Genomic DNA, 144,179 nt, shown 5'->3' with positions numbered 1-144,179 from the left:
AAAGAGAAATCTTTGAAACAATACTATAAACTAACTAGACTTATCAAAAATCTGTACAACACCCATGCAACAACAGCAGAATGAACATTCTTTTCAAGTCCACGTGGAAAATTCTCAAAGATAGATCATATCCCATGCCACAAAAAAACCTCAACATATTTAATGGATTTGAAATCATACAAAATGTTTTCTGACCAAAATATAATACAATTAGATATCAATAACAGAAAGGAATTTCAGCAACACACATATATGTGGCAAATAAACAACACACACTGACATAACCAATGAGTCAAAAAAGATATCACAAGAGAAATCAGAAAATAATTGAGGTGAACAGAATTGAAGTTACAACACACCAAAACTTATCAGATGCATCAACACAAAGCTTAGATGAAACATATAGCATATACATGCCTATATTGAAAAAGAAAAAAAGATATCAACTCAATAATCTAACCATGCATATTAAGAAAGTGGAAAAAGAAATGCAAACTAAACTTAAATTAAGCACAAGAGAAGAAATAATTAAATTAGATCAGAAATTAAAGAAATAGAGAAGAAAAAACAAAGAAAATCAACCAAGCCAAAAGTTGATTCTTGGAAAAGTTCAATAAAATAGACAAACCTTTTGCTAAATTAATCAAAAGAAAAAGAAAGAAGACTCAAGTAACTAAAATCATCAATTGCAACAAATGTACCATACTAATGAAAGATGTTTTTAATGGGGGAAAGTGTGGGAGGGGGAGAAGGTGGGGTATATTGGGCTTCCCTGTATTTTTGACGTATCATTTAAGTAATCTAAGTCCTCTTTATAAATAAAAAATTAACTAAGCAAACAAAAAGACAGGATATTACTGCCAATCTTACAGGGTAAAAAAGAATTTAAAAAATATTATGAGGGAAGCAGAGTTGGCCCAATGGATAGGGCGTCTGCCTACCACATGGGAGGTCCCCAGTTCAAACCCAGGCCTCCTTGACCCATGTGTTGCTGGCCCATGCACAGTGCTGATGTGTGCAAGGAGTGCCGTGCCAGGCACGAGTGTCCCCTACGTGCAAGGAGTGCACCCCATAAGGAGAACCACCCAGCACGATAGAAAATGCAGCCTGCCCAAGAATGACGCTGCACACACGGAGAGCTGACACAACAAGATGACACAACAAAAAAACACAGATTCCCGGTGCCACTGATAAGGAAAGAAGCAGTCACTGAAGAACACAGTAAATAGACACAGAGAGCAGACAACTGGGACAGGGGGATGGGGGGTGGGAAGGGGGAGAAATAAATAAATAAAGAGATCTTTAAAAAAATATTGTGAAAAGTTGTATACCATTATATTAGGTAACAGGTGAAATGACACATCACTAGAAAAAGACAAATAACTGAAACTGACTAAAGAAGAAATAGAAATAGTTTAAGTGAATTTATAACAAGTAAAGACATTGAGATTGTAATTCAAAAAGTATCCACAAAGAAAAATATTTTGGAACAAGGTAGAGGTGGTAGTTGCACAACACTGGGAATATATTAAATGTTACTGAATTTTTCACTTTAAAATTGTTATTTTTATGTTTGTGAATTTCACCTCAACTTTAAAAAAAATACCTACGGATAAAGGTCAACCCCAAAGCCTTGACTGGTTAATCCTAGAAAATCCGTAAAGAAGAATTAATATCAATTTTATATAAACTGTTCCAAAGAAATGGAAGGGGAAAGAACACTTCCCAACACATTATATGAGGCTATCATTACCCTGATACCAAAACAAGACAAAATATTACAAAACAAAAATCTACAAACCAATATCTCTTAAAAGAATAGAATAAAATCATTTCAAAAAAGCTGCTAGAATACCAAATAAGCAACATATAAAATGAATTATATGCCACAACTAAGTAAGATTCCTCTGAGATTCCCCAGGAGTACAAGGTTGGTTTAACATCTGAAAATCAATTAATTTAACGCATGATAGCAATTGATTTAAAAGAAAGTAAAAAAGCAGTCATCTCAATACATGCAGTAAATGATCTGATAAAATTGCACACTGTTTCATGATAAAGACACTGAACAAACCAGGAATAGAAAGAAAATTTCTCAACCTGGTCAAGGAAAAGTATGAAAAATAAAAATTCACAGCTAACATCATACTTAATGATGAGAGAATGTGTGCTTCCCTTAAGATCAAAGACAAGTCAAGGATGCCCATTCTCACCACTTCAATATAACATTGTAATGGATGTCTAGCCAGTGAAATTACACAAGAAAAAGAAATAAAAGGCATCCAAACTGGAAAAGAAGAAATAAAACTCTCTCTATTCACAAATGACATTATCTTGTATACAAAATCTTGAGGAATCCATGATAAAACAAACTAATAAAAGAGTTCAGCAAGGTTGCAGGATACACGATATTATACAAAAACAAATTTTATTTCTATACACTTTCAATGAGCAATTCAAAAATGAAATTAAGAAAATAATTCTATGTGTAATATCAAAAAATTTTTTTAAACTAGGAATAAGTTTAACAAAAAGTACAAAACTTATACTCTGAGAATTACAAACTATTGTTGAAAGAATTCAAAGAAGATCTAAATAAATGAGAAAAAAAAACATATTCATGGATTGAAAGACTTAATATTGGTGAAATGGAAATAATCTCCAAATTGATGTATATATTCAATGAAATCCCTGACAAAATCCCAACTAAATGATTTTCAGAAAATGACAAACTGATCCTAAAATTCATATGGAAAGTCAAGGAACCCAAAGTAGGTCAAACAACCTACAGAAAGTAGAACAAAGTTGGAAGACTCACAATTCCTGATTTCAAAACATACTACAAAATAACAGTAATTAAGACAGTATGAACTACCATGAAGTTTGACATGTTGATCAATGGAATAGACTTGGGGATCTGGAATTACAAAGGTGCTGTTTTAGTTTGCCAAAGGGCTGCTGATGCAAAGTACCAGAAATGTTTAGGCTTTTATAATGGGAATTTATTTGGGGTAAAGGCTTACAGTTCTGAGGCTATGAAATGTCCAAATTGAGGCAGCATCAGTGGCACTTTCTCTCCAAACTCAGCTACTGTTGATCTTGTTGTCTGGCCAAATGGTGAAACAAGATGGCCACCAATCTATGCCGAGGTCTCTGCCTTCCCTTCCAGAATCTACTGTCACTCAGAGCTCAGCTGTGACACAACCAAGTCATAGGGATGTCTCTTTCCAGGCCTCCTCTATGAGTCTCGGTAGCTCTGTTTTCTTCCTGAATTCAGCTTCAAGCTTTCAGGCATATGACTCATTTCTCCATGGGCCTCAGCAATTTGAGCCTCTTGGGAGCTTCTTTCCATGCAGTTCAGCCTTGGGCCAAACTGGAGTCACTTCTTTCACATTACAGGATCAAATATGGCACCTTCCTTTTCCTCTATGTGACTGTCTCTCCTGTGTCTCCATTTATATCAGATTGGACAAGAGGGTGGACACTCAACTTGAGGTACTGAAATAGTCCAATCAAAAGGACCAAAGCAATTTTATCAAGTAATCTAATCAAAGTTCCTTCAACTTAATTTAGCAAGTCTAGGGGTAACATACCCACAGGAATCGATTAGTTCAAAATCATAATCTTTCTTTTTTTGGATTCACAAAATTCAAACTATCACAGATGCCAAGACCATTCAGTGGGGAAAAACACTGTGGATGAATGAATTGGACCCTTACATCAGACCGCACACAAAAATTAATTCATAAAGGATTAAAGATTTAATATAGTAGCTAAAACTATATAAGTCTCCTAAGAAAACACATAGGAGCTTGGATTAATGATCTTTGAATTGGCACTATATTCCTAGAGATGACACAAAAGCATAAACAAACAAAAGAATAAACAAGATAAATTGGACTTCACCAAATTAACAACATTTGTGCTTCAAAGGATGTTATCAAAGAGTGAAATGAGAGGTTCCAGGATGATGGTGTCACAGTAGGCAGGCAGGGAACAGCTCTCTCACAGAAAGAATGGAGACAGGGTCAAAAGCTGTCCAAGGGACCTTGTTTGGGGTTCAGCAGAACAGGACATTGCTGCACAACTCTCAGGAGGCTGAGAGACAGAGGGACAAAGAAACTAAAACAAAAATATGAGTTACCAAACCACTGTGGCAGCCAGGAGGTTTCCCATCACCAGCCCTCAAAATTAAGCCTGGATAAAACCCATGGCTCATGGCAGCTGACTGAGAGGAGAACAGATGTCTTCGTTTCTGTTAGTTGTTTTAAGGGAAAAGGGAAGGTGAGTCAGAAGGCTTCTCTTCAGTGAATTCAGTCAGCACAGCCTATTTTGAATCTCAGCTCTGTCCAGACCAGAAACACAGGAAAATGGAGGTGAAAGAAACAAATCCATGAAAGGTTCTATGAGGAGTGCCATCTTTTGGGTAGACAGGACATTGCAAAGGAAAAACTGCATTTTGGTCTCTCTTTAGCCCCACCCCTGGGAGAAAATTGCCCCATTAGTGAGTCTGTGGCCTGATTTTGATAGTGTAAATTGGGCAATTTGGGAGAGTTAGAATAAGTGCAACCAAAATTCAAAGAAAAGAAGTGAAGAAAAAATCCAGAAAACTATGTAACAGAAAGAAATTGAACAAAGTAAATTCACCAAAATATTAAGAGGCCAAGACATCTGCAAAAAATTCTAAGCCATATTAGGAAACAGGAAGAGATGGTTGAGCTAAAGCAATAAACAAAATATCCAGATGAGATACAGGATTTAAGACAACTAATGAATCATAATCATAAATCTCTTAAATCAATTCCAAGAATAAAAGGAAAATATTACTAAAGAGTTAAAGGATATTAAAAATACACTAGGTGAGCGTAAAGAACAATTTGAAAACCTACAAAATATCAGAGCTATTGGGAATGAAAGACACAATGGATGACATTGAAAATACATTAGTGGCACTTAAGAGCAGATTTGAATTGCTCAAAGAAGAATTAGGGATTCTGCGGATAGAACATCTGTATTTGAAAAGACAGATGAACAGAAAGAGAAAAGAATGGAAGAAATGTAACAGCATCTCTGGGAATTGAATGACACAGCAGAAGGTGCAAACATACACATTGTCAGTGTCCCAGAAGAAGAAGAGAGTGGAAAAGGGCAGAACTGAGGAAATAATGAACAAAAATGTCCCAACACTGATGAAAAGCACAAATACCTAAGAAGGACAACGCACTCCAAACAGAATAAATCTGAATAGACCTATTCCAAGACAATTACAATTCAGAATGAGAAATATCAGAGATAAAGAGAAGATTCTGAAAACAGAAAGAGAAAAGCAAAGCACCACATACAAAGGAACCTCAATAAGACTAAATGCTGATCTCTTATCAGAAACCATGCAGGCAAGAAGGAAGTGGTATGATATGCTTAAGGTACTGGAAGAGACAAACTGCCAGCTGAGAATACAGTATCTGTAAAAACTGTCCTTTAAAACTAAAGGTGAATTTAAAGGCTTCACTGACAAAAATTGAGAGAGTATGCTGCTGAAAGACCAGAGTTACAAGAGATTGTAAAAGGAGAGCTGCAGACTGAAAGGAAAAATACAGGTAAGAGACTTGGAGAAGAGTGTAGAAATGAAGATTTTAGGAAGTATAAATTGAAGGGTAAAATGGCAGACAATAGCAGGGTATAACAACAGAAAGACAAAGAACCAAATGAATGAAGTAAGAAATACCTTTATAGTAATAACATTGAATGACAATGATTTGAACTTCCCATTTAAAAGACAGACTGATAGGATGGATAAAAAATTATGAGTCAATCTTTGAACTCTCACATGTTGCATGAGGTTAAGTTCTGTTTGATGATCTAAAATCTGGTCAGGGCCTCCATCACAGCCTGTGTTTTCGTTCATCAGGTAAGAGAATTTTCTTCTGTTTCTATTACTGTTTTCTTAGCATTTCTCTAGAGGTACCAGGGAAAGCATCAATTAGTAAGTTTTCTATTATTGTGTTGCAGTGTTTCTATGGTATATGAATATCTGTTTCTAAAATTGGGTCTATCTTTTAATAAAATCTATGGTTTGTGTCTATATGTTCTAAAATTGTAGTGATGGATACCTACTGTGAATATATTAAATGCTTTTGAGAGGTACACTTTAATGAGATAGATTGCATGGTATGTGAATTCTATTTCAATAAGACTGTTTCCAGAATAAAAAAGAAGAGGTTGAGGACATAGAGGTTTTAGCTGATGACCTTGAATTCTAGAGTGCACATTAGAAGGGTTTGGAAGTTCAAGAGAGGAGTGGAAACTGAGGCAGAGTAGAGGCTCTCCACATCTGTATGTGGCTAGGTGCCTAGGGAAGGAGGAATTTCCTGCAAACTTGGAATACAAGGAACAACCATCACAGAAAGGCTGGTTCAACTCTAATTTTAAATTCTTTGAGTCTGGCAAGTTTTAAACAGTAGCCAGGGATTTCTTGTTGATGGAGGGTGGGATCATTCTCCCAGAAGCTAGTTATCTGCTTCCCTTAAAATATATTCACATGAGCCTATAAAATAATTCAAGTTGGTATCAAAGTCCAAATCACCATCTTCACAAATATTTCATTTTAAAAAGTAGCACATGTGGAAAGAATAAACCTAAAGGTGGATTTAATTTCCTAAGAAATATGAGAAAAGAGGATTTTGGACTCAATTGGTAACAGACCATGACGCAGTTCTCTTCACCCCTAGGTTGTAAAGGTTTCCTTTTCTCTTTGTTTGTGACCCAGCTCTTATCACAAGCCTGTGGGGAGAAATTGATTGTGTTTAGCAACTCCAGCCAGACTAGCCTTAATTAGCTCTAACCATAAAACAGTAACAGTTAAAAGAAAGTTAACCTAGAAGAAACATTTCCTAGTTATACTAAAAGTCACTTTTAATGAAATTGCAACATAATAACCCACTAGAATACCCCTTCTTTATTAACGTGTTAAAACTTTCATTTCTGTCTTTTAGGAATACTGAGAGGGAAGTGTATGTGGCTCAGGTAATTGGGCTCTCATCTACCATATGGGAAGTCCAGGGTTCAATTCCTAGGGCCTCCTGGTGGAGGCAAGCTGGCCCACATTTTGAGCTGCCCCACAAAGAGTGCTGGCCTGGGTAGAGGTGGCCTGAGAACAGAGCTGACTTAGCAAGATGATGCAATAAAAAGAGACACAAAGGAGAGTCAATAAGAGATGCAGCAGTCCAGAGACAGGAGATAGTGAAAGAGCATGAGTGCCTCTCTTCTACTCTGGAAGGTCCCAGGATCAGTTCCCAGTGTCACCTAGAGAGAAGACAAGCAGACACTGTGTCCAAAAGAACATGCAGCAAATGGACACAGGGAGCAGACAATGAGTACACAACATTGGGGGGGGGGGGTGGTGGATAAATATCTTTTTCAAAAATAAGAAAAATTATGAGAGACTTATGGAACCCAAGCCATGGCTGGAACTTGGCAAAAGTACAAAAATTGACGTACAAATAGTGAAACATTGTTACTAACAGAAGTCATTGATTTACTTTATGCTTTATACAATGGGCCATACACTTTTATAAACTTTGATGAAATTTAACTTGGTCTATATCCAACATTGCAATAACATATAGAAGAATTCCATCACACCTAAAATGCCCATGTTCCACCTGTTCTTATCCTCCCTCCCCCTACCTTTGGGGTCCAAGGTAACCACGAAGATTAACTCATTGGAACATAAGATTCATAGTTACTAGCAACAACATTGAGGGCTTGACATACTGGTCTGTCTTCTCCTTAAGACTGCTCATGCTCTCAAGAGTCTCCCATCCCTCTATTTGAGAACACAGCAGGACTCTCCAGGATGGGAGTCCAACACCTTTCCACTCACTATGTGGGTCTCCAACCACTGATGCAATACACTATGAAAGAATGAACACTACACATTCCCTAGAAGTCTGTCCTACCTGTGCCCTTTCTTGCATACCCCCCACATGCAGCACCCTAATCGAGTAAACCTCCCCTGCCATATTTGGCAAAAGAACATTCCCAACATTGTAGTTTCAACCACACACCTGCAAATCTCCAGTTCCATGGAAGTCCAACCCACCCTCCTACCCCCCTCACAGATAAACACCCCCAGCCTAGTAGCATCACTGCATCACTGTTGTGCCCATCCACCACACAACTACACACTTCTACCTTATCATAGCTTTTGCCCATATGGTATTGACTCACAAACTTCTCCCTTTCTATCGCCTGTAAACCTATCATCCAGACTCTAACTCTGTGAGTCTGTTCAATTTGCTTAGTTCATATCAGTTAGTAATGTAATTTTATCCTTCAGTGTCAGCCTTGCTTGACTCAACATGAGGTCTTCAAGATTCATCCATGTTACTCAGTATATTAACACTGCATTCCTTCTTACAGCTGAGTATTATTCCATTGTATGTACATACCAGAGTTTGTTTATCCATTCATCTCTTGAAGGACACTTGGGTTGTTTCTAACTTTTGGCAATAGAGAATAATGCCACTATGAACATTGGTGTGCATATATCTGTTTGTGTTACTGCTTTCAATTCTTTTGGGTATACACCCAGCCGTGAGATTGCTGGACCATAAGACAGTTTTGGAGACATTCAAACACTATAGGCTGGACTGACAGCTCAGGAGTCTGGCACATTGCCAGTAGGCCCTACTCTGGAATGTATGCTCCTAATGTGACAGAGTTTGACTCAGTTGTAGTTTCCCTACACAGGTTCATCTGTACCTTCTATTGGAACCTATATTAGTACTGGAGTTGATAGGTTTATGCCCAAGAGACTTAAATTTTTGGACTGTCCATTTGCCAGTTGGGCCCTGAGAGTGGGCAACACCTACTTTCCAGTTCATTGGACTTACCCAGGACATCTAACAAGGAGATGATGATGTATAATGAACATCTCGAGGAACAAAGAGTCTGCAACTGCAAACAAGATAGTCCCACCCATCTGCCCCATGTGATCTAAGCTCCCTCTCAATTAGAATTGGAGTGGCATCACCATCACTGAATCCTAAGGATTGGGAAATACTCAATGGACTAGAGTAAAGTAACTGGTATTCTACCATAGACTTATTTTGACTCTAGCAATGGAAGAACTTTCATCATTGATGTGGAGGCAATGGCCCCTGGAGGTTTTAAAGATCAGAAAGGGCAAAATAGCTGTAATCTGGGAGCATTTTCATGAAATGGGAGTTGTCTTGAATGACATTGCAGTGACAGATATAGGTTATTATAGATTTTGTAATAAGTTACAAAAATGTGCAGGACAGAGTGTAAACAACAATATAAACTATAATCCACATTGAGTGGCAATGCTCCAAAATGTGTTCATCAATTGTAACAAGTGTACCACACTAATGAATGATGGTATTAAAGTAAAAAAATGTGCGAGTGGTATGGAGTAGGGCATATGGGAATCCCCTCTATATTTTATATAACATTTATGTAATCTAAGTATCTTTGTCAAGTAAAATATTAACAAGTATGTTTAAAAAAATGCTATCCAGAGCAATCTACAGATTAAACAGCATCCCAGTAAAACTTCCAACAATCTTTTTTCAGAAATGGAAATATTGATCTTCAAATTAACATAGAAATGCAAGGTACCAGAAATAGCCAAAATAATCTTGAAAAAGAACTATATTGGAGGACTCATACTTTCTGATTTGAAAGCTCACTTCAGTGCAACAGTAATCAAGTCAGTGTGGCACTGGGATAAGAATACACATACAGACTGTGGAAGACTGACATTATTTTATGAATCCCCCAAAGAGAAAGATTATGTTTGTAAATTAATCTGTTACTCTGTGTGGTATCCTTTGATTGCAATTAACTTAGCTCAGTGGATTTTGATTTAATTACCTGAAAAGATTGTTTTAGGGCTTTTTATTCCACTATGTCAGTGAGGTGTGACTCACATGAGTCCCTGCCCCTTTGCTGATTCTGATATGAACTGACTCTGTCCTCAGATGGACAGAGGAAAAGAAACCCAGCATAACTGATTCTCCATCTACAATGTGTGAGAGAGGATAGCTTAAGCATGAAGCCCCCAAGAGGCTGGGCCCATGGAGAAGCTCAAGAGAAGACCAGCCCTGCTATATGCCTGATAGCTTACAGGTGAACTTGGGAAGAGAGCAGAACAGGTGAGACTGATATGGAGGCCCAGAAAGAGACAAGCTCTTTGCCAGATTGCAGCTGAAGTTGGGGAGAAAGTGGTGCAGGTGAGTCTGTGAGACCTGATCCAACATCATATTAGATGATGAGCCAGAGGAAGCCTGAAAGGAAAGGCAGAGACCAGGCAGAGATCACCCACCATCTTGCTTCAACAGGAGGCAGTTGACTTTGGTGAGACAGCACTTCTTATGGACTTTTCACCAATTGGAACTGTGAACTGTGAGCTCTTACCCCAAATAAATATGCTTTATTAAAGCCAAAAGATTTCTGTGTCTTTGCAACAGTAGTCCTTTGGCAAACTAAAACCTAGACCAATGGAAAAGAATTGAAAGTTCAGACATAAACCCATACATCCATGGCCAATTGATTTTTGACAGAATATTCAATGGGAAAGGAAAAGTCTTTTCAATGGGAAAAAAAAAAAACACAAAAACCCTTGACAAAAAATACTGCTGTGACAACTGGATAGCCAAATGCAAAAGAATTAAGTTGGACCCCTACTTCATACCATATACAAAACATATCTCAGAAAGGATCAATGATCTAAGCATGAGATCTAAAAGTATAAAAGTCTTAGAATATAACATAGGGGAAAATCTTTATAACCTTGGATTTGGCATTAATTAAATAAATTAGCATAACTTAGAAGTCATCATAATTTTTAAAAGCCATTAATCTATTTTTCATCCCTATGCACAGTGTTATATACATGGAATCATATAATATGCAGACTTTTGGATCTGTCTTTTCATATAACAAAATGCATTTAAGATTCATTCAGGTTGTATGATTCAATGGTTCAGATTTTGTGTGGTGTTTTGTTCTGGTTTATGAATTTTACACAACCTGCTTGTTTATAAACCTTTGGTAATATGTTTGGGTTTTTCTAGGTTTTTGGAAATTATGAATAAAGGTGTTAGAAAAGTGGTGTATAGTTTTTTGCATGTGAACAAAAGTTCTACAGTTTCCCCCTCTGTTCTTCTCATTAAGCCTCAGTCTTAGGCTGGCACATTTTCCTAGAACCTGGGTAGGTAGGAGAGCAGTGGCAGTATACCCGATTCAGTTTTCCTGCCCTCTGTCCCAGCTGTAGTTGTGGGTCCAGCTTGGATTTTACCCATCGTGAAGTTGAACTTCTGTTTTATCTTTTTCTCTTTCCTCAGCTGCAGTGAATTTTCCCCAGTGACCCAAGGGAGAGAGTGTTTGTTATTCTTTCCTCATTTGATTAAAGGTTTTGTTCCATAACGGGACATGGGGAAAACAGTTCAGGCAATTTCATGTCCTTGATTGCTGTTCTCTGCTCCCAGGTTTGTCAACAAATACTTTCTTAGGACAATCTCTGATCTTTCCTGTGAGCACCTAGTTGGGTTTACGGAGAAAGCCTGTAAGAGGGAGAGATCCTCCTCTGTCCAATTTTTACAGTCTGTAGGGGCTGTCCTCTGGTTGACCAGCCCATGCTTAGGCTTCACCAAATTATTAACTATTCTAGCTGAATTCTTCTGTAAGTCTGGTTGATCCACCCCAGGTAAGTGAGAACTTGCATCTCTTTTCTCTCTGTACCTTCCTGTTCATCTTAGACTTTGAGTCACTCGGTTTCTCTGTGACCATTTTCCAATGGATTTGAAAAAAAAAGCCATGAATTTGGAATTAGTTTGCTTTTTTGTGTGTGTTTTAAGAATGGGAACAATGCTCTTTCCAGCTCTTTCTGTCCCAGAGAGATACCTGGACTCTCCTCCTATCCTTTTCTGAGAAATTCCTTGTAGTTTTGTACCACACGATGCTCCTGGCTCATCTTCTATATCCCCGCTCACCCTGGGAATCAACTACTTCTCCAAGGATTCCTGATTCCTTTAATTTAAAGGATATTTAGAAATCAAGATTTGAGCACCAGATGTCCTTTTGTTAGTACTCAAAACAGGGCCTTTATGGATAACCAAAGATGGCATGAAGAAAACTTCAACACAAGAGTTAGGCAAACCCACATTTATTACATCTGCAGAGGTAAGGAACCAAGGCCAGTCCAAAGTGACTCAGACTTGGGTGGGGGGAGGAAGCAAGATGGTGGCTGAGTGAACTTACCTTGCGGTCTCTCCTGGGAAGAGGCAGCTGGGCGCCACTGGAAGTTCTCTGAGGACGGGCTTTTTCGGGATTTTTGCAGAGCAGGAAGTGTCTGGACATCGATTTGGTGGAAAGGTAACGGAAAGGATTGGTCTATAAGATATAATTTGGGATCTATTTCCCGGAGGTGAGACCTGCACAAGGGTTGCTCCCTCTTTGGGGGTGGGTGGAGCCACGGTACTGGTGAAGCGGCAACGCTTTTTGATGGCTCTGTGGTGCTGGGGAGTTTGCGAGCCCTGGGTATGCTGTTGGGAGGTTGATGGGACGGGACACCTTTGCGGATCGATTTGGGGAGACAGACGGTGTTTTGTTGTGAAGCGGGGGAATTTTTGATTGTGGACACAAATAATAGGGTTTCCGCCTTGGGCCCCACCCCCACAAGCCCGGCTGTCAATCTGCAATGGAATTAGATTGTTGGCAATAAAGGGACATAATTGGGAAGGTGTTACAGGGCGCGGCGAGGGAGGGGGACACGTCTGGAAGCCGAGTGGGGAATATTTTGCAAAGCCTGGGAATTCCGGTTTTGGAATCTGTTTTTGGCATTTCCAACTGAAGCCCAGCCCACGGGCCGGGCTTCGGATCTGTGTCATTAAATTGGCTGCGGTATAGAGGCGCCCTCACGTGACGGTCTTGTGGGAACACAGGGGGGGAGCTGTCCAAAAGCTGAATTGACGATATACCCACATAAACCCTAGTGAGTAAGTGAATTGCAGGGTTCAGACATAATATAGAGTTTGCGGATCTGACTTCCCCCAAAGGGCTGGCACCCAGCTGCGGGGATCCCTGAGGGCTGTGTTACACTGCGGGGCTCCTAGGCTTCCTGTTGACCAGATTTGAGGTTGCCAGGTCTGAATCCACTAAACTCTGGTGGCCCACACCCCAGAGTCTCACACTTCTTGAGCTTTCAATATCTCAGACTTTCCACCCCTGAATCCATCATGCCCTGAGGTCCATCTTAGGTCCTTGAATGCCCTAGCCTACAACATTTGCGTTTTTTCTTTAGCGTTTCATTTTGTTTTGCTTTTATTTTCATTTTATCTTATTTTTTTTTTACTTTTTTTAATGTCCTGATTGCTAATATTGCATTATCCCCTAGTCTTTTCTCCCAGCATAGCCCCCAAAGTCTTTTTTTTTTTATTCAGTTATTTAGGGTGTTTTTTCCTGGTTGTTGCTGTAGTTGGTGTTGCAACTGTGGTCCATGTATATCTGTTTTTTCGTGTTTTTTTTTCCCCTACCTGTTCCCCACCCTTTGCCCACCCCCTTTTTTCTTTCTTCATTTCTTCTCTTCTTTCTTTTTTTTTTCTTTTTCTGTTTTCTCTCTCCCTCTTCTCCCTCATTTTCTACTTATTTTATTTTAACTCAAATATACAATAGGTGCAGCAGGGAACACCTCACATTTGCTGGGTTTTCTCATCCTCCACTGCCTCATTTCTCTGTGAACTTATTTAGGCTACCCACACTATACCCTTTCCCCGACATCTTGATATCCACCATCATCTACTGTCTCTCCTATATTCCACCTCCCACCTCCCTTTCTTTGATCCACAAAGTGTCTAACTCTTAATTTCTAATACCTTTGTTTTGTTTTCTATCTGTTATCCACTCCTGAAACTATTACCTTTCTTTTCTCTTTCCCTCTCTCACAAAAACAATAGCTTTTTAGCTCATACCATATTCCTCCCATATTCAGTCATCTACCTCATAATAGGTACTCTACCTACTGCTATAATTCTACACAATTTACATGAATCTAACCTCCATCCTCCCAGATCTCATATTCTTGCTTTGTTAACATATATCACCAATACTACTTTACACTTTTTCCTTGCTTACACAATTGCCTTTCCCCAGCACTAATACTTTCCTTTAAAGTGAACTTAACCAGCAACAAGAAATTAGAATAAGAAGAACAAAGTGACAAAGAGAAGATATAACACTTACGCAAAAACAACAGCTAATTAATCTCCAAGAGTAGACAAAGAAGCTAAGGAACTGATTAAACCCATCAAGATAATATGATGACCAGACAGCAACAAAAATCTACAAACCAAACCAGTAATCAGGAAAACATGGCTGAATCCAATCAACAAACCAAAAATCAGGAAGGGGAGCAGAACTTTATACAAGCAATGAAAGATCTCAGAACATTTATCACCGACAGATTTGATGAAGTAATGAAAGAGGTTAACAACATGAAGACAACACTTGGAGGGGAAATTGCAGACATATGCAAAAAGATAACAGAAATGATGGGAATGAACACCACAGTTCAAGAAATCAAAACTACACTTGCAGCAAATATCAGCAGACTAGAAGAGGCAGAGCAGAGAATTAGTGATGTGGAAGACAGTACATCAGAAATCAAGCAAATAGTAGAAGGGGTCGATAAAAAGATAGAAAAAATCCAGCTAGGACTTAGGGACCAGAATGACGATGCAAAACACTCAAACATACATATTATAGGCATTCCAGAAGGAGAAGAGAAGGGACAGGGGTCAGAAGGAGTGTTGCAGGAAATGCAACACTGTGGCTGAAAACTTCCCAAATCTACTGAAAGAGACAGAAGTACATATCCAAGAAGCACAGCACACTCCACTAGTCATAAAAACCCCAACAGGCCCACCCCAAGACAATTACTTGTCAAATTATCCAATGCTCAAGACAAAGAGAAAATCCTAAAAGCAGCAAGAGAAAAGAAAACCATCACATACAAGAGAAGCTCCATAAGATTAAGTGCTGATTTCTCATCTGAAACCATGGAGGCAAGAAGGCAGTGGTATGATATAGTCAAGGTACTAAAGGAAAAAAATTTCCAACCAAGAATACTCTATCCAGCTAAACTAGCATTCAAACATGATGGAGAGTTCAAAATATTCACACATAAACAGAAACTGAAAGAGTATACCAACAAGAAACCTCCCCTTCAAGAAATTCTTAAGGGAGTTCTGCAGGAAGAAAGGAAAAAACAGGACAGGCAGAGTTGGAGGAGAGTATAAGAGCAACAAAAAAAGACAAAAATAGAAGGAAAAAAATACAAACAAAATATGACAAACACAAATCCAATCAAAATATGGCTAACACAAATAATTCCTTGAAAGTAATAACACTGAATGTCAACGGATTAAACTCACCTATCAAAAGGTTCAGACTGGGAGATTGGATAAGGATATACAACCCATCCGTATGCTCTCTACAAGAGACACATCTTAGACCCAGAGACGCATGGAGATTGAAAGTGAATGGCTGGAAAACAATCATACAAGCAAACAATAACCAAAAAAAAAGGCAGGAGTAGCTATATTAATATCAGACAAAATAGACTTTAAATGTGAAACAATTATGAGAGACAAAGAAGGATACTACATTTTAGTGAAAGGGAAAATCTGTCAAGAAGATCGAACAATCATAAATATTTATGCTCCTAACAAGGGTGCCTCTAAATACGTGAGGCAAACGCTGGAAAAACTAAGTGAAACAATAGATGCATCTACAATTATAGTGGGGGATTTTAATATACCACTATCTACCTTGGACACAACATCTCAAAAGAGAATCACTAAAGAAACAAAACATTTGAACAGTATATTAGAGGAGCTGGATCTAATAGACATTTATAGCTCATTATACCCAAACACAGCAGGATATACATTTTTCTCAAGTGCACATGGATCATTCTCCAAGATAGACCATATGCTAGGCCACAAAGAAAGGCTGAATGAATTCAGAAAGATTGAAATCATACAAAACAATATCTCTGACCACAGTGGAGTCAAGCTGGAAATTTGCAAGGGACAGAGGCCCAGGTTTCACACCACAATTTGGAAATTAAACAGCACACTCTTAGAAAAACAGTGGGTCAAAGAGGAAATCTCAAAAGAAATCAATGACTACCTTGAAACAAATGATAATGATAACACAAAATACCAAAATTTATGGGATGCAGCAAAAGCAGTACTGAGAGGGAAATTTATAGCCATAAATTCATATATCAAAAAAGAAGTAAGAGCAAAAATTGAAGAACTAACTGCACTTTTGAAGGAATTAGAAAAACAACAACAAAGTAACCCAACAGGAAGAAGGAAGTAAATAACAAAGATAAGAGCGGAACTAAATGAAATAGAAAATAAGAAAGCACTTGAAAAGATAAACAAGACCAAGAGCTGTTTTTTTGAGATCAACAAAATTGACAAACCTTTAGCAAGACTAACAAAGAAAAAAAGAGAGAAGATGCAAATACACAAAATAAGAAATGAGAAAGGCGATATCACCACTGACCCCACAGAAATAAAGACTATCATAAGAGGATACTTTGAAAAACTATAGTCCAACAAAAATGACAATTTAGAGGAAATGGACAAATTCCTAGAAACACATAAGCAACCCATATTAACGAAAGAAGAAATTGATGATCTTAACAAAGCAATCACAAGCAGAGAGATAGAATCAGTCATTAAAAATCTCCCAACTAAGAAGAGTCCAGGGCCAGACAGCTTCACAGGTGAATTCTACAAAACATTCCAGAAAGAACTAACACCAAACTTGCTGAAACTATTCCAAAAAATTGAAACAGAAGGAACATTGCTGAACTCCTTCTATGATGCCAACATTACCCTAGTACCAAAGCCAAACAAAGACACCACAAGAAAGGAAAATAACAGACCAATTTCTCTAATGAACTTAGACGCAAAAATACTTAACAAAATACTTGCTAATCATGTTCAACAACACATTAAATGAATTATACACCACGACCATGTGGGATTTATTCCAGGTATGCAAGGATGGTTCAACATAAGAAAATCAATCAACGTAATACACCATATAAACAGATTGAAGGAAAAAAAATGACATGATTATATCTATTGATGCAGAAAAAGCATTTGACAAAATACAGCACCCTTTCTTGATAAAAACACTCCAAAAATTGGAATACAAGGAAACTTTTTGAACATGATAAAGAGTATATACGAAAAACCTAAAGCCAACATTGTTTACAATGGAGAAATCCTAAAATCCTTCCCTCTAAACTCAGGAACAAGACAAGGATGCCCATTGTCTCCGCTCCTATTTAACATTGTCTTAGAAGTACTTGCTCGAGCACTGAGGCAAGAGCCAGATATAAAAGGCATTCAAATTGGAAAGGAAGAAGTCAAAATTTCATTATTTGCAGATGACATGATCCTATACATAGAAAACCCTGAGAGGTCTAAACAAAGCTTCTAGAACTCATAAATGAGTTTAGTAAAGTCGCAGCTTATAAGATCAATGCGCAAAAATCAGTAGCATTTCTGTACACCAATAATGAGCAAGATCAGGAGGAAATGAAGAAACAAATACCATTCACAATAGTAAATAAAAAAATCAAATATTTAGGAATAAATTTAACTAAATAGGTAAAAAACTTATACACCGAGAACTATACAAGACTGTTCAAGGAAATCAAAGAAGACCTAAATAAATGGAAGAATATTCCCTGTTAATGGATAGGAAGACTAAATATTATTAAGATGTCTATCCTACCAAAACTCACCTACACATTCAATGCAATCCCAATAAAAATCAACACAGCCTTCTTTAAGGAACTAGAAAAACTATGAAATTTATTTGGAAAGGAAAGAGACCCTGAATAGCCAAAGACATATTGAAAAAGAAAGACGAAATTGGAGGAATCACACTACCTGACTTCAAAACATACTACAAAGCTACAGTACTGAAAACAGCATGGTATTGGCATAAAGAGAGACACACAGACCAATGGAATCGAATTGAAAGCTCTGATATAGAACCTCACATATATATATATTCGATAAGGCCACCAAACCCTCTCAACTGGGAGAGAATGGCCTATTCAACAAATGGTGCCTGGATAACTGGATAGCCATATGTAGAAGAATGAAAGAGGATTACCATCTCACACCTTATACAAAGATCAACTCAAGGTGGATCAAAGACCTAAATATAAGAGCCAAGACCATAAAAACCTTAGAAAGCAGTGTAGGGAAACATCTACAGGACCTTGTAATAGGAAATGGATTCATGACTATCACACCAAAAGCACGAGCAGCAAAAGAACTAATAGATAAATGGGACTCCCTCAAAATTAAAGCCTTCTGCACCTCAAAGGAGTTTGTAAAGAAAGTAAAAAGGGAGCCCACACAGTGGGAGAAAATATTTGGCAACCATATATCTGATAAGAAACTTATAACTTGCATATATAAAGAACTCATATATCTTGAAAACAAAAAGATAAACAACCCATTTAAAAAAAGGGAAAAAGATTTAAACAGACACTTCTCCAAAGAAGAAATACAAATGGCTAAAAAGCACATGAAAAAATGCTCCAAATCTCTAGCTATCAGGGAAATGCAAATCAAAACTACAATGAGATACCATCTTACTCCCATAAAATTGGCAGCTATGAAAAAAACAGAAGAATACAAATGCTGGAGAGGATGTGAAGAAAGGGGAACACTCATCCACTGCTGGTGGGAATGCAGAAGGATCCAACCATTCTGGAGGACAGTTTGGCGGTTTCTCAAAAAACTAACCATAGATTTGCCATATGACCCAGCAATACCACTGCTGGGTATATACCCAGCAGAACTGAAAACAAGGACACAAACCGATATATGTACACCAATGTTCATAGCAGCATTGTTCACTATTGCCAAAAGTTGGAATCAACCCAAATGCCCATCAACAGATGAGTGGATCAATAAAATGTGGTATATACACACAATGGAATACTACTCGGCTGTAAGAACAAATACACTACAAACACACGTGATAACATGGATGAATCTTGAGAACTTTATGTTGAGTGAAGCAACCCAGGCATTTGAAGGACAAATACTACATCACCTCAATGATATGAAATAAGCAAGCTGCCTCAGAGAGCTAGAGACTGAACGATAGGCTTACAGGAAATCGTGCGGTGGAGGAAGGATGTGAGCCGACGTCTGCAGGGGTGGAATCTATGATGAGCTGGTGGTAAGTATAAACACAAAGAAGAGATAAAATAGGGGCAAGGGGTTGCCTTTGGGTGGGGCTTTGTTGGTTTGAGGGGGGCTGGGGATGGGCAGATGGGTAATATTGCCCAAAAAGTGGGGGGAGGGAGAGGTAGCATATGAACATAGGAGAGCGTCAAGTGTTTGTTGAGAGTAAAATGCTGAGAAAATTGTATCAAAATATAATTAAGAGCGTTACCTGTTTAAGGATGCTTGGAGGGGATGGTCTGATGCGGGACGGGCTCCTGGGGAATGTCTGAATGCTCATTTTGCTAGAGTGGGTGGCACCATTGGGTAGAGACCCAAGTAGTGAGAGTGGGGGTGGACCCACATCCTGGGGAGGACTAATGCCATCAAATAGAGGGAACTATATCTCTGGAGAGAAAGGGTGGCTCCCAGGGCATTGGGACAGTTGAGCAAGTTAGGCCCTGAACACTGTTGCAAGTATCTCTGAACGTGGCTCCTCGGGAAACAGAGGTTGGCTGTCACTGTGGGCACCAGGGGATGGGAAAATGGATGTTAAATGTGTGGAACCAAGGTAAAAGTGGGGTAAGAGAGGAGTTTCCCGAGAGTACACAAGGATGGATATAAAACATGTAATATTACACCATAAACATATAGGGGAAGACAGACTGATAATGTATATGTAAACCATAATGTAAAGCATAGGTTAACTAACAATTTAGAAAACTGTATATCCTAAAGTATGCACCACAATGTAAGCACAGATGTCACCTTGTTTGAAAGCTATTGTCTCAGACTCTGTACATCACTTTAAGTAAATATGATGTGAATAGGTTGTAATAGTATCGCTGTGGAAGGGAAAGGTTTTGTGGTGGGTGTGTGGGAGTGCTGTATATAGTATATATGAATTGCTGTGGTCTAGGGTTCTTGTGAAGAGAAGTTCAATAATTAGGGGAAAAAAAAAGAGATAAGATGTAGAATTTTTCCAAGTCAACACGTATTCTATATCTAACCTTTAAACCCATCGCTATATGCCATTTTGCTAGTAAGGGATCCTGACATTATATTGGGCTCCAATTTTCAGGAAGTTCTGGATCACAGAGTGGTTCAACAATGGCAGCGGAGGAATACTGGTATAGGATACTATTGACAGGTGATATATGGCAGACAGGGAGCTATACAGGGCATATGTCCAGGGTGCATAGTAATGTTTGGATATACTCATGGTGGCAACAATTAAAAACTACAGCTGGGGGGGGTACTGGGTTCCTGGCGAGGGGTGCTCTGTCATGGTTCCTAGGGGAGCAGCGGCAGTCCCCCAGGGGCAGCGGCAAGGACCGGGAAGGAATGAGGGTCCAACAGTGAGCCCCTGATACTAATGACTATGCTTGTGAGCCTATATGCCTGAAATAAGAACAAGGCCTAGAGCAGCACTGTGCCTGGGAATTTCCTCCTGACAGCCTTCATGTTACTCAAATGTGTCCAGTCTCGAAGCCAAACTCAGCATGTAAATGCAATGCCTTCCCCCCAGCGTGGGACATGACACCTGGGGATGAGTCTCCCTGGCACCGAGGGATCACTATCAACTACCAACTGATGATGCAACCGGAAAATGACCGTGAATTGAAGGTTCGATGCGGATCAGCAGAATATCCCTGTCTACATATAATAACATGACTTTAAAATGCTGTTTGACCTAATGTAAGGGGGAAAAGGAAAGGAGAAATGAGTTTATATGGCTATGAGTCTCTAAAAAAGAGTCTGGAGGCTGTCAGAAGGATTGCCCTTATGCACAACTGAGCAGAGTCTAAGAGACAGATAAAGTAGATACAATCCCCAGGTATTGGTTCCTTGGAGGGCTAAAGAGACCCACGGGTTCTATGGTCATGGCAGAAGGGGTTCACTGCCATGTCAGATGGCCCTTCCTTGGAGCTGGTGTTTCTGCATGATGAAACTGGACTCAGATGGAAAATCTTTTCATAAAACTTTCATGCTACTTTACTGGAATTGTAGTTGGTGTTGGGGTTTAAGATATAATTAGGGGATTTGAATCTCTGGACTGACAATATGATAGCCAGGCCCTGAGCCTCAACAGACTCCAGCTCCTACAATCGGATTTATTGGACTCACCTCACTCAGCTAAGATGGAGTTGAAGAAGGACAACCACCACACCATGGAGCCTAGAGAGCCTACAACTGAAAGCAGGAGGATTGCATCCAGTATCCATGTGGAATCTGAGCCTCCTCTTGACATAGAGGTGCAACGGGCACAACCAATCCAAGGTCCACAGAGAAAAGGTGGCTTTGGAGTGGGAAAAGTGGACATGGTGGCTGATGGGTATGGGGAATGGCAGAAAGAGATGAGATGTGGAGATACCTTTGGGACTTGGAGTTGCCCTGGATGGTGCTTCAGGGGCAATCACCAGACATTGTAAATCCACCCAGGGCCCACTGGATGGAATGGGGGATAGTATGGGCCATGATATGGACCATTGACCATGAGGTGCAGAGATGCCCAGAGATGTACTTACCAAATGCAATGGATGTGTCATGATGATGGGAGTGAATGTGGCTGGGGGGTGGAATGGTGGGGTGGGGGTGTTGGGGTTGAATGGGACCTCATATTTTTTTTAATGTAATATTTTTACAAAATCAATAAAAAAAAACAACAAAAAACAAAGTGACTCAGGCTTGACTTCCCATGCTGCAGTTTCACTCGTTTAAATATCCAAATTACTACTTAGCATTTCTTTGATTATGCATTAGTTTTTATGCATATGGATGAACACATATAGCTAGTTATATAATTGTATGATTAGCATATTCACTAAATCACACTTGCACATACATCGCATGATCAAGAAAGGGGAAGTTAACTCCACCCCTAGGTGGGAATTTTACTATGTTAATTAAGCAAGTTGAAGTGAGAACAGCAAGGGGCTGCTTCTGCGCAGATCCGGCCAACTGGTTGAAGCTGGTTTTCATACTTCATTGCTTCAACATAATATTCTCGACCATCAAAAGCGGAATCTAGCCCTAAGAGAGGGTTGCATTCCATTACCTTCTGATTTACATACAATTCTTTTCTTTGTATCCTAGCAACAGGGAGAGAAACAAGTTACTTTCAGGTATTCGGTCATCTTACATCCATCACTTTTGCTATTGGTGTGTCAATGCTTCTTGGCCTTCTCAGCAGACAAAGGTTGGAAGTAATTTATGTACAGTAGCCCAGGTATATAGATACTTATGTATTTATTTCTAAATCTGCCCGTATTTAAAAACCTCTGATTAAAATCCAGCAATCATAAGGTTTATTCTAGATCAACCCCTTTCCTCAATTGTAATTTCTTTCCCCAACAGTGAGAAAACTGGCTTTTCATATCTATAATATATTTCCTTACTCATTTAACCCAAGTTTATATGCATAGTCATTTTTAAATTGCTAGCCCATTCTATGTGAGAACTAAATTTACTAACTAGAATACAGTAGCTATATAGAGTTTTTTGTTGTTGTTGTTCTCAGCATCACAGTATCAAAATGTTTTTTTCCCTAGTTACTGTTAGTAGGTTCTTTCCTTTCCTGCTTTTTTCATTGTGGTTGTTATTTTTTGTAATAGATTTAGGTTCATTTTTTAACGTTTGCTTATTATTTTGGATTTCTCCTACAGTATGGTTGATATTTTTACAGATGATATAGATTTTCTTTCATTTTACTTTCATCACAGTTAAAAAATTCCAGAACTTTCACCTTTTTTTGTTTGACAGCACATTTCCACAGAGGTTGATAGTGAAATAACTGGCACCTGTTTCTCACTTCAACCACAAAGTACGTGGTGATTTCTCTTAATCCAGTCACGATTGTCAGCTATTTTGATCTTCCCCAAGCAAGTTTTTTGTTTTTTGTTTTGGTAGTAGGGGAGTGCATTTACCTAGTTTTGTTTTAGCTAAGCCTCATTGATATCTGTCCCATTTCCTAATTGGTATTTTAATACACTTAATCTATAAACCCTAAAAGAAGCCTTCCCTTTCTCTGCTCCCTTCATTGGACCTAGTCTCGGCTTGCCAAGCTTCTCTGACAAATATCACCCAAAGGGTTGGTTTAACAACAGGAATTTATTGGCTCACGGTTCCAGAGGCTAGAAGTCCAAAATCACAGCCTCAGGAAGGCCATGCTTTCTCCGCAAATTTTGTTTCGTTCTGCCACTGGCTTGTTGCAATCCTTGGGGTCCCTTGGCTTGTGTCGCTGCTTCCTGTTGCATGGTCATCTGTCTCCCTATGCCTAGGATCCCAGTTTCGGCTGACTTGCCCCTTCTGTGTGGCCTTCTCTGCCTGTGTCCAAATTTCTCCTGGTAAGTCTGATAGAGGACCCCAGGAGTATGAATTAAGGCCCACCCTGATTCCCTGGGACCACCCTTTGACTAAAAATATCATCCTATTTACACATGAGTTCACACCCATGCAAATGTAGATTAAGATTAAGAACATGTCTTTCATTGGGGACATAATTAACCCCACCACAGGTTTATTTATTTATTCAGTTAGGTTATTCTTTTTAAAATTTTATGTATGGTAAAATTCACGCTTCATAGTGTACATAGCTATGAGTTTTGAAAAATGCATAGAATTGTGTATCTTTCTCATGACATACAAAGGTTCTACAACCCTCACTCTGCAAAAAAAAAAAAAAATTCCCTTGTGCTTTGGTCTTTTTATCCCTGTGCTGATTCCACACTGCATTAATTATTTTAGATTTATAACAAGGCCTAATATCTGAAGAGCATGTCTTACTTTGTTTTCTTTAATATAACTTATGCATTCTTATTCCTTTGCACTTTTTTGTATATATACATACAAAATTGGTTTTCTGTTTGGGATTTCATGGAATTGATATTGTCTTGCCATTTCTATAATCAACATAAAGCACAGTTCTTATTGTTGGTCTAAATTATTATCTTTGTATGGTGTGTTACATACATTATCTTTGATGTCTATTGATTCTCTGTTGAGATGTTCTGTCTAATGATGATAATGGTGTATTAAAGTCTCCCACTGTAATTGTAGAGGCATCTATTCCTTCACTTAGTTTTCCTGGTGTTTGCCTCTCGTATTTGGAGGTGCTCTGGTTAGGCGCATAAATGTTTATGATTGTTCTTTCTTCTTGAAAGGATACCTCTTTTACTAATATTTAGTGTCTATCTTTTTCTCTTACAGTAGTGTTGTATTTAAAGTTTAGTTTGTCTGATATTAGTATAGCTACTCCTGCCCCTTTTTGGCTGTTGTTTGCTTGTAAGAATGTTTTCTAGCCATTCACTTTCAACCTCCTTGAATCCCTTGTTCTAAGGAGGGCTTGTTGTAGACAGTAAATAGATGGGTCATATTTCCTTACCCATTCTGCCAATCTGTGTCTCTGACAGGTGAATTTAATACATTAACCTTCAGTGTTATTATTCTCAAGGAGTTACTTACATTAGCCATATTTTCTTTGGATTTGTGTATGTCAGATGTTTTTATTTCTTTTTGTCATTTTAGTTGTTCTTACACATTCCTCCAACTCTGTCTCTCCTGATTTTTTCTTTCCTCCTGCAGAACTCCCTTTAATATTTCTTGAAGGGTAGGTTTCTTGTTGGCATACTCTCTTAGTTTCTGCTTATCTGTGAATATTTTGAACTCTCTGTTGTTTTTGAATGTCAGCTTTACTGGATAGAGTATTCTTGGCTGGAAATTTTTTTTTCTTTTAGTACCTTGACTATGTTAGACCACTACCTTCTAGCCTCCATGGTTTCATATGAGAAATCAGCACTTAATCTTATTGAGCTTCTGTTGAGTGTGAAAATTCTAATTCTAAAGATGATGAAGGTAAGTATATTTTTCAAAATGATTTTTAGGAGTCATTGAAATAAAAAATTCTACAAGTGCTCTAAAAATAATGAAATTACAGACCATAATTTTTAAAGGCCGTGTTAAAAAACATGTTAAATTACTAAGTTTTGAAGAACAGCAAGTAGTTAAAAATGTCCTAATACTTGAAATTAAAGCTCTCAGATTTATAGGACACCTCCATATGAGTAAAAATTACATTAAATTGGCAGTAATTGCCTCCTTTTAAGTTCTTTAAATGCAGTTTTTTTTTTCTTTACTCAACTGCATAAACCACTCTTTAAACTCTTCTTCCTCTCTCTGGCATTGATCATAGGACTCTTGTCTTTTGGCTTCATAGATCTCTTGAAAACTAAACAGGGATTTTTATACTCTCATATTAATGTGTTAATATAAATAAACATGTACAAATATGTATATTTTCAATGTTATTTCCCACGTAAGAACATTTAGCAATATACTCTCATGTGTAGCCATGCAATATATGGAAATTTTATATCAGGAGATGTAAAAAACAAGTTGCTCTATTTAATATGCATTGATACTAAAGTCTGTAGGAGTATATATAAAGAATGGTAGAATTCTGAAACACATATAATCAGTGATTTTTTGTTCCTATTCCCTTTCTATTATGTTACACACTTGCACATCTTTTGGTAATAAAATTTGGGGAAACCTCTAATTTATGAGGCTATTCTCAAATAAATTTTAAATAAAGCCAGGCATCTTTCCAAATGTCATTTAAAAGAGCCAGTTCAATTTTGGTTGTCTTCAAGGAACCATAACTGATACATCTGTATTGTCGTGCACTGCCATACTTTGGCGGCATATATCCTCTTCCTCTTCAATGAGGCTAACCACATCTGCTCTCAGACTTTTCACTTACCTTTCATGATATTGTATCACTGCTTTTCATCTTTCCTCCTTCCAGCTCTTTTCCATATTCTTTGCCAATATGGTGCAATTTTGCCAATCTCCTTTTTGAGTTTCTATTTTATATTTATATTTCACATAAAATATATTTATATGGAATTATATATTTCATAGAAAGTAGAGCAAAATAATGTAGTTTTCTCTCAGACATATGTTTCAACATATACTGAAATAAATGAAAACTTGTATTAGGTTGTTCCTAAAAATTATCTCCATCTAAGTCATTAGATGATTGATAATATAAAAGCCAGGATGCAAGAAATACAATATTCTCCTTTCCAAATCATCCTTCTCATGGTTGTGGGGGGAATTCCAAATTATGCATTTCTTTGTCTTTGCAAGTTTCCCCACTCACCTGACTGGCTGGTTGTCTGGACCCACATCTGTGAAGCCCATTGTGTGGAGTTCATAGCACCTGTAATGTTCATAGTGTTGAGTGTGGGTCTGTTCTTTCATGTCTCCCATATTTGTGCAAAGGAGAATATCCTGGAGTTTAACAAAGTCATGGTGATTTTCATTTTCCACTAGTGAGAAAACTAATGAAGTCGTAACACTCTTTATCAATCCCTGGCACTCAGTAATGAAAGCATGCATGAGAAACACATTTGAAATGACAAATAGCTAACAATTTAATTTATTAATAATTAATCAGTTAATAATTTTTAAAGTACAATTTTGGTTGCATTCTATATACCAATTATAAGTACAGTTCATTTATGGACCAGGAAATTCTCTTTGAATTTATTATCTAGTGCATAAATGGGAAATAGAAAAAATAGTAAGTTATATTAGGATAGGTTGTTTTCATTTATAATTACCTTAGTATCTTACAAAACACCCTCAAGATATATTACAGAGACCTAACAGAGTGTGTAATATAATTCCACTAAAGTGAATTTTGTTAATGCAAAGACCTTAACAAGTGTGCATGTTTTAATTATCAAATTCTATTTATACAACCCATATTTATGAGATTGCATTAGTCAATATTCAAAATTAATGAATAAATTCATGTGGCTTTCTCTCCTGTTTGTTGTGTACAAAAGACTAAGTACAAGAAATTATTGTATTGTATATGATATTGTGACTAAATTATATATATATAGTTCATAAAAATATGTCATTTTTAAATATGACTCTTAAATTTAAAATTTCTAATGAGTTCATTTTTTTTCATTTTCTTTTCTTCTTTTTTTTTATAGATACATAGATCACAAAAAATGTTACATTAAAAATGTAAGAGGTTCCCATATTCCCCACCCCACTCTCCCCCACTCCTCCCACAGCAACAACCTCTTTCAATGCAATGAATTGTGGCACATTCACTGCATTTGGTGAATATATTTTGGAACACTGCATGGATTATAGTTTTCATTGTAGTTTCCAGTCTCCCCCACTCCATTCAGTTGGTTATGGCAGGATATGTAATGTCCAGCATCTGTCCCTGCAATATAATTTAGGACAATTCCAAGTCCCAAAAATGCCCCACATTACATCTTTTCTTCCCTCTCCATGCTCTCAGCAACTACTGTGGCCACTATCTCCACATCAATGATACAATCTCTTCATTGCTAGAGTCACAATAGTTCTATAGTAGAATACCAGTAAGTCTACTCTAAATCATATTTTATTCCTCCATCCTGTGGACCCTGGGATGGTGATATTGACAGGTTAGCTCAGGGGAAGAATTCCTGCTTTTCACAAAAGTTAATTTTTAAAACCAAAGAATCTGGAATCCAATATGGACAAAGATAATTCATTGTCCATTAATTAGCATTAAGGTATACGAACCAGACAATAAATTATTAATACTTCCTTTTATAATATTCTAACTCATCATAAAATGATATTATATAAATGTCAAGGGTCTAATTTACCTTTAGCTAAAGGTAAATTACACTTCTTTGGTTTAGAAATGGTTGAGCATTCTTTTTTCTAGAGACCAGTTAAAAATGCTTTATAAACTTCCTTGTTACTCAAATGTAGCCTCTCTCTAAGGCAAACTCAGCATATAAATGCACAACATCCCCCCTCCCTGCCCCAATTTCCAGCCTGGGACATGACTCCTGGGGATGAGCCTTCCTAGCACTGAGGGATTATTACCAGGAGCCAACTGCCAATGCATTTGGAAAAGACCTTGATCAAAAGGAGGAAATATTAAATGCAAATGAGTTTTAATGGCTAAGAGATTTCAACGTGGGTTGGGAGGTCACTCCAGAGGCTGTGCTTATGCATATCTCAGTAGGATCTCATTCATGGTCACAGTAAACAGTGCCTCAAACACTGGAGCTTCTGAAGGCTCTAGAGACATCTAAACATTATAGACAGGGCAGATAATCTCAGGAATTCAGCACTCTTGTCAGTGGGTCTTACTTTGGAATATATGTTCCCAAAGTAAAGAGTTAGACTCATTTATAATTTCCCTACTCGTGACTATTCTGCCCCTTTTATTTGAACCTATAATTAGCACTATACTCATTAAATCATGTTCCAGAGACTTAAAACTTTGGATTGTTCATATGCCTTTTGAGCCCTGAATCTCAACAGAATTGGAACATCTACTCTGCGGTTGATTGGACTTGCCCAGGACTGCTAACAAAAGGATGATGATGGAAAACACCCATCCCAAAATACAGAAAGTATCCACAATTGCAAGGAAGACAGTTCCATCCATTTGGCCCTTGGGCTCTAACCCCCTCTCAATCAGAATCAGAGTGGGCATCACCATCCTAAAATCCTCAAGAGTGAGGAATGAACAAACATAAGAGGGCAATGCAACTATGGACGGATGTAGACATATTATTACACTAAAAATGGAAGAACTTGTAACATTCACATAAAGGCAGTAACAACCAGAGGTTCTGAGGAGAGGGAGAGGGAAGCATAGGTGTAAAATGGGGCACTTTTGGTACTGTGGAATTGTCCTGCATGACATTGCAATGATAGTAAAGGCCATTATACATTTTGTCCTAACCTGTAAAATCGTGCTGTAGAAAGTTTAAACTATATTGTAAACTATAAGCCATGGTTAGTAGCAATGCTTCAATGTTTTAATCAATTGTAACAAGTGAAAAAAATAAAAATAAATAAATAAAAGAGCCATAAAAAAAATTGTAACAAGTGTATCACAATAATATAAGACATTGTTAATGAGGGAAGTGAGAGGGGGGAGAGGGTGGGGTATGTGGGAACCCCTTACATTTTCATGTAACATTTGTGTAATCTAAAACTTCCTTAAAAATAAAAATTAAAAGAATGCTTTATAAATTAGGTAGCAATTAGTTTATGCAGCATAGTTAAACACCAGTATTTATGCTCCAATTTGGTTGAAAGTTCCTTTTGTTCAAGATCTTTCCCAATCATCTGAATGTCACGGTTTACGCACACAAAGAGAGAAAATATGCACATGGCACGTTGGGCTTAAAGAGGCCGTCCTACCCAGCCTCTGTGCATTGTAGCTTAAACCAGCATCCAGAAAACCATTATGAAAATGAATCATGGTCAAATAAATATTAGTGCATTTGAAAACGCAATTTGTGCTCCTATTGGTAACTTAATTTGCAATTTAGCAAGAGTTACAAAAATTAGCTTAAGCTGAAGTCCTTTTCTGAGACTGTGAAGTGACGAGCATGATATATTATTATAATCACTTCTGAGCCTGCTCATATTCATCATACTTACCTTGTTAGACTCCCCAGGGGTACTGGCGGTCTCTGAACATCCTTTTTCCTACTTTTACTTCATCCATACTCCGGACCACAGCAAAGGGTAAAAGTCCCTGGAAAGAAACAATGACATCAATGCATTCCTTAGCACCAATACAGCTTACTATGTTATTCTTATTACTGTTATGGAAATAGGAGACATGAATATCATACTAAGTGTACTCAAAAAGACATCTGCTCTGCCTCACAGATGACTAGGCAGCGATTATGAGCTAACTGATTTCTATACTCATTAATATCAGGCCATACACACACATGAAAATTACCTACTGAACAGAGCTTAAAGCAAGGCATCCTGCTTGGGGAATATAGAGAGGAGAATTTTTTAGTAGATATATCATTACTCTTCTGTTATCTTTCTCCTCAAAAACAAAGGTAATGTTTAAGGAATATGGACAAAAAAAAAGAAACAAAAAAATGTATGGGGGTTCCCACGTACCCCACACCCACCTACACGCCCCACCCGCTCCTGCCGTATCAACAACCTCTTTCGCTGTGGCATGGTGGTAGGATTTGGTGAATTCATTTTGGAACTCTCCTACACCGCATGGGTTGTGGTTTGCATTGTGGTTTGCACTCTCCCCGTATATTCGGTGGGTTGTGGTGGGACGTATGGTGTCCGGCGTCTGTCCCTGGGTATCGTTTGGGGCAGCTCCGGGTCCCGGGGGTGCCCCCACGTCGCGTCTCCTCTTCCCTTTCCTGCCAGCGGTGGCTGCCGTGGCCACTTGCTCCGGATCGATGCTGCGGTTTCTTCCGTTACTGGTCACGGTGGTTCCATGGCGGAATACCAGTAAGTGGAGCCCATTTTATTCCTATTTCTTCCTTATGTGATACTAAGTCTGGTCTCTGAAAATAGTGCTAGATATTTTATAATACAAATGTTTGGATCGGTCCTCATTTATTCAACAAATATTTAATGATCCTGTACTATGTATATGTGCTGTGATAGACTAGGATTAGAAAGACAAATAGGTCCCTGCCTGATTTTTCTCCAAGCACACGTATGTAGTATAGCAGAGTGGTTTTGGAATCAGACAGGCTTGAGGTTGAGTCCCAGCTGTGTTACCCTGTGCAAAGTATTTAACCAATTTGTACTTATTTCACTAATCCATAAAATGAAGTAAGTAAGAGTATGTAATTCATTTAATACATATTTGTTGAACACTTGCTATTAAAAAAGAAGGAATGATATGTATTCTAGAATAGAGTAAAAACAGTACCATATAACTCCCAGTGAAGTCTAAATGCAATTTAGAGCATTAAGAGTCAGGTGGAGTCTGGAGAATGAGGTGCAACCCAAGCTGGATCTGGGAAGATGATGAGTAAAGCAGGCAGGGAGATCTTAGGTAGGTAGAAGGTTTTGAATAGGACACAGAAGCAGAAATAGGCAAGATCTGCCATGGTCTGCCTGAAGTTAAACAGGTTCATCTACCTGAATAGGAGGGTTGATATAAAGGAAATATCTAAGGTTAAAATTAGTAAACATTGCATTAAATATTTATATTTAGTAATTAACAGGAAAATATAAAAACAATTATATACCATGGCAAAGTGAGGTTTATTCCAGGAATGCAAGGTTGCTTTAACACCAAAAGTCCATTAATGTAATATATCATATAAAAAGAATAAAAAGAAACAAAATCACATAACCATCTCTACCGATGCAGAAAAAGTACTTGACAAAATTCAATATGCTTTCATGATAAAAAAACACTCAACAAACTAGGAGTAGAAGGGAACTTCCTCAACCTGATTAAGGACATGTACAGAAAAAATCCACAGCTAAAATCAGAGTTAATGGTGAAAAGACAGAATGCTTTCCCTTCTAAAATTAAAAACAGGTCAAAAGCTGAACTGAGAAGAGCTATCACCACCTTCCTTCTGCCTCTGACAAGAGAACAATTTCAAGATCTATTGGCTCAGGTTTTTTAGAAAGTTATTTTGATCAGAGGAGGCAAGATGGCGGCTGAGTGAACTTCCGGTTACTAGCTCCTGGAGGGAATCGGCTGGGAGGCGTCGGAGACTCTTTGGGACCAGGCTGTTTCGGGATTTTTCCTGGTCCCAAGGTGTTTGGACATCGATTTGGAGGGAAGGTAACAGAGAGGATCCGTCTGTGAAATATACACGGAGATCCCTGCTACGTGTGGAGGATTCCCTCCTTGGGTAGGCAGAGCCAAGGCAGCTAGCATGGCGCCGACCGGAATGCGGCGGCCAGGGTAGCCTAGCTGTGCCGCAGTGGGCAGCGGGCGGGGGATCCGAGCCACACCACGGTGGGCGGCGGGCGGGAGAGCCGAGCCGTGCTGTGCCGCGGCAGGCGGCGGACGAGGGAGCCGAGCCCAGCCAAGCTGCGGCGGGCGGCGGGCGGCGGGCGGGAGAGCCGAGCCGCGCCGTGCCCTGGCGGGCGGCGGGCAAGGGAGCCGAGCCCAGCCGAGCCTAGCCGCACCGCGGCGGGCGGTGGACGGGGAAGCCGAGCCAAGCCGAGCACAGCTGAGCCGCGGAGGGCGAGGGGGCCGAGCCCAGCCGAGCTCAGTCGAGCCCAGCCGCACCGCGGCGGGCGGCGAGCGGGAGAGCCGAGTCGCGCTGCGCCGCGGCGGGTGGCGGGCAGGGAAGCCGAGCCCAGCCGGGCCCAGCCGAGCCAAGCCGAGCCGCGGCAGGCGAGGGAGCCGAGCCCAGACGACCTTGGCCGAGCCCAGCCGCGCCGCGCTGGGCGGGAGAGCCGAGCCGTGCTGCGCCGCGGCGGGCGGCGGGCGGGAAAGCCGAGCCCGGCCGAGCCCAGCCGAGCCGCGACTGGCGGGGGACCCGAGCACAGCCGAGCCTAGCCAAGCCCAGCCGAGCCGCGGAGGGCGGGGGACCGGAGCCCAGCCGAGCCCAGCCGAGCCCAGCCAAGCCTGGCGGCGGGGTTTCTGTTCTTTGTTTTTTGTTTTTTTTTGGTTTTTTTTTAATTTAATTTAATTTTATTTTTGTTGTTGTTGTTGTTGTTGTTTTAATCCTCTCTTTCCTGTCCCCATTATTCTTCTTATACTATTTTATCTTAACAGTACAATAGGTCCTACAGGAAATACCTCACATTTGCTGGGTTTCCTCACCCTCCACTGCCTCATTTCTCTGTGAATAGATTTAACCTATCTACAATATCCCCTTTCCCCTACAACTTGATATCCTCCACCATCTGCTATCTCTCCTATATTCCATCTCCCTTTCTTTGATCCACAAACTGTCTAACTCTTAATTTCTAATACCTTTGTTTAGTTTTCCATCTGGTATTCGTCCCTGAAACTATTACCTTTCTTCTCTCTTTCCCTCTCTCACGAAAACAATAGCCTCTTAGTACGTACCACATTCCTCCCATATTCAGTCGTCTACCTCATTATAGGTACTTTCCTACTACTGTAACTCTACACAATTTACATGATCTAACCTCCATCCTCCCAGAACTCATATTGTTGCTTTGTTAACATATATCACCAATACTACTTTACACTTTTTCCTCCCTTACACAATTGCCTTTCCCCAGCACTAATACTTTCCTTTAAAGTGAGCTTAACTAGCAATAAGAAATTGGAATAAGAAGAACAAAGTGACAAAGAGAAGATATAACACTTACGCAAAAACAACAGCTAATTAATCTCCAAGACTAGACAATGAAGCTAAGGAACTGATTAAACCCGTCAAGAAAAAATGTTGACAAGACAGCAACAAAAATCTACAAACCAAACCAGTAATCAGGAAAACATGGCTGAATCCAATCAGGAAGGGGGGCAGGACTTCGCACAAGCAATGAAAGATCTCAGAACATTTATCACCGACAAATTTGATGAAGTAATGAAAGAGGTTAACAGCATGAAGACAACACTTGGAGGGGAAATTGCAGACATGCGCAAAAAAATAACAGATATGATGGAAATGAACACCACAATTCAAGAAATCAAAAATACACTTGCAGCAAATATCAGCAGACTAGAAGAGGCAGAGCAGAGAATTAGTGACGTGGAAGACAGTGCATTGGAAATCAAACAGATAGTAGAAGTGGTCAATAAAAAGGTAGAAAAAATCCAGATAGGACTTAGGGACCTGAATGATAACGCAAAATGCTCAAACATACTTATTATAGGCATTCCAGAAGGAGAAGAGAAGGGAAAGGGGTCAGAAGGAGTGTTGCAGGAAATAATGAATGAAAACTTCCCAAATCTACTGAAGGAGACAGATGTACATATCCAAGAAGCACAGCGCACCCCACTGGTCATAAACCCCAAAAGGCCCACCCCAAGACATATACTTGTCAAATTATCCAACACTCAAGACAAAGAAAAAATTCTAAAAGCAGCAAGAGAAAAGAAAACCATCACATACAAGGGAAGGTCCATAAGATTAAGTGCTGATTTCTCATCTGAAACCATGGAGGCAAGAAGGCAGTGGTACGATATAGTCAAGGTACTAAAGGAAAAAAATTTCCAACCAAGAGTACTCTATCCAGCTAAACTAGCATTCAAAAATGATGGAGAGTTCAAAATATTCACACATAAACAGAAACTGAAAGAGTATACCAACAAGAAACCTCCCCTTCAAGAAATTCTTAAGGGAGTTCTGCAGGAAGAAAGGAAAAAACAGGACAGGCAGAGTTGGAGGAGAGTATAAGAGCAACAAGAAAGAAAAAATAGAAGGGGAAAATAAAATAATACAAACAAAATATAACAAACACAAATCCAACCAAAATATGGCTACCATAAATAACTCTCTAAACGTAATAACACTGAATGTCAACGGACTAAACTCACCTATCAAAAGATTCAGACTGGGACACTGGATAAGGAAATACGACCCATCTATATGCTGCCTACAAGAGACACATCTTAGACCCAGAGATTCATGGAGGTTGAAAGTGAATGGCTGGAAAATAATCATACAAGCAAACAACAACCAAAAAAAGGCAGGAGTAGCTATATTAATATCAGACAAAATAGACTTTAAATGCGAAACAATTGTGAGAGACAAACAACGATACTATATTTTAGTGAAAGGGACAATCTGTCAAGAAGGTCGAACAATCATAAATATTTATGCTCCTAACAAGGGCGCCTCTAAATATGTGAGGCAAACGCTGGAAAAACTAAGTGAAAGAATAGCTGCATCTACAATTATAGTGGGGGATTTTAATACACCACTATCAACTCTGGACAGAACATCTCAAAAGAGAATCACTAAAGAAACAAAACATTTGAAACGTATATTAGAAGAGCTGGATCTAATAGACATATATAGATCATTACACCCAAACACAGCAGGATATACATTTTTCTCAAGCGCACATGGAACATTCTCCAAGATTGACCATATGCTAGGCCACAAAGAAAGGCTTAATGAATTCAGAAAGATCGAAATCATACAAAACAATATCTCTGACCACAGTGGAGTGAAGCTGGAAATTTGCAAGGGACAGAGACCCAGACTCCACACGACAATTTGGAAATTAAACAGCACACTCTTAGAAAAACAGTGGGTCAAAGAGGAAATCTCAAAAGAAATCAATGACTACCTTGAAACAAATGATAATGATAACACAACATACCAAAATTTATGGGATGCAGCAAAAACGGTACTGAGAGGGAAATTTATAGCCATAAATTCATATATCAAAAAAGAAGAAAGAGCAAAAATTGGAGAACTAACTGCAATTTTGACGGAATTAGAAAAACAACAACAAAGTAACCCAACAGGAAGAAGAAGGAAGGAAATAACAAAGATAAGAGCAGAACTAAATGAAATAGAAAATAAGAAAGCACTTGAAAAAATGAACAAGACAAAGACCTGGTTTTTTGAGAAGATCAACAAAATTGACAAACCTTTAGAGAGACTAACAAAGAAAAAAAGAGAAAAGATGCAAATACACAAAATAAGAAATGAGAAAGGTGATATCACCACTGACCCCACAGAAATAAAGACTATCATAAGAGGATACTTTGAAAAACTATATTCCAACAAAAATGACAATTTAGAGGAAATGGACAAATTCCTAGAAACTCATAAGAGCCCATACTGACGAAAGAAGAAATTGATGATCTTAACAAACCAATCACAAGCAAAGAGATAGAATCAGTCATTAAAAATCTCCCAACTAAGAAGAGCCCAGGGCCAGACGGCTTCACAGGTGAATTCTACAAAATATTCCGGAAAGAACTAACACCAATCCTGTTGAAACTATTCCAAAAAATCGAAACAGAAGGAACACTGCCTAATTCCTTCTATGATGCCAACATTACCCTAGTACCAAAGCCAAACAAAGACACCACAAGAAAGGAAAATTACAGACCAATTTCTCTAATGAACCTAGACGCAAAAATACTTAACAAAATACTTGCTAATCGTATTCAACAACACATTAAACAAATTATACACCATGACCAAGTGGGATTTATTCCAGGTATGCAAGGATGGTTCAACATAAGAAAATCAATCAATGTAATACACCATATAAACAGATTGAGAGAAAAAAACCACATGATTATATCTATAGATGCAGAAAAGGCATTTGACAAAATACAGCACCCCTTCCTGATAAAAACACTCCAAAAGATCGGAATACAAGGAAACTTTTTGAACATGATAAAGAGTATATATGAAAAACCGAAAGCCAACATTGTTTACAATGGCGAAATCCTGAAATCCTTCCCTCTAAACTCAGGAACAAGACAAGGATGCCCACTGTCTCCGCTCCTATTTAACATTGTCTTGGAAGTACTTGCTCGAGCACTGAGACAAGAACCAGATATAAAAGGCATTCAAATTAGAAGGGAAGAAGTCAAAATTTCATTATTTGCAGATGACATGATCCTATATATAGAAAACCCTGAGAGATCTACAACAAAGCTCCTAGAACTCATAAATGAGTTTAGCAAAGTCGCAGGTTATAAGATCAATGCACAAAAATCAGTAGCATTTCTGTACACCAATAATGAGCAAGATAGGAGGAAATGAAGAAACAAATACCATTCACAATAGTAAATAAAAAAATCAAATACTTAGGAATAAATTTAACTAAAGAGGTAAAAAACTTATACATCGAGAACTATACAAGATTGTTCAAGGAAATCAAAGACTTAAATAAATGGAAGAATATTCCCTGTTCATGGATAGGAAGACTGAATATTATTAAGATGTCTATCCTACCAAAACTGATCTACACATTCAATGCAATCCCAATAAAAATCAACACAGCCTTCTTTAAGGAACTAGAAAAACTAACTATGAAATTTATTTGGAATAGAAAGAGGCCCCGAATAGCCAAAGACATATTGAAAAAGATAAACGAAATTGGAGGAATCACACTACCTGACTTCAAAACATACTACAAAGCTACAGTAGTGAAAACAGCATGGTACTGGCATAAGGAGAGACACACAGACCAATGGAATCGCACTGAAAGTTCAGATATAGAACCTCATGTATATAGCCATATAATATTCGATAAAGCCACCAAACCCTCTCAACTGGGAGAGAATGGCCTATTCAACAAATGGTGCCTGGAGAACTGGATAGCCATATGTAGAGGAATGAAAGAGGATTACCATCTCACACCTTATACAAAGATCAACTCAAGATGGATCAAAGACCTAAATATAAGAGCCAAGACCATAAAGACCTTAGAAAGCAGTGTAGGGAGACATCTACAGGACCTTGTAATAGGAAATGGCTTCATGAATATCACACCAAAAGCACGAGCAGCAAAAGAACAAATAGATAAATGGGACTACCTCAGAATTAAAGCCTTCTGCACCTCAAAGGAGTTTGTCAAGAAAGTAAAAAGGGAACCCACACAATGGGAGAAAATATTTGGCAACCATATATCTGATAAGAGACTTATAACTTGCATATATAAAGAACTCATATATCTTGAAAACAAAAAGATAAACAACCCATTTAAAAAATGGGAAAAAGACTTAAACAGACACTTCTCCAAAGAAGCAATACAAATGGCTAAAAAGCACATGAAAAAATGCTCCAAATCTCTAGCTATCAGGGAAATGCAAATCAAAACTACAATGAGATACCATCTTACTCCTATAAGATTGGCAGCCATGAAAAAAACAGTAGAATACAAATGCTGGAGAGGATGTGAAGAAAGGGGAACACTCATCCATTGCTGGTGGGAATGCAGAAGGATCCAACCATTCTGGAGGACAGTTTGGCGGTTTCTCAAAAAATTATCCATAGATTTGCCATATGACCCAGCAATACCACTGCTGGGTATATACCCATCAGATCTGAAAACAAGGACACAAACCGATATATGTACACCAATGTTCATAGCAGCATTGTTCACTATCGCCAAAAGTTGGAATCAATCCAAATGTCCATCAACAGATGAGTGGATCAATAAAATGTGGTATATACCCACAATGGAATACTACTCAGCTCTAAGAACCAATACACTACAATCGCACGTGATAACATGGATGAACCTTGAGAATCTTATGTTGAGTGAAGCAACCCAGGCATTGAAGGACAAATACTATATGACTTCAATGATATGAAATAAGTTAACTGCCTCAGAGAGCTAGAGTCTGGAAAAGTGGCTTACAGGAAATCGGGGGGTGGAGGAAGGATGTGAGTTAATGTCTGCAGGGGTGGAATCTGTGATGAGCTGGCGGTAAGTATGAGCACAAAGAAGGGACAAAATGGGGGCAAGGGGTTACCTTCGGGTGGGGTTTTCTGGGTTTGAGGGGGGCTGGGGATGGGAAGAGGGGTAATATTGTCCAAGAAATAGGTGGGAGGGAGGGGCAACATATGAATATGGGAGAGTGTCAGAAGTTCGCTGAGAACTAAATGTTGAGTAAAACGTATCAAAGTATAAGTAGGAGGGTTACCTGGTTAGGACGCTCAGGGGGTATGGTCTGATGCATGACGGACTCCGGAGGGAATAGCTGAAGGCTCATTTTGCCAAGGTGGGTTCTACCATTGGGTGGGGTGGACCCATATCCTGGGGAAGACTAATGCCGTCGAATAGAGAGAACTGTATCTCTCTTGAGAAAGGACGGCTCCCAGGGTATTAGATTGGCAGGCGTTGTGGGCCCTAAGGGGAGGGGGAAATGGATGTGGAATGGATGGAACAAAGGTAAATAAGGGGGCAAAAGAGGAGTTATGTGAGAGTACACGAGGATGAATATAAAACAGCTAATATTACACCAAAAACATATAGGGGATGACAGACTAATAATGAAAACCATAAGACAAAACATAGGATAACTAAAAAATTTAGAAAACTGTACAGCCTAAAATATGGACCACATAGTAAGCACAAATGTCACCTTGTTTGAAAACTATAGTGTTGGAATCTGTACATCAGTTTCAGGAAATATGAATAAGTTAAAAGATTATTGCTGTGCAAGGGAAAAGGTTTTATGGTGGATCTGGGGAAATACTGTATATTGTATATATGAATTTCAGTGATCTAAGACTCTTCTGAAGCTGACATTATGTTGGGATTCACTTTACGGGAAGTTTTGGATCACAGAGTGGTTCAACAATGGCAGCAGAGGAATACTGATATGGGATGTTATTGACAGGATATATATGGTTGACAGGGAGTTATACAGGGCATATGCCCAGGGTATATGGTAATGTCTATATATACTCATAGTGGAAACAAAAACAACAGCTGGGGGGTACTGGGCTCCTGGCCGGGGGGTCACTGTTGTGGGCCCTGGGAGAGCAGCGGCAATCCTCCAGGTGCAACGGCAAGAACCAGGAAGGAAGGAGGGCCCAACAGTGGGCTCGTGATACTAATGGTTACACTTTTGAGCCTATACACCTGCAAGAAGAACAAGGCCTAGAGTAGCATTGTGCCTGGGGGTTTCCTCCTGACAGCCTGCATGTTACTCAAATGTGGCCACTCTCACAGCCAAACTCAGCATGTAGATGCGATGCATTCCCCCCAGCGTGGGACATGACACCCGGGGATGAGCCTCCCTGGCACCGAGGGATCACTACCACATACCAGCTGAAGAAGCAACTATAAAATGACCTTGAATTAAAGATTCAATGCGGAACAGCAGAATATACCTGTCTACATATAATAACATGACTTTGGGAAGCTGTTTGACCTAATGTAAGGGGGAAATGGAAAGGAGAAATGAGATTATAAGGCTGTGAGTCTCTAAAAAAGAGTCTGGAGGTTGTCAGAAGGAATACCCCTATGTACAAGTGAACAGAGTCTAAGAGATAGATAAGGTAGATACAACCCCAGGTATTGGTTCTTTTGAGGGACAAAGAGACCCACGGGTTCTATGGTCATGGCAGAAGGGGTTCACTGCCATGACAGATAGCCCTTCTATGGACCTGGTGTTTCTGCGTGATGGAGTTGGACTCAGAGGGGATCTCTTTTCACAAGACTTGCATGCTACTTTATTGGAATTGTGGTCGGTGCTGGGTTTAAGATGTATGTAGGGGATTTGAATCTCTGGACTGATAATATGACACCCAGGCCCAGAGCCTCAACAGACTTCAGGTCCTACACTTTGATTTATTGGACTTACTCCACTCAGCTGACATGGAGTTGAGGAGGGTCAACCACCGCAACATGGGGCCTGGAGTGTCTACAACTGGGGGCGGGAGGAGTGCATCCAGTACCCATGTGGAATCTAAGCCCTCACTTGACATAGATGTGCAATGGAGACAACCAATCCAATGTCCACAGAGAAAATGTGGAATGGGTGTGGGAACGGTAGCCATGGTGGCTGCTGGGTGTGGGGAATGGGAGGAAGAGATGAGATGTGGAGGCGTTTTCGGGACGTGGAGTTGTCCTGGATAGTGCTTCACGGACAATTACGGGACACTGTAGATCCCCCCAGGGCCCACTGGATGGAACGTGAGAGAGTCTGGGCTATGATGTGGACCATTGACTATGGGGTGCAGTGATGCTCAGAGATGAACTTACCAGGTGCAATGGATGTGTCATGATGATGGGAGAGAGTGTTGCTGTGGGGGGAGCGGGGGGCTGGGGCGGTGGGGTTGAATGGGACCTCATATTTTTCATAATGTAATTTAAAAAAATAAATAAATAATTAAAAAAAATAAAAATAAAAATAAAATTAAAAACAGAAACAAGTATATTCACTTTCAGCATTTGTTTAACATTGCACTTGATGTTCTAGCCAGGGCAAGTATGTAAGGGAAAGAAAAGAAGTCAAACAATCTCTGTTCACAGATGGCATGATCTTTTACATAGGAAACCCTAAGGAATTCATGATAAATTATTAGACCTAATGAATGAGTTCAGCATGGTTGCAGGACACAAGATCAATAAACACAAATACACACACAATTGTATTTCTATGCATTTGCAATGAACAATCCAAAAGTAATATTAAGAAAGCAATTCCACTTAAAATAGCATAAAAATAATTAAATACTTAGAAATCAATTTGACGGAAGTGCAAAATTTATATTCTGAAAACTACATAAAATTGTCAAAAGGAATTCTCAAAGATCTTAATAATTGGGAAAATATTCCTTCTCCATGAATCAGACTTAGTATGTTTTAAGACGGCAATACTCCCCAAACTAATCTACACATTCAACAGAATCCCTGTTAGACTCTCAACAGGTTTCTTTGTAGAAATTGACAACCTGATTCTAAAATTCATAGAGAATCGCAAAAGATCCAGGATAGCCAAAACAATCTTGAAAAAGAAGGAAAAGGTGAAGGACTTAGCAACTGTAATCAGACTGGTATGGTGTTGGTAAAAAGACAGACATTTATATCATTGGAATAGAATTGAGAGTCTAGAACAATAGATCAAAACCATTCAATGGTAGAAAGAACAGTCTTTTGAACAAATGGTGCTCAGACAACTGGATAGCCCCATGCAAAAGAATGATATTGGATCTTTAGCACACATGATATACAAAAATTAACTCAAAATATACCAAAGACCTAAACATAAGAAATAAAATGACAAAACTTAGAAGAAAATCAGAATGAATTTTCATGACCTTGGATTTAAAAACAGATTCTTAGGTATGACATCAAAACACAAGCAACAACAACAACAACAAAAAACGGATAAATTGGACTTTATAAAAATGTAAAACTTTTGCGTTTCAAAGGACACTGTATTAGTCAGCCAAAGGGGAGCTGATGCAAAATACCCGAAATTGTTAAGTTTTAGAAAAGGTATTTATTTGGGTAGGAGCTTACAGATACTAGGCCATAAAGCATAAGTTACTTCACTCACCACAGTCTATTTTCACATGTTGGAGCAAGATGCCGGCCGATGACTGCAAGGGTTCAAGTGTCTTGGGTTCCTTCCTTCCAGGGTCTTGCTTCTCTCTGGGATCAAGGTTCCTTTCTTCCCAGGGCTTGCATCTTCCTGGACTCAGGTTGTCTCTCTCCCTGAGGCTAACTTCTCTTTCCTCTGTGAGCTTACTTTCCAAGGCTCCAGCTTAAGGCTTCAGAATCAAATTCCAACATCAGAACTCCAACATCAAAAACCCTTCCAAAACCCTTCCTTTGCCATGCCTTTTATCATGAGTCCCCACCCATTGAGGGATAGAGACCCAATGCCCTAATGACATGGCCCAGTCAAACCCTAATCATAATTTAAACACACTCAGGTACAGACCAGATTATCTATTTTTGGAATTCTAAAATATCTATTTTTGGAATTCATAACCATATCAAACTGCTACAGAAATGATCAAGAAAGTGAAAAAAGACAACTTACAGAATGAGAAAAAGATTTTCAAAACATATCTGATATATGTGAGATGTATATGTATACATCACATAATATATAAACTACTCTTACAACTCAGAAATAAAAAGACAAAATTTAAATTAAAAAGACATAGGCAAAGGATCTCAATAGATCCTTCTCCAAGAAAGATATAAAAATAGCAAACTGACACATGGAAAGATGCTCAAAATCATTATTTTGTCATGAAAATGCAAACCCCAACCACAATGAGATATCATTTCATGCCCACTAGGATGGCCAGAATCAAAATGTCAGATAGTATCAAGTATTGACAAGGATGTGAAGAAATCAAAACTCTCATACACTGCCAGTGGGAATAAAAACGATGTAGGTGCTTTGTAAAACTGTCTCAGGTCCTCAAACAATTAAACCCAGAGTTACCATATGACCCAGATATTCCACTTCTAGGCATATAGCCAAGAGAAAGGAAAACATGTCCACAAAAAACATGTACATGGATGTTTCTCACAGCATTATTCATAACAGTCAAGAGACAGAAACAACTGAAATGTCTATGAACTGATGATTGCATCAGCAATATTTGGTATATCCATACATGGAATATTATTTGTTTTTTTTTTTAATTTTAATTTTAATTTTTTTTAATTGACTTTGTAATAATATTACACTGAAAATATATATGTGAGGTCCCATTCAACCCCACCCCCCCACCCCCCCTCTCCCCCCCCAACAACACTCGTTCCCATCATCATGACACAATGGAATATTATTTGGCCAGTAAAGAATGAAGAAATTTTACATGTGATAATATGAATAAACCTTGAAAATACAGTAAGTGAAAGAAATCTGTCATGTATGTATCTCATAAAAATGTATGAAACTTCATCCATTCCCATGAGTATGAACCTTCAAAACCAGAGTGAAATCCAGACAGAAAGAGAGGAAAAAATGAAAGTAAGAAGCTGAAATTCAACAGAACCCAGAAGAGAATTGAGAAGCCAGGAGAGGCCACCATGTGCAGTGCAATATGACAGAGGAGGCAAGGACCAAGGATGGCTGGCAGCCAGCCCCAAAATGCCTGTCTTTAGGAAGAAAGCATCACCTTGATAACAACTTGATTGGGACTTCCTGGGCTTCAAATCTGTGAGTCATTAAATTCCCATTGTTTATGTCTTCTCTTTGAAAGGAATTTACTTCAGCAGCCTAGAAAACTCATATCTAATATGATTTCATTCATCTTAAATGTAAGGAACAGAAAAATCTATAGAGAGACATATTAGATTAGTCATTGCCTAGGACTGATGGGAGTGCAGAGGGCTAGAAAAGTGGAATAGATAAAAGATATATGGGGTTTCTTTTTGAGATGATGAAAATGTAAAATTAATTGTGATGATGGTTGTTCATATATGTGAATATACTAAAAACCATTGAACTGTACACTTTAAATGGATTCATTTGGTAAATGAACTCTATCTGAAAAAAGCCATTAAAAAGGAATTGGTTCTCAGTGAAATTTTTGTCAATATCAGGAAAATAAAACATTTTCCCATACCAGACTTTGAAAAAATTACCTTGTTTTTGGTGACAATATGTTACTAATATTGTTACTTATAAACTATATTTTCATTTCCACATGTAAAATATAACTAATATTCAACAGTTTGAAGCTTGCATTCATTGATGCGTTTGTTTGAACAGTAGTTTCATTACATATTGATGCTATTGGGGACCAATTCTCTCATTATCTTACTTTTAAACATATATAAATCATTTTTAGATATTGTATCTGATTTTGCAATCATTGGTATAATGTTGACCTATTAAGAAGGAAGTCAAACAAAATCTCATTTTAGAGAATTTGTTGTCCATCATTTAGCTTTAGTGTCAAAGCCTTATCATCTCTGACAATTAATTTTATAATTAGATAATCACCAGCTGCCATTCTTAGAAAAGCCTTCCTTCAAAAATGCTTTCCAAGGGAAGCAGACTTGGTCCAGTGGTTAGGGCATCTGTCTACCACATGGAAGGTCCACAGTTCAAACCCTGGGCCTCCTTGACCCATGTGGAGCTGGCCCATGCACAGTGCTGATGTGTTCAAGGAGTGCCGTGCCACGCAAGGGTGTCCCCTGTGTAGGGGAGCCCCATGGGCAAGGAGTGTGTCCCGTAAGAAGAGCTGCCCAGTGCGAAAGAAAGTGCAGCCAGCCCGAGAATGGTGCTGCACACATGGAGAGCTGACACAACAAGATGATGCAAGAAAAAGAAAACACAGATTCCTGTGCCACTGACAACAACAGAAGCAGACAAAGAAGAAGACACAGCAAATAGACACAGAGAACAGACAACTGGGGCAGGGGGGAAGGGGAGAGAAATAAATAAATCTTTTTAAAAAATGCTTTCCAAAATATCAATGCTTTTTTTGTATGTCAAAAACCACAGATTTATTATAACTTTTCATGCATCTGCATTTTAGATCCTGTAAGAAATAAAAAGGAGAGTTATATACCACAAAATACAATACAATAGTGCTGGCATTTATAATTACTGAGATGGTTACCTTTACCGGAAGTCTCTATTTCTTATGTAATTTCTAATTACTGTCTAATTTCCTTTCCTTTCAGTGAGAAGAACTACCTTTAAGATTGCTTGCTCAGCATTATTCATGGTGATGAACTCCCTCAGCTTTTGTTTATCTGGGAATGTCTTAATATCTACCTCATTTTTGAAAAACAGTCTCTCTGAACATAAAATTCCTATTAGGCAATTGTTTTCTTTCAGCACTTTAAATACTTCATCCCTCTGCCTCCAATCCTCCATGCTTTTTGGTGAGAAACTGACCCTTGATCATATTAGGATCCCTTGTACATAACTCAGTTTTCTCTAGCACCTTTCAGGACTCTTAACTTGTTCTTGACATTCAACAGTTCAGCTATGGTGTGTCTGGATCTATTTTTTACTTTATCCTGTTTGGGGTGTCTTGAACTTCTTGAATTCGTATAACCATATTGTTTAAATTTGTGAAGTTCCCTGTCATTATTTCTTTGAATATTTTTTCTGTCCTTTTCTCTCTTTTGTCTCCTTTTGGGAACCCCATAATGAATATATTGGTGAGTTTGATGGTATCCCAAAGGTCTCTTAGTCTCTGTTCTGTTTTTTCATTTCTTTTATCTTTCTTTTTCTCACTTTGGATCATTTCAACTGTCTTGTCTTCGAGATCACTGATTCTCTCTTCTTCCAGCTCCACTCTCCTCTTGAAACCCTCCAGGGAAATTTTTATTTCAGTTATTATGATCTTCAACTCTGGTAGTTCTGTTTGTTTCCTTTGAAAATCTTCTATCTCTTTATTGATATTCTCATAGTTTTCATTCATTGTTTTCTAGATATCCTTTAGTTACTTGTTATCTTATCTCTTTGAGCATATTGAGGATCATTTTTTAAAAAAATCCTTGCCCTGTATGTCCCACATCTTGTCCTCTTCTTTGATGGTTTTGTATTTTTGTCTCATTCCTTTGGATAGGCCTCAATTTCCTGTTTCTTTTCTAGGAATATTTTGTAACACATTATTAACTGTGGGGTATGGCATCTGAGCTGTCTGAGCCTTAAATTTGTCTCCAATTCTTGATAATGATACATTTCCTTGAGTGCCTGGAGTTAAGATGAGGTAAATCTGGACACTGGCTCCTATTTCCTCTGTCTCTGGCTGCAGGTTAACCACCAGTTCCAAAAAGCCCCAGATGTTTTTGTTTTACCTCAAAAATGATTTTCTTTCTTTAAGTCTGTGCTTCAGGCAATGTTCCATAGCAATAAAAACTGCTACAAGGGGGAATAGTGAGAATCCAAAGGGCGGCTAAAATGTAGAACATATTCGACGAGTCCTTTGATAATCAGTTTAGCCATATTTAACAAGCTTGTTCAATCTACAGCTATGGGGTCTTTTGCAGCCATGGCAGCACCACGGCCTCTGACTATGGCTCCATGGTTCCCACCAACAACCGGCTCCCTCCCAGTCTGCAGCAGAAACCATGCTGTCTCCATCAGCGCTCTTTGAAAATTAATCTTTTATCAGAATTTAGGTTTGGAGCTGTCAGCCTTTTCTCTTTCTTCTCAAGCTCTCTTACACTTGCAACATATCAGAAGTAAATAAAATGTCAGCAGTAGGGTGAAGTAGTCTAACTCATGAACAATTTCATTTCTTATTAAACTGTATGCCAGAAAGTCAGAATGAGAACTCTTTTCTCAAAACTGTAGAACAGATGAAATTTGTCCTTCTCCTGTCACTCATGCATGCCCCCTTATTCCAATAAATCCATCTTAGTCAATGCCCCATTTTCATAAACCTAGATGTTCTTGTAAATAGATTTGCTATTTTCCCCAAAGACTCCCTAAAAAAAAAAAATAGTATTGGTTAGGGGGAAAATACACCAAATGTAAGATAAGGAATATAATTGGTAGTAATATTTTGATGATACTCTTGTATAGTTTATAACAAATGTTTCACACCAATGCAAAGAGTTGGTGGAGGGGTGAAGTATGAGACCCCTGTGTGATGTTAGGTATGTTTATTTTGTAAGTTCACAATCTTTACACTTACTGTTTTTGTGTGTTCATGTATGAATGATATACTTCAATTGAAAAAAAAGCCAAACAAAATTAAAAGGTGAAAAAATATATATAGTCTGTTTTCTGGTACCATACTCTAAAGGCTGAATTTGTGTGTTTTTGTGGGTATCTATTTTTTTTTTTGCATGTGTGTGTACAGCACCTTTTAAAGAAATATGTAGATAATTCCTGTATACACATGAACACATTATATGTTTGAGGTTGAAATTTATTCATACCTTTTTTACTAGTTCTACAGTCTGATCACTCATGTCTTCATGCATCTACATCTTAAAAATTAAACTTTGTAGAGAATAACAGTATGCAAATTCCAAAATATATTTTATTCCTGTTAAAAGGCATTATCTTATTGATCAAAGGATACCCTGTCAAGTTCTGTAATATAGAAAGAATATCAATAAATCAGTTTTGGATAGATTGATTTTATTTTAGGTTTCTCAAAGTACATTTAAAAGCCCATGGGCAAGTCCAGGGCCTCAATATTATAAATGTAGATGTTCATAATTTTGTTTGATGGTAATAGCTTACTTAAGAGCTTTCACAAGAGCACAAAACTGCTAAGGTAAATTCAAGCCTAACTTAAGTGTCTTTGGTTGTATTGGTGAGAAAAGTGGGAAAAGATATCCTTCAGTAGTGGTAAATCATTAACCCAAATGAAAAAGGAAATTTCTGTGACAATAATGCTTCAGAAGTTCAGATTTGAGTAACAAAAGGCAGCTAATGCAAGAACGAGCAATTGGGAAGAGAAGGGAGGAGACACATTCTGCAAGGCAGACTCTTGCTCTCACCTCTTAGTAATGGCCTTGTGATGGGGATTTCTGATTTCTTAATGGCTTAAATGCCCAGAAAATTTAAAATAAAACTCTGCATCCTTGACTATTGAATGACTACCAATCAAGAAATTGAAGTATCTCTTCATTTTCATTAGGAGGCTAAGTTCTTTCAACTCCTTGTTGACAAGTGAGATATATTCCAAAGTTTCTTTCGTGTTTAAACAATACATAGTGACATGCAGGGCTTCTTTCATAAAGGGAAACAAACTTTAGAACTTTTCCTTTCTTCATCTGAATGAAGTTGAAAAGGGCAGTTTTTTCCTCATCAGCACTGAGTGCAGAAAACAATCTGATGATGCAACAGTTGCCTTCATATGTATACCCGTTCCCTATTGAAAAAAATATATATCTTTAAAGTTTTTATGTGAAGTAATTTCAGACTTATAGAAGAGTTGCCCAAATAGTGTAGAGGAAGAAACTGTGGTTTTGTAATTTGCCCAAAATCACAGAGCCAGGAAGTGGTGGGGTCAGATTTTGAGAGCAAGTAGTTTGAACTGATGCCCCGGTTTAATTTTTCCCTCCCTTCCTTTCCCTTCCATTCCCTTCTCTTCCTTTCCCTTCCCTTTTCTTCCCTTCCCTTCCCCTCCCCTCACCTGCTCTCCCCTCTCTTCAAGTATCAGCTCTTGTTATAAATCTAAATTAATTAATGTAGTCTGAATCAGCAGAGGGATAAAAAGGAAAAAGCACAAGTGAATTGTTTTGGGGGGGCGAGGGTGGTAGAATTTTCTATGTTCTGAGAAAGACAATTCAACACATTTTTCAAAACCCATATGTACACAACAATATGTGAATTTTACTGTACAAAAAATTTTAAAAAGAATAACCTAACTAAATAAATGAAATAAACTAATTGCAGGTTGAATTATCTACCCCAATGAAAGACAAGTTCTTAATCTACATTCCCATGGGTGTAAACTCATGTGTAAATAAGATGTTATTTTTATTTTAGGGGTGGTCTCAGGGAATCAGGTTGGGCCTTAACTCATATTCCTGGGGTCACCTATCAGACTTAGCAGAAGAAATTTGGACACAGGCAGAGAAGGCCACACAGGAGAAGGGGCAAATCAGCAGAAACTGGGATCCCAGACACAGGGAGACAGATGTCATGCCATAGGAGGCAGGGACGCAAGCCAAGGGACCCCAAGCATTGCAACAAACCAGCGCCAGACTGAAACAGATTTTGGGGAGAAAGTATGGCCTTCCTGAGACCTTGATTTTAGACTTCTAGCCTCTGGAAACATGAACCAATTCCTGTTGTTAAGCAACCCTTTGGGTGATATTTGTCAGAGATGCCTGGCAAGCTGAGACAAAGTCCAATAGAGGAGGCAGAGAAAGGGAAGGTTTCTATTTAGGGTCTATAGATTAAGTGTACTAAGATACCAATTAGGAAATGGGACAGATACCAGTGAGGCTTGGCTTAAACGAAAGTAGGTAAACAGCCCCTCATCACACCTCCCCCAAAAAAACAAAAACTTTCTTCAGAAAGATCAGAAGAGCTGACAATCATGATTGGATCAAGAGAAATCATTGCGTACTTTCTGGTTGAAATGAAAACAGGTGCCAGTTATTTCAGTGTCAACCCCTGCTGAACTGCGCTGTTGTGCTGTTGTGAAATAAAAAAGGGGAAGATCTGTAATTTTATAATTCTGATGAAAGTAAAATGAAAAAAAAATGGTATCATCTTTAAAAATACCAAGCATACTGTAGGAGAAAGAAAAAAATACTATGCAAGCTATAAAAAATGAACCTAACTCTATTACAAAGAAATGACATAACTACCATTAAAGCTGTGGGGAAGGAAAGAACTTACTGGAGTAGCTAAGGAAAACAGTATTTTGATACTGTGATGCTGAGAACAACAACAAAAACTGTATGAAACTAGTGTATTCTAGTTAGTAAATTTATTTCTCACCCATAATGACCTAGCAATTATAAAACGACTTTATGTGTATAAACTTGGGTTAAGTGCATAAGTAAATATAGATATGGAAAGCCAGTTTTTTCACATTTGGGGAAAGAAATTACAATCAAGGAATGGGGGAGATCTAGAATAACCTTATGAGTGTTTGATTGTAATCAGAGGTTTTAAAATATAATCAGGTTTTTAAATACACACAGATTTAGAAATAAATATATGTTTATGTATACATGGGCTTCTATATATATATTACTCCCAATCTCTGTCTGCTGAGAAGGCTGAGAAGCATGGACACCCCAATAGCAAAAGGACATATGGTGCCCAGGTCATGGTTTCTAAAAACCTTTTAAATTTAAGGAACCAGGAATCCTTGGAGAATTATTAGGGTGAGCAGAGGAAAATAGAAGATGAGCCTTGGAGTATCTTATGATACCAAAATATAAGGAATTACTCAGCGAACGATGGGAAGAGAGTCGAGATTTCTCTCTGGGATAGAGAAAGCTGGAAGGAGCATAGCTTCCATTCCTAAAACACAACAACAGAAAACCAAACTGATTCTAAATTTAGGCTTTTTCCCCCCCCAAATCCATTAAAAAATGGTCACAGAGAAACCAAGTGACTCAGAGTCTAAGATGAAACAGCAGCCTACAGGGAGAAAAGAGATGTTAAGTGCTCACTTACCTGGGTAGGTGCAACCAGACTGGTAAGAAGAAATCAGCTAGACTAGTTCATGACTTGGTGAAGACTAAAAGAGGGCGGGCCATCCAATAGAAAGCCCCTATGGATGGCAAAAATTGTAGAGAGGAGGGCCTCGCCCTCCTATAGACTCTTTCTCCATAAACCCAACTGGGAGTTCATAGGAAAGATTAGAGATTGTACTAAGAAGGTATCTGTTGACAAGCCTGGGAGAAGAGAACAGCAAACATGGACATGAAATTGCATAAACTTTTGCATTATGTTCTATGTAGAACAAAACCCTTAATCAATAGGGGAAAGAAAAACAAACATGCTATCCCTTATGCCACCGCCCCCACCCCACCACTTCCCCCCCAGTAACACTCTCCCCCATCATCATGTCACATCCATTGCATCTGGTGAGTACATCTCTGGGCATCACTGCACCCCATGTCCCGTGTTCCACACCATAGCCCACACTTTCCCACGTTCCATCCAGTGTGCCATGGGAGGACATACAACATCCAGCAATTGTCCCTGGAGCACCACCCAGGACAACTCCAAGTCCTGAGAATGCCTCCACATCTCTTCTCTTCCTCCCCTTCCCCGCACCCAGCAGCCACCATGGCCACTTTTTCCACATCAATGTCACATTTTCTCGATTATTAACCACAATAGTTCATGAATAGAATGTCATTAAGTCCACTCTGATCCTTACTGTATTCATACTTCCTGTGGACCTTGGCTTGGTTGTGTCCATTCCACATCTATGTCAAGAGGGGGTTTAGATTCCACATGGATTTTGGATGCAATCCTCCTGCTTTCAGTTGTAGGCACTCTAGGCTCCATTGTGTGGTGGTTCACATTCTTCAACTCCATGTTAGCTGAGTGGAGTAAGTCCAATAAATCAGAGTGTAGGAGCTGAAGTCTGTTGAGGTCAGGGCCTGGCTATCATATTGTCAGTCCAGAGATTCAAATCCCCTAGATATATCTTAAACCCCAGCATCAACTACAATTCCAGTAAAGTAGCATGAAAGGCTTGTGAAAAGAGATCCCATCTGAGTCCAGCTCCATCACGCAGAAACACCAGCTCCAAAGAAGGGCCATCTGCCATGGCAGTGAACCCCATCTGCCATGACCATAGAACCTGTGGGTCTCTTTAGCCCTCAAAAGAACCAATACCTGGGGTTGTATCTACTTTATCTGTCTCTGAGACTCTGCTCAGGTGTGCATAAGGGCAATCCTTCTGACAACCTCCAGACTCTTTTTTAGAGACTCATAGCCATATAAACTCATTTGTCCTTTCCATTTCCCCCTTGCTTTAGGTCAAACAGCATTTTTAATTCCTGTTATTATATGTAGACAGGGATATTCTGCTGGTCCGCATTGAACCTTTAATTCAAGGTCATTTTCTAGTTGCATCATCAGCTGGTACTTGGTACTGATCCCTCGGTGTCAGAGAGGCTCATCCCCGGGTGTCATGTCCCACGCTGGGGGGACGGCATTGCAATTACATGCTGAGTTTGGCTTCAAGACTGGCCATATTTGAGTAACACGGAGGCTGTCAGGAGGGAACTCCTAGGCACAGTGCTGCTCTAGGCCTTGTTCTTATTTCAGGTGTATAGGCTCATAAGCACAGTCATTAGTATCAGGGACTCACTGTTGGACCCTCATTCCTTCCTGATCCTTACCGTTGCACCTGGGGGACTGTCACTGCTCCCCTGGGGACCATGACAGAGCCCCCCCCCCCCGGCCAATAACCCAGTAACCCCCAGCTGTTTTTTTTAATTGTTTCCACTATGAGTATATCCAAACATTACCATGCACCCTGGACATATGCCCTGTATAACTCCCTGTCAACCATATATCGCCTGTCAATAACATCCCATACCAGTATTCCTCCGCTGCCATTGTTGAACCACTCTGTGATCCAAAACTTCCTGAAAAGTGAAGCCCAATATAATGTCAGGTTCCCTTACTAGTAAAATGGAATATAGCGATGAGTTTAAAGGTTAGATATAGAATACATATTAATTTGGAAAAATTCTAAATCCTATCTTTTTCTTTTCTTTTTTCCTAATTATTGAGCTTCTCTTCACAGGAGCCCTAGATCACAGTAATTCTAATATACAATATACAGTACTCCCACACATCCACCATAAAACCTTTTCCCTTCCACAGCGATAATCTTTTAACTTATTCATGTCATATTTACTGAAACTGATGTACAGACTCCGAGACAATAGCTTTCAAACAAGGTGACATCTGTGCTTACATTGTGGTCCATACTTTAGGATATACAGTTTTCTAAATTTTTTAGTTATCCTATGTTTTACATTATGGTTTACATTATTAGTCTGTCATCCCCTATATGTTTTTGGTGTAATATTACATGTTTTATATTAATCCTTGTGTACTCTCGTGAAACTCCTCTCCTGCCCCCACATTTACTTGGTTCCATCCATTCAACATCCATTTTCCCCTACCCTTGGGGCCCATCTCCATTTCCCGAGGAGCCACGTCCAGAGATACTTGCAACAGTGTTCAGGGCCTGACTTGCTCAACTACCCTAATGCCCTGGGAGCCACCTTTTCTCTCGAAGATACAGTTCTCTCTATTTGATGGCATTAGTCCTCCCCAGGATGTGGGTCCTCCCCCACTCTCACTACTTGGGTCTCTACCCAATGGTACAACCCACCCTGGCAAAATGAGCATTCAGACATTCCCCAGGAGTCCGTCCTGAATCAGACCATCACCTCCCAGAACCCTAAACAGGTAACCCTCCTAATTATATTTTGATACGGTTTTCTCAGCATTTTACTCTCAACCAACACCTGACACTCTCCTATGTTCGTGTGTAACCCCTCCCTCCCCCCAATTTTTTGGGCAATATTACCCCTCAGCCCATCCCCAGCCCCCCTCAAACCTGCAAAGCCCCACCCAAAGGCAACCCCTTGCCCCCATTTTATCTCTTCTTTGTGCTCATACTTACCGCCAGCTCATCATAGATTCCACCCCTGCAGACGTCAGCTCACATCCTTCCTCCACCCCCCGATTTCCTGTAAGCCTATCTTCCAGTCTCTAGCTCTCTGAGGCAGCTTGCTTATTTCAAATCATTGAGGTCATGTAGTATTTGTACTTCAACGCCTGGGTTGCTTCACTCAACATAAGGTTCTCAAGATCCATCCATGTTATCACGTGTGTTTGTAGTGTATTTGTTCTTAAAGCCGAGTAGTATTCCATTGTATGTATATACCACATTTTATTGATCCACTCATCTTTTTTTTTATTGACTTTGTAATAATATTACATTAAAAAATATATATATATGAGGTCCCATTCAACCCCACCACCCCCACCCCACCTCTCCCCCCCCCCAGCAACACTCATTCCCATCATCATGACACATCCATTGCATTTGGTAAGTACACCTTTGGGCACCTCTGCACCTCATGGTCAATGGTCCACATCTTGGCCCATACTCTCCCCCATTCCATCCAGTGGGCCCTGTGAGGATTTACAATGTCCGGTGATTGCCCCTGAAGCACCATCCAGGGAAGCTCCATGTCCCAGAGACGCCTCCACCTCTCATCTCTTCCTGCCTTTCCCCATACCCATAAGCCACCATGTCCACTTTTCCCAATCCAATGCGACCTTTTCTATGTGGACATTGGATTGGTTGTGTCCATTGCACCTCTATGTCAAGAGGAGGCTCAGATTCCACATGGATGCTGGATGCAATCCTCCCACTTTCAGTTGTAGGCTCTCTAGGCTCCATGGTGTGGTGGTTTTCCTTCTTCAACTCCATCTTAGCTGAGTGTGGTGAGTCCAATAAATCAGATTGTAGGTGCTGGAGTCTGTTGAGGCTCAGGACCTGGCTATCACATTGTCAGTCCAGAGATTCAAATCCCCTAAATATATCTTATACCCCAACACTAACTGCAACTCCAGCACATTAGCATGAAACTCTTATGAAGAGAGATCCCATCTGAGTCCAGATTCATCACACATAAACACCATTTCCAAAGAGGGGCCATCTGACCTGGTAGTTAACCCCATCTGCCATAACCATAACTCCCATGGGTCTCTTTATCCCTCAAAAGAACCAATACCTGGGGGTTGTATCTGCTTTATCTGTCTCTCAGACTCTGCTCAGTTGTGCATAAGGGCAATCCTTCTGACAGCCTCCAGACTCTTTTTTAGAGACTCGTAGCCATATAAACTCATTTTTTCCTTTCCATTTCCCCCTTACATTAGGTCAAACATCATTTTAAAGTCATGTTATTTTATGTAGACAGGGATATTCTGCTGATCCGCATTGAACCTTCCATATAAGGTCATTTTCCAGTCCACTCATCTTTTGATGGGCGTTTGGGTTGATTCCAACTTTTGGCGATAGTGAACAATGCTGCTATGAACATTGGTGTACATATATCGGTTTGTGTCCTTATTTTCAGTTCTGCTGGGTATATACCCAGCAGTGGTATTGCTGGGTCATATGGCAAATCTATGGTTAGTTTTTTGAGAAACTGCCAAACTGTCCTCCAGAATGGTTGGATCCTTCTGCATTCCCACCAGCAGTGGATGAGTGTTCCCCTTTCTTCACATCCTCTCCAGCATTTGTATTCTTCTGTTTTTTTCATAGCTGCCAATCTTATGGGAGTAAGATGGTATCTCATTGTAGTTTTGATTTGCATTTCCCTAGAGATTTGGAGCATTTTTTCATGTGCTTTTTAGCCATTTGTATTTCTTCTTTGGAGAAGTGTCTGTTTAAATCTTTTTCCCATTTTTTAAATGGGTTGTTTATCTTTATTTTCAAGATATATGAGTTCGTTATATATGCAAGTTATAAGTCTCTTATCAGATATATGGCTGCCAAATATTTTCTCCCACTGTGTGGGCTCCCTTTTTACTTTCTTGACAAACTCCTTTGAGGTGCAGAAGGCTTTAATTTTGAGGAAGTTCCATTTATCTATTTGTTCTTTTGCTGCTCGTGCTTTTGGTAAGATATTCATGAAGCCATTTCCTATTACAAGGTCCTGTAGATGTTTCCCTAAACTGCTTTCCAAGGTCTTTATGGTCTTGGCTCTTATATTTAGGTCTTTGATCCATCTTGAGTTGATCTTTGTATAAGGTGTGAGATGGTAATCCTCTTTCATTCTTCTACATATGGATATCCAGTTCTCCAGGCACCATTTGTTGAATATGCCATTCTCTCCCAGTTGAGAGGGTTTGGTGGCTTTATCGAATATTATATGGCTATATATATGAGGTTCTATATCAGAACTTTCAATTCGATTCCATTGGTCTGTGTGTCTCTCCTTATGCCAATACCATGCTGTTTTCACTACTGTAGCTTTGTAGTATGTTTTGAAGTCAGGTAGTGTGATTCCTCCAATTTCGTTTTTCTTTTTCAATATGTCTTTGGCTATTTGGGGCCTCTTTCCTTTCCAAATAAATTTCATAGTTAGTTTTTCTAGTTCCTTAAAGAAGGCTGTGTTGATTTTTATTGGGATTGCATTGAATGTGTAGATCAGTTTTGGTAGGATAGACATCTTAATAATATTTAGTCTTCCTATCCATGAACAGGGAATATTCTTCCATTTATTTAGGTCTTCTTTGATTTCCTTGAACAGTCTTGTATAGTTCTCAGTCTATAAGTTTTTTACCTCTTTAGTTAAATTTATTCCTAAGTATTTGATTTTTTTTTATTTTTTTTATTTTTTTTATTTTTTATTGACTTTGTAATAATATTACATTAAAAATATATATGTGAGGTCCCATTCAACCCCATCCCCCCACCCCCCCTCTCCCCCCCCCCCAACAACACTCGTTCCCATCATCATGACACATCCATTGGATTTGGTAAGTACATCTTTGGGCACCTCTGCACCTCATATACATTGGTTCACATCATAGCCCATACTCTCCTCCATTCCATCCAATGGGCCCTGTGAGGATTTACAATGTCCGGTGATTGCCTCTGAAGTACCATCCAGGGCAGCTCCATGTCCCAAAGACGCCTCCACCTCTCATCTCTTCCTGTCTTTCCCCATACCCTTCGTCCACTATGTCCACTTTTCCCATTCCAATGCCACCTCTTCTATGTGGACATTAGATTGGTTGTGTCCATTGCACCTCTATGTCAAGAGGAGGGTCAGATTCCACCTGGATGCTGGATGCAATCCTCCCATTTTCAGTTGTAATCACTCTAGGCTCCATGGTGTGGTGGTTTCCTTCTTCAACTCCATCTTAGCTGAGTGTGGTAAGTCCAATAAATCAGATTGTAGGTGCTGGAGTCTGTTGAGGCTTAGGACCTGGCTATCACATTGTCAGTCCAGAGATTCAAATCCCCTAAATATATCTTAAACCCCAACATTAACTGCACCTCCAGCACATTGGCATGAAAGTCTTATGGAGGGAGATCCCATCTGAGTCCAGATTCATCACACATAAACACCATTTCCAAAGAGGGGCCATCTGCCCTGGTAGTTAACCCCATCGGCCATGACCATAACTCCCATGGGTCTCTTTAGTCCTCAAAGGAACCAATATCTGGGGGTTGTATCTGCTTTATCTGTCTCTCTGACTCTGCTCAGTTGTGCATGAGGGCAAACCTTCTGCCAGCCTCCAGACTCTTTTTTAGAAACTCGTAGCCATATAAACTCATTTCTCCTTTCCATTTCCCCCTTACTTTAGGTCAAACAGCATTTTAAAGTCATGGTATTTTATGTAGACATGGATATTCTGCTGATCCGCATTGAACCTTCCATATAAGGTCATTTTCCAGTTGCCTCATCAGTTGGTAGTTGATAGTGGTCCCTTGTTGCCAGGGAGGCTCATCCCCGGGTGTCATGTCCCACGCTGGGGGGAAGGCATTGCATTTACATGCTGAGTTTGGCTTCGAGACTGGCCACATTTGAGTAACATGAAGGCTGACAGGAGGAAATTCCCAGGCACAAAGTTGCTCTAGGCCTTGTTCTTATTTTGGGTTTATCAGCTCACAAGCATAGTCATTAGCATCAGGGGCTCACTGTTGAACCCTCACTCCCTCCCGGTCCCCGCCACTGTACCTGGGAGACTGTCGCTGCTTCCCTAGGGACCACGACAGAGCACCACTGGCCAGGAACCCAGTACCCTCCCTACTGTGGTTTTTAATTGTTGCCACTATGAGTATATCCAAACATTACCATGCACCCTGGACATATGTTCTGTACAGCTCCCTGTCAGCCATATATCACCTGTCATTGGTACCCCATACCAGTATCCCTCCATTGCCATTGTTGAAACACTCTGTGATCCAGAACTCCCCGAAATTTGAAGCCCAATATAATTTCATGGTCCCTTACTAGGGAATGGCATATAGCGATGAGTTTAAAGGATAGATAAAGAACTTGGATAAAGTTAGATAAAGAACTTAGATATAGAATGTTGACTTGAAAAAATTCCACATCCTATCTTTTTCTTTTTTTTTTCCCCTCCCCCCTAATTATTCAGCTTTTCTTCACAGGAGTCCTAGACCACAGCAATGTATATATATAATATACAGCACTCCCACACATCCACCAGAAAACCTTTTCCCTTCCACAGTGATACTCTTACGCCCTATTCATATCATATTTACTTAAAGTGATGTACAGAGTCTGAGACATTAGCTTTCTAACAAGGTGACATCTGTGCTTACATTGTGGTGCATACTTTAGGATACACAGTTCTTTACATTTTTTGTTATCCTATGTTTTACATTATGGTTTACATTATTAGTCTGTCATCTCCTATATGTTATAGTGTAATATTACATGTTTTATATCCATCCTTGTATACTCTCAAGAAACTCCTCTCTTACCCCCCATTTACTTTGGTTCCACACATTTAACGTCCATTTTCCCTTCTACCTTGGTGCCCTCAGTGATAGCCAACCTCCGTTTCCTGAGGAGCCACTTCCAGAGATAGATGGAATAGTGTTCAGGTCCTAACTTACTCAACTGCCCCAATGCCCTGGGAGCCACCCTTTCTCTCGAGGGATACAGTTCCCTCTATTTGATGGCATTAGTCCTCCCCAGGATGTGGGTCCACCCCCACTCTCACTACTTGGGTTTCTACCCCATGGTGTCACCCACTCTGGCAGAATGAGCATTTAGACCTTCCCCAGGAGCCTGTCCTGCATCAGACCCTCCCCTCCGAGCATTCTAAACAGGTAACCCTCTTTATTATATTTTGATATGATTTTGTCGGCATTTTACTCTCCACCAACACCTGACCCTCTCCTGTTGATTTTTTTATTTACTATTGTAAATGGTATTTGTTTCTTCATTTCCTCCTGATCTTGTTCATTATTGGTGTACAGAAATGCTACTGATTTTTGCGCATTTATCTTATAATCTGCAACTTTACTAAACTCATTTATGAGTTCTAGAAGCTTTGTTGTAGATCTCTTAGGGTTTTCTATGTATAGGATCATGTCATCTGCAAATAATGAAATTTTGACTTCTTCTTTTCCAATTTGAATGCCTTTTATATCTGGTTCTTGCCTCAGTGCTCGAGCAAGTACTTCTAAGACAATGTTAAATAGATGGGGAGACAGTGGGCATCCTTGTCTTGTTTAGAGGGAAGGATTTCAGGATTTCTCCATTGTAAATAATGTTGGCTGTAGGTTTTTCATATATACTTTATCATGTCCAAAATTTTCCTTGTATTCCGATATTTTGGAGTGTTTTTACCATGAAAGGGTGCTGTATTTTGTCACATGCTTTTTCTGTATCTATAGATATAATCATGGGATTTTTTCCTTCGTTCTGTTTATATGGTGTATTATATTGATTGATTTTCTTATGTTGAACCATCCTTGCATACCTGGAATGAATCCCACTTGGTCGTGATGTATAATTCATTTAATGTGTTTTGTTGAATATGATTAGCAAGTATTTTGTTAAGTATTTTTGTGTCTAGGTTCATTAGAGTAATTGGTCTGTAATTTTCCTTTCTTGTGGTGTCTTTGTTTGGCTTTGGTACTAGGGTAATGTTGGCATCATAGAAGGAGTTTGGCAATGTTTCTTCCATTTCAATTTTTTGGAATAGTTTCAGCAGGATTGCTGTTAGTTATTTCTGGAATGTTTTGTAGAATCCACCTGTGAAGCCATCTGGCCCTGGGCTCATCATAGTAGGGAGGTTTTTAATGACTGATTCTATCTCTTTACTTGTGATTGGTTTGTTGAGATCATCAATTTCTTCTTTCGTCAATATGGGCTGCTTATGTGTTTCTGGGAATTTGTCCATTTCCTCTGAATTGTCATTTTTGTTGGAATATAGTTTTTCAAAGTATCCTCTTAAGATAGTCTTTATTTCTGTGGGGTCAGTGGTGATTTCTCCTTTCTCATTTCTTATTTTGTGTATTTGCATCTTCTGTCTTTTTTTCTTTGTTAGTCTTGCTAAAGGTTTGTCAATTTTGTTGATCTTCTCAAAAAAACAGATCTTGGTCTTGTTTATCTTTTCAATTGCTTTCTTAATTTCTATTTCATTTATTCTGCTCTTATCTTTGTTATTTCCTTCCTTCTTCTTCCTGTTGGATTACTTTGTTGTTTTTTTTCCTAATTCCTCCTAATGTGCAGTTAGTTCTTCAATTTTTGCTCTTTCTTCTTTTTTGATGTATGTACTTATGGCTATAAATTTCCCTCTCAGTACTGCTTTTGCTGCATACCATAAATTTTGGTATGTTGTGTTATCATTATCATTTGTTTCAAGGTAGTCATTGATTTCTTTTGAGATTTCCTCTTTGACCCACTGTTTTTCTAAGAGTGTGCTGTTTAATTTCCAAATGATGGTGTGAAATCTGGGCCTCTGGCCCTTGCCAATTTCCAGCTTCACTCTGCTGTGGTCAGAGATATTATTTTGTATGATTTCGATCTTTCTGAATTCATTCAGCCTTTTTGTGGCCTAGCATATGGTCTATCTTGGAGAATGATCCATGTGCGCTTGAGAAAAATGTATATCCTGCTGTGTTTGGGTGTAATGATCTATATATGTCTATTAGATCCAGTTCCTCTAATATACTGTTCAAATATTTTGTTTCTTTAGTGATTCTCTTTTGAGATGTTCTGTCCAGAGTTGATAGTGGTGTATTAAAACCCCCTACTATAATTGTAGATACATCTATTCTTTCACTTAGTTTTTCCAGCATTTGCCTCACATATTTAGAGGCGCCTTTGTTAGGAGCATAAATATTTATGATTGTTCGATCTTATTGACAGATTGTCCCTTTCACTAATATGTAGTATCCTTCCTTGTCTCTCACAATTGTATCACATTTAAAGTCTATTTTGTCTGATGTTAATATAGCTACTCCTGCCTTTTTATTGGTTATTGTTTGCTTGTATGAGTATTTTCCAATCATTCATTTTCAGCATCCATGGTCTCTGGGTCTAAGATGTGTCTCTTGTAGACAGCATATGGATGGGTCATATTTCCTTATCCAATGTTCCAGTCTGAATCTTTTGAAGGTGAGTTTAATCCGTTGACATTCAGTGTTATTACTTTTAAGGAATTATTTGTGTTATCCATATTTTGATTGGACTTGTGTTTGTCATATTTTGTTTGTTTGTTTGTTTGTTTTCCCTTCTCTTTTTGTCTTTTTTGTTGCTCTTACACTCTCCTCCACTTCTGCCTGTCCTGTTTTTTCCTTTCTTCCTGCAGAACTCCCTTTAGAATTTCTTGAAGGGGAGGTTTCTTGTTGGCATATTCTTTCAGTTTCTGTTTATCTGTGAATATTTTGAACTCTCCATCATTTTTGAATGCTAGTTTAGCTGGATAGAGTATTCTTGGTTGGAAATTTTTTTCTTTTAGTACCTTGACTATATCATACCACTGCCTTCTTGCCTCCATGGTTTCAGATGAGAAATCAGCACTTAATGTTATGGAGCTTCCCTTGTATGTGATGATTTTCTTTTCTTTTGCTGCTTTTAGAATTTTCTCTTTGTCTTGGGCATTGGATAATTTGACAAGTATATGTCTTGGGGTGGGCCTGTTGGGGTTTATGATGATTGGGGTGCACTGTGCTTCTTGGATATGTACATCTGTCTCTTTCAGTAGATTTGGGAAGTTTCGGCCATTATTTCCTGCAACACTCCTTCTGACCCCTTTCCCTTCTCTTCTCCTTCTGGGATGCCTATAATACGTATGTTTGAGCATTTTGCATTGTCATTCAGGTCCCTAAGTCCTAGCTGGATTTTTTCTAGCTTTTTATCGACCAATTCTACTATTAGTTTGATTTGCGATGTACTGTCTTCCACATCACTAATTCTCTGCTCTGCCTCTTCTAGTCTGCTGATATTTGCTGCAAGTGTATTTCTGATTTCTTGAACTGTGGTATTCATTCCCATCATATCTGTTATCTTTTTGCGTATGTCTGCAATTTCCCCTCCAAATGTTGTCTTCATGTTGTTAACCTCTTCTTTTACTTCATTAAATTTGTTGGTGATAAATGTTCTGAAATCTTTAATTACTTGTGCAAGTTCTGCTACCCTTCCTGGTTTTTAGTTTGTTAATTGGATTCAGTCATGTTTTCCTGATTACTGGTTTGGTTTGTAGATTTTTGTTGCTGTCTGGTCATCATTTTATCTTGATGGGTTTAATCAGTCCCTTAGCTTCTTTGTCTAGTCTTGGGGATTAATTAGCTGTTGTTTTTGTGTAAGTGGTATATCTTCTCTTTGTCACTTTGTTCTTCTTATTCTAATTTCTTATTGCTGGTTGAGTTCACTTTGAAGGATAGTATTACGGCCAGGGAAAGGCAATTATGTAAGCAAGGAAAAAGTGTAAAGTAGTATTGGTGATAAATGTCAACAGAGCAACAATATGAGATCTGGGAGGGTGGATATTAGATTCATGTAAGTTGTGTAGTGTTATAGCAGTAGGTAGAGTACCTATAATGAGGTCGTCGACTGAATATGGGAGAAATATGGTATGAGTTAAAAAGCTATTGTTTTCGTGAGAGAGGGAAAGAGAAAAGAAAGGCAATAGTTTCAAGAGTGGATAAAAGAAAACAAAACAAAGGTATTAGAAATTAAGTGTTAGACACTTTGGGGATCAAAGAAAGGGAGGTGGGATATAAGAGAGACAGCAGATGATGAGGGATATCAAGATATAGGGGAAAGAGGATAGTGTAGGTAGCCAAAATCAATTCACACAGAAATGAGTCAGCGGAGGATGAGGAAACCCAGCAAATGTGAGGTGTTCCCTGCAGTGCCTATTGTATAATTAAGATAAAATAAAATAAGAAGAAAATGAGGGACAAGAGAGAGAAGGGGGGAAAAAAGAGAAGAAAGGAAGAAAGAAAAAGGGGGTGGGTAAAGGGAGGGGAACAAGTAGGGAAAAGAAAAAAATGATATAGAACAACCACAACAGCAACAACAACAACAACAAAAAAAAACCTAAATAACTGAAGGAAAAAAAAAGACTTTGGGGGATACACTGGTAGAAAAGACTAGGAGATAATGCAATGTTAGCAATCAGGACATTAAAAAAATAAAAAACCAAAATAAAATAAAAATAAAAACACAAAACAAAACAAAAAAGAAAAAATGCAAACGTTGAGGGCTAGGACATTCAAGGACCTCAGATGGACCTCAGGGCATCATGGATTCAGGGATGGAAAGTCTGAGATATTGAAGACTCAAGAGGTGTGAGTCTCTGGGGTGTGGGCCACCAGGGTTTAGGGGACTCAGACGTGGCAACCTCAAATCTGGTTAACAGGGACCCTGGGAGCACCGCAGTGCAACACAGCCTTCAGGGATTCCCGTAGCTGGGTGCCAGCACTATGGATGAGGTCACATCCGCAAACTCTATCTTATGTGTCTGAACCCCACAATTCACTCACTCACTGGGGTCTATTCTGTGGATGTATCACCAATTCGGCTTCAGGACACCTCCCACCCTGTAAGCCCCCAGAACAGCCACCTGGTGATGCCTCTACATTGCAGCCAATTTAATGATGCAGATCAGTAGCCAGGCCCGGGGGTGGGGCTCCAGCTGGAAACGCTGATAAGAGTCCAAAACTGAAATTCCCACACTTCGCAAAATATTCCCCTAATCGGCTTCCAGACATCTCCCACCCTGCCAGACCCTGTAACAGCCTCCTGGTGTCCTCTCTTTATTGCTAGCAATTTAAGTCTGCTGCAGATCGGCAGCTGGGTTTGAGGGGGCAGGGCTCTAGGCAGAAGTGCTATTATTTGTGTCCGCAATCAAAAATTCCCCGCTTCGCAATAAAACTCCCATTTGTCTCCCCAAATTGATCTGCAAAGGCCTCCTGTCCTATTAACCCCCCTTTAGCCCGCTCAGGGCTTATGAATTCACCAGTACTGCAGAGCCTCCAGAAATCGCTGTGGCATTGCAGGTGCCATGGCTCCACCCACCCCAGGAGGGAGCCTCCCAAGCGCAGCTCCCACCTTAGTGTAATAGAGTCTCAATTACATCTTATAGATGAATTTTCTCTGTTATCTTCCCACCAAATCGATGTCCAGACACCTCCTGCCCTGCAAAAATCCCGAAACAGCCTGGTCCTGAAGAACCTCCAACGCTGCCCAGCCGCTTCTTTGCAGGAGAGATTATCAGGTAAGCTCACTCAGCCACCATCTTGCCCCGCCCACTTTATCTAGTTTATGCCAAATCAAATGTCATGAATATTTTCCCCTTTGTTATTTGCCAATAGTTTTATAATTTTAGATCTTACATTTAGATCATTGATACATTTTGAGATTTTTTTTTGTATATGGCATCAACTTTATTCCAACTTTATTCTTTATTTTATCTTTATTTATTTTTAATGTTACATTAAAAAAATATGAGGTGCCAGTATACCCCCCCACCCCCCTCACCCCACTTCTCCCACAACAACCACCTCCTCCAACATCATGGGACACTCACTGCACTTGGTGAACACATCTCTGAGCACTGATGCACCACATGGTCAATGGACCACATTTAAGTTTACAACTTTATTCTTTTGTATTTGGCTATCCAGTTGTCACAGCACTATTTTTTGATGAGGCTATTCTTTTTCATTGAACAGACTTGGCACCCTTGTCAAAAATCAATTGGTCATCGGTGCATCAGTTTATTTCTGGATTTTCAATACTATTCCATTGGTCTAGGTTTTAGATTGCCAAATGGCTGCTGATGCAAAGTACCAGAAATGTGTTAGCTTTTATAAACTATATTTATTTGGGGTAAAAGCTCACAGTTCATGGTTCCAATTTGCGAAAAGTCCAACTTGATGTACCATAAGAGGTGCTGTCTCACCAAAGTCAGCTGCCTTGGGCTGAAGCAGGATGGTAGACAATCTGCCTGGTCTCTGCCTTCCATTTCAGGCTTCCTCTTGCTCATCAGCTAATACGATGTTGGATGTTGGATCTCTCAGGCTCACCTGCTCCACTTTCTTCCCAATTTCAGCTACAATCTGGCACAGAGCTTGTCTCTTTCCGGCCTCCATATCAGTCTCACCTATTCTGCTCTCTTCCCAAGTTTACCTGTAAGCTATCAGGCATATAGCAGGGCTGAGCTTCTCTTGAGCTTCTCCATGGGCCCAGCCACTGGGGGGCTTCATGCTTAAGTTATCCTCTCTCACACATTCTAGATGCAGAATCAGATATGCTGTTTCTTTTCCTCTGTCCACCTGGGGACAGAATCTTTTTATATCAGACCCAGCAAGGGGGGCAGAGACTCATTTGAGTCACACCTCACTGATTGAGGGAATAAAAAGCCCTAAAGCAATCTTATCAAGTAGTCTAATCAAAGTCCACCCAGCTAAATTTAATGCAATTAAAGGGTACCTCACCCAGAGGAATTAGTTTACTAACATAATCTTTCTCTTTTGGGGATTCATAAAATGATTTCAAACTTCCACAGTCCATATGTGTATTCTTAGGACAATACCACACTGACTTGTTGACTGTCACATTGAGGTGAGCTTTCTAATCAGAAATTGTGAGTCCTCCAACATAGTTCTTTTTAAAGACTATTTTGGCTATTTGGGGGCACCTTGCAATTCTATATTAATTTGAGAATTAGCATTTTGATTTCTGAATAAAAGTTGTTGGAATTTTTTTACTGGGATTCTGTTTAAAGATACTTAGATTACACAAATGTTACAAAAAATATATAGGGGATTCCAATATGCCCCTCTCTCTACCACTCCCACATTTTCCCACATTGACAACATCCCTTATTAGTGTGTTACATTTGTTACAATTGATGAGCACATTTTGGAACATTGCCACTAAGCATGGATTATAGTTTCTATTGTACTTAACCCTCTCTCGTGCACATTTTTGTAAGTTATTACTAGATCTACAATGGCCTATATCTGTCATTGCAATATCCTTCAGGAAAGTCCCAATTCCTGAAAATGCTCCCAAATTGTAGCTATTTTTCCTTCTTCCTCCCCTCAGATCCTCCAGTGGCCACTGCTTCCACTTCAATGATAAAAATTCTTTTGTTGCTAGAGTCACAATAAGTCTATAGTAGAATGAGTGTTAGTTTACTCTAGTCCATCAGTTATTCCCCAATCCTGAGGATCCTGGGATGGTGATGCCCACTCCACCTCTAATTGAGAAAGAGCATAGATACAATGGGACAGATGGAAGGGACTATCTTGTTTGCACTTGCAGAGTCTTTGTTCCTTGAGGTGGTCATTGTCCATCATCATCTCCTTGTTAGCTGTCCTGGGTCAGTCCAGTGAATGGGAAAGTAGGTGTGGCAACTCTGTTGAGATTCAGCACCCAGCTGGCACATGGAGAACCCAAAGATTTAAGTCTCTTGGACATATACCTATCAACTCTAGTACTAACTATATGTTCAAATAGTAGGGGCAGAAGAACATGTTTAGGGAAACCACAGCTGAGTCCATCTCTGTCACATTAAGGAGAATGAATACCAAAGTAGTGCCCCCTGGTAGGGCACCAAACTCCTGAGCTTTTAGCCCTGACTATAGTGTCTGGATGTCTCCAGAATGGTCATATGATCCAGCAATCCCACTGCTAGATATATACCCAAAAGATTTGAAAGCAGTCACATAAACAGTTACATGCACACCAATGTTCATAGCAGCATTATTCACTATTGCCTAAAGTTGTAAACAACCCATATGTCCATCAACAGGTGAATGGATAAGTAAACTCTGGTATATACATACAATGAAATATTACTCATCTGTAAGAAGGAATGCGGTATTAATAAACTGGATAACATGGATGAATCTTAAGGACCTTATGTTGAGTGAAGCAAGCTAGACACTAAAGGCAAAAATTACATTACCTCACTGATATGAATTAAGAAAATTGGGCAGACTCACAGAGTTAGAGTATGGATGGTAAGTTTACAGGAGATAGAAAGGGAAAGGAAGGTTATGAGTCAATGCCCATAGGGGCAAAATATATGATAAAGTAGAAGGGTATAGTTATGCAATGGATGGGCACAGCAGTGATGCTACTAGGTTGAGGGGTACTGGTCTGTGAGGGGGTAAGAGGGTGGGTTGGACTGTCCATGGCACTGGAGATTTTCAGGCATGTGGTTGAAACTACAATGTTGGGAATGTTCATTTGCCAAATATGGCAGGAGAGAATTACTTGTCTAGGGTGCTCAATGTGGTAGCATGCAAGAAAAGTCACACCTCGGCAGGCTTCTAGGGAATGTGTAGTGTTCATCTTTTCATATTGTGTTGTATCAGTGGGTGGAGACCCACACAATGAGTGGGAAGGTGTTGGACTCCCATCCTGGGGAGTCATGCTAGGTTTTCAAATATAGGGGTAGGTGTCACTTGAGAGCATAAGCAGTGCCTTAAAGGAGAGGACAGACCAGTAAGTCAATCTCTCAATGTTGTTGTAAGTAGCTCTAAGTCTTTTCCTCCAATGAGTTATTCTTGGTTGTTACCTTGCTCCCCAAAAGGAGGGGAAGGGAGGACAGAATAGATGGAACATAGGGCATTTTAGGGGTGATGGATTTGTACTACACATTATTGCAATGACGGATACAGACCAAGTTAAATTTCATCGAAGTTTATAAAAGTGTATGATCCAAAATATAAACCATAATGTAAATCATTTTTTGGTTAGTAGCAATGTTTCAATATTTGTACATCAATTGTTGTACATTTGTCAAATTCCAGCTGTGACTCTTCTTGAGAAAAGACAGTAAATAATGGAGAGTTGAGAGAGCTTGTTCCATGAGAAGCTGTTGAGGATGCAAAGTGAGTTCTGCCTGATGCATGTATATTTAATCAGTAGATGAGAAAAAGTTTATTTAGCAAAGGCTATCCTTAATAAATACAGGGGTAGATGTTTGGGAGGGTTGTTTTTCCTCATTCCAGTCTCATTGACAAGAAAAAGTGAGGGATATTTATTTGATTTAAACAAAGAGAGGTAGGGACAGGGATATAGGAGCTGTTGGCACATTGATATTGGTTAGTAAACCTTCAAACTAATAATTCCTGATTGTTCTCTGTGCATGCTTTGCTAGTCTCAGTTCTGTGGGGGAGGGGGAGTAGAAAGCGGAACTGGTCCTTAGGTGCGGCGGCTTCTCGGTCGGTAGAGGTGGGGTCTGGCTGCGGACAAGGGGTCGGTCCAGCTTAGGACGAGGGGTCGGTCCACTTGGGACGAGGGGTCGGTCCACTTGGGATGAGCGGTCGGTCCGGCAGCAGACGAGGGGTCGGTCTCACAGGGGTTGTGCGGTTCGGCTGACGGGGGTCCGCCCGGCGAAGCCGGCGACGAAGGGGTGGCCCGGAGAAGCAGGTGACGAACTGGGGACAAGGGAGGCCAGGCCCTGGTCGGGGGCTCTCAGGACTGGAGGGCGCACGGCAGAAGAACTACCACAGAGACAAGGTAAACATGCAAGTCCACTTTATTGAGGGAGAGGCAACAGTTTTATAGGGGCTGGGGAAGGCTGATTGGTCAAAGCCACGCCCCTGTTCTGATTGGTTGCCAGAGAAAGGTCAGTGGGCGGTACTGGATGGGGGAGGGGTGGTGATTAGGGATTGGCTGTTGCTGTTGCTGGGGGAAGTGGCAGGGTTTAGTGATTGGTGGCTGCTGTTGCTGGGGTAGAGGGCAGACTTGAGTTTCCCGCCCACGCCTGGCTGTTGCTGCTGTCAGGGGAGGGGAAAAGGGCAGACTGGATTTTTCCGCCCACTCCTGGCTGTTGCTGCTGTCAGGGGAGGGAAAAAGGGCAGACTGGAATTTTCCGCCTGCCTGCGCAGGGAGAAAGAAGAAGAAGGGTGCCGCCCCACAAGGCATGGTGTGGTGCCATCCGGGAGGAGGGGCGGTGGCGGAAGCATGGCTCCGAGAAGGGGAGACCCGAGGGCACTCTGCACCCATGCCGAGCTTCCTTCAGGGGTGGTGTGGGCCCGATCAACCACCCTATTATGGGGGCAGCGGAATTAGGCCTACCGCGGCCACTCCCCCGCCAGGCCAGCAACCACACTTCAGCCCGAGGGGTGACCGCATTTCCCCCTTCTTTACAAATAAGGGCCAGGATGGCAGCAGCAACAAGTAGCCGAGGTCCAAGAGGCAGTAAGCAATGAGGGAAGCAGGGCTGAAGAGGGAGGTGAGTATGAGGGGGATATAAATGTACGATTTGGGGGGCGGTATCTTGCCGTTGCAAGCAAGGGTGGCCAATGTCCAATTCTCATTGATCTCAGCGGCTATAAGGTCCATCTGCTGTTAAAAGTTTAGGATGACAGCGCGTTACAGGTAGTTGATCTCTTCTTGGCGGCGAAGAGCGGCAGAGGCAGACTGTGTGATGGTCTGGAGGATCGCAGCTGTGAGGACAAGTCGCGTCAGGGCACCAGCAGTGGTGGTGGCGGCAGCGTCGGGAGTGGTGGAGATGTAGGCGAGGACAGCAAGAAGGCCAAAGTCTCCACGGGCGAGAGAGAGGCTGATGTTAATGGGGCGGGCCGACATGGGGCGGCCCAATCTGCAACGCAATGGGGGTTCAAGCAAAAAAGGAGGGGGGCGGGGGATGAGAAAGGACGCTTTGGATGGCTGAGAAGAGGGTGAGGTCGAGACAGGAGAAGCTCCACAGAAGTATGGGGAGGCAAGAGCAGAAGCGTTATTGGATGCTAGAAGGCAGGCTGCGGGCCGGGGAAAGTGGGTTGCGGGCCATTTAGCGGGGCTGGAGCTGCTTGAGAGAGATGGTGGCATGGGGGGGCCGCGGTTACAGAAGACTTGGGGCTGTTTCAAAGAGATCTTACACCGGTGAGTGTCTAGGAGACCGGCAAGGGCCCGAACTTGTGGGGCTTGCTTAGCAGATAGGATGTTACCCCATTGCTAATTGGCCTTTTGGAGCCGATAAGAAAGGAGCCCTTACCTTGAGAGTGTGGCGATGGGAGCCGAGGTGTGCGGTGAGACGAGGGGTCGGAGTCGGTGGGGCTCCGACGGTGGTCGCGGGCCAAGAGAAGGCCCCGACGAGGGGGAGGGCGGAACGACGAGCAGTGGAGCAAGGCAAAGGGGAGCAAGCACGGAGGGGAGAAGGCAGAGGTGAAGGCAGGGGTGGAGGTGCTCAGGCACGCGCTCCTGAGAGTTTTATTGGCGCCTCTTAATCATAGCGGGTTGGTATAAGCCCCCCGACATGGAAGGAGAAAGCCATCCAGCGATTCTCCCAGACTGCCGTGGATCATATGAGGTCACCAAGGTTCAGGAGCAGCAATGCAGAGCAAAAAGATAGGGGTGAGAAGAGAGGAGGGCATAGGGCTGTGGGAGGGTTACTTCAGACATGCAAGCGCACGCTCCTGAGAAATCCAAGGCTCCTCTTAATCATAGCGGGTCGGTATAAGCCCCCGACATGGAAGGAGAAAGCCATCCAGCGATTCTCCCAGACCGCCGTGGATCATATGAGGTAGCCAAGGCTCAGGTAGTAGCAATGTTGCATGAGAGAAGCCCCACGGTGAGAAGAGGGGGGTGGGCCGCCAGGTTATGGAGTGAGGCTGTGGTGGGGTTGCTTTGCCCCACGTTGGGCGCCAGCTGCGACAGCTTACTCGGTTGGTAGAGGTGGGGTCTGGCTGCGGACGAGGGGTCGGTCCAGCTTAGGATGAGGGGTCAGTCCCACTTGGGACGAGGGGTCGGTCCCACTTGGGATGAGCGGTCAGTCCGGCAGCAGACGAGGGGTCGGTCTCACAGGGGTTGTGCGGTTCGGCTGACGGGGTCGTCCGGCGAAGCCGGCGACGAAGGGGTTGCCTGGAGAAGCAGGCGACGAACTGGGGACAAGGGAGGCCAGGCCCTGGTTGGGGGTTCTCAGGACTGGAGGGCGCACGGCAGAAGAACTACCACGGAGACAAGGTAAACACGCAAGTCCACTTTATTGAGGGAGAGGCAACAGTTTTATAGGGGCTGGGGAAGGCTGATTGGTCAAAGCCATGCCCTGTTCTGATTGGTTGCCGGAGAAAGGTCAGTGGGCGGTACTGGACGGGGGAGGGGTGGTGATTAGGGATTGGCTGTTGCTGTTGCTGTTGCTGGGGGAAGTGGCAGGGTTTAGTGATTGGTGGCTGCTGTTGCTGTGGTAGAGGGCAGACTTGAGTTTCCCGCCCATGCCTGGCTGTTGCTGCTGTCGGGGGAGGGGAAAAGGGCAGACTGGAATTTTCCGCCCTGTGCCTGTGCAGGGAGAAAGAAGAGAAGGGTGCCGCCCCACAAGGCATCGTGTGGTGCCATCCGGGAGGAGGGGTGGCCGTGGAAGCATGGCTGCCGAGAAGGGGAGACCCGAGGGCACTCTGCACCCATGCCAAGCTTCCTTCAGGGGTGGCGGTGGGCCCAACCAACCACCCTATTATGGGGGCAGCAGAATTAGGCCTACCGCGGCCGCTCCCCCACCAGGCCAGCAAACCACACTTCAGCCCGAGGGGTGACTGCACTTAGGTTCATACATTGCTCATTATACTTTTTATTTCTTAAGATTTATTTATTTATTTCTCCCCTCTTCCCTTGTTGTTTTGCACTTGCTGTCTGCTCTCTGTATCCATTTGTTGTGTATTCTTCTGTGTTTGCTAGTCTTCTCTCTAGATGGCATCAGGAACTGTTTCTGGGACCTTCCAGAATTGAAGAGAGGCACTCAATCTCTTTTGCCACCTCAGTCCCTGGTCTGCTGCAACTCTTATTGTCTCTCTTCTGTGTCTCTTTTTGTTGCCTCATCTTGCTGCATCAGCTCTGTGCTCAGGGCCACTCTCCATGCAGGCCAGCACTCTGTATGGGCCATCTCATCACGTGGGCCATCTTGTCTTCTCTAGGAGGCCCTGGGAATTGAACCCTGAATCTCCAATAAGGTAGATGGGAGCCCAAAGGCCTGAGCTACATATGCTTCCCCCTCATTATTCTTAAAAGAGGGAAGTGAAAGTTTTAACAGGTTGATAAGGGAGGGGCTATTCTAGTGGGTTAGTACATTGCAGTTTCATTAAGAGTGATTTTTTTGTTTCAGAGTCTGTACATCAGTTTCAGTAAATATGATATGAATAAGTTAAAAGATTATCACTATGGAAGGGAAAAGATTTTATGGTGGATGTGTGGGAGTACTGTATATTGTATATATGAATTACTGTGATCTAAGGCTCTTGTGAAGAGAAGCTCAATAATTAGGAAAAAAGAAAAGAAAAAGATAGGATGTAGAATTTTTCCAAATCAATACATATTCTAGATCTAACCTTTAAACTTGTCGCTATATTCCATTTTACTAGTAAGGGAACCTGACATTATATTGGGCTTCACTTTTCAGGAAGTTTTGGATCACAGAGTGGTTCAACAATGGCAGTGGAGGAATACTGGTATGGGATGTTATTGACAGGCGATATATGGTTGACAGGGAGTTATACAGGGCACATGTCCAGGGTGCATGGTAATGTTTGGATATACTCATAGTGGAAACAATTAAAAAAAATAGCTGAGGGGTACTGGGTTCCTGGCCGGGGGTGCTCTGTCATGTCCCTAGGGGAGCAGCGGCAGTCCCCCAGGTGCAACAGTAAGAACCAGGAAGGAACGAGGGTCCAACAGTGAGCCCCTGATACTAATAACTATGCTTGTGAGCCTATACGCCTGAAATCAGAACAAGGCCTAGAGCAGCACTGTGCCTGGGAGTTTCCTCCTGACAGCCTTCATGTTACTCAAATGTGGCCAGTCTCAAAGCCAAACTCAGCATGTAGATGCAGTGCATTCCCCCCAGCATGGGACATGACACCTGGGGATGAGCCTCCCTGGCACCATGGGATCACTACCAAATATCAGTTGTTGATGCAACTAGAAAATGAACTTGAATTAAAGGTTCAACGCGGATCAGGAGAATATCCCTATCTACATATAATAACATGACTTTAAAATGCTGTTTGACCTAATGTAAGGGGGAAATGGAAAGGAGAAATGAGTTTATATGGCTATGAGTCTCTAAAAAAGAGTCTGGAGGTTGCCAGAAGGATTGCCATTATGCTCACCTGAGCAGAGTCTCAGAGACAGTTAAAGTAGATACAACCCCAGGTATTGGCTCTTTTGAGGGCTAAAGAGACCCACAGATTCTATGGTCATGGCAGATGGGTTCACTGCCATGTCAGTTGGCCCTTCTTTGGAGCTGGTGTTTCTGCATGATGGAGCTGGACTCAGATGGGATCTCTTTTCACAAGCCTTTCATGCTACTTTACTGGAATTGTAGTTGGTGCTGGGGTTTAAGATATATCTAGGGGATTTGAATCTCTGGACTGACAATATGATAGCCACACCCTGAACCTCAACAGACTTCAACTCCTACACTCAGATTTATTGGACTTACCCCACTCAGCTAACATGGAGTTGAAGAATGTCAGCCACCACACCATGGAGCCTAGAGTGCCTACAACTGAAAGCAGGAGGATTGCATCCAGTATCCATGTGGAATCTAAGCCCCTCTTGACATAGAAGTGCAATGGACACAACCAATCCGAGGTCCACAAAGAAAATGTGGCATTAGTGTGGGAAGGGTGGCCATGGTGGCTGATGGGTATGGGGAATGGGAGGAAGAGATGAGATGTGGAGGTGTTTTCGGGACTTGGAGTTGTCCTGGGTGGTGCTTCATGGACAATTACGGGACATTGTAGATCCCCCCAGGGCCCACTGGATGAAACATGGGAGAGTGTGGGCTATGATGTGGACCATTGACCATGAGGTGCAGCGATGCCCAGAGATGCACTTACCAAATGCAATGGATGTGTCATGATGAGGGGAGAGAGTGTTGCTGTGGGGGGAGTGGGGGAGGGGTGGTGGGGTTGAATGAAACTTCATATTTTTTGAATGTAATATTTTTTTAAAAAATGAATAAAAATTTTAAAAAAGAGTGATTTTTTTCTATTTAGGTAAAATTTTCCTCAAGGTGTTCTTTCTTTTAACTGTGAATATTTTAGTGTTTAGAACTAATTAAAGCTAGTCTTGCTGGAGCTGCTAAACACAACCAATTTCTCTCCACAGGCTTTTGGTAAGAGCTGGATCACAAACAAAGAGAAATGGAAACTTTTACAACCTAGGGATGATGAGAGATGGGTCATGGTCTGCTACAAAGCCAATGGCAGTCCAAAATCCTCCTTGTCTCATATTTCATAAGAAATTAAGTACATCTTTAGGCTTATTCTTCCCACACACTCTACTTTTTGAAATGAAAGATATGTGAAGATGGTAATTTGGACTTTGTTATCAATTGGATTTATTTTATAGTCCCATGTGAATATTTTTTAAGGGAAGAGATAACTAGCTTCTGGGAGAATGACCCCACTCTCCATCAACAACTATTCCCTGGCTCCCTTTAAACTTGCCAGATTCAAAGAGTCTAAAATTAGAACTGAACCAGCCTTTCTGTGATGTTTGTTCCTCATATTCCAAGTTTGCAGGAAATTCCTTCTTTCCTAGGCTCCTAACCACATATGGATGTGGAGATTCCCTATTCTGCCTCATTTTCCAGTACCCTCTTGAACCTCCAAACCCTTCCAATGTGTACTCTAGAATTCAAGGTTATCAGCTAAAAGCTGTATGTCCTTTACCTCTTCTTTTTTATTTTGGTAACAGCTTTATTGAGATAGAATTCCCATACCATGCAATCTATCTAGTTAAAAGGGTACAACTCAGTGGCATTTAGTTTATTCTCAGAGATGTATATCTATCACTAAAATTTTAGAACAGATAGACAAAAACCATAGATTTGAGAAAAAGATAGACACAATTTTAGCCACAGAGACAAACCATAGAAACACAGAAGCACAATGACAGAAAACTTACTGACTGATTTTTTCCATGATAACTCTAAAGAAACTAAAGAAACAGAAGTAAAAACAGAAGAAAATTTTCTTACCTAATGACTGAAACAGAGGCTGTAACACAGGGCCTCACCAGACATTTGCTCAACAAACAGATTTTGACCTCAACTGCACCATATGAAAGTTCAAAGACAGGCTCATAGTTTTTTTTCATTTTATTTTTTTCTTCTTTATTTTCTTTTAAATGTTACATTAAAAAAATATGAGGTCACAATATACCCCCCACTCCCCCTACCCTTCTCCCACATCAACAACCTCTTCCATCATCATGGCATATTCACTGTACCTGGTGAATACATTTTGGAGCACTGCTGCACCACATGGGCAGTGGTCAACATTGTGGTTTACACTCTCCCCCATTCCACCCAGTGGGCCATGGCAGGACACACAATGTCCAGCATTTGTTTCTGCAGCACGACACAGGACAACTCCAAATCCTGAAAATGGGCCCACATCATATCTCTTCTTTCCTCTCCCTACCATCAGTAGCTACTGTGGCCACTTTCTCCTCATCAATATTACAATTTCTTCCCTTACTAATCACAATAGTTCCCCAGAATAACACCAGTAAATACACTCTAATCCATACTCTATTCCTCCATTCTGCGGACCCTGGGATGGTTACATCCAGTCCCCCTCTACATCAAGAGGGCAGCTTAGATTCCACATGGATGATGGATGTAATTCTCCAGCTTGCAGTTGTAGGCACACTTGGCTCCCTGGTGTGGTGGTTGATCTTCTTTACCTCCCTGTTAGCTGACCAGGCTAAGTACAATAAACCAGAGGGTAGGAATTGCAAGTCTGATGAGGCTCAGGGCCTGGCTGTCACATGGACAGTCCAGAGATTCAGGACTCCTGAGTATACACCAACCCAAACACCAAACACAGGTCCTGTAAAAGTAACAGAAGAGGCATGTGTAGAAAGGTCATATATGAGTCCAACTCCTTCATACTCAGGAACACAAATTCCAAAGTAGGGCCAACTGACATGGGCCTGAACTCCAGAGCCATCTGCCATGACCATAGAACCTGTGGGTCTCCGTAGCCCTCAGGAGAACCAGTACCTGGGTTTCTATCTACTTTGGCTGTCTCTGGTACCCTGCTGAGTTGTGTGCCTGACTCTTTTCTGGAGACTCATAGCCATAGAAACTCATTTGTCCTTTCCATTTCCCCCTTTTATCCAAAGTAAAAATCTGTTTTTAACATCTGATATTACATGTACGCTGAGATATTCTGCCAGTCTGAGTTGACCCTTTTATTCAAGGTTTTTTCTAGTTACATCATCAGCTGGTGCTTGGTAGTAATCCCTAAGCACCAGAGAGAGTCATCCCTAGAGTCATGTCCCATGCTGGGGGGAAGGCAATGCATTTACATGCTATTTGTCTTAGAGAGTGGCCACGTTTGAGCAATATGGAAGCTCTCAGGAGGTAACTCTTAGGCACCCTGCAGCTCTAGGCATAGTTCATATTTCAGGCACACAGGCTCATAATCAGAGTCATCAGTATCAAGGGCACATTGCTGGACCATCCATCTTTATTGGTCTTTGTCATTGCACTTGGGGTATTGTTGATGTTCCATTGGGGAATGTGATAAAGCTCCCCTGGCTAGGAACTCAGCACTCTCTTAGTTGTCATTTTTAACTGAAACCACTATGAAAATAGCCAAACATTTATATGTACCCTGTACATGCCCTGGAGAACTCCCTCCCAACCATGTGTCCCCTATCAATAACATCCCACACCAGTGTTCCTCCCCTACCATAATTCAGAACCTGTATTGCAAAACGTCTTTAAAAAGGTAGCCTAATATATTGCCACATTCCATTAATAGTAAAATGGAATATAGTGATGGGTTTAAAGGTTAGATACAGAATACATAGTAATTTAGAAAAATTAAATAAAGGATAAATAAATTGGGGTATCAAAACTGAAAAAATGGAAAAGATCTGTTTTTGACATTTTGTCTTTCATTACTGTTATATGTGTTGCCTTGTATGTACAGTGGCAAGGTAGTTTCTTCCATTTCTTCCTCAGTATCTACATCCTTTCTTTTTTTTCTAATTATTAAGTTTGTCTTCACATAAGTTTTAGATAACAGTAATTCACATATACAATAAATGATACTCCCACATATCCACATCAAACCCTTTGTTGCTTCCCCAGCAATGATCTTTTTACATGTTCATATTATATTTGCTGCAGCTGATGTACAGATATTGAAACAATAGCTTTCAAACATGGTTCCATTTGGGTTTACATTATGGTTTGTATTTTAGACTATAAAATTTTTATATTATTAGGTATCCTATTTTTTACATATGGCTTACATTTTAGCCTATAGAATTTTATACATTTTTGGTGTAATTTAACATGTCCTATATCCATCATTGCATGATCTTTTGGAACTCTTCTATTGCCCCACAGTTACACAGATTCCATCTATTGAACACCTCTTTCCCCCTCCCCTCAGGGCCCATCATGACAATCAATCTTCATTCCTTGAAGGACCATATTCATAGGTACTTGCAACAGTGTTGAAGGCTTGACATACTTGACTACCCTTATCCCTTGGGAGCCACCAATTCTCTTGAGAGATACAATTCCCTCTCTTTGAGAACAGCAGTCCTCCCCAGGATGTGGGTATACCTTCACTCTCATTGTATGGGTCTCCACCCAATGATATAACCCACTATGACAAAATGACAACCCACACACTCCCTGGAAGTTTGCCCTGTGTCAAATGCCCCCCCCCCTTAAGCATCTTAAAAAGATAACCCTCCGTATTATATTTTCTAAAGAATTTTCTCTACATTATAATTTCAACCACATACCTGACAATCTCCTATATTCAAATGTTCCCCCCACCTTCCCCCAATTTCTTAGGCCATCTGGCCCATCCTCCCATCCCTAGCCCCCCTCAAGCCCACAAAGCCCCACCCAAAGTTATCCCTATGCCCTTATTTTATCCCTTCCCTGTATGAATACTTACCTCCAGCTTATCATAGATTTCACCCATGTAAGTGTCAGCTTGCAACCTTCCTCTACCCCCCAACTTCCTTTAAGTTTATCATCCAGTCTCGACATCTTGGTTTACTTATTTCATATCAGAGAGGTCATGTAGTATTTGTCCTTCAGGGCCAGGGTTGCTTCACTCAACATAAGGTTCTCAAGATTCATCGATGTTGCACATGTGTTTTTACTGTATTTGTTCTTATAGCTGAGTAGTATTCCATTGTATGTATATACCACATTTTATTTATCCATTCATCTGTTGATGGGCATTTGAGTTGATTCCAACTTTTGGCAATAGAGAATAGTGCTGCTATGAACATTGGTGTGCATATATCAGTTTGCGTCCTTGTTTTCAGATCTTCTGGGTATATACCAGCAGTGGAATTGCTGGGTCATATGGCAAATCTATAGCTAGTTTTTTGAGGAACTGCCAAACTGTCCTCCAGAATGGCTGGATCCTTCTGCATTCCCTCCAGCAATTGGTGAGTGTTCCCATTCCTCCACATCCTTTCCAACAATTGTAGTCTTCTGATTTTTTGATAGCTGCCAGTCTTATGGGAGTAAGGTGGTATCTCATTGTTGTTTTGATTTGCATTTCCCTAATTGCTAGTGATTTTGAGCATTTTTTCATGTGTTTTTTAGCCATTTGTATATCATCTTTGGAGAAGTGTCTGTTCAAATCTTTTCCCCATTTTTAAAATGGGCTGTTTGTCATTTTATTTTTGAGATATAGTAAATTTTTTTATATGCAGGTTGTAAGTTTCCTGTCAGATATATGGTACCAAATATTTTCTCCCATTGTGTAGGCTCTCTTTTCACTTTCCTTACAAACTCCTTTCAGGTGCAGTAGGCTTTAATTCTGAGGACATCCCATTTATCTATTTGTTCTGTTGGTGCTTGTGCTTTTGGTATGAAGTTCATGAAGCTGTTTCCTATTACAAGGTCCTGTAGATGCCTCCCTACATTGCTTTATGTAGGTCTTTATGGTCTTCACTCTTATATTTAGGTCTTTGAGCCATCTTGAATTGATTTTTGTATAAGGTGTGAGTTGGTAATCCTCTTTCATTCTTTTACATATGGATATCCAGTTCTCCAGGCACCATTTGTTGAAGAGGCCATTTTCTCCCAGTTGATAGGGTTTGGTGACCTTGTCAAATACCATATGGCTGTATATATGAGGATCTATATCAGAACTCTCAGTTTGGTTCCATTGGTCAGTGTGTCTATCCTTGTGCCAATACCATGCTGTTTTCATGGCTGTAGCTTTGTAGTTATGTTTTTAAGTCAGGTAAAGTGATTCCTCCAATTTCATTTTTCCTTTTCAATATGTCATTGGCTATTCAGGGCTTCTTTCCTGCCAAATAAATTTCACAGTTAGTTTCTCTAGTTCATAAAAGAATGCTGTATTGATTTTTATTGGGAATGCATTGAATCTGTTTAGCAGTTTTGATAGGATAGATATCTTAATAATATTTATTCTTCCTATCCATGAACAGAGAATATTCTTCCATTTATTTAGGTCTTCTTTGATTTCCATTTTTTTAAAATTATTTATTTATTTTTAAAAATTACATTCAAAAAATATGAGGTCCCATTTAACCCCACCGCCCCGACCCCCCACTCCCCCCACAGAAACACTTGCTCCCATCATCGTGACACATCCATTGCACCTGTTAAGAACATCTCTGAGCATCACTGCACCCCATAGTCAATGATCCACATCATAGCCCACACTCTCCCACGTTCCATCCAGTGGGCCCTGGGGGGATCTACAATGTCCCGTAGTTGTCCATGAAACACCATCCAGGACGACTTGACGTCCTGTAACCGGCTCCACCTCTCATCTCTTCCTCCCATTCCCCAAACCCAGCAGCCACCATGGCTACCCTTCCCACACCCATTCCACATTTTCTCTGTGGACATTGGATTGGTTGTGTCCATTGCACATCTATGTCAAGTGGGGGCTTAGATTGCACATGGATACTGGATGCACTCCTCCTGCTTTCAGTTGTAGACACTCTAGGCTCCATGGTGTGGTGGTTGACCTTCTTCAACTCCATGTTAGCTGAGTGGGGTAAGTCCAATAAATCAAAGTGTAGGAGCTGAAGTCTGTTGAGGCTCTGGGCCTGGGTGTCATATTATCAGTCCAGAGATTCAAATCCCCTAAATATATCTTAAACCCCAGCACCTATTACAATTCCTATAAAGTAGCATGGAAGTCTTGTGAAAAGAGACCCCCTCTGAGACCAATTCCATCATGCAGAAACACAGGCTCCGAAGAAGGGCCATCTGCCATGGCAGTGAACCCCATCTGCCATGACCATAGAACCCGTGGGTCTCTTTATCCCTCAAAAGAACCAATACCTGGGGTTGTATCTACTTTGTCTGTCTCTCAGACTCTGCTCAGTTGTGCACAAGGGGATTCCTTCTGACAACCTCCAGACTCTTTTTTAGAGACTCACAGCCTTATAATCTCATTTCTCCTTTCCATTTCCCCCTTACATTAGGTCAATCAGCATTTTGAAGTCATGTTATTATATGTAGACAGGGATATTCTGCTGATCCGTATAGAACCTTTAATTCAAGGTCATTTTCTAGTTGCATCTTCAGCTGGTATGTGGTAGTGGTCCCTCGGTGCCAGGGAGGCTCATCCCCGGGTGTCATGTCCCTCGCTGGGGGGAATGCACTGCATCTACATGATGAATTTGGCTGTGAGAGTGGCCACATTTGAGTAACATGAAGGCTGTCAGGAGGAAACTCCCAGGCACAGTGCTACTCTAGGCCTTGTTCTTATTGCAGGTGTACAGGCTCAAAAGCATAGCCATTAGTATCAGGAGCCCACTGTTGGGCCCTCCTTCCTTTCTGGTTCTTGTCGTTGCACCTGGGGGACTGCCGCTGCTCCTCCAGGGTTCACGACAGTGACCCCCTGGCCAGGGGCCCGGTACCCCCCCAGCTGTTGTTTTTAATTGTTTCCACTATGAGTATATCTAGACATTACTATATACCCTGGGCATATGCCCTGTATAACTCCCTGTTAACCCTATATATCTTGTCAATAACATCCTATATCAGTATTCCTCCGCTGCCATTGTTGAACCACTCTGTGATCCAAAACTTCCTGTAAAGTCAATCCCAACAAATTGTCAGCCTCACAAGAGTCTTAGATCACTGAACTTCATATATACAATATACAGTACTTCCCCAGATCCACCATAAAACCTTTTCCCTTCCGCAGCGATAGTCTTTTAACTTATTCATATCATATTTCCTGAAACTGATGTAGAGATTCCAAGACAATAGCTTTTAAACAAGGTGACAGCTGTACTTACTATGTGGTCCATACTTTAGGTTGTACAGTTTTCTAAATTTTTTAGTTATCCTATGTTTTGCCTTATGGTTTACATTATTAGTCTGTCATCCCCTATATGTTTTTGGTGTAATATTACATGTTTTATATTCATCCTCATGTACTCTCACAAAACTCCTCTCTTGCCCCCATATTTACCTTGGTTCCATCCATTCCACATCCATTTCCCCTCCCCTTGGGACCCACAACACCAGCCAATCTCCATTTCCCAAGAAGCCATGTCCAGAGATACTTGCAGCAGTATTCAGGGCCTGACTTTCTCAACTGCCCTGTTGCCCTGGGAGCCATCCTCTCTCACGAGAGATACAGTTCTCTCTATTTGACGGCATTAGTCTACTCCAGGATGTGGGTCCACCCCAACTCTCACTTCTTGGGTCTCTTCCCAATGGTACTACCCACTTTGGCATAATGAGCCTTCAGCTATTCCCCTGGAGTCCTTCCCGCATCAGACCATACCCCCTGAGCATCCTAAACAGGTAACCATCCTACTTATACTTCGATACGAGTTTCTCAACATTTTGTTCTCAACAAACACCTGACACTCTCCCATGTTCATATGTTGCCCCTCCCTCCCCCCATTTTTTGGATAATATTACATCTCTGCCCATCCCCAGCCCCCCTCCAACCCACAAAGCCCCATCCAAAGGTAACCCCTTGCCCCCATTTTGTCCCTTCTTTGTGCTCATACTTACCGCCAGCTCATCACAGATTCCCCCCCTGCAGACGTTAGCTCACATCCTTCCTCCACCCCCCGATTTCCTGTAAGCCTCTTTTCCACACTCTAGCTCTCTGAGGCAATTTGCTTATTTCATATCATTGAGGTCATGTAGTATTTGCCCTTCAATGCCTGGGTTGCTTCACTCAACATAAGATTCTCAAGGTTCATCCATGTTATCACGTGTGATTGTAGTGTATTTGTTCTTACAACTGAGTAGTATTCCATTGTGTGAATATACCACATTTTATTGATCCACTCGTCTGTTGATGAACATTTGGATTGATTCCAACTTTTGGCGATAGTGAACAATGCTGCTATGAACATTGGTGTACATATATCGGTTTGTGTCCTTATTTTCAGTTCTGCTGGGTATATACCCAGCAGTGGTATTGCTGGGTCATATGGCAAATCTATGGTTAGTTTTTTGAGAAACTGCCAAACTGTCCTCCAGAATGGTTGGATCCTTCTGCATTCCCACCAGCAGTGGATGAGTGTTCCCCTTTCTTCACATCCTCTCCAGCATTTGTATTCTTCTGTTTTTTTCATAGCTGCCAATCTTATGGGAGTAAGATGGTATCTCACTGTAGTTTTGATTTGCATTTCCCTGATATCTAGAGATTTGGAGCATTTTTTCATGTGCTTTTTAGCGATTTGTATTTCTTCTTTGGAGAAGTGTCTGTTTAAATCTTTTTCCCATTTTTTAAATGGGTTGTTTATCTTTTTGTTTTCAAGATATATGAGTTCTTTATATATGCAAGTTATAAGTCTCTTATCAGATATATGGTTGCCAAATTTTTCTCCCATTGGGTGGGTTCCCTTTTTACTTTCTTGACAAACTCCTTTGAGGTGCAGAGGGCTTTAATTTTGAGGAAGTCCCATTTATCTATTTGTTCTTTTGCTGCTCGTGCTTTTGGTGTGATATTCATGAAGCCATTTCCTATTACAAGGTCCTGTAGATGTTTCCCTACACTGCTTTCCAAGATCTTTTTGGTCTTGGCTCTTATATTTAGGTCTTTGATCCATCTTGAGTTGATCTTTGTATAAGGTGTGAGATGGTAATCCTCTTTAATATTTCCACATATGGATATCCATTTCTCCAGGCACCATTTGTTGAATAGGCCATTCTCTCCCAGTTGAGAGGGTTTGGTGGCTTTATCAAATATTATATGGCTATATACTTGAGGTTCTATATCTGAACTTTCAATTCAATTCCATTGGTCTGTGTGTCTCTCCTTATGCCAATACCATGCTGTTTTCACTACTGTAGCTTTGTAGTATGTTTTGAAGTCAGGAAGTGTTATTCCTCCTATTTCGTTTTTCATTTTCAATATGTCTTTGGCTATTTGGGACCTCTTTCCTTTCCAAATAAATTTCATAGTTAGTTTTTCTAGTTCCTTAAAGAAGGCTGTGTTGATTTTTATTGGGATTGCATTGAATGTGTAGATCAGTTTTGGTAGGATAGACATCTTAATAATATTCAGTCTTCCTATCCATGAACAAGGAATATTCCTCCATTTATTTAGGTCTTCTTTGATTTCCTTGAACAGTCTTGTATAGTTCTTGGTGTATAAGTTTTTACCTCTTTAGTTAAATTTATTCCTAAGTATTTGATTTTTTTATTTACTATTGTGAATGGTATTTGTTTCTTGATTTCCTCCTGATCTTGCTCATTATTGGTGTACAGAAATGCTACTGATTTTTGCGCATTGATCTTATAACCTGTGACTTTGCTGAACTCATTTATGAGTTCTAGCAGCTTTGTTATAGATCTCTCAGGGTTTTCTATGTATAGGATCATGTCATCTGCAAATAATGAAATTTTGATTTCTTCCCTTCCATTTTGAATGCCTTTTATATCTGGTTCTTGCCTCAGTGCTCGAGCAAGTACTTCCAAGACAATGTTAAATAGGAGCAGAGACAATGGGCATCCTTGTCTTGTTCCTGAGTTTAGAGGAAAGGATTTCAGGATTTCGCCATTGTAAACAATGTTGGCTGTAGGTTTTTCATATATACTCTTTATCATGCTCAAAAAGTTTCCTTGTATTCCGATCTTTTGGAGTGTTTTTTATCAAGAAGGGGTGCTGTATTTTGTCAAATGCCTTTTCTGCATCTATAGATATAATCATGTGCTTTTTTTCCTTCAATCTGTTTATATGGTGTATCACATTGATTGATTTTCTTATGTTGAACCATCCTTGCATACCTGGAATAAATCCCACTTGGTCATGGTGTATAATTCGCTTAATGTGTTGTTGAATACAATTAGCAAGTATTTTGTTAAGTATTTTTGCTTCTAGGTTCATTAGAGAAATTGGTCTGTAATTTTCCTTTCTTGTGATGTCTTTGTTTGGCTTTGGTACTAGGATTATGTTGGCATCGTAAAAGGAGTTCGGCAATGTTCCTTCTGTTTCAATTTTTTGGAATAGTTTCAACAGGATTGGTGTTAGTTCTTTACGGAATGTTTTGTAGAATTCACCTGTGAAGCCGTCTGGCCCTGGGCTCTTCTTAGTTGGGAGATTTTTAATGACTGATTCTATCTCTTTGCTTGTGATTGGTTTGTTAAGATCATCAATTTCTTCTTTCGTCAGTATGGGCTGCTTATGTGTTTCTAGGAATTTGTCCATTTCCTCTAAATTGTCATTTTTGTTGGAATATAGTTTTTCAAAATATCTTCTTATGATAGTCTTTATTTCTGTGTGGTCAGTGGTGATATCACCTTTCTCATTTCTTATTTTGTGTATTTGCATCTTTTCTCTTTTTTTCTTTGTTAGTCTCGCTAAAGGTTTGTCAATTTTGTTGATCTTCTCAGAAAACCAGGTCTTTGTCTTGTTTATTTTTTCAAGTGCTTTCTTATTTTCTATTTCATTTAGTTCTGCTCTTATCTTTGTTATTTCCTTCCTTCTTCTTCCTGTTGGGTTACTTTGTTGTTGTTTTTCTAATTCCATCAGAAGTGCAGTTAGTTCTCCGATTTTTGCTCTTTCTCCTTTTTTGATATGTGAATTTATGGCTATAAATTTCCCTCTCAGTACCGCTTTTGCTGCATCCCATAAATTTTGGTATGTTGTGTTATCATTATCATTTGTTTCAAGGTAGTAATTGATTTCTTTTGAGATTTCCTCTTTGACCCACTGTTTTTCTAAGAGTGTGCTTTTAATTTCCAAATCATGGTGTGAAGTCTGGGTCTCTGTCCCTTGCAAATATCCAGCTTCACTCCACTGTGGTCAGAGATATTGTTTTGTATGATTTCGATCTTTCTGAATTCATTACGCCTTTCTTTGTGGCCTAGCACATGGTCTATCTTGGAGAATGTTCCATGTGCACTTGAGAAAAATGTATATCCTGCTGTGTTTGGGTGTAATGATCTATATATGTCTATTAGATCCAGCTCTTCTAATATACTGTTCAAATGTTTTGTTTCTTTAGTGATTCTCTTTTGAGATGTTCTGTCTAGAGTTGATAGTGGAGTATTAAAATCCCCCACTATAATTATAGATGCATCTATTTTTTCACTTAGTTTATCCAGCGTTTGTCTCACATATTTAGAGGCGCCCTTGTTAGGAGCATAAATATTTATGATTGTTCGGTCTTCTTGACAGATTGTCCCTTTCACTAAAATATAGTATCCTTCTTTGTCTCTCACAATTGTTTTGCATTTAAAGTCTATTTTGTCTGATATTAATATAGCTACTCCTGCCTTTTTTTGGTTGTTGTTTGCTTGTATGATTGTTTTCCAGCCATTCACTTTCAACCTCCATGAGTCTCTGGGTCTAAGATGTGTCTCTTGTAGGCAGCATATAGATGGGTCGTATTTCCTTATCCAGTGTCCCAGTCTGAATCTTTTGATAGGTGCTTTTAATCTGTTGACATTCAGTGTTATTACGTTCAGAGAATTATTTATGGTAGCCATATTTTGGTTTGATTTGTGTTTGTTATATTTTGTTTGTATTATTTTATTTTCCCCTTCTATTTTTGTCTTTCTTGTTGCTTTTACACTCTCCTCCATCTCTGACTGTCCTGTTTTTTCCTTTCTTCCTGCAGAACTCCCTTAAGAATTTCTTGAAGGGGAGGTTTCTTGTTGATATACTCTTTCAGTTTCTATTTATCTGTGAATATTTTGAACTCTCCATCATTTTTGAATGCTAGTTTAGCTGGATAGAATATTCTTGGTTGGAAATTTTTTTCCTTTAGTACCTTGACTATATCATACCACTGCCTTCTTGCCTCCATCGTTTCAGATGAGAAATCAGCACTTAATCTTATGGAGTTTCCCCTGTATGTGATAGTTTTCTTTTCTCTTGCTGCTTTTAGAATTTTTTCTTTGTCTTGAGCATTGGATAATTTGACAAGTATACGTCTTGGGGTGGGCCTGTTGGGTTTATGACCAGTGGAGTGTGCTGTGCTTCTTGGATATGTACATCTGTCTCTTTCAGTAGATTTGGGAAGTTTTCATTCATTATTTCCTGCAATACTCCTCCTGACCCCTTTCCCTTCTCTTCTCCTTCTGGAATGCCTATAATACGTATGTTTGAGCGTTTTGCGTTATCATTCAGGTCCCTAAGTCCTATCTGGATTTTTTCTACCTTTTTATTGACCACTTCTACTATCTGTTTGATTTCCAATGCACTGTCTTCCACATCACTAATTCTCTGCTCTGCCTCTTCTAGTCTGCTGATATTTGCTGCAAGTGTATTTTTGATTTCTTGAATTGTGGTGTTCATTTCCATCATATCTGTTATCTTTTTGCGCATGTCTGCAATTTCCCCTCCAAGTGTTGTCTTCATGTTGTTACCCTCTTTCATTACCTCATCAAATTTGTCAGTGATAAATGTTCTGAGATCTTTTATTGCTTGTGCGAAGTCCTGCTCCCCTTCCTGATTTTTAGTTTGTTGATTGGATTCAGCCATGTTTTCCTGATTACTTGTTTGGTTTGTAGATTTTTGTTGCTGTCTTGTCAACATTTTTTCTTGACCAGTTTAATCAGTTCCTTAGCTTCTTTGTCTAGTCTTGGAGATTAATTAGCTGTTGTTTTTGCGTAAGTGTTATATCTTCTCTTTGTCACTTTGTTCTTCTTATTCCAATTTCTTATTGCTGGTTAAGCTCCCTTTAAAGGAAAGTATTAGCACTGGGGAAAGCAATTGTGTAAGGAAGGAAAAAGTGTGAAGTAGTATTGGTGATATATGTTAACAAAGCAATAATATGTGTTCTGGGAGGATGGAGGTTAGATCATGGAAATTGTGTAGAGTTATAGTAGTAGGAAAGAACCTATAATGAGGTAGATGACTGAATATGGGAGGAATGTGGTACGTACTAAGAAGCTATTGTTTTCGTGAGAGAGGGAAAGAGAAAAGAAAGGTAATAGTTTCAGGGACGAATACCAGATGGAAAACTAAACAAAGGTATTAGAAATTAAGAGTTAGACACTTTGTGGATCAAAGAAAGGGAGGTGGAATATAGGAGAGATAGCAGATGGTGGAGTATATCAAGTTGTAGGGGAAAGGGGATAGTGTAGATAGGCTAAATCTATTCACAGAGAAATGAGGCAGTGGAGGATGAGGAAACCCAGCAAATGTGTGGTGTTTCCTGTAAGATCTTCCCTCCAAATCGATGTCCAGACACCTCTGGACCAGGAAAAATTCCGAAACAGCCCGGTCCCAAAGAGTCTCCGGCGCCGCCCAGCCGATTCCCCCCAGGAGCTAGTAACCGGGCAGTTCACTCAGCCGCCATCTTGCCCCCATTCTTCTTTGATTTCCTTGAACAGTGTTGTGTAGTTTTCTGTGTGTAAGTCTTTTACATGTTTAGTTAAATTTATTCCTAGGTATCTGATTTTTTTATTTACTGTTGTAAATAGTATTTGATTCCTGATTTCCTCCTCAGATTGCTCCTTATTGGTGTATAGAAATGCTACTGATTTTTGCGCATTGATCTTGTAGCCTGTGACTTTACTGAACACATTTATAAATTCTAGAAGCTTTGTTGTAGATTTCTCAGGGTTTTCTATGTATAGGATTACATCATCAGCAAGTAGTGAAATTTTGATTTCTTCCTTTCCAATTTGGCTGCCTTTTATGTCTAGTTCTTGCCTCAGTGCTCGAGCAAGTACTTCTAAGACTATTGTTAAATAGAAGGGGTGATAATGGGCATCCTTGTCTTGTTCCTGATCTTAGAAGGAAAGATTTTAGGATTTCACCATTGAAAATGATGTTAGCTGTGTTCATATACACAGCTCTTTATCATGTTCAGAAAGTTTCCTTCTATTCTGATCTTTTGCTGTGTTTTTATCAAGAAAGGGTGTTGTATTTTGTCAATTGCTTTTTCTGCATCTATAGATATGATCATGTAATTTTTTCCTTCAATCTGTTTATGTGGTGTATTACATTAATTGATTTTCTTATGTTGAACCATCCTTGCATACCAGGAATCAATTGCATTGGTCATGGTGTATAATTTGTTTAATATGTTGTTGAATATAATTAGCAAATATTTTGTTGAGGATTTTCACATCCAGGGTCATTAGAGAGATTGGTTTGTAATTTTCTTTTCTTGTGGTGTCTTTATTTGGCTTTGGTACTAGAGTAATGTTGGCATCATTGAATGAGTTAGGCAATGTTCCTTCTGTTTTAATGTTTTGGAAGAGTTTAAACAAGATTGGTGTTAGTTCTTTCTAACATGTGAAGCCATCTGGTCCAGGGCTCTTCTTAGTTGGGAGGTTCTTAATGACTGATTCTATCTCTTTACTAGTGATTGGTTTGTTGATATCATCAATTTCCTCTTTTGTCAATGTAGGCTGCTTATGTGTTTCTAGGAATTTGTCCATTTCCTGTAAATTGTCATTTTTGTTGGAATACAGTTTTTCAAAGTATCCTCTTATGATAGTCTTTATTTCTGTGGGGTCAGTGGTGATATCTCCTTTCTCATTTCTAATTTTGTGTATTTGCATCTTCTCTCTTTTACTTTATTATTCTCACTAAGGGTTTGTCAATTTTATTCATCTTCTCAGAGAACCAACTCTTGGTTTTGTTGATTTTTTCAAGTGCTTTCTTATTTTCTATTTCATTTAGTTCTGCTCTTATCTTTATTATTTCATTCTTTCTTCTTCCTGTGGGGTTACTTTGTTGTTTTTTTTACTAATTCCTCCAGATGTGCAGTTAGTTCTTCAATTTTTGCTTTCTTCTTTTTTTGATCTATGAACTTATGGCTATGAATTTCCCTCTCAGTACTGCTTTTGCTGCATCCCATGTGTTTTGGTCTATTGTGTTAGCATTTTCATTAGTTTCAAGGTATTTTTTAATTTCTTTTGAGATTTCTTCTTTGACCCACTGTTTTTCTAAGAGTGTGCTGTTTAATTTCCAAATCGTGGTGTGAAATCTGGGCCTCTGGCACTTGCAGATTTCCAACTTCACTCCACTGTGGTCAGAGATATTATTTTGTATGATTTCAATCTTTCTGAATTCATTGAGCCTTTCTTTGTGGTCTAGAATATGGTCTATCTTGGAGAATGATGCATGTGCACTTGAGAAAAATGTACATCCTTCTGTATTCAGGTGTAATGATCTGTATATGTCTATTAGATCCAGCTCCTCTAATACACTGTTCAAAGGTTTTGTTTCTTTATCTAGTGTTCTGAGATGTTCTGTCCAAAGTTGATAGTGGTGTATAAAAGTCTCCCACTATAATTGTATAGGAATCTATTCTTCTACTTAGTTTTTCCAGTGTTTGCCTCATGTATTTGGAGGCGCCCTTGTTAGGAGCATAAATATTTATGATTGTTCGTTCTTCTTGAGAGATTGTCCCTTTCACTAATATGTAGTATCCTTCTTTGTCTCTCACAATTGTTTCACGTTTAAAATCTATTTTGTCTATTAATATAGCTACTCCTGCCTTTTTTTGGTTATTGTTTGCTTGTAAGATTGTTTTCCAGCCATTCACTTTCAACCTCCATGAATCCCTGGGTCTAAGATGCATTTCTTGTAGACAATATATAGGTGGGTCATATTTCCTTGTCCAATGTTCCAGTCTGAATCTTTTGACAAGTTAGTTTAATTTGCTGACATTCAGTGTTATTACTTTCAAGGAGTTATTTATGTTAGCCATATTTTGTTCGGACTTGTGTTTTTCATATTTTGTCTGTTTGTTTTTTCCTTCTCTTTTTCTTTTTTGTTGCTCTTACACTCTCCTCCAACTCTGCCTCTCCTGTTTTTTTCTTTCTTCCTGCAGAATTCCCTTTAGTATTTCTTGAAGGGGAGGTTTCTTGTTGGCATACTCTTTCAATTTCTGTTTATCTGTGAATATTTTGAACTCTCCATAATTTCTGAATGCTAGCTTAGCTGGGTAGAGTATTCTTGGTTGAAAATTTTTTTTCTTTTAGTACCTTGACTATATCATACCACTGCCTTCTTGCCTCCATGGTTTCAAATGAGAAATCAGCCTTAATCTTATGAAGCCTGCCTTGTAGGTGATGGTTCTCTTTTCTCTTGCTGCTTTTAGAATTTTCTCTTTGTCTTGAGCATTGGATAATTTGACAAGTATATGTCTTGGGGTGGGCCTGTTGGGATTTATGGTGTTTGGGGTGCATTGTGCTTCCTGGACATGTACATCCATCTCTCTCAGTAGATTTGGGAAGTTTTCAGCTATTATTTCCTCCAACACCTCTTTTGTCCCCTTTCCCTTCTCTTCTCCTTCTGGGATGCCTATAATATGTATGTTTGTGCATTTTGCATTGTCTTTCAGGTCCCTAAGTCCTAGCTGGATTTTTTCTATCTTTTTATCGATCACTTCAACTATCTGTTTGATTTCAGATGTACTGTCTTCCACGTTGCTAATTCTCTCCTCTGCCTCTTCTAATCTGCTGCTATTTGCTGCGAGTGTATTTTTGATTTCTTGAACTGTGGTATTCATCAACATCATATCTGTTATCTTTTTCTGTATGTCTGCAATTTCCTCTCCAAGTGTTTTCTTCATATTGTTAATCTCTTCCTTTACTTCATTAAGTTGGTCTCTAATATATGTTTTGAGATCTTTAATTACTTGTCCGATGTTTTGCTCCTCTTCCTGGTTTTTAGTTTGTTCATTGGATTCATCCATGTTTTCCTGATTTTTGGTTTGGTTTGTAGTTTTTTGTTGTTGTCTGGTCATCATTTTATCTTGATGGATTTAATCAGTTCCTTAGCTTCTTTTTCTAGTCTAGGGGATTAATTAGTTGTTGTTCGTGCATAAGTGTTATGTCTTCTCTTTGTCACTTTGTTCTTCTTACTCTATTTTCTTGTTTCTGGCTAAGTTCACTTTGAAGGAAAATATTAGGTCCAGTGAAAGCAAAATGAGTAAGAAAAGAAAATGTATAAAGTAGTATTGGTAATAAATGTTAAGAGAGCAACAATGTGAGATCTGGGAGAATGGGTATTAGACTCAAGTAAGTTGTGTAGAGTTATAGCAGTAAGTAGGGTACCTATAATGAGACAGTCAACTGAATATGGGGAGGAATATAGTATGAATTAAAAAGTCAGTGTTTTTGTGAAAGAAGGAAAGAGAAAAGAAAGACAATAATATCAAGAGTGTATAAACAACAGCAAACAGAACAAAGGTATCAGAAATTAAAAGTCAGACAATTTAGGGGCCCAAGAAAGGGAGGTGGAATGTAAGAGAAACAGGAGATGATGGATGATAGCAAGATGTGGGGGAAAGGGTATAATGTGGTGGCCAAAATCAATTCACACAGAAAAGAGGAAATGGAGGATGAGGAAACACAGCAAATGTGAAGCACTCCCTGCAGCACCTATTATATAAAGAAAATAAAATAAAATAAGAAGAAAAAGAGAGAAAAAAAAGAAAGGAGAAAAGGGGGGTTGTCAAAGAAGGGGGGGGACAAGCAAGAAAAAGAAAAGGAAAAAAAACTAAATAAATGAAAAAGGACCTTGGGGGATAAAACAGGAGAAAAGACCAGGAGACAATGCAATATTAGCAACCAAGACAAAAAAAAAAAAAAAAAAAAAAAAAACAAAGAAAGAAAAGAATAAAGAAAAAAATCCAAACAAATGCCGAAGGCTAGGGTAATCAAGGACCTCAGATGGACCTCAGGGTGCGGTGGATTCAGGGATGGGAAGTCTGTGACACTGCAGACTCAAGGTTTGTGAATCTCTGGAGCATGGGTCACCAGGGTTTAGGGGACACAGACCTGGGAACATTGCATCTGGTTAACAGGGGGTCTGGGAGCACCTCAGCACAACACAGCCTTCAGGGATCCCCGCAGCTGGGTGCCAGCCCTAGGGAGAGGGGTCCTGCCTGCAACCTCTGACCTCCATGTCAGAAACCCAAAATTCCACCTCTCACAAGAGTCTCTTCTGTCACTTTCTCACGAAATCGACATCCAGACACCTCCTGCCCTGCAAGCCCCCGAAACAGTCCACTGGGGGCGCCGCTGCACTACAAAGATTTCAGGGACTGCTGCAGATGGGCCACCAGCCCTAGGGGGATGGGTTCTGTCTAGAACTTCTGACCTCCGTGTCAGAAACCGAAAGTTCCACCTCTTGCAAAAATCTCTTCTGTCACCGTCTCACTAAATCGACATCCAGACACTTCCTGCCCTGCAAGCCCCCAAAACACCCTGCTCAGGGCTTGGGAACACCCCATACAACAAAGATCCCAGGGATTGCTATGGCTGGGCCACCACCCCTAGGGGAAGGGCTCCACCCAGAACCTCTGACCTCCAAGTCAGAAACCCAAAATTCCACCTCTCGCAAGAATCTCCTCCATCACTGTCTCACCAAATCGACTTCCAGACACCTTCCTCCCTGCAAGCCCCCAAAACAGCCCACTCAGGGCTTGGGAACTCCCCAGTGCAGCAAAACCTTCAGGAATTGCCACTGCTGGGCCACCAGCCCCAGGGGGAAGGGTCCCGCCCACAACCTGGAACTCCGTGAAAGAGACCCAAAATTCTACCTCTTGCAAGAATCTCCTCTGTCACTGTCCCACATCTAGACACCTCCTGCCCTGCAAGCACCCGAAACAGCCCAGTCCAGCAGGACTCCAACCCTACTCAGCTGCTTCTTTACAGGAGAGATTATTGATATCTTGAAAACTAAACAGGGAGTTTTATACTCTCATGTTAATGTGTAAATATTGAATGTAAAAGCATGTATATTTTGAATGTTAATTCCCACATAAGAACATTTAACAATATCTCACATGTAGCAATGCAATATATGGAACTTTCTATATCAGGAGATATAGAAATCAAGGTGCTCTATTTCATATGAGTTTATAGTGAAATATATAGGAGTATATACAGAGTGTTAGAATTTTGAAATCCTTATATCAGTGATTTTTTTTGTTCCTATTCCCTTTCTATTATATCACAAACATTCACATCTTGTGACATAAAATTTGGGGAAACCTCTAGTTTATGAGACTATTCCCAGATAAATTTCAAATAAAGCCAGGCATCTTTCCAAATGTCATTTAAAAGAGCCAGTTCAATTTTGGTTGTCTTCAAAGAACCATATCTGATACATCTAGATTGTAATGCACTGCCATACATTGGCAGCATAAATCCTCTTCCTCTGCAATGTGGCTAGCCACATCTGCTCTCAAACTTTTTCACTTGGCTTTCCTGACATTACATCACTGCTTTTCCTCTTTCCTCCATCCAGCCCTTTTCAATATTCTTTGCCAACATGGTGCAATTTTGCCAATCTCCTTTTTGAGTATCTATAATATTTATATTTCATATAAAATATATTTATATGAAATCTTACAATTCATATGAAGTATAGCAAAATAATGTAGTTTTCTCTCAGATATATGTTTCAGCATATACTGAAATAAACAAGACCTTGTATTAGGTTGCTCCTAGGAACTATTGTCATCTAAGTTGGAAGGTAATTAAAAAGCTAAAAGCCAGGATGAAAGAAATACAATTATTCTCCTTTCCAAATGATTTTGTCTCATGGTTGTGGAACTTAGGCATTTGGTTGTCTTCGCAAGATCCCCCACTCACCTGACTGCCTGGTTGTCTGGACCCACATCTGTGAAGCCCATTGTGTGGTGTTCATAGCACCTGTAATATTCATAGTGTCGAATGTGGGTCTGTTCTTTCAAGTCTTCCATATTTGTGCTAAGGAGAATATCCCGGAGAGCTTAGCAAAGTCACGGTGATTTTTGTTTTCCACTAGTCAGAAAAATAATGAACCCGTAACACCCTTTATCAATCCCGGCACTCAGTAAGTATTCTTCAATGAAAGCATGCATGAAAAACATATTTGAAATGACAAATAGCTACTCATTTAATTGATTAATAATTAATCAGTTAATTTTTAATGTACAATTTTGGTTGTAATATATATACCAATTTTAAGTACAGTTCACTTATGGGCCAGGAAATTTTCTTTGAATTTATTACCTAGTGAATAAATGGGAAATAGAAAAATAGTAAGTTATATTAGGATAGGTTGTATGTTTTCATTTATAATTATGTTAGTATCTTACAAAATACTCTCATGATACATTAGAGACTTAGCAGAGTATGTAATATAACTTCACTAAAGTGAATTTTGCTAATACAAATATCTTAACAAGTGTGCATGCTTTAATTATCAAATTCCATTTATCCAACTATGAGACTGCAATAGTCAATATTCAAAATTAAACAATAAATACACATGGCTTTCCCTAATGTTTGTCATGTATAGAAGACTGAGTACAAGAAATTATTTTATTGTACATGATATTATAACTAAATTATAAATATAGTTCATAAAAATATGTCAAATTTTTAAGTATGATTCTTAAATTTAAAATTTTCTAATAAGTTAATTTTTTTCTTTTTTTTACTTGTTTTATCTATATTTTCTTGTCTTTTTTTAAAGATACATAGGTCACAAAAATGTTACATTAGAAAATATGAGGCTCCCATATACTCTACCCCACACCCCTGACTCCTCACACATCGAAAACCTCTTTCATCATTGTGGCACATTCCTTGCATTTGGTGAATGCATTTTGAAGCACTGCTGCACCATATGGATGATAGCTTACATTGTACTTTACACTCTCCCCCAGTTCAGTCGGTTATGGCATGGTATATCATGTCGAGCATCTGTCCCTGCAATATCATTTAGGACAATTCCAAGTCCCAAAAATGCCCCCACATCACATCACTTCTTCCTTCTTCCTGCCTTAAGCAACTACCATGGCCATTGTCTCCACATCCAAAATACAATTTCTTCCATTGCTAGAGTCACAATAGTTCTATAGTAGAATACCTGTAAGTTCATTCTAATGCATATTTTATTCCTCCAACCTGTGGACCCTGGAATGGTGATGTTGACAGGTTAGCTCTGGAGAAGAATTCCTGCTGAGCACATGAGTTAACTTTTAAAACAAAAGAATCTGGAATCCAGTATGGGTAGAGATAATCTATTCCCCACTAATTAGCATTACAGTATATGAACCAGACAATAAATTATTAATACTTCCTTTTATAATATTCCAACTCATCATAAAATGATATAAATAAAATAAATGTTAAGGGTCTAATTTACCTTTAGCCAACAGTAAATTACATTTCTTTGGTTTAGAAATGGTTGCTCATTCTTTTTTCTAGAGACCAGTTAAAAATGCTTTATAAGCCTCCTTGCTGCTCAAACGTGGTCACTCTCTAAGGCAAACTCAGCATATAAATGCATTACCAACCCCACCCACTCCTGGCCTAGGACATGACTCCTGGGGATGAGCCTACCTAGCACTGAGCGATTATTACCAGGTGCCAACTAGCAATGCATTTGAGAAAAGACCTTTACCAAAGGGAGGAAATATTAAATACAAATGAGTTTTTATGGCGAAGAGATTTCAAAGTGAGTTGGGAGGCCATTCCAGAGGCTATGCTTATGTATATCTCAGCAGGCTCTCATTGATTATCACAGTAAATAGTGCCTCAAACAGTGGAGATTCTGAGGGCTCTAAAGATATCTAGACACTATAGGCAGTGCAGATAATCTCAGGAATCCAGCACTCCGTCAGTGGGTCTTACTTTGGAATATATGTTCCCCAATGTAATGATTTAGGCTTATTTATAATTTCCCTACACATGGCTATTCTGCCCCTTTTATTTGAACCTATAATTAGCACTATACTCATTAAATACATGTCCCAGAGACTTAAATCTTTGGTCTGTTCATATGATGTTTGAGACCTGAATCTCAGCAGAATTGCAACACCTACTCCCAAGTCATTGAACTTGCCCAGGACAACTAACAGAAGGATGATGATGGACAACACCCATCTCAAAAAACAGAAAGTATCCACAACTGCAATATTTGGCCCCTGGGCTCTAACCCACCTCTCAGTCAGAATCAGAGTGGGCATCATCATCCTAAAATCCTCAAGAGTAAGGAATGAACAAACATAAGGGACAATGCAACTATGTACGGATGTAGACTTATGATTATTCTAAAAATGGAAGAACTTGTAACATTCATATAAAGGCAGTTACAATCAGAGGTTCTGCAGAGAGGGAGAGGAAGAAGTGTAAAGTGGGGTATTTTTGGGACATTGGAATTATCTTCCTTGACATTGTAATGTTGGATAAAGGCCATTATACATTTTGCCATAACCTCTAAAATTGTGCATTGCAGTTTAAACTATAATGTAAACTACAGTCCATGGTTACTAGTAATCCTTCAATATATGTACAATAATTGTAACAAGTGTACCACAATAGTGAAAGATGTTGTTAATGAGGGAAGTGAGGGAGCAGGAGAGGATGGGGTATATGGGAACCCCCTATATTTTTATGTAAGATTTATGTAAACTAAAACATCTTTAAAAATAAAAATGAAAAGAACACTTTATAAAATTAGGTAGCAATTACTTTATGCAGCATGGTTAAACACGAGTGTTTATGCTCCAATTTGGCTGAAAATTCCTTTTGTTCAAAACCTTTCCCAAGCATCAGAATGTCATGGTTTACACACACACTGAGAAAATACGCACACTGCACGATGGGCTTTAAGAGGCCGTCCTAGCCTCTGTGGATTTTAGTTTAAACCAGCATCCAGAAAACTCTTATGAAAATGAATCATTATCAAATAAACATTAGCTTATTTGAAAATGCAATCTGTGCTCCTATGAGTAACTTAATTTCCAGTTTAGCAAGGGATACTAAAACTACCTTCTAGCCATGGCAAGTAAGTAAGAGAAAGAAAACAAGTCAAACCATCTCTATTCACAGATGGCATGATATTATATCTAGGAAACCTTAAGGAATTCATGAAATATTATTAGACCTAATGAATGAGTTCAGCATGGTTGCAGAATACAAGACCAATACACACAAACACACACACACAAAATAGAATTTGTATACATCTGCAATGAACAATCCAAAAATAATATAAAGAAAACAATTCTATTTATAATAGCATAAAAATAATAAAATATTTAGTAATAAATTTCACAGAAATGCAAAACTGATATTCTGAAAACCACATAAAATTGTTAAATTTTCAAAGATCTTAATAATTGGGAGAACATTCCCTGTCCATGAATCAGAGACTTAGCTTGTTTTAAGATGGCTATATTCCCCAAACTAATCTACACCTTCAACAGAATCCTATTAGAATCTCAACTTACTTCTTTGTAGAAATTGACAAGCTGATTCTAAAATTCATATGGAATTGCAAAAGATCCAGAATAGCCAAAACAATCTTGTAAAAGAAGAACTAAGTTGAAGGACTTGCACTTTCTGATTTTAAAACCAACAACAAAGCATTCATAATCAAAACAGTATGACATTGGCACAAAGACAGACATATAGATCAGTGGAAATGAATTGAGAGTCTAGAAATAAACCCGTATCTATGATCAACTTATCAAAACTATTCAATGGGGGAAAGAATAGTCTTTTCAACAAATGGTGCTGGGACAATGGGATAGCCACATGCAAAAGAATGATAGTGGATTGTTAGCTTACATGATATAAAAAATTTTACTCAAAATATACCAAAGACCTAAATATAAGAACCAAAACGATAAAACTGTTAGAAGAAAATCAGAATAGACTTTTATAACCTTGGATTTGGAAACAGATTCTAAGGTATGACATCAAAACACAAGCAACAAAATAAAAAATAGATATATTGGACTTCATAAAAATTTAAAACTTTTGTCTTTCAAAGGACACTGTATTACCCAGCCAAAGGGGTGCTAATGCAAAATACCAGAAATAGGTTGGCTTTTATAAAGGAAATTTATTTGGGATAGGAACTTATAGATACCAAGCCATAAAACACAACTTATTTCCCTCATCAAAGTCTATTTTCACCTGTTGGAGCAAGATGGCTGCCAAAGACTGTGAGGGTTCATACTTCCTGGGTTCTTCCCTTCCAGGATCTTGCTTCTGTCTGGATTCAGTGTTCCTTTCTTCCCAGGACTTGCTACTTCCTGGGCTAAGGGTTCCACTCTTCCTTTGGCTGACTTCTCTTTCCTCTGTGAGCTTACTTTCCAGGGCTCCAAATTAAGGCTTCAGCATCGAAATCCAAAATCAAAACTCCAACATCAAAACCCTTCCAACTTTGTCCTTTGCCATGCCTTTAATTTGTGAGTCCCCGCACATGAAAGGAGTGGAGATTCAAAGTCCTAATGACGTGGCCCAATCAAACCCTAATCATGACTTTATCATGACCAGGTACAGACCAGATTACAAACAGTATCCAATATCTATTTTTGCAGTTCATAACCATATCACCTGCTACAAACAACATCAAGAAAGTGAAAAAGAAAAACCAATGACGGAATGGGAGAAAATATTTTCAAAACATTTCTGATATATGTGAGATATATATGTATATATCACATAATATATAAATAACTCTTACAACTCAAAAATAAAAAGACAAAAATCCAATTAAAAACACTTGGGCAAAGGACCGCAATAGATTTTTCTCAAAGGAAGATATGAAAATAGCCAAAAGACTCATGAAAAGATGTTCAAAATCATTAATTTGTCACAAAAATGCAAACCGTGACCACACTGAGATATCATTTCATGCCCACTAGGATGGCTAGAATCAAAATGTCAGATAATAACAAGTGTTGACAAGGAGGTGAAGAAATCAGAGCCCTTGGCGGCGGACTTGGCCCAGTGGTTAGGGCGTCCATCTACCACATGGGAGATCTGTGGTTCAAACCCCGGTCCTCCTTGACCCGTGTGGAGCTGGCCCATGTGCAGTGCTGATGTGCACAAGGAGTGCCATCCCATGCAGGGGTGTCTCCGCATAGGGGAGTCCCACATGCAAGGAGAGCGCCCCGTAAGGAGAGCTGCTCAGTGCAAAAGAAAGTGCAGCCTGCCCAGGAATGGTGCCACACACATGGAGAGCTGACGCAGCAAGATGACACAACAAAAAGAAACACAGATTCCTGTGCCACTGACGACAGAAGCAGACAAAGAAGACGCAGCAAATAGACACAGAGAACAGACAACTGGGGTGGGGCGGGAGACGGAAAGAGAAATTAATTAATTAATTAAAAAGAAAAAAAGAAATCAGAGCCCTTAAACACTGTCAATGGGAATAAAAATAAGGCAGGTGCTTTGGAAAACTGTCTCAGATCCTCCAACAAACACAGAGCTTCCAAATGACCCAGATATTCCACTTCTAGGCATATACCCAAAAGAAATGAAAACATGTCCACAAAAAACATGTACATGAATGTTTATGGCAGCATTATTCATAACAGTCAAAAGGCAGAAAGAACTCAAATGTCTATGAATTGATGATTGAATAAGCATTATTTGGTGTATCTGTACATGCAATATTATTTGGCCAGTGAAGGAATGAAGTATTTTTACATGTGACAATGTGAATCAACCTTGAAAACACAGGTAGTGAAAGAAACTAGTCACAAAAAATTATGTATTATATATGGTAGTTTGAAGCTGCATGTACCTAAGAAAAATGTATGAAACTTAATCCTTTCCCATGACTATGAACCTTCAGAAGCAGTGTGAAAATCAGACAGAAAGAGAGAAAAAAATGGAAGTAAGAAGTTGAAATTCAACAGAACCCAGAAAAGAAATGAGAAGCAGGAGAGGCCACCATGTGCAGTGCCATGTGACAGAGGAGGCAAGGACCAAGGATGGCTGGCAGCCAGCCCCAGAATGCTGGTCTTCAGGAAGGAAGCATCACCTTGTTGACAGCTTGATTGGGATTTTCTTGGCCTCAAATCTGTGAGCCATTAAATTCTAATTGTTTTTGTCATCCCTTTGCAAGGAATTTGCATGAGCAGCCTAGAAAACTAAAACCTAATATGATTTCATTCACCTAAAATGTAAAGAACAGGAAAATCTATAGAGAGAGTTATTAGATTCATCATTGCCTAGGACTGATGGGAGGGTGGAGGGCTAGTAAGGTAGAATAGCTAAAAGGTATGGATTTTCTTTTTGAGATGATGAAAATTTAAAATTAATTGTGATGATGGTTGCTCATATATTTTATTTTATTTTATTTTTTTATTGATTTTGTAAAAATGTTACATTAAAAAAACATATATATGAGGTCCCATTCAACCCCACCACCCCCACCCCACCACTGCCCCCCCTCCCCCCCAGCAACACTCACTCCCGTCATCATGACACATCCATTGCATTTGGTAAGTACATCTCTGGGCATCTCTGCACCTCATGGTCAATGGTCCACATCATGGCCCATACTCTCCCACATTCCATCCAGTTGGCCCTGTGAGGATTTACAATGTCTGGTGATTGCCCCTGCAGCACCATCCAGGGCAACTTTAAGTCCCAAAGGCGCCTCCACATCTCATCTCTTCCTGCCATTCCCCATACCCATCAGCCACCATGTCCACTCTTCCCACTCCAATGCCACCTTTTCCCTGTGGACCTTGGATTGGTTGTGTCTGTTGCACCTCTATGTCAAGAGGAGGCTCGGATTCCACATGGGTATATTTTAATACATTGAAAACCACAGAAATGTACACTTGAAATGGATTCATTTGATACATGAACTCTATTTGATAAAAAGCTGTTAAAAATAATTGATTCTCAGCCAAATTTTCTTTTCAAAATCAGGAAAATAAAATTTTCCCATACTAGACTTTGAAAAAAACATTACCTTGTTTTTGGTGACAATGTTACTAATATTGTTACTTATAAACTACATTTTCATTTCCACATGTAAAATATAATTAATATTCAACAGTTAGAAGCTTACATTCATCAAGGAGTTCATTTGAGCAGTAGTTTCTTCATCTATTGAGAACTGGTATATTTCAATTCATTGCTAACCAATTCACATATTATCTTACTCTTAAACATCTGTAAATCATTTTTAGATATTGTACCTGCTTTGGCAATCAGCAGTATAATGTTGACCTATTAAGAATGAAGTCAAACAAAATCTCATCATACCATTCTGTAGCTTTTACAGTCAAAACCTTATCATCTCTGACAATAAATTTTGTAATCAGATAATCACTGGCTGCGATTCCTAAAAATACCTTCCTTCAAAAGTGCTCTCTAAAATCATCAATGCTATTTTTTTGTATGCCTAAAACCAAGGATTTATTATAACCTTTATGCATCTGCATTTTAGATTCTTTAAGAAGTAAAAAGTAGAGTTATATACCAAGAAATACAATATGATAATGCTGGCATTTATAATTACTCCAATGTTTACCATTACCAGAAGTCTTTATTTCTTACGCAACTTCTAATTACTGTCTAATTTCCTTTCCTTTCAGTTGTGAAGAACTCCCCTTAGGATTGCTTGAAGGGCAAGTCTTGTGGTGATGAACTCCCTCAGCCTATGTTTATCTGGGAATGTCTTAATATCCTCCTCATTTTTGAAAAACAGTCTCTCCAAACCTAAAATTCTTGTAAGGCAATTGTTTTCTTTCAGCACTTTAAATATTTCATCCCTCTGCCTTCTGTCCTCCATGGTTTTTGGTGAGAAACTGGCACTTAATCTTATTAGGATTCCCTTGTACATAACTCATAGCTTTCTTCAAGCACCTTTCAGAACTCTAGTTCTTGACATTCAACAGTTTGACTATGGTGTGCATGGATCTATTTTCTACTTTATCCTGTTGGGTACATTGAACTTCTTGAATTTGTATAATCATATTGTTCACTAAATTTGTGAAGTTTTCTTTCATTATTTCTTTGAATATTCTTTCTGCCCTTTTCTCCCTTTATTCTCCTTCTGGGCCTCCCATAAGGCACATATTGGTGTGTTTGATGGTATCCCACAGGTCTCTTAGGCTCTGTTTAGTTTTTTCATTTCTTTCATCTTTCTGTTTCTCACTCTGGATCATTCAAACTATCTTGTCTTTGAGACCACTGATTCTTTCTTCTTCCAGCTCTGATCTCCTCTTGAAACCTTCCAGGGAAGTTTTCATTTGAATTATTATAATCTTAACTCCAGCAGTTCTGTTTGGTTCCTTTGAAAATCTTCTATCTCTTTAATGATGTTTTCATATTGTTCATTCATTGTTTTCCTGGTATCCTTTAGCTATTTCTTCATGTTACCTTACCTCTTTGAGCACCCTGAGGATCATTTAAAAAAAATCTTTGCACAGTATTTCCAAGGTCTTGTCTGCTTCATGGATGGTTTCTGGATTTTTGTCTCATCCCTTTGGATAGGCCATAATTTCCAGTTTCTTTTTCTTGTCATCTTTTGGAACACACTACTAACTCTGGCTATGATATCTGAACTGTCTGAGCCTTAAATTCATCTCAAATTAGTGATAATGACATATTTCCTTGAGTGCCTGAAGTTAAGACCTGGTAAATGCAGAACACTGGCTCTTATTTCCTCTGCCTCTGGGTACAGCTCCTCCACCAGTTCCAAAGAGCCCCAGCTGGTTTTGTTTTAACTCAAAATGATTTTCTTACTTTTAGTTTGTGCTTCAGATAATGCTTATAGCAATAAAAACTGCTGAAAGGGGAGATAGTCAGATTCCAAAGGGCAGCCAAAACCTAGAGCAGATTCAGCAAGTCCTTTGATAATCAGTTTAGCCATATTTAACAAGTTTGTGCTCTCTACAGCTGTGGGGTCATTTGCAGTCATGGCAGTACCACAGTCTCAGACAGTGGCTCCATGATTCCCACCAACAGCTGGCTCCCTTCCAGTCTGCAACAGATGCAATAGAGTCTCCATCAGTGCTCTTTGAAAATTAATCTTTTATCTGAATTTAGGTTTAGAAACCTCATCTTTCTTACTCTTGTTCTCAAGCTTTCTTACACTTGCAACGTATCAGGAGTAAATAAAATGTCAGCAGTAGGGTGAACCTGTCTAATTCATTAACAATTCATTTCTTATTAAACTGTGTGCCAGAAAGTCAGAATGAGAGATCTTTTCTCAGAACTGTAGAACAGATGAAATTTGTCCTCTGTCATTCATGCATGCTACCTTATTCCAATAAATCCATCTTAGTCAATGCCCCATTTTCATAGACCTACATGTTCTTGTAGGTAGATTTGCTTTTTTCCCCACAGATTCCCTTAAAAAAATAGTCTGTTTTTTGGTACCATACTCTAAAGGTTGAATTTGTGTGTCTGTGGGAATATATGGTTTTTTAAAAAGATTTATTTATTTTTTATTTGTTTCTCTCCCCTTCCCCCTACCTCCCTATCCCAGTTGTCTATTCTCTGTGTCCGTTTGCTGTGCTTCTGTTGTTGTCAGTGGCATGGGAATCTGTGTCTCTTTTTGTTGTGTCATCTTGTTGTGTCAGCTCTCTGTGTGTGTGGTGCCATTCTTGGGCAGGCTGCACTTTTCTTTCATGCTGGGCAGCTCTCCTTAGGGGGTGCACTCCATGCGCATGGGGCTCCCCTATGCGGGGGACACCCCTGCGTTGCATGGCACTCCTTGCACTCATCAGCACTGCATGTGGGCCAGCTCCACACGGGTCAAGGAGGCCCGGGGTTTGAACTGTGGACCTCCCATGTGGTAGACGAATGCCCTATCCACTGTGCCAAGTCCGCTTCCTTGTGGGTATATATGTTAGCATGTTAGTACACAGCACCTTTTTAACAAATATGGAGATAACTCCTTTTTACACATGAATATACTATATGTCTGAGGTTGAAATTTATTCATACCTTTTTTTTACTAAATCTACAATCTGATTACTCATGTCCTCATGCATTTACATCTTAAAAATTAAACACTGTAGAAAATAACAGTATGCAAATTCCAAAATATATTTTATTCCTGTTAAAAGACATTATCTTACCAAACCGTAAGACACAATATCAAGTTCTGTAATATAGAAGAAATATCTATAAATCAGTTTTGGATAGATTGTTTTTATTTTAGGTTTCTCAAAGTACATTTGAAAATCTATAGGCAAGTCTAGGGCTTCAATATTATAAATGTAGATGTTCATAATTTTGTCTGATGATAATATCTAATTTAAGGGCTTTCACAGTCAAGAGCACGCAACTGTTAAGGTAAATTCAAGTCTAACTTAAGTGTTTTGAGTTGTATTGGTGAGAAAGGCGGAAAAAGATATCCTTCGGCAATGGTAAATCATTAACACAAAAGTAAAAGGAAATTTCTGTGACAATAATGCCTCAGTAGTTTAGATTTGAGGAACACAAGGCAGCTAATGCAAGAACTGAGCAATTGGGAAGAGAAGGCAGGAGACACACTCTGTGAGGCAGACTCTTGCTCAGGCCTCTAAGTAATGGTCTCATGATGCAGATTTTCTATTTCTGGAATATGGCTTAAAGATAACAGCTGCCCAGAAATTTTAAAATAAAACTCTGCAACCTTGACTACTTAATGACTACCAATAAAGTAATTGAGGCAGCTCTTTATTTTCATTAAGAATCTAAGTTCTTTCATTTACTTGGTGACAATTGAGATGAATTACAAAGTTTATTTCCAGTTTGAACAGTACATAGTGAAAGGCAGGACTTCTTTGATAAAAGGAAACAAACTTTAGAATTTTTCCTTTCTTCAACTGAATGAAGTTGAAAAGGACAGTTTTTTCCCCATCTGGGTTGAGTGCAGAAACAATCTGATGATATGACAGTTGCCTCCATATGTATATTCACTCCCTATTGATAAAAAGATATACTGTTAAAGTTTTTAGGTGACATAATTTCAGACTTATAGAAGAGTTGCACAAATAGTATAAAGGAAGAAACCATGGCTTCATAATTTGCCCAGAATCACAGAGCTAGCAAGTGGTGGAGTCAGATTTTGAAAGCAGGTAGCATGAACTGCTGCCCTGCTTTAATTTTTCCCTCCCCTTCCCCTCCCTGCCCTTCCTTTCCTTTTCCTTCCCTCTCTCTTCATTAGTCCCTTTTCTTTTCTTTTCTTTTCTTCTTTTCTTCTCTTTTCTTTCTCATGCACATGCTTTTAGCCTGAGACAGTTCAAGGCATTTCCTGAAGGTCACAGGACTCTAATAAATAATAAAGCAAATATTAAGGAACCTGTTTTCTTTAATAGCAAACCTTGTGATCGCTCTGTATCTATAAAGATACATATAAAGTATATATGTTATTTCTGTATAGCCATTACTACGAAGTTGCATGTACTGATTTTCATACACATTTAATACAATGACATTCTGTATTAACTGAATAATGAAAAAACTTAAGTGATTAAAAAATTTAATCAAATGGAGAGCTTGCAAATAAATTTCATCAAGATTTCACTAAAGCCTCAGCCTGTCAAGAGAAAATCCACATATGTCCCAAACCTTAGACAGAACGAATCCTGCGTTCCACACAGGAAGCAGTAACTGCCTGACTCCCCTTGCCTGCCCTTGCATCCTGAATCGTCTCTGATAGGACCAGCAGTCAGGATTATGAAAACGTCATGTTTCACACCCTTGGTCATACCAGGAAAACATTCATGGGGGCAGTTTGTTATAAGAGAGCAGCCTTTAACCATTTTTAAAGGAAGAAATGAGGAACAAAAGAAAACACAACAAAACAAAAAACAAAGAAACAAACAAAAACCTTAAATGAGTTAATTTTGGGGAATACGCACTTAAACACATACATACACACACACAAACACACACATATTCTTGATTCAGAAATTCAAAACTAGGTTTCCTTAGTAAAATGAAACATACTTTCCCAAATATATATACTAACATTAGACTTTAACCTCCTCCTTTTACATAATGGAACCATATAATGAATTCAATTTTAAAAATATGGGCAAATGACCATGATCTGCATTACCAATCACAGAAAAAATGAAGTAAATTTTCATTTAAAAAATGTTTAGAAATTAAATATTTTTAACATGATTTTTAAAAATTTCATCTCATTCTTCAAACTGATCATTTTTAAATTAAATCTCTCTGAAAATTAAACTAAGGTTGAAATATAACAAAAGCTTTAAAGATTAACAGAAAAATGTAATTAGGACATGTGACCACTTTATAGAATAACAGGTACCTGTATGCAAATAACTTCAAGATATATCATTATCTCAAAATAAACATTAAATTTTGAAATACTGATGGATTTACCAACCACACCTTATTATCAGTGCTCTTCATGATTAATAGATCAAGTGACTTCAGAGAATGTCCTGTGGGTGAAATGAAGTAGAAACACACATGGATGTGGGAATCGTGGTACTCAGAGAAAGAACGTTTAATCTTCAGTTCTTCTTGAAGAACTCAAATTGAGCATCTATGTAGTCCACTATGGCTTGGTAGCTGAAAGATGATTACTTAAAACTTTAGCATAAAAGAATAAAAAATCTGAAGTCTGAATTTTCACCATTAAATAAACAGTTAATATCTGTCTAAATACTGTGTTATAGAGATAAAAGATAATGTGCATAACACACCATACAACAATAACAATTCAAAACAAACATTAAGACCTGTACGTTACATTGTTTATAGAAATGGCAAGACAATCTATCAATTCCATGCAATCCCAATTGGAGACGCAATTTTATATGCATATGTACATAAAAGTGCAAAGGATCAAGAATGCCCAAGTTATATTAAAGAAAACGAAGTAAGACACACTCTTCAGTCAGCAGGTCTTGTTATAAATCTAAAATAATTAATGCAGTGTGGAATCAGCACACTGATAAAAAGTCCAAAGCATAAGGGAATTTTGTTATTTTTGGGGTGAAGGTGGTAGAATTTTCTATGTCATGAGAGAGATATACAATTCCATGTATTTTTCAAAACCCATTGCTATGTACATGATAAAGCATGAATTTTACTCTATATAAAATTTTAAAGAGAATAACATAACTAAATAAATGAAATAAACCTGTGGCAGGTGAGTTCTGTACCCCAATGAAAGACATGTTCTTAATCTTAATCTACATTCCTTTGGGTGTGAACTCAGGTGTAAATAGGATGTTATTTTTTGTTAAGGGGTGGTCCCAGGGAATCAAGTTGGGCTTTGACTCAGATTCCTGGGGTCCTCTATCAGACTTACCAGAAGAAATTTGGACACAGGCAGAGAAGTCCACAGAGGAGAAGTGGCAAGTCAGCAGAAACTGGGATCCCAGACACAGGGAGAGAGAAGACCATGCAACAGGAGGCAGACATGCAAGCCAAGGGACCCCAAGCATTGCAATGAGCCAGCGCCAGACTGAAACAGAATTTGGGGAGAAAGCATGGCCTTCCTGAGGCCTTGATTTTGGACTTTTAGCCTCTGGAACCATGAGCCAATAAATTTCTGTTGTTAAGCCAACCCTTTGTGTGGTATTGTCAGAGAAGCCTGGCAAGCCAAGACAAGGTCCAATGAAGGAGGCAGAAAGGGAAGGCTTCTGTTTAGCATCTATACATTAAGTGTATTAAGATACTACTAAGGAAATGGACAGATACCAGTGAGGCTTTGCTAAAACTAAACTAGGTAAACTGCACCTTCCCTTGTCCAAAAACAAAGAAACAAACTTGCTTCGAGAAGATCAGAAGAGCTGACAATCATGACTGGATCAAGAGAAATCATCATTTACTTTCTGGTTGAAGTGAGAACAGGTGCCAGTTATTTCAGTATCAACTTCTGCTGAAATATGCTGGTGTTAAATAAAAAAGGGGAAAGATCTGGAATTTTATAACTCTGATGAAAGTAAAATGAAAAAAATCTATCATATTTAAGAATATCAGCCATACTGTAGGAGAAATCCAAAATACTATGCAAACTGTAAAAGATGAACCTAAATCTATTACAGAGAAATAAAATAACTACAATGAAAGGGGTGGGGAAGGAAAGAACTTACTAGAATAACTAGGGAAAACAGTATTTTGGTATTGTGATGCTGACAACAAAAAATCCCTGTATAAAACTACTGTATTCAAGTTAGTAAATTTATTTCTCACACAGAATGGCCTAGCAATTCTAAAATGACTTTATACATATACACTTGAGTTAAATGAATAAGTAAATATATTATAGGTATGGAAAGTCAGTTTTCTCACTTTTGGGGAAATAAATTACAATTAAGGAGAGGAGGAGATCTATAATAAACCTTATGAATGTTGGATTATAATCAGAGGTTTTAAAATATAATCAGGTTTTTAAATACAGACAGATTTAGAAATACATATATAAGTACCATGTATACATGGACTACTGTACATATATTATTTGCAACCTCTGTCTGCTGAGAAAGTCAAGAAGCATTGATACCCCAAAAGCAAAAGGACATCTGGTGCCCAGATCATGGTTTCTAAATACCCTTTAAATTAAAGGAACCAAGAGTCATTGGAGAAGTAGTTGATTCCAAGGGTGAGCAGGGGAAAATAGAAGATGAGCCTGGAGCATCTTGTGGTACCAAAATATAATAAATTGCTCCCAGAGGATGGGAGGAGAGTTCAGGTTTCTCTCTGGGATATAGAGAACTGTAGTAGCATTGCCCCCATTCTTAAAAAACAACAACAAAAACCCAATTAATTCCAAATTTAATGCCTTTTCTTCAAATACATTGGAAAATGGTCACACAGAAATTGACTGACTCAGAGTCTAAGATGAAATGGGAGCCTACAGGGAGAAAACAGATGCAAGTGCTCACTTACCTGGGGTAGATGCAACCAGACTCTGGTAAGAAGAATTCAGCTGGAATATTTCATGATTTGGTGAAGACTAAGGGTGGACTGGCCAGCCAGTGGAAAGCCCCTAGGGACTCCAAAAATCGGAGAGAGGAGGTTCTTTTCCTCTTACAAGCTCTTTCCCCATAAACCCAACTGGCAGCTCACAGAAAAGATTAGATATTGTCATGAGAAAGTATCTGCTGGCAAACTTGGAAGAGGAGAACAGCAACCAAGGATATGAAATTGCCTGAACTGTTTTCCCTTATGTCCCTTTATGGAGCAAAACCCTTAATCAATAAGGGAAAGAACAACAAACATGCTCCTCCTTATGTCATTGGTGAAAATTCACTGCAGCAGAGGGAAGAGAAAAAGATAAAACAAAAACTCAACTTCTAGGTGATGGGCAAAAACTGAACTGGAGCAAAAACTACAGCTGGGACAGAAGGGCAGAATAAATGAGTAGAGTATACTGCCACTGCTCTCCTCCCTACCCAGGTTCTAGGAAACTGCTTGCCTAAGACTGAGGCTTAACTAGAAGAAGAGAGGGGAAAAGCATGACTTAAAAAAAGACCTAAATGTATAACTTTTGCTCACATGCAAAAAACTACACTACTTTATCTAAGAGCTTTTTTCATAATTTCCAAAAACCTACAAAAGCCCAAACATATTACTAAAGGTGAATAAACAAACAGGATACAGTAAATCCATAAACTGGAATACACCACCACAGAAAATCTGAACCACTGAATCATACAACAACTTGAATGAATCATGAATGAATTTTCCAATATGAAAAGACAGATCCAAAAGTCTACATATTATGTGATTCCATGTATATAACACTGCATAGGGTTGAAAAATAGATCAATGGTTTTTGAAAATTATTATAAACTCTAATTTATTCTAATTTATCTAATTTATGTGAAATCCAAGGTCTTGAAGATTTTCCCTTATGTTATTTTCTAACAGTTATATATTTTTGATCATATTTAGATCCTTGATTCATTTTGAGATATTTTTTGTATATGGTTTGAAGTAGGGTTCTAACTTCATTCTTTTGCATTTGGCTATCCAGTTGCCACAGCATTATTTGTTGACAAGGCTATTCTTTTCCCATTGAATGTACTGGCACCCCTGTCAAAAATCAGTTGGCCATGGGTATATGGCCAGTTTATTTCTGGACTTTCAATTCTATTCCATTGTTCTAGGTTTTAGTTTGCCAAAGGGCTGCAAATGCAAAGAACCAGAAATATGTTGGCTTTTATAAAGCATATTTATTAGGGGTAAAAGCTCACAGTTCACAGTTCCAATTTGCGAAAAGTCCAATTTGATGTACCATAAGAGGTGCTGTCTCACCAAAGTCAGCTGCCTCCTGCTGAAGCAATATGGTGGGTGACCTCTGCCTGGTCTCTGCCTCCCCTTCTTCTCTTGATCATCATCTAATATGATGTTGGATCAGGTCTCTCCGGCTCACCTGCTCCACTTTCTACCCAATTTCAGCTATTATCTGGCATAGAGTTGTCTCTTTCCAGGTCTCCATGTCAGTCTTACCTGTTCTGTTCTCTTCCCAAGTTCACCTGTAAGCTATCAAGCATATAGCAGGGCTGGGCTTCTTTTGAACTTCTCCATGGGCCCTAACCCTTGGGGGCTTCAAGCTTAAGTTATCATCTCTCATGCATTGCAGATGCAGAATCAGATTGGCTGTGATTCTTTTCCTCTGTCCATCTGAGGACAGAGTCCATTTATATCAGACCCAGCAAGGAGCAGGGACTCATCTGAGTCACACCTCACTGAATAGTAGGATAAAAGGCCCTAAAACAATTTCATCAAGTAATCTAATCAAAGTCCACTAAGCTAAGATTAATGCAATCAAAGGGTACCCTACCCAGAGGAATAGCTTACTTTGGAAACATAATCTTTCTCTTTTTGGGATTAATAAAATGATCTCAAACTTCCACAGTCTGTATGTATATTCTTATGCCAGTAGCACACTGACTTGCTCATTGAGGTGAGCTTTCTAATCAGAAATTTTGAGTCCTCAAACATAGTTCTTTTTTAAGACTATTTTGGCTATTTATGGTACCTTGCAATTCTATGCTATTTTCAGGATTAGTATTTCCATTTCTGAATAAAGGTTGTTGGAATTTTTACTGGGATTCTGTTGAATTTGTAGATTGCTCTGAATAGCATTTCTTAATATACGTTTTTTTATTTTTTATTTTCCAAAGATACTTAGATTACATAAATTTTACATAAAAAATATAGGGGATTCCCATATGCCCCGCTCTGTACAGCTCCCACATTTTCCCACATTAACAACATCCTTCATTAGTGTGGTACATTTGTTACAATTGATGAACACATTTTGGAGCATTGCCACTAAGCTTGGATTATAGTTTATATTGTTGTTTTCACTCTCTCCTGCACATTTTCCTAAGTTACTATAAGATCTATAATAGCCTGTGTCTGTCATTGCAGTGTCATTCAGGGCAATTTCCAATTCCTGAAAATGCTTCCAAATTACAACTATTTTTTCCTCTCCCTCCCCTAAGAACCTCCAGTTGCCGCTGCCTCCACATCAATGAAAAAAGTTCTTCCATTGCTAGATTCACAATAAGTCTATAGTAGAATAACAGTAAGTCTACTCTAGTCCATTGGTTATTCCCCAATCCTGAGGATTCTGGGATGGTGTTGCCCACTCCCATTCTAATTGAGAGGGGGCTTAGATCCTATGGGGCAGATGGATGGAACTATCTTGTTTGCAGTTGCAGACTCTCTGTTCCTTGAGATGTTCATTGTTCATCATCATCCCCTTTTTAGTTGTCCTGCATAAGTCCAATGAACAGGAAAGTAGGTGTTGCAACTCTGTTGAGATTCAGGACCCAACTCGCATATGGACAGCCCAAAGATTTAAGTCTCTTGGACATACGCCTATCAACTCTAGTACTAGCTATAGGTTTAAATAGAAGGGGCAGACGAGCCTGTGTAGGGAAACCACAACAGAGTCCAACTCTGTCACATTAGGGAGCATAAATTCCAAAGTAGGGCTCACTGGCAGGATTCCAAACTCCTGAACTGTCAGCCCTGCCTATAGTGTCTAGAGTTCTCCAGAAATGTCATATGGTCCAGTAATCTCACTCCTGGGTGTATACCCAAAAGAATTGAAAGCAGTGGCACGAACAGATATATGCACACCAATGTTCATAACCGCATTATTCACTATTGCCAAAAGTTGGAAACAATCCAAATGTCATCAACAGATGAATGGATAAGTAAACTCTGTTATATACATACAATGGAATATTATTCAGCTGCAAGAAGAAATGCAGTATAAATACAATGGATAACAAGGAACAATCTTGAAGACCTCATGTTGAGTGAAGCAAGCCAGACACTGAAGTACAAAAATTACATTGCAGAACTGATATGAACTAAGCAAATTGATGAGACTCACAGAGCTAGAGTCTGGATGATAGGTTTACAGACGACAGAAAGGAAGAAGTTTGTGAGTCAATGCCCATATGGCCAAAATCTATGATAAGTTGGAAGGGTGTGCTTGTACTGGGGATGTGCACAACAGTGATGCAGTGATGCTACTTGGTCGGGGGGTGCTGGTCTGTGTGGGGGTTAGGGAGGGGAGGGCAGGTTGGACTGTCTATGGAACTGGGGATTTTCAAGTATGTGGTTGAAATTAATGTATTTACAATTTCATCCACTGTGTCTTCCATTCCCATAAGCTCTGATGCTTTGTAGGTTTTCACATTGTTCTTTATGCTCACCAAGAGTCATATTTTCCTTCAATTCTTGGAACTGATTTAAGAGATTTATGGTTATGATTCACCAGTTGTCTTAAATCCTATATTTATTCAGGATATTTTGTTTATTACTTTACCTGGGTCATGTCTTCCTGTTTCCTAATATGGCTTAGAATTAGTTGCTGATGTCTAGGCATCTTAATATGTTGATGAATTTACTTTGGTCAATTTCTTTCTGTTACCTAGTTTTTGTTGGCTTTTGCTTTTTTTTTCACTTCTTTTCTTTGATTTTTAATTCAACTTATTCTAACTCTCTCAAATTGCCCAACGTATGCTATCAAAATTTGGCCATAGACTCACTAAGGGGTAATTTTCTCCTAGGTGTGGTGTAAAGAGAGACCAAAAAGCTGATTTTTCTTTGCAATTCCCTGTCTGCCCAATAGATAGCACTCACTGTAGAACCTTTACATGGATGTGTTTCTTACAACCACAGCTTTCCTGTGTTTCTGGTTTGGCCAAAGCTGAGATTCAAAACAGGTTGTGCTGACTGAATTCACTGAAGAGAAGCCCTCTGACTCACCTTCCATTTTCTCTTGTAACAACTGACAGGAAGGAAGACATCTGTTTCCCTCTCAGTCAGCTGCCATGATCCAGAGGTTTTATCTAGGCTTAATATTTTGAGTGTGGGTGATGGGAACTCTTCTTGGCTGCCACAGTGGTTTAGTAACTCATTTTTTGTTTCAGGTTCTTTGTCTCTCTGTCCCACACCTTTCTGAGCATTATGCAGCACTGTCCTTTTCTGCTGACCCCCAAACCAGGTCCCTTGGACAGCTATTAGACCTCCATTTTTTTCTGAGAGCACTGAGCCCTGTCTGCCTACTGTGATGTCATGCTCCTGGAAACTCTTATTTCACTGTTTGATAGAATCCTTCAGAGCACAAATGTTGTTAATTTGGTGAAGTCCAATTTATCTTATTTTTTTGTTATTGTTTATGCTATTTGTGTCACCCCTAGGAATATATTGCCAATTCAAAGATCATGTATCCAAGCTCCTGTTTTCCTAGGAAATCATAGTTTTAGCTACTATATTTAGATCTTTAATCCATTATGAATTAATTTTTGTGTGTGGTCTGATGTAAGGATCCAATTCATTTGTCCACATGTGGCAGTTTCCTTGTCTCAGAACCATTTCTTGAAAAGATTGTTTTTCTCCATTGAATGGTTTTGGCACCTGTGATAGTTTGATATTTGTGAATCCAAGTAAATGAAAGATTATACTTTTGAACAATTCTATTCCTGTAGATATGATACCCTTAGATTGCATTAAATTCAGTTGAGGGAATTTTGATTAGATTACTTGATAAGATTGTTTTGGTGCTTTTGACTGGACTACATCATTGAAGCATGCTTCATGTTGAGTCTCCACCTTCTTCCTAGATCTGATATAAATGGAGAAACAGGAGAGACACCCACACAGAGGAAAAGGAAGCTGCCAGTTTTTTTTTAATTGACTTTGTAATAATATTACATTAAAAATATATATATGAGGTCCCATTCAACCCCACCCCCCCACCCCACCTCTCCCCCCCCCAGCAACACTCGTTCCCATCATCATGACACATCCATTGCATTTGGTAAGTACATCTTTGGGCACCTCTGCACCTCATGGTCAATGGTCCACATCTTGGCCCATACTCTCCCCCATTCCATCCAGTGGGCCCTGTGAGGATTTACAATGTCCGGTGATTGCCCCTGAAGCACCATCCAGGACAGCTCCATGTCCCAAAGACGCCTCCACCTCTCATCTCTTCCTGCCTTTCCCCATACCCATCAGCCACCATGTCCACTTTTCCCAATCCAATGCCACCTCTTCTATGTGGATATTGGATTGGTTGTGTCCATTGCACCTCTATGTCAAGAGGAGGCTCAGATTCCACATGGATGCTGGATGTAATCCTCCCACTTTCAGTTGTAATCACTCTAGGCTCCATGGTGTGGTGGTTGTCCTTCTTCAACTCCATCTTAGCTGAGTGTGGTAAGTCCAATAAATCAGATTGTAGGTGCTGGAGTCTGTTGAGGCTCAGGACCTGGCTATCACATTGTCAGTCCAGAGATTCAAATCCCCTAAATATATCTTAAACCCCAACACTAACTGCACCTCCAGCACATTAGCATGAAAGTCTTATGAAGAGAGATCCCATCTGAGTCCAGATTCATCACACATAAACACCATTTCCAAAGAGGGGCCATCTGACCTGGTAGTTAACCCCATCGGCCATGACCATAACTCCCATGGGTCTCTTTGAAGCTGCCAGTTTTGATCCTGCAATGTGAAAGAAAGGACTCCAGTTTGGCACAAGGCTGAACTACAAGGAAAGAAGCCCCAAAAATGCTGAGGACCAGGGAGAGATGAGTCATATGCCTGATAGCTTGAAGCTGAATTCAGGAAGAAAGCAGAGCAGCTGAGACTCATAGTAGAGGCTTGGAAAGAGACAAGCCCTATGCCTGGTTGTTCACAGCTGAGTTCTGGGAGACAGTAGATTCTGGCAGGGACAGCAGAGACCTCAGCATAGATTGGTGGCCATTTTGTTTCACCATTTGGCCAGACAACAAGATCAAAAGTAGCTGAGTCTGTTGAGAAGGTGTCCCTGATGGTGCCTTAATTTGGACAATTCATGGCCTCAGAACTGTAAGCCTTTACCCCAAATAAATTCCTGTTATAAAAGTCTAAGCATTTCTGGTACTTTGCATCAGCAGCCCTTTGGCAAACTAAAACAGCACCTTTGTAATTCCAGATCCCCAAGCTTTTCCATTGATCAACATGTCAAACTTCATGGTAGTTCATACTGTCTTAATTACTGTTATTTTGTAGTAAGTTTTGAAATCAGAAAGTTTTGAGTCTTCCAAGTTTGTTCTACTTTCTCAAGGTTGTTCGGCCTACTTTGGGTTCCTTGACTTTCCATATGAATTTTAGGATCAGTTTGTCATTTTCTGAAAATAATTTAGTTGGGGTTTTGACAGGGATTTCATTGAGTATGTAGATAAATTTGGGGAATATTTCCATCTAATCAGTATTAAGTCTTTCAGTCCATTAACATAATATTGTTTTCATTTATTTAGACCTTTGATTTCTTTCAACAATAGTTTGTAGTTCTCAGAGAATAAGTTTTGTATTTCTTGGTTAAACTTATTCTTAGGTCTAGAAAAAAATTTTTTATATTATAAATAGAATTATTTTCTTAATTTCATTTTTGAATTGTTCATTGCAAGTGTATAGAAATAAAATTGATTTTTGAATAATATTCTGTATCCTGCAACCTTGCAGAACTCTTATTAGTTTCATTGTTTTATTGTGGATTCCTCGAGATTTTGTATACAAGATAATGCCATGTGTGAATAGAGAGAATTTTATTTCTTTTTTTCCAATTTGGATGCCTTTTATTTCTTTTTCATATGTAATTTCACTGGCTAGGTCTCCATTACAATGTTATATGGAAGTGGTGAGAATGGGCCTTAACTTGTTTCTGACCTTAAGGGAAAGCCTGAAACTCTCATTAAGTAGGATGTTACCTGTACATTTTTATTTTTAATACATTTCCTTCACCAGGCTGAGGAACTTTCTTTCTATTCCTGGTCTGTTGACTGTCTTTATCATGAAACCATGCAATTTTGTCAAGTCTTTTACTGCATATACTGAGATGACTGCTTTTTTGTTTTTTAGTGTTTTTTTTAATCAATTGTTATTATGCATTAAATTAATTGATTTTCAGATGTTAAAATAACCTTGTACTCCTGGGGAGTCTCCAAGGATTCTTACTTAGTCATGGCATATAATTCATTTTATATAATGCTTAATTTGGTATTCTAGCAGTTTTAAAAAAATTTTTAGTCTTTCCTTTTAAGAGATATTGACTGCAGTTTTTTGTTTTGTAATATTTTGTCTTGTTTTGGTACCAGGGTAATGTTAGCCTCATATAATGAGCTGGGAAGTTTTCCTTCCCCTTCCATTTTTTTGGAAGAGTTTATGTACACTTGGTATTAATTCTTCTTTACAGATTTTCTTGGATTCACCAGGGAAGGATTTTGAGGGTTTTTCTTTGTGGGTACTTTTTAAAAAGTTGAAGTGAAATACACACATCATAAAATTAACCATTTTAAAATGAAAAATTCAGTAACACTAGTATATTCCTGGTGTTGTACAACCACCACCTCTACCTAGTTGCAAAACATTTTTCTTTGTGAATACTTTTTAAATTACAATTTCAATCTCTTTACTTGTTATAGTCCAATTAATCTATTTCCATATCTTCTTGAGTCAGTTTTAGTTATTTGTGTTTTTCTAGTAATTTGCCATTTCACCTGTTATCTAATTTAATGGCATGCAAATTTTCATCACATTTTTTAAAAAAATATTTTTATCCCTGCAAGATTGGTAGTAATGACTTTTTTTTCCAGTTAATTTTCTATTTTTAAAGAGGCCATAGATCACACAAATGTTGTATCAAAATATAGGGGAGTCCAAAATACCCCACCCTTTCCCCCTCCCACATTTTCCCCATTAACAACATCTTTCATTAGTGTGGTACATTTGTTACAATTGATGGTACTACTTATTTGTGTCTTCTCTCTTTTTCTTGTGATTAATTTAGCCAAAGTTTGTCAATTTTATTGAACTTTCAAGAACCAACTTTTGTCACGGTTGATTTTCTCTATTGTTTTTTCTTCTCTATTTTTTTAATTTCTGCTCTAATTTATGTATTTCTTCTCTTCTGCTGGGTTTAGGTTTAGTTTGCTTTTCTTTTCCCACTTTCTTAATGTGCATGGTTAGATTATTGAGTTAATGTCAGAATCGTCGACCCAAAAGGTATCAGGAATGAAAGACAAAAAGAGATTGGGATCAGGAGATCTGAGAGCACAGATTTGTCAGACTCATCAGACAAGTTTATTAATTTCAGGGGCTTTCTTTTATACCACTTCAGACATGAAAGCAGGCAATTATTCTTAGTTAGTTATTACCATTACATCAACCATTCCAATAAAAGTAGATACACATCTAATGTACAGGACCTACATGATCACACCTCTGGGTACAAAATCACCGTGTTCTTTAGCACTATTCTATAAACAAGCCTATGAGCCTTGTTGTTCACTTTGCCTTGTTCCACCTGAACACACATCTCCTTGCTGGCCCTGTGACCTGCATGTAAAGCCATGGTGACAGTATGTCTCAGTGGTCAAGGAAATAACTTGCTTAATGGAAACAGCATGCCTTTGTTTCCCACATTTCCCCATTTTTGTTTTAGTCAGGGTGGCTGTGCCTGTCTTAGGTTGCCCTCCTCTGAGAGTCTTGCCCATCATTGACTACCAGCCAAGCTCACTGACCCTGGGGAGTTCCTTGTAGGGTTTTTGCAAGTACCAGATTATTAACTCATCCCATAGCATCTACTCCATGCAGTCTTTTATGAATGCAGTGCCCTAGGTCGGCATCAACAATGAGCAACAAGACCAATACATAGAGTCCTATTCCCAGAGATGATAAGAAATGTTGAGATTTCCACCAACTTACTGGGATTATACTTGTTAAAATGTGAAATCAGATCAGAAAATATATCCTTATCATCAGCCACATAAATCTGATTATGAGACATTTCTAATATCTTTTTCTTTGTAATTCAATTATTTCCAGAGAGATATTACTTTTATGGCCTAATAAATGATTCTTAATTTTTTCCCATACTATATCTGATGAATTATAGGCAAGGGGAGTAATACAAAAGTTGCTTTCATTCCCATCACATTTCAATCCTGTTAACAAGTTTAAATTATACAATTGATCTCCAATATGCAAAACAGCCAATTCTAAATCATTAACCCAATTATTTAACTGCTCATCAATATGTTCTTAACTGTGCCACAAATCCTAGCATTTTTATGCCAATCATGTACATATTGTTGTGTTGGTACTGTTTCATGCAAAGTTACCACAGCAATAGCAACAGTGTAATGATTCCAGTTAGTCCCAAAATGCTTATAATAAGCAGTCCAATAAAGCATCTAGTCCGTTTCAAGAATTCTTGTGCCATATGTAGCAGTAATTGACTCTCAGGAGATGACTGCCAAATCTGCACCATTCTTACAGGTATCCAGATGCCTTTTCTTCTTCTGGCCATCATTATTGTTTCTCCATCCTGCAACACACTTTCTGATAGACAAGTATACAAAGTACCATTTTCAATGAGTCATTCTTAATAGATATCTTACCAGTTATGAAAACAAATGGATCTCTAACATAGGCCTCAAGATGATATGTTTGATTAAGGGTCAAATACTGTCCTGTCTTATTTATATTTCCCAACCATTCATAAGTAGAGGCAATTCCAAGAAATATTTTCCACAAATTCTTTTGTAGGTTATGATAATGAGTGTCATTAGCCCAAAGGGTCGGTATCCATATTCCTTTGTAAAGTTAATGTGATACATGGCAGCAATTGCCACAGGTCTCAGTGAAGTATTTTAACCTCTGGCCATATCTCTACATTTCCCCCTTTTTATTTTTGTAAAGTAATGAATACAGCTTGGGTGGTTTTTTGTTGTATAACTCCTCGGAGGGTTTGTAGCATGCATCTGAGGGCTCATTTCTCTTAAGAGCAGGAGGGATCTGATGTCACAGTCATTGGAGTAAGCATGAAGGAACTTATGGGGGATGTCTATGAGCTGTTGGTGAGTAATGCAGCTGGAACTGCTGGGCTAGGCACCACAAGCTTTGGTACTCATAATGTTTACCTTTCTGGTGGAGTCACTCTGCCTTTTCTCAGGTTTCAGTGGTAGGGCCCTGGATTTTCACAAAGGCATCTGCATCAACAGTTCTAAAAGGGATATTAGAGGAGTGGGCAGGGACATGACAGACAGTCACCTGTTACTACTAGCAGGTATCTGGGATGTTTTCTTCATAGATTTGAGGGTGATTTACAACAGTCCATCATTTCTGTCTTGCTTTTAATATTTACAATCCACCGTTGGATAGGGATGGCAGTCTTCAGAGTGACCAGACACTATTAGGTTAAATCTTTCACTTTTAGCAGGGCTTCCCATGCTGCACATAATTGCTTTTTTATATTTTGCTTTTGGCATCCTTCCAGAATTGTGATTAAAACCCAAGGAGTACTTGTTTAGAACTTTGCTTTTGCCACAAACTCCACCCAAGCCAATATTGGTGCTTGTCGCATCCAATTCACAGACTAAATTAATGTCCACAATTTACCTTCCTTTTATTATCATTTAAAGCAGCTTGCTAGAGGTTTTCCTACTTCCGTGAAGGACTTTTCCCAATTAATACATACAATGGTTTTAATATTTAAGCTAAGTGAGGGATGAAAGATTTTTAGTATTTTAACAATTTACAAACTCTATTAACATGAGAAAACATTGTACTTTATCAATTACAGCAGAGAGTATAGTTTTGTTTTACCCGGAACCAAACAACATTTAAGAATTTGATAGAGCAGCAAGGACTTTGCAGCCTGTTCTGTTTGCCTAGTTCAGGCTCTTAAGATAAGATACTATTGTCTCTGATGTTTCTTTTAACTCTGACATTATGGTTAACATAATGTCATCAATAGGGTTTTAGCCACAGATTTCTTCTAAACAGCCAGATTCTTTGCCACAAGGCCAGGGCAGATAGTAGGGCTGTACACACAGCCTTGAGGAGGCACTGCAAAAATCTATTGTTAACTTTTCTACAGGTAGGAGAATGCAGGCTGGCTTGACTTGCCTAAGGTAATACCAAAGAAAGTCTTAGCACGTTTTAAAACAAAGTGATAGTGACATAGTTGGATATTAATTTTTTGCAACAAACTAGCAATATTTGGGACAGCTGCATACTATAATGGTGTTACTTTAATTTATGATAAGAGGTTGTTTCTGTGACACACTTTTTTATATTAATTAAAATGATAATTAACCATATTGTACTTTTGTTTAATATTATGTTGAAATATTAGTAAATTTATACACTTTTGTTTAATATTATGTTGAAATATTAGTAAATTTATACACTCGTAAGCATTCATATGAAACTTTTACTCATACAACTTTAATTAACAGAGGGTTAAAAAATCCTGTTAATTTTATAACACTTTTAAACACCCTCCACTCAACTTATAACATATTAAATTAACTCAACAATTACTTTAATTTTTCTTTCAAGGTAAAAGAACAAATCTCTTGTAGCTAGTTTGAAATTAAAAGCTACTTTTCAGGATTTGATTTTGAGAAAGCAGGTTTGAACATTATGTTCCTTTAAAAGAGATATGGGAAACGGACTTTGGCCCAGTGGTTAGGGCGTCCGTCTACCATATGGGAGGTCCGCGGTTCAAACCCCGGGCCTCCTTGACCCGTGTGGAGCTGGCAATGCGCAGTGCTGATGCGCGCAAGGAGTGCCGTGCCACGCAAGGGTGTCCCCCGTGTGGGGGAGCCCCACGCGCAAGGAGTGCGCCCGTGAGGAAAGCCGCCCAGCGTGAAAAGAAAGAGCAGCCTGCCCAGGAATGGCGCCGCCCACACTTCCTGTGCCGCTGATGACAACAGAAGCGGACAAAGAAACAAGACACAGCAAATAGACACCAAGAACAGACAACCAGGGGAGGGGGGAAATTAAATAAATAAATAAATCTTTAAAAAAATAAAAAAAAATAAAAAAAAATAAAAGAGATATGACCTTTTTTTCTTCAAACACCAAGGAAAGGATGAGGTTAAAGCACAAGAAGCTATTTTGATAAAAACAGCCTTTCTTTGTACACTGATTATTCAGGATAAAAACTTTTCATAAACTTTTACCAGAACAGACTAATTATATGAAAGACTTTGAGAAAGAACAAAATTTTTAACTTTGCATTAGTATACTACTTGATACTAAACCTTTTAAAACTTTATAGACAGACTCATCAAATTTTATTTAACTTTAACCATAAAAATTCTTTTTTCATGAACCTTTTACACTTTCTGTATTTATTCCAGTTTAGTCCCACATTTTACTTTTTCTTATTAACCAATTATTTTATTTTGGGACAAAAATATTTCCTGTTTCCTTAACAATAAAAACACATTCCATTAATCCCACATACATAAGTTACCAGGCAAACTTCTTACAACATATAATTACCATCAACACTAAACAAGCTTGTTAAAATAATGAACTTTTCTTCACTTTAAATACTTAGTAGCATGCAATACCAGAAACAGTCTTTCAGAAGCAAGTTGGCAGGGAAGGCTGGCTGCCGACAGGTTTTCCTGTTATAAAATTACCTTTTATTATTATATTATTAATTCAGGTTTTGTTTAATAATGACCTTCTGGAATTAGCCATTTAAATACCTTAATTTAAACAATGCTTCGTTAAACTTCTTATAATTATTGATAACCATATAATTATATTATTTTAAGACAAATTTTACCTTCACAGAATATATTCCCTTACTTAAAGTTACCACGATACCTTCTACAACTTGTCACATGCATTTAAGTCCCATGAGTTTATGAAAATTAGCCATCCTATTTTAGGACAAAACACACCCTTTTGAAAAATTTTATTAAATTTCAGTCAGCATTCCCACAAACTTTTAACCTTTTAAAATATTCATTTAAGTTTTACATCCTTCATTTTATCTTGTGAGGAAAAATAAACTATTCATTTCAATCTAGGTAAGAACTATTTTTTATGAAAAGACAGTAATTTTGTTAATCAAGACTTACAACTTTTATCATTGCAGAGATCTTATTAACATTTAAACTTATGTATTAATATAAGAGCTTTTTAAATTTTTGGCCATTGGAATAGAGTTCTTTTAAAAATTTTTATTTATTAATTTATATTACCATCTGGAGGTATTAAAATACACAGACATTGAACAAACAGAGAAGCACAAAACAATTACAACACACCAACAGAAACACACAGTTTACAATTGACTCATAATTCTTACTTTCTTACTTTTTTGGTATAGCTGCTTTTAAGTTCTCCATCATTTCACATCTTAGATTTGACTGTTTTTAAGATTTCTTCTGGAATTCATGTTGCCTGTAACATGCAAGCTTGTTCTTGGAAACATTTTTATTAGTAATCAGCAATCAGTTAAGATAACCTGAGTAGCATAAATGTAGTTAAGCTCTTATTTAGCAGTTTAGACAGACCGTTAACACACATTTTTTGGATTACTACTCTTTAAGACTACACGGAGACTTGAAATTCAGGAGTAAACTATTGATTGAAAACCAAAAATTCCTTTTAACACCTTGATAAAAATTTTGTACTAATTTTATTATTTTGGTTAAATAGGCTCAATCACAATTTAGCATGGAAACAAAACAGAACACCAAGGTTGCAGTGTTTTTCCCCTTTTCCAGTGGCTTAATTCTATTAACCCTCACTAGCCCACAGTTACATTGTCATGTAGACAACAGGGGGTTTGCAGAGTTGCTGCCAGAATAGTTTCCTTATCTCAGTTAACACTTTAACAGAGGGTTTTCTTACAAGCCTGATTTCACTAACAAGGACTTTATTTAGTATTTTTGCCTGTTTTAAATCTTTCAGTAACTTAAATGGTATGGGTTTATGATGGAAATCAATACCTCCCAGAGGGTTGTTTATATCTGGAGGTATTGGCTGAATAGTTACTGGAAATGCAGGTAACAATTGCATAGCCTCAGGATCTCCTTGCCTGGATCCTTGTAATAGACACCACATCATAGGTGTAGCAGGGGCCAGATTAGGCACAAAAACTATTACCATAAGGCATAACATCAATAGCATCAGAGAAAATTCCTGGTGCTGTAGGCATGGTGTTTACCTGAGATGGCTTAGCTGGACCTGCAGATGGCTTGGGGCAAAACTTAGGGAACACCAAAGGACTAAAAATACGTAGGTCAGACATTTCTGAGATCTCATCCTCCTTGTCCTTATTCAAAAAAGGATCAGTTTCCAGGTGTGACATAAAATAAGATTCCTCTAATTCTGCCTCATCCTGCCCCTCTTCATTTGCTTTATTTCCACAAGGATCTGTTTCTATTGGGTATTTGGAATATATGTTAATCTCTTCCTTATCTCCCTCAGATTGTAGTGGGTCTAATGCAGCAGCAATCTGTTGGCCTAAAGCCCAAACTGACAGGGGAATAGATTCTCCCTTTTGAGAGGCTCTGCATAGAGCCTTCATCACTTGTCTCCACTGTTTCTAATTTAAGAGATTTTTACTCTGTGGCTGAAACCATTAACAATGTTTTTGAACCAAAGCAAAGAGCTTTAACAAATCAGCATTTTTCACTGACACCCCTGTAGTATTTAATAAAGTTTTCAACACTTGAGAATACTCTTCCAAACATCCCGGTTGATTACCCATACCCAGATGACTTCGTGGAAATGTTATTTACTTACTTAATCTTGAAGACTCCAGTCAATCTGCTTTGGATGTCTCACTTGACCCTTGACAAGGTTTTTTCCACGGGTTCCCAATATGACTATGGAAGACTCACTTTTTTCAGACTCACTTCTTTGGGCTCCACCATTTGGGCCCCAGTTGTGGGAATGGCCGACCCGAAGGGTATCAGGAATGAAAGACAAAGAGAGATTGGGATCAGGAGGTCTGAGAGCACGAACTCATCAGACCCATCAGACAAGTTTATTAATTTCAGGGGCTTCCTTTTATACCCTGTCAGAGCATGAAAGCAGGCAATTATTCCTAGTTAGTTATTAGGATTACATCAACCCATTCCAGTAAAAGTAGATACACATCTAATGTATAGGACCTACATGATTACACCTCTGGGTACAAAATCACCGTGTTCTTTAGCACTATTCTATAAACAAGCCTATAAATCTTGTTGCTCACTTTGCCTTGTTCCACCTGACACGCATCTCCTTGCTGGCCCTGTGACCTGCACGTAAAGCCATGGTGACAGTATGTCTCAGTGGTCAAGGAAATAACTTGCTTAATGGAAACAATGTGCCTTTGTTTCCCACAAGTTGATATCTTTTTTCTTTTTTAATATAGGCATATATATGCTATAAGTTCATCTAAGCATTGTGTTGATGCATCTGGTAAGTTTTGGTGCATTGTAACTTCATTTTTGTTCATCTCAATTATTTTCTGATTTCTCTTGTGATATCTTTTTTGACTCATTGATTATTTTGGGGTGTGTTGTAGAATTTCCAAATATATGTGAGTTGTCCAAATTTCTTTCTGTTATTGATTTCTAATTGCATTATATTGTGATCAGAAATCATTTTGTATGATTTCAATTCCATTAAATATGTTGAAATTTGTTTTATGGCATGGAATACAGTCTTTCATTGAGAATTTTCCTTATGAACTTGAGAAGAATTTACATTCTGCTGTTGTTACATAGGTGTTCTATAGATTTTTGTTTGGTAGTTGGTTTATAGTGCTGTTCCAAAGATTTCTTTTTCCTTTTGATCCTTACCCCATTTGCTCTAGCCATTATTGAAACTAGGGTATTAAAGTTTCCAACTATTAGATTTGAATTATTTATTTTGCCCTTCATTTCTCCCATATTTCATTACTTTTCTTCTCTCATTTTTCTGATTTCTTTTATTCCACGCAGGGTTCAGTCCTCTATTCTTTTCTATTTTACCTTGTATAGTTGGAAGATGGATGATTCATTTGCAGACTTTCTTAACTATACTTTAAATAAAAGGCCTATAATATTTTTCTTGAGCACTATTTTCACTGTATCACAGTTATTTTGATTCACATATATAGTATTTTCATTATCATTCAGGTCAAATTTATCCTATTATCCACTGAAGTTTCTTTTTGACTCAAGCTTATTTAAAAGGGTACTTTTTGATATTGGGAAGATGGCAGACTAGAAAGACATGGGACTGTCTGCTCTCCCAGAAAAATAGCTATAGGACAGTCAGAAACGGCCTGGAAAAAATCTTCTATGGTTTAAGACACCAGGGAAAGGCTGGACACCACCCAAAAGAGAGGGAAGCAATGTAAAATAAATGCAGTGATAAAATTGAGTTAAAGGCCATAGCTGCAACTATGGGCAACCTCCCCCACCCTATAGACACTTTTGAATTCTAGGCCTCAGGGCCAGCAGCTATAGACAAAGGGGGTCCCAGAGATCCACCTCCCCAGGAAATGGGGAAAAAAGGGACACAGTGTAAGGCTGACTCAGATTTTGACCTACAAACATGAGCTGCTGTGTCCCATGAGCCCTTCCACACTGGACGTGGCTGTGCCATTTTTGTACTGGGAACTGGTAAGGGGCTACAGAGATTGGACCTTCTTGATCTTCCTCCGTACTGACTGGGACTGGTTGTTGAGGACAGAGAGGGGCATGTAATTATTTCCTACCAGGGAAAAAGGAGGGGGCTGCCAGCAAAGGTTGGAGAACTGACTCTGAGAAAGTCTGAATTACAAGGCTGTTAGCCTCCAGGCAGGATCCCCCATCACACTGATCCTGTCTGTGTTGCAGCAAACACACCACATCCAGGTACTGAACTGAGATGGCTGTCAAAGATTGCCATCTCCTGGTGGAACAAGGAATTGAATGTGATGAAATCAAAAGTAAATAAGAGAGGCTTTTTCCGGCCTTTACAGCTTCCCTCACAAAGGCCCTAGAAAGTGGGTCTGCAACCCATTACTGGGTCCAAGGCCAAACTTGAGCAGCTAACAGGCGCAATCCTAAGACTCAGGACAGATTGAACCAAGAATCAAAGAACAGCACTAACACATAGCCTCCTGCCACTAAATCCATATGCGAGAGAGAAAGTGAGAACCCGCATAAATTCACCATCCTAATCAGATCCCTAGACATCAGCAAAAAAAAAATCCAAGTCATGCCAAGAAAATGGAAGACATAGCCAAAGCAAAAGATACGTTCAAAGCCCCCCCAAAAAAACACAGGACTTGAGATGACTAATTAGTGAGATGCACAGAAATTTTCAAAATCAAGAACTTGAAACTAGAAAAATAACAGCAAACCAAGAAGCAAAAACAATAGAGAATATCAACAAAACCAAAAGCTGGTTCTTTGAGAACATCAATAAAATTGACATACCCCTTGCTAGACTAACAAAGAAAAAATGAGAGAAGATGCAAATGAATAAAATCAGAAATGAAAGGGGAGAATCTATGACCAACCATAGAATTTAAAGTGTACTTTTCAGTTTCCTAACATTTGGAGGCTTTCTAGTTATATTTTATCACTGATTTCTAGCCAGTCGTATGATGATCAGAGAACATATCTCCTGTGGTTTTGCTACTCAGAAATTTATGGGTACATGTTTTATGGCCAAGTTATGCTTATTTTTTGTAACTGTACCATGTGTGCTGAAAACAATGTAGCTTCTACAGTGGGTCAATTATATCCACATGTGCCTATAAAGCTAGTTTTATTTATTGTTCAGATCTTCTAAATCATTACTGAATTGTAATCTGCTTATTGAAGCAATTAATGAGAGGTGATATGAAAATCTTCCACTTTGCTAGGATGGATTTGAATATGTCTTCTTGTAGTCTTGCCATGTTTTCCTTTATGTATTTGTGGCCACAATTTTAAATTGTGATTTTTTTTTCTGGTGAATTGAACCTTTATTTCTGTGAAAACCCTCCTTATGTTTACTTTTCCCATAAATATTTTTGAGTGATATTACCACAATCAGAGCAGCTTTCTTTTGATTGGTATTTTAGTTATTTAGTGATTTACTTTAAAAATTTTTGTATCTTTAAGCTATGGATATATCTATTGTAAAGTGCATACATTTGTATTTTGTTCTTGGTGGGTTTAATATATTCTGACATTCTTCAGCATTTAATAAGAATTTTGATCCTTTTGACTCAATGTTATCCCCTAATATTTGAGTTTACACTCATTATTTTGTAATGTGCTTTCTATTTGCCCAAACTTTTCTGTGCTATTTTCCCTCTTTTTTTCTTTCTATTACTATCTAAATGATATCCTGTCCTCACTGTTTCACCATCAGGAGCCATTTGAAAACAGTTTGTTATTAAAGATACTATGTTTGATTATTTGCTTATGATGGTCTCCACTATCCATATCCTTTGCCCAACCTTCTTTCCCCAAAGACTTTTTTTAATTTTTAAAAGATTATTTATTCCCACCCCAACCCCTCCCCCCCCCATTGTTTTACACTCACTGTCTTCGTGTCTTCATTTTTTTTGGAGTCACCAGGACCCAAACCCTCGACCTCCCATGTGGGAAGGATGTGCCCAATCACTTGAGCCACCTCCATACCCTGCTTTTTGTGTCTTTCATTGTGTGTCCTTGTGTGGTCATTTTGTTGCATCAGCCTTTCATTACAGCCTCTCATCAGCTTGCTGACCTGCTCATCTTCTTTAGGAGTCACTGGACACTGAACCCAGTATCTCCTATTTGGGAGGCAGGTGTCCAAGGGTTTGAGCCATATCTCATTCCCTCCAATGACTTTAGGATGCATCGACAATTTGGGGCTCAAATCATTATTCCATCAACCATCAGAAGGTGGTAATTTGCTATTTCCATTATTCCTTTTACCCTCAAATCTTGGTAATCTCCTGTACAGGAGATTTCTCCTCTTCCAACCTCCTATTTAAACATTTAAGAGTATGGGTGACTCGTGGATACTTCTTTTTGCTGTTTCCAATGTGCTATAAAAACATTCTTGCCATGATTCATTTTAATGCTCAGATTGTTCTTATTGGGTCAGTGGCAGCTCCTTCAAGCTCATTCCTGCCTCTTCTTCCCACTCTTTTTAAATAACTTTATTTCAAATTCATAAAGTTAAAAAAACAGAAAAGGCAGCTCAACAAGTTATGGGAGTATAACTCCTAAAATGTTCTGTCTAGACAATTTAAACTCATGAAATTCCAACTACTAACTTATTTGTTCCTCTAGTGTCAAGAAAGATACACAGATAAACAGTTTACTTAAATGACATAGTCAAGGTCTCCTTATTGATAAACATGAAGAGAAATAAAAATGTTTAATCATTTTCATATCTTACAAAACCAAAGTGTTTGACTGAGCTTTGAATTTGACTGGTAACCTCAGCAGATGCCACAGTGACAAGTTACTGGTCCTGGGTGCATGTGAAGTGCTCTGTAGCTAGCCTACCCTGGGTTGGCTGTGCTGATGTTTCTTATACCCAAGGATAGGGTCTTAGAGCAGAGACTGACCTTGAAAACATGGGTTGAAAACAAAGGAATTCCATAGAGGAGAGAGGGACTCACAAAGCCAGGAGTTGGGTGGGGCATCGGGGAAGACATGGAAACCTGGGTTGGGAAGGAACAGAACTCAGAAGGTCTGCCAAGGTTCCAGAGAGGAGCTGTCCTTGGGATGGCATGAAGAGGGGCTCAGGGGGAGAGGGCGGTGCATGTGTAATAAGAGTGTGGGTGTATGAAGGGATGAAGGCAGGTGATTGGATGAGGGAGAGGGTTTAAAAAGCCCCATTGCCAAGGGAGTGGTCAAATAGGATAAGACTCAGAGGAAGACGGAGCTCTCATCCTCCTCCTGCTCCTGCAGATCCCTCTTTTGTGCTCTTTGTGTCCTGCTGACTTGCTATTAACTAGCCTGTTGACCTGCTAATCTACTGACCTGTCTCTGAAGCCTCCTACAAACCCTCTCCAGCATGCCCACCTGTTCCCGCCAGATTCCCAACCCCATTACTCCCACCCAGATTCCCATCCTCTATTCTACCCCCCCCACCCCATCCTCTCCCTACCCCCTCCCCTGTCCCACCTCCACTTCTGGTCCAGCATCCCTGGAGCTGCTGACATGGAGGCACTCCTACAGCTCTTCGGGATCCTCCTGCTCGGCTTGCCCTGGCAGGTGCCTGGTGACCCACCCACCAGTGTGAGCAAACATTGTACAAGCCTAAGTTCCTTCCTGTTTATTGGGCTGTTAAAATACTGTGGTTCAGGAATTCAATGTTCCTAGAGGTCTTTGGGCTCCAGCTCTTCCCTGGCAGACCCAGGACTCCAGTGCAGGTTTCTTAACCAGACTGAACTGCTGCCCACATTGAGTTCTGGGTCTGTGGCCCTGCTTGTTCCAGGCATGGGAAAGGCTGAAATGTTGGAAATGTTGAACAGCTAAGCTCTAGCTTTTAAAAGTAAGGCCCTCTTGGGAAGCGGATGTAGATCAAGTGGTTGAGCATCGGTTTCTCATGTAAGGTCCCAGGTTGCATCACAGGTACCTCTTCAAAATAAAACAAAATCACCAATTCTCATTGTGTGGCAGATTTAGCTCAGTGGTTGTGCACCTGTTTACCATGTACTAGGTCCTGGGTTCAATCCTTAGGACCTCCTTAAAATATGTAAATATATATATATATATATATAAATATATATATTATATAAATATATATATATATAAATCCGGTTAGCCTTTTTGTTCCTGGAAGCTCTGTTTAAGATCCTGCTTCAGGCTGTGCAAGTTTAGAGTTCATCCCGTGTGTACTTTGCTTTGTTTCTAGAATTACATTATTCCTGAATGTCTGACAACCCTGGGAAGGGTAGTACCTAATCATTGGCATTAATGCTTGTCTGTTAAAAAACCAAAATGTTGTCTGCACGCCATGTTTTCCTGTCTTGTGTGTGTGTGTGTGTGTGTGTGTGTGTGTGATCCCTTTCCTTCAGCTCCTTCAGATGACCTTTGCTTCTGGAGATTTCCCACAGGGGATCAGTGCCAACTGGTTTGATAGGAGCCCTGGGAAGTTGATCAGATGTGGAAATAAGTGGCTGTAGCCTGCTTGGATGTTTACAAGGAGGGGTGGGGAGCTTTGCAAGGAACATGATCAGGAATGGACTTAATTAATAGCCTCCCAGCATGAAATGTGTCACATGCAGACTGTTGATTTACCCAAAGAAGGATAGGTCCTTCTTTGATGTCCTTAGGTGTGTCCAAACATGGAGAAATACCCAGTTCCAACTGTAACAATTCACTTTAAAAAACAGCAAACTCTTTCTCCTACCCCTCCAAAAAAAAGTAAACAATGAAATTGGGAAAAAACCCATGAAGAGAAATAGATGTTTTGGGTTTTTTTTGCTTAGTATATCCCAGATTCCCAGGCAGGGATCTAGAAAAATCCAATGTACAGTTACACATAGGAGCAGAATCCTGGTCACTTCATTCAATGCACAGAAGAAACTTTTCCGTTTCTTTGAAGACTAACAAAGGAAAGTATTTCTTATGTGTAGATAACATTTACTCTTGGAACAATTGGGGGGGCAGGGCCTTTGCTGCATTTTTCACACAGAGGATAAGCTCTCTCTCTCCTGACCTCAACTTTGAGCATTTGGATAAATTCATGTTGTCTTGACTCCCACTGCCACCATCCCTTAAGACCATGGCCTCCTAGAGTTTTAAGGTCAGTTCTTACTCTCTGCACTTTTAGAAAGTCCATCCTCCAGGACCAGCCAGAGGGAATCTCTGTTTGAGAATGGTTCCAAGGTGCTTTGTTGGCATTAACTTCTCTGTCTTGCTCTGTTGTTCATTTGTTTGCCTGGCTTTGTCTCCACTAGAAAGGCCAAGGCTCTGTCAGGCTCTTGTCCATACTTCTGCTTTCCAGGATTATTTCCATGCAGGGGAGTGGCTCTTATTTACATGTCTCCTGAGAATTCCTTATAGAGAATTTGTTCTGTTGAAGCAATATGCTACTTGATTTTCCAAATCAAATTAATGATTCCTTGGCAGAGGTGATTTATAGATGTCAGAGTCACAGACCCGAAGGGTATCAGGAATGAAAGACAAAGAGAGATTGGGATCAGAGGTTCTGAGAGCATTGATTTCTCAAGCTCATCAGACAAGTTTATTAATATCAGGGGCTTCTTTATATACCCCAAGCAACTGTGAGAACCAGCAACTATTCTAGCTAACTATTCCCATAACTTCATTAATGAAAACACAGTGCACAGTGGATGAGAGTAACTAAAGCCTAAGATGTTCTATTATGTTATTGAAACAAGTATACTCATAAATCTTGTTGCCCAGGTTACTTGAGATATCAAGTCTGGGTTCTGCTGGAAAGGTATGTTTCCCAGAGAGATTAGCCACCTGCACGTACATCTCCAGGGATAGCATGACCCAGTGGTCAGAAAGTAACTTGCTACCATGGAAAGAGCATGCCTTTGTTTCCCACATTTCCCCCCTTTTTTTTAGTCAGGGTGGCTGTGCCTGTCTTAGGTTGCCCTCCTCTGAGAGTCTTACCCGTCACTGACTACCAGCCAAGCGCTCTGACCATGGGGAATTATATCAGGGTTTTAGCAAGTACCAAATTATTAGCTTGTCCCATCGCATCAACAACATAGTGCAGTCTTCGGCATACTTCTCATCCCAGGCAAGCAACAACAATGAGCAACAAGATTAATACACAAAATCCTATTCCTAATGCTGATAAAAAATGTTGAGACTTCCACCAATCTACTGGATTAAACTTATTAAAATGAGAAATTAAATCATTAAAGATATCTTTATCTTCAGCTACATAAATCTGATTATGAGACATTCTAATATCTTTTTCTGTAATTCTTCTATTTCTAATGACATATTACTTTTATGACCTATTAAATGATTTTTAATCTTTTCCCAATCAATAAACTTATTATTAGCAAGTGGAGTATTACAAAAGTTACTTTCATTCCAATCACATTTCAATCCCCTTAAGTTTAAATTATACAATTGATCTCCAATATGCAAAACAGCTGATTCTAAATTATTAACTCTACTGTTTAGTTCTTCATCAATATATTCTTGACCATGCCATAAGTCACTAGCATTCTTATGCCATTCATGCATGTATTGTTGAGTCTGCACTGTCTCATGCAAGGCCACGGTAGCTGTAGCGGCAGCTGCAATGACACCAATCAGTCCTAATATGCCAGCTATTATCAGTCCCACAAATTGCTTTGAGCACTTCAGGATTTCTTGAGCCATATGGAACAGCAGTTGACTTTCAGGTGACAATCGCCAAATTTGGTTCAGTCACATTTGAATCCACACTCCCCGCCGCCTTCGAGCCATTGTAATGAAATCTCCATTCTGTAAAAGTCTCAGACAAATAAGTATGCAAAGCCCCACTTTTATAAAATAGAGCATTCTCAGTTATAGTCAATTTTCCAACCACAAACACATAAGGATCTCTTACACACATCTGAAGATGATGAATTTGGTTTAAATGCAAATGCTGACCATTCTTGCTATTATTCTCAATCCATTCTACAGTAGGAGCTATTCCTAGAAAAACTTTCCACAAATTCTTTAGTTCATGTATAGATGTAATGTTATACCATGGAGAAGGGATCCATTTCCTTTTATATTTTCAAACACTATTATTTTTGGTAAAAATTATTTTTTGTTGTCCTTTACTATTTAGACCATACCAAATAATCTGTCATTATGTGGAGAGGGATACTCCATTGGGGCACTCTCCCACACTATTCCATAGGAATCATTAAAAATGACAGATCCTCTTCCCATATGGCACTCTTTCCATCCTTCTTTAGCCCTACTCTTTTTGCAGACAATCATAAGAATGATTTTTGGTCATAATTAAATTGTAAGGGGGAAATAAAGTCACAATAAACTGAGTATTATTATTTTTGAAGATAGTTATGGCCCGATTTTTAACATACATACAGGAAGGATGGTTACCAATGCATAAGGGTCGATAATCAAATGGTAATACGAGATTATAGATTCTTTGTCCTTCCTCATAGGGTTTAATTGGCAATAAATCATCAATTGGTCCAGGGAATATATGGATCTTATCCAGATATATATGAAAAAATGGATCTTTCCAGGTTAACACTCTAAGTAATGGGGGGTTAGGTATATAAGCCCAATAAGTGTAATTACCATGAGCTTCCTCATTACTTACGATCACCATCATCAGAAGTTGCAGGAGACCCCATCTTTTCATTCCAGGGTTTAATCCTCTTCACAGGTAACCAGATTTGTTCTCCATTTTCTGAAATGACAAGAGCATAGCCTCGCCCCCCTACTTTGATCCTGCCTTTTCCCCTTTCATTGCTTAAAATATCTTTCCAGAATATTGGTTGATCTTCATTTCCTGCATCCACTGTAGATGTTTGACATTTGCCAAAGTGACATTCCACAGGTGTCAATGAATTATAAATATTAAGAAAATTTAAAGTAAATAAAGCTTTTGCCAATTGATCTTTTGGTGTTATAATACCATCATCTCCCCCTTTTTGTTTTAAAAGCATAGTTTTTAGGGTATGATGTCTGTGTTCAACTATGGCTTGACCTGTAGGATTAAACAGAATACCAGTGATATCCTCAACAGCATATGTAGAACAAAAAGAAGCAAAAGACTTACTAGTGTAAGAAGGACAATTATCAGTTTTACTTTTCAAGGGGCATCCCATTACAGCAAAAGCAGACCATAAATGGGAGTGAACATGATGAAAATGTTCACCACTTTGTGCAGTAGCCCACAAAAAATGAGAGTAAGTATTAATGCAAACATGGACATATTGTAGTTTACCAAATGATGGTATGTGAGTAACATCCATCTGCCACAGCTGATTAGGAGCCAGGCCTCTGGGATTAGTCCCAGCCTGAATGAAAAGGCCCTGTAGTTAAGGGTCCACAGGAGGGACAGGTACAACTAATTTCTTGAGCTTGATGTTTTGTTAATTGAGGAAATTTATGTTTAAGTCCCTTGATATTAATATGAGTTAATGTATGATATTTATTGGCATCCTGCAAACATCCTACTAATAAATCAGCTCTTGCATTTTGGGTAGCTAGAGGACCAGGAAGGGAAGAATGAGACCAGATATTAGTAATATATATGGGTTGACTTCTTTGCGAAATGAGAACCTGAAGTTCGGTGAAAAGTTGAGATAATTCATTAGTAATAAAAATATGAGCTCTTTCAATATGAGCTACAGTCAAACACATATATTCAGAATCAGAGACAATATTCAAGAGTTTTTGAAACATTTGTAAAACCTTAATAACTGCTGAAAGCTCTGTGCATTGATGGTTGGGCTATGCACATAGCCCTGAAAAGCACTGCAAAAGTCTACTGCTGGTTTTTTACAGATAGAGGAATGCAGCTGGCTTGAGTTGTTTAAGAAGACACTAAAGAAAGTTTTAGCAAGTTTTAAAACAAAGTGATAGCAACACAGCTGGACATTAACTTCTTGCAATAAACTAGCAGTGTCTGGGATAGCTGCATACTACAGTGTTGCTACTTTAATCTATGATAAGAGGTTGTTTCTGTGACACATACTCTTTTATAATTATTAAAACCATAATTAATCACATTGTACTTCTCTTTAATATTATGCTGAAATATTGGTAACTTTATACACTCTTAAGCATTCATAGGAATCTTTTACTCATACAACTTTAATTAACAGAGGGTTAAAGGAAAGAAAAAAACTTGTTCATTTTATAACACTTTTAAACACCTTCTATTCAACTTACAACATGTTAAATGAACTTAACTATTTAATTTTTCTTTCAAGGTAAAATAACAAATTGCTTATAATAAGTTTGGAATAAAAGGCTACTTTTCAGGATTTAGTTTTGAGAAAGCAGGTTTGAATGTTATTTTCTTTTAATAGAGATAAAACTTTTCCTTTTTTGAACACTGAGGAAATGATAAGGTTAAAGCACAAGAAGCTATTTTGATAAAACAGACTTTTTTTTTTAATTTTTCAAAGTTTTTATTGAGATATAGTCACATGTTATACAATTTATCCAAACTGTCAACCAATGGCTTTTTTTTAAGATTTATTTTATTTATTTCTCTCCCCTCCACCCATCCCCCCTTTGTCTGCTCTCTGTGTCCATTTGCTGTGTGTTCTTCTGTTTCCGCTTGCATTACCCGGCGGCACTGGGAACCGCATCTCTTTTTTGTTGTGTCACCTTCCTGCATCAGCTCTCCATGTGTACGGCACCACTCCTGGGCAGGCTGCACTTTTTTCACACAGGGCGGCTCTGCTTATGGGCACACTCCTTGCACATAGAGCTCCCCTACCCAGGGACGCCCCTGCATGGCATGGCACTCCTTGTGGGCGGCAGGACTGCACATAAGCCAGCTTACCACACAGGTCAGGAGGCCCTGGGGATCGACCTGGACCCTCCATATGGTAGACAGATGCTCTATCAATTGAGCCACTTTTGCTTCCCAACCAATGGCTTTTATGTAATAAGTGTGGTGCATTCATCACAAAAAATTTTAGAACAATTTCATTACCCCTAAAAGAAAACTCCATACCCCATTAACAGTCACCTCTTAATACTTCTATCTTTTCCAGCCCTACATAACCACCAATCTAATTCCATCTTTAAAAATTGATTTATATTTACATTTTATATAAATGGAATGATACAATAAGTAGTACTCTGTGTCTGGTTTCTTTCACTTACCATAATTTTTTTTTTTTTTTTGCTTGATAGCAACATCCTGTAACACTAATTTACATTTGTTGTTTCAAAGAAAAACATATATGCAATATCCCCATATTCATATTTCATATGAGGTTTCAATATGCTATACAGTCCCATGTTAAAATTTTTAGCTTTCCTTCTAATAATACATAACTTTCCCTTTCAACCACTGTAATACCCATACAATAGCACTGCTCATTACAAAAGCTATGATGTGCTTTCACATTTTCTAGTCATTTCCAAAGATTAACAGCCTTTTTTCTAATGCTTCACAGGTTGACCCTCAGCTTTCCATTCTCTAAACTCCTTCTATTTTCTGATTACCCATATTGTAGTTATTAACTTCATGAGTATACACAATATATTTAGTTCATGATAGCGCAACCATTCTGTATTTGTACTTTTGCATCTGGCTTGCTTCACTCAACTTTCTTTCTTTTTTTTTAATTCATTTTTTAAAAAATATTACATTCAAAAAATATGAATTCCCATTCAACCCCACCACCCCCACCCCCCATTCCCCCCACAGCAACACTCTCTCCCATAATCATGACACATCCATTGCACTTGGTAAGTACATCTCTGGGCATCCCTGCAACCCATAGTCAATGGTCCACATCATAGCCCACACTCTCCCACGTTCCATCCAGTGGGCCCTGGAGGGATCTGCAGTGTCCCGTAATTGTCCATGAACCACCACCCAGGACGACTCCAAGTCCCGAAAACGCCTCCCCATCTCATCTGTTCCTCCCATTCCCCGCCCCAGCAGCCACCATGGCCACCCTTCCCACACCAATGCCACATTTTCTCTGTGGACCTTGGATTGGTTGTGTCCATTGCATATCTATGTCAAGAGGGGGCTTAGATTCCACACGGATACAGGATGCAATCCTCCTGCTTTCAGTTGTAGGCACTCTAGGCTCCATGGTGTGGTGGTTGACATTCTTCAACTCATGTTAGCTGAGTGGGATAAGTCCAATAAATCAGAGTGTAGGAGTTGAAGTCTGTTGAGGTTCAGGGCGTGGCTATCATATTGTCAGTCCAGAGATTCAAATCCCCTAAATATATCTTAAACCCCAACACCAACTACAATTCCAGTAAAGTAGCATGAAAGTCTTGTGAAAAGACATCCCATCTGAGTCAAGTTCCATCATGCAGAAACACCAGCTCCAAAGAAGGGCCAACTGACATGGCAGTGAACCCCATCTGCCATGACCATAGAACCCGTGGGTCTCTTTAGCCCTCAAAAGAACCAATACCTGGGGTTGTATCTACTTTATCTGTCTCTGAGACTCTGCTCAGGTGTGCATAAGGGCAATCCTTCTGACAACCTCCAGACTCTTTTTTTAGAGACTCATAGCCATATAAACTCATTTCTCCTTTCCATTTCCCCCTTACATTAAGTCAAACAGCATTTTAAAGTCATGTTATTATATGCAGACAGGGATATTCTGCTGATCTGCGTTGAACCTTTAATTCAAGGTCATTTTCTAGTTGCATCTTCAACTGGTATTTGGTAGTGATCCCTCGGTGCCAGGGAGGCTCATCCCCGGGTGTCATGTCCCACACTGGGGGGAATGCACTGCATCTACATGCTGAGTTTGGCTTTGAGACTTTGAGACTGGCCACATTTGAGTAACATGAAGGCTGTCAGGAGGAAATTCCCAGGCACAATGCTGCTCTAGGCCTTGTTCTTATTTCAGGCGTATAGGCTCACAAGCATAGTCATTAGTATCAGGGGCTCACTGTTGGACCCTCATTCCTTCCTGGTTCTTACCGTTGCACCTGGGGGACTGCCGCTGCTCCCCTAGGGACCATGACAGAGCCCCCCTGGCTAGTAACCCAGTACCCCACCAGCCGTTGTTTTTAATTGTTTCCACTATGAGTATGTCCAAACATTACCATGCACCCTGGACATATGCCCTGTATAACTCCCTGTCAACCATATATAGCCTGTCAATAACATCTCATACCAGTATTCCTCTGCTGCCATTGTTGAACCACTCTGTGATCCAAAACTTCCTGTAAAGCAAATCCCAATATAATGTCAGGTTCCCTTACTAGTAAAATGGAATATAGCGATGTGTTTAAAGGTTAGATCTAGATTACGTATTGATTTGGAAAAATTTCTACATCCTATCTTTTTCTTTTCTTTTTTCCTAATTATTGAGCTTCTACTCACAAGAGTCTCAGATCACAGTAATTCATATATACAATATACAGGACTCCCACATATCCACCATAAAACCTTTTCCCTTCCACAGCGATAATCTTTTAACTTATTCATATCATATTTACTGAAACTGATGTACAGACTCCAAAACAATAGCTTTCAAACAAGGTGACATCTGTGCTTACAATGTGGTCCATACTTTAGGATACACAGTTTTCTAAATTTTTTAGTTATCCTGTTTCACATTATGGTTTACATTATTAGTCTGTTGTCCCCTATGTGTTTTTGGTGTAATATTACATGTTTTATATTCATCCTCGTGTACTCTCGCAAAACTCTTCTCCTGCCCCCACATTTACCTTGGTTCCATCCATTCAATATCCATTTTCCCCTCCCCTTGGGGCCCAGAGTGACAGCCAATCTCCATTTCCCAAGGAGCCACGTCCAGAGATACTTGCAACAGTGTTCAGGGCCTGACTTGCTCAACTGCCCTAATGCCCTGGGAACCACCCTTTCTCTCGAGAGATACAGTTCCCTCTATTTGATGGCATTAGTCCTCCCCAGGATGTGGGTCCTCCCCAACTCTCACTTCTTGGGTCTCTACCCAATGGTACAACCCACCCTGGCAAAATGAGCATTCAGACATTCCCCAGGAGTCCATCCCACATCAGACCATCCCCTCAGAGCATCCTAAACAGGTAACCCTCCTAATTATATTTTGATACAATTTTCTCAGCATTTTACTCTCAACCAACACCTGACACTCTCCTATGTTCATATGTTGCCCCTCCTTCTCCCCAATTTTTTGGGCAATATTACCCATCCGCCCATCCCCAGTCCCCCTCAAACCTGCAAAGCCCCACCCAAAGGCAACCCCTTGCCCCCATTTTATCTCTTCTTTGTGCTCATACTTACCACCAGCTCATCATAGATTCCACCCCTGCAGACGTCGGCTCACATCCTTCCTCCACCCCCCGATTTCCTGTAAGCCTATTTTCCAGTCTCTAGCTCTCTGAGGCAGCTTGCTTATTTCAAATCATTGAGGTCATGTAGTATTTGTCCTTCAAATGCCTGGGTTGCTTCACTCAACATAAGGTTCTCAAGATTCATCCATGTTATCACGTGTGTTTGTAGTGTATTTGTTCTTACAGCCAAGTAGTATTCCATTGTGTGTATATACCACATTTTATTGATCCACTCATCTGTTGATGGGCATTTGGGTTGATTCCAACTTTTGGCGAATGTGAACAATGCTGCTATGAACATTGGTGTACATATATCGGTTTGTGTCCTTGTTTTCAGTTCTGCTGGGTATATACCCAGCAGTGGTATTGCTGGGTCATATGGCAAATCTATGGTTAGTTTTTTGAGGAACCGCCAAACTGTCCTCCAGAATGGTTGGATCCTTCTGCATTCCCACCAGCAGTGGATGAGTGTTCCCCTTTCTTCACATCCTCTCCAGTATTTGTATTCTTCTGTTCTTTTCATAGCTGCCAATCTTATGGGAGTAAGATGGTATCTCATTGTAGTTTTGATTTGCATTTCCCTGATAGCTAGAGATTTGGAGCATTTTCTCATGCTCTTTTTAGCCATTTGTATTTCTTCTTTGGAGAAGTGTCTGTTTAAATCTTTTTCCCATTTTTTAAAATGGGTTGTTTATCTTTTTATTTTCAAGATATATGAGTTCTTTATATATGCAAGTTATAAGTCTCTTATCAGATATATGGTTGCCAAATATTTTCTCCCATTGTGTGGGTTCCCTTTTTACTTTCTTGACCAACTCTTTTGAGGTGCAGAAGGCTTTAATTTTGAGGAAGTCCCATTTATCTATTTGTTCTTTTGCTGCTCGTGCTTTTGGTGTGATATTCATGAAGCCATATCCTATTACAAGGTCCTGTAGATGTTTCCCTAAACTGCTTTCCAAGGTCTTTATGGTCTTGGCTCTTATATTTAGGTCTTTGATCCATCTTGAGTTGATCTTTGTATAAGGTGTGAGATGGTAATCCTCTTTCATTCTTCTATATATGGATATCCAGTTCTCCAGGCACCATTTGTTGAATACGCCATTCTCTCCCAGTTGAGAGGGTTTGGTGGCTTTATCGAATATTAAATGGCTATATATATGAGGTTCTATATCAGAACCTTCAATTCGACTCCATTGGTCTGTGTGTCTCTCCTTATGCCAATACCATGCTGTTTTCACTACTGTAGCTTTGCAGTATGTTTTGAAGTCAGGAAGTGTGATTCCTCCAATTTCGTTTTTCTTTTTCAATATGTCTTTGGCTATTTGGGTCCTCTTTCCTTTCCAAATAAGTTTCATAGTTTTTCTAGTTCCTTAAAGAAGGCTGTGTTGATTTTTATTGGGATTGCATTGAATGTGTAGATCAGTTTTGGTAGGATAGACATCTTAATAATATTTAGTCTTCCTATCCATGAACAGGGAATATTCTTCCATTTATTTAGTTCTTCTTTGATTTCCTTGAACAGTCTTGTATAGTTCTTGGTGTATAAGTTCTTTATCTCTTTAGTTAAATTTATTCCTAAGTATTTGATTTTTTTATTTACTGTTGTGAATGGTATTTGTTTCTTGATTTCCTCCTGATCTTGCTCATTATTAGTGTATAGAAATGCTACTGATTTTTGCGCATTGATCTTTTAACCTGTGACTTTACTAAACTCATTTATGAGTTCTAGAAGCTTTGTTGTAGATGTCTCAGGGTTTTCTATGTATAGGATCATGTCATCTGCAAATAAGGAAATTGTGACTTCTTCCTTTCCAATTTGAATGCTTTTTATAATCTGGTTCTTGCCTCAGCACTCGAGCAAGTACTTCTAAGACAATGTTAAATATAAGGGGAGACAATGGACATCCTTGTCTTGTTCCTGAGTTTAGAGGGAAGGATTTTAGGATTTCTCCATTGTAAACAATGTTGGCTGTAGGTTTTTCATATATACTCTTTATCATGTTCAAAAAATTTCCTTGTATTCCTATCTTTTGGAGTGTTTTTATTAAGAAAGTGTGATGTATTTTGTCAAATGCTTTTTCTGCATCTATAGATATAATCATGTGATTTTTTTCCCTTCAATCTGTTTATACGGTGTATTACATTGACTGATTTTCTTATGTTGAACCATCCTTGCATACCTGGAATAAATCCCACTTGGTTGTGGTGTATAATTTGTTTAATGTGTTGAATACAATCAGCAAGTATTTTGTTAAGTATTTTTGCATCTAGTTTCATTAGAGAAATTCTTCTGTAATTTTCCTTTCTTGTGGTGTCTTTGTTTGGCTTTGGTACTAGGGTAATTGGCATCATAGAAGGAGTTAGGCAATGTTCCTTCTGTTTTGATTTTTTGGAATAGTTTCAGCAGGATTGGTGTTAGTTCTTTCTGGAATGTTTTGTAGAATTCACCTGTGAAGCCATCTGGCCCTGGGCTCTTCTTAGTTGGGAGATTTTTAATGACTGATTCTATCTCTTTGCTTGTGATTGGCTTGTTAAGATCATCAATTTCTTCTTTCGTCAATATGGGCTGCTTATGTGTTTCTAGGAATTTGTCCATTTCCTCTGAATTGTCATTTTTGTTGGAATGTTTTTCAAAGTATCCTCTTATGATAGTCTTTATTTCTGTGGGGTCAATGGTGATATCACCTTTCTCATTTCTTATTTTGTCTATTTGCATCTTCTCTCTTTTTTTCTTTGTTAGTCTCACTAAAGGTTTGTCAATTTTGTTGATCTCAAAAAATCAGCTCTTGGTCTTGTTCATCTTTTCAAGTGCTTTCTTATTTTCTTTCTTATTTTTTTTCATTTTCTTTTTAGTTTTTATTGTTTATATTTTCAATTATTAAATGAATAAAATAAAATGATAAACAATTGAAATATATCATTATATAATTGAAATTTATCATTTGCATATGAACATACATAAACAATAAGTGTAGGGAAGCAGATGTTGCTTAACTGATAGAGCGTCCGTCTACCGTATGGAGGGCCCAGGGTTCGATCCCCAGGGCCTCCTGAGCCATGTGGTAAGCTGGTCCACGTGCAGTGCTGCCGTGCACAAGGAGTGCTGTGCCATGCAGGGGTGTCCCCCATGTAGGGGTGCCCCACGTGCAGGGAGTGCACCCTGCAAGGAGAGGCGCCCGTGTGAAAAAAGCGCAGCCCGCTGAGGAATGGCGCCACACATACGGAGAGCTGACGCAGCAAGATGGTGCAAGAAAAAAGAGATGCAGCTTCCTCGCGCTCGCTCGGTGCTTGGCAGCGCTGCGTTTCCTGGCCCCTGCGCTCTTGGTCTTGGCGCTCAGCGCCGCCGCCCTGGCCGAGCCCACGCACTTCTTGGATTGCGGTTCTACAGTTGGAGTTTTAAAGGAACTAAATGTGAGCCCGTGTCCCACTGAGCCCTGCCAACTGCACAAAGGACAGTCTTACAGTGTCAATGTGACCTTTAGCAGCAATGTTCAGTCTCAAAATAGCACAGCTTTGGTGCATGGCATTTTGTTCGGAGTTGAAGTTCCCTTTCAGATTCCTGAACCTGATGGTTGTAAAAGTGGAATTAAGTGTCCCATCCTAAAAGATAAAACCTATAGCTACCTGAATAAACTACCGGTGAAGAGCGAGTACCCATCTGTGAAACTGGTGGTGACGTGGGAACTTCAGGATGACAAAAAACAGTCTCTCTTCTGCTGGAAAATCCCAGTAGAGATCACCTCCTAGAGCTGTTTGATGCCAATATATCTGTCATGGGGTGAGAGGGCATGGCTGGGGGCGTGTGGGAGGAAGTGGCGGAGAAATCAAGTCTGAAGCCAAACCAGTGCCATTGACAAAAGGAATTTCCAGATTGCTCTTTTATGCTCCTCAACCTCCAAAAGCATCTAAGGTCCTGTTTCCTGAGAGCTCAGAACTGGTTCCCTTATTATACCATTTGTAAAGGTTGAAGGGAAGAAGAGAGAATAAAACTGTAGGACTAAGGGATTATCTTCCTTTTTTTTTTTTTTTTTTTTGTTTGCGGCCCAACTACATAGAACCTGAAGGAAGTTGTCTAGAGAGTTTGGATAATTTGCCCTCCCTCACAATGGACTTGGTGTTCCAAATCCAAACCACATGTTCTTTATCTTCAAGTGCCTTACTGAGTTCACTGCATTTGACCAAGAAGTCTGCTGACTCCTGAGAGCACCTCCAGCCCCACTGCTTTGACCACAGAGACTCGCTATCCAGTAGTATCCAGTATTTCATTGGAGGTGAATTGTTCTACGGCAGAAATTCAACACTAATTGGCTGATTCTCTGTGGTGGCTTTGTACCTCCTTTTCTAACTTAGGTGGCTTTATTAAATGCAACACTTGTTTAGCAGATGCCTGGTTTTTTAACAGCATTAACTTGTGGCCTCTTTATGCAGCCGGAAATGTGCCATTGAATAAAAACTTGTCAGTCACGCATTTGCCTTTCGGCTGAAGTCACCTGCTTCTTTCAGACAGTCGTTTCTCCAGGTCCGTGGCAGGCAGGCCCCCGTTCCTGGTGGAAGCCCTCTTTTGTGCTGATACTTGGTCCCATAGTGCACTGAAGACCTGACTCTCAGAACTGCCTTTTCTGCCCTTTTTACCCAGTTAGACCTTACCTGACTACTTGATATAAAATAACTTTCTTTTGCCTTTTATTGCATAAACTTATGAGATTTTTGTTGCTGGAGCCACCATGCATACTTGAAAGAAGTAAAGAAAGCAAACATTACCTAACTGAAAAAAAAAAGAAAAAAGAAAAAAGAGACGCAGCTTCCCAGTGCCGCCGGATAATGCCAGCGGATGCAGAACACAGT

The 144,179-nt window shown here is 39.3% G+C and overlaps 2 pseudogenes; one reads left to right on the top strand and one right to left on the bottom strand.

The window, feature by feature from the left end:
* Positions 1-25,406: 25,406 nt before the first annotated feature.
* LOC101416403 (septin-14-like) lies at positions 25,407-117,970 on the bottom strand (annotated as a pseudogene).
* Positions 117,971-119,441: 1,471 nt separating this feature from the next.
* Positions 119,442-143,390, top strand: LOC101415974 (NPC intracellular cholesterol transporter 2 pseudogene; annotated as a pseudogene).
* Positions 143,391-144,179: the final 789 nt, after the last annotated feature.

Source organism: Dasypus novemcinctus, chromosome 23 (genome assembly GCF_030445035.2).
Source record: "Dasypus novemcinctus isolate mDasNov1 chromosome 23, mDasNov1.1.hap2, whole genome shotgun sequence".
In the NCBI taxonomy this organism is placed as follows: Eukaryota; Metazoa; Chordata; class Mammalia; order Cingulata; family Dasypodidae; genus Dasypus; species Dasypus novemcinctus.
Note: the sequence above shows the minus strand (reverse complement) of the source record. Positions and strands in the feature narration are given on the sequence as shown.